Genomic DNA, 144179 nt, shown 5'->3' on the forward strand with positions numbered 1-144179 from the left:
AACAATAAAATGTGGCTCATATCGAGGTAAAAATAAGTCAAATAAAGAGATTCAGAAATTATAGAAAAGATGAAATTATGAGACAAGGACATTAAAATGACTATTATTAACAGGATATTTGGAAGGAACTCAGGAAAGTGGGAAAACTACGGAATTTAAAGGTAATTTTGAAAATTTTGAAGCTACAAACATGAGAATGAGTGTACAGGTGCAGTTATGGAATAGGCAAATAATTGGATGTGCACAGGATTGAGGCCTTACCAATTTATTCAGGCTAATTTAAGAAAATCAGAAAAATTGCTAATTCAACCTTACAATTCTTTAAGAAACAGAAATGTCTGTCTTAAAGTGGAAGACAGCATAATTTTCACAAGCCATATGCATGAGCTTTTAAGGTTGCAGTTTGTGCAGCATAAGTGACCCTGGTGCACTGTTAGGATCAAAAGATGGACGAGAAGCGCTTCAGAAACCACCATTAACAAATATGGTGACAGCATCAGTAATGACCAAGTAGAACCTCAGGCGAAGGATTCTCTTTATGAGGGAGGTACTACCAATATCAAAGTTATAGTACAATAAACATTTATGTGCTGAAAAGTTTGGCATCAAAATATATGTAATAAAATATACTAGAAATGTGCATAAGCCAAGGATTTACAGAAAAAGCCACATGAAGGCTGCTCTAAACAGATTGCTCAGGGCCAAACATAGGCGGCATCTGACACCGGACTGCACGAGAGTCCCTACCAAGAAGCCCAGAACCAACACACCTAGAGGCCAGCTTCCGACAACAGCAGCCAATGGGTCTCACAAGTGGCATATCCAAAGGGAGGCCTCAGTAGGCACCAATCTGCTAAGACAAATTTTGCTTCCTGTGGTCAGCACCTTCACAACAACTTATACAACTGTGCTCACTATTGAGCCTCATAGTCAGCTAGCCTAAGGGTCAACCTCATGCAGGAATGGGCCAATAGCAATCAAACCTCAATTACAAGAGCAGGGCCCAACAATATACACAAAGCACATTCCTGGGGCACCCAGCTCAGGTGAGTAAGAACACTGCACCACTACACCCCATAGGACACCTACTACATGAGGTCACTCCACCAAGACTGGGAGTCACAGCAAATCTGTCTAATGCATAGAAACAAACACAAAGAGGCAGCCAAATGGGGAGGAAAAACAAACATGCCTCAAATGAAAGAACAGGAGAAATCTCCAGAAAAAGGGCAAAATAAAATGGAGCCAAGCAATTTATCAGATATACAAAGTAACGGTTACAACAATGTTCAACAGCATGAAAAGGGACACAGGAACCATAAAAAAGGACCAGTCAGAAATGAAGAATACATCTGAAAAGAAGAACTGATTGGAAGGAATAAATAGTAGGTTGGATGAAGCAGAAGATCCAATCTGCAATTTGCAAGACAAGGTAGAAAAAACACCCTATAGAGCAGCAATAACAATAAGATCAAAGAAGAAATAAAAAGATACCTTAAAATAAATGTACATGAGAACACAATAACCCAAAATCTATGGAACACTGGGAAAGCAATCCTCGGAGGGAAATTCACAGCATTATAGGCGATCTCAAGAAACAAGTTAACTGTTTCATTTTGTTTCAGGAGACAGAAGGTCCTGAGGTCATATAAGTTTAAGAAACACTGGCTTAATAGGTTTATTGCGGGATTTAACAAAAGCTTAGAAAAGAAACGTCTGTTGTGAATCTCTAAAAGGCAGAATATAAAACCTATTGGAAAAAATCTCTTTACATTGCCCCCCTTTTGTCTGGATTCACCTTCTTTTAACATGGCTAAATAATCCCTCTTCCTGTAACAACGCCTAACAGAATGTATTTTCCAAAAAAATCAAGTCAAATTTATTCTTTGCAGTTGTTCATATTCAAGAGTTGATGGGAATGATTCTCGGTTAAGATATAAAATGAACCATGACTTCTAAAGCAAAGCCACATATCTTTTAACGAATACATAAACTGATCATGTAAAATTATTTTACATAATTTAGTTTGTGTTTGTATCAATTTCTTTCTAATAGCTTTGAGGCATTTGATAAAGAAATTTAACCTGAGAAAGTTATTTGTCTGTGTATGAACATTTTGCTGTGGGAACATCACTGGGAAAATATGAACGGCACAAGCAAATTAATTGATTCATTCATTCAGTAATTGTTCACTGAGCCCCTCCTCAGTTCCGGCACTGAGATAGATGATAGCAGTAAAACTGGTTAAGAGGATCAGATGTGCTTCTGATAGAACTAGCATGAGATAAGGCCCTAGATAGGAAAGAGCTCAATTCCTCTAAAGAATGAAAATGATTAACAGAGGGAAAGTGTCAGGATTCTGAGTGGCAGGGAGCAGGCGAGGTCAAAGAGAAATTGTGAGTAATGGTACTGGCCCTCTAAATCATCATTAAATAAGAAAAAACCCCCAACCGATATTTTTTTGTTTAAATCTCCCCCCCGCCCCCCCCCCTCTTTCTTCCAAACCCCCTTCCCCTTTTCTTCCTTTTTTTTCTAAATATTTAAATATTCAGAATTTAGGTAGGCTTAGTAATATACATTAGATCTCTTTACCATTCGATCCTAGATGCTTAAAAACTGTAAACTCCTTGAAGGTAGGGACAATCTCTTAATCATTTTTAACTCTTCTAAGTATCTGGTACATTTTAAAAATAGTTTTTGAATATTCACAACATCATCTCAACCATGTCCTCAGTAGTCTAAGCACCCACTCTTCTTGGCATATTAATATATATCTGTGAGTAGAGGTTCCAAACAATTATGAATTTCAATGATAATAAGTATAATGAATTCTGATGTAAATATAGTCACTGAGCACTACTGAATCACATGACAGCAGATAAACTTAGGGTCCAATTCTTAAAATCATAACTTAGGTTTTATTAATAGGCAGTAGTTATCAGTGGCTTCCTGAAGTTCTGCCACTTACTGGCTGAGTGGCCTTTGGCAAGTACTTGATTTCTCCAGGCTTCGATTCTTCATCTATACAACAGGAATATTAATAACAAGTTAATACATGTAAATACTTATTATAATGGCTTCAACAGGTTTTGGGTTAATATGTTATTATTATCATTATTATTGATGAGGAGGAGGAGGGGGAGGAGTCATGCAGAGGAAAAGCAACTAGGTGATTACTTTTTCTGTCGTGGAATAAATGTCTGTGCATCCAAATTAAATATAAAACCAAGAGACTAACTTTAGAAAATGGATAAAGAGTCAACTAAAACACTCTTGTTGGCTTTTATATTTCAAATAAAATATCATTCAGGAGTGTTAACTCTCTTAATTTGATACTCACACATTAAATATATATTACAAAAATATCAGTCATAAACAGACAAAAATTACCTCTAATAATTCAAGCATTACTTGAGTTAAGAAGAAAACAAATCTAGTGTAATTTAAAACCATGTTTCATGTCAAATTGTAAGATTTTCAAAGTGCACGTATATCCTGGGGCATTCCATTACCCTGTCTTAGGTAGAACTAACCCTTACAAGAGATGTAAAGAGATGATATACATGGTCGTTTTAAAATTGCTGGCATTTTCTACTCCACTTATTTTTCCCTTTCCCCAGGACATAATCAATAACCTTATAAATTAAGTCAGGATTCTCAATCTTAAACATTCTGACCCAAGTTACAAGTGTTTTAATGTGTAGAGTCAAGGTAAAATGTGGGCATCTATACAGAATAAAGGTCTTATTTGAAATTGAAATACTAACTCAAATATTAATGTATATAGAACCAACAACTGATTTTTAGGGTAGCTGTTCTACTTTCTCAGACAAAACATTTATTTTATTTACATAAGAGCTATCAAGTTTATTGGTTGGCATATATAATGCCTGCACAACTCTCTCGGCCATTATAATGCCTGCTTTTTAAGAAGCCTACATTCTGGTTTAAATACAGAGGGGAGATCAAGCTGTGAAAGTCAAAAGAATTTACGACATTGTTCCACTACCATTGCTTACCGAGGAGGGTGTTATTGAAGAAGAATGGAAAAGCTCTTAAAAAATCAAAAACCAATCCATCTGCAGGTAACATTGGCTGCGGGCATTTTGGGGAGAAGTAAATGCACTGGAAAAATCTTATTTTTCTTGTAGGTAAATACCAAATTAAAAATCCCCTCAGAGTTTTAAGAACAACAAATTGAATTGGATTATTGTCATAATTCAATCACTATAGCTATATTTTATCTGACATTTACTATAATACTGTGGGTATTTTGTTATTCACTTATATAATATTCACAATCAAGCTTTACACTTTCAGTTGTTTATTTTTCTGCTTCTCTCCTCAATGAATGAAAGCACCTCATGGGTTTTGTTGTCAAAACAACCACACTTTCTGCAAGACTCGCTCCCTTCTCCACATATCTTTAATCCCAATTTTCTAAATCAAGACTTCTGGAATAGAGAGGATAATCTGAATGATGCTGGGGGTGTCCAACCTTTTGGTGTCTCTGGGCCACAGTGGAAGAAGCGTTGTCTTGGGCCACACATTAAACACATTGCGACACGCAGTCACAGAAATATCTCATTGTGTTTTATGGAGACTTATGATTTTGCGTTGGGCCTGATCCATAGCCATTCGGGGCTGCATGCAACCCTTGGGCTGTGGGTTGGACACCTCTGCAATCTTTAAATTGGCTTGATACCCTATAAACTAAGAAGAAAAGTTTTTTTTTAATTCTTCAAGGTTGCAAGGTATTCCTTAGTTAAATTTGTGGCATTGCAAATTTCTACCTTTCTAAAAGTGACAATTAGTGGCAACTCATATTTCTGGCTTTTTAAATTAAATTCTAAAATAAACCATAAATTTTTTGCCAAGAAAGCCACTTGTTCTATCCATGCAAATATAGAAGAGATAAATTGTTTTAAGGTCCTGTTCAGGAGACAAGTGAAGTTTGTTGAGATGTTTCATCATAATATGCCACACTTATCTCCCTTTTTTTTACCACTGAGGAAGAACAACATAGAAAATGAAATTTTGCTTTGTGAACTAGAGTTCAAGTTAATAATGTTTTGCACTAAAGTCCTTCTATTTTACTGGCATTTGGGGAATGGGGTAGGAGGCAGGAAGGGAAACCTAACTGATTTTCTCAGTAGATAACGTCATAGAATGCTTTCCTCTACATTTGTCAATATTATAAGGTTTAGCAACAGCTATTCATTTAGGACTGTTAACATACTCGGTTTCTTAAATGGAATCTAATCAACGAAACAAACAAGCAAGCAAAATATAACCAGAGACACTGAAATTAAGAACAGACTGACAGTAACAAGAGGGGGAGTGGGAGAGGATAACGGGAGAAAGAGGGGGAAGGCTTTTCAGGAACACGTATTAAGGACACGTGGACAAAACCACAGTGGGCAGGATCAAGGCAGGGAAGTGGGGAAGCCTGGGGTGGGGAGGAGTGTGTCTGTGGGGAAATGGAGACAACTGTACTTAAGAATAAAAAAATGTGAAAAGGAGAAAACATAAATCAATATGGGAAAAGTAAACATGATTTCCAGATTTTGACATTTTAGATCAGGGGTGTCAAACTCATTTTCACTGGGGGGGGGGGGTGAGGGGGAGTGGGGGGCCACATCAGCCTCACGGTTGCCTTCAAAGGGCCAAATGTAATTTCAAGTCCTTAACAGTTAAGGAGTAGTTACATTTATACAGTCCTAAAATTATTTTGTTCCTTATTTAAATTCTCTAAATTTATGTATGTTCTGCCTAAAATAAATATTATATTTTTGTATAATATATTATGTTTATATTATATAATATATTATATTTGTATTATATTTTTGTTATCTACTTCACTGGTATAAACACATCTGGTTGTCATGGGCATTACTGACTCAGATTTGGGGGGAAAAAGAAAATCTGTGTGGAAAGACACTGTTCACTTGCTATTTTAATTATTAAGGTAATAATTTAGGAGAGTATTTGTGCCTTTGACATTATATGTTGTTTATTTATTTTTTTAAATACCAAAATCTGTCCTCACTGACAAAAGCATGTTTTTAATCAGAATAAGCTCTTCCAATTCTAAGTTTATACTGACCCCTATAGGTTATTAACTTCTAATTTATTTCTGGCTCATTCTAACCATACAGTGAATAATATTTAAACATGTTTACATTTAGGACTTAATTATTTTAGGAGTAAAGCCATAAAATACTTTCCATAAGCCCTTTCTCTTTTCACACTGTACAACATAAACTATGCACAAATTTCTGTAATCCTTTGAGAAAGTTTCTTTTGAGGCCCAATATGTTTTAGCCCTCATTAGATTCAGTGTTGATCCACTGAGGACAGAGGACCTAAGCAGCATAATTACTATTCAAGAGCCAAATATGACCTGATTGTTTTCTTCAAAATCTGTTCTGTTCTTACAATTTTCATAGTTATAGTCCATTATGAAACTAACTGTAAAGTTTATGTGTGTAAAGGCATAAAGGACTTGGGACCAGAGTAAGTCTGATTTCGGCTAACCTTGGTGTAAGGACAGTAATTCTAGGTTAAACTGGGAACTTTTAACCATTTCCTTAAGGATATGAATATGGAATTACAGGATAGGGTGAAAAGCTACAGATTAGACTTCCCAGTTGTGGGCACAGTCATCTCCAGGAACAAGTCGCAGGGAAGGAATTATCTGGACTATGCAGAAAGGGGCATGACAGTAGCAACCAGCCGAGGCATCAGGAAATTGTGCTACAAGTAATCACTGACAGTCTGTAACAGGAACTCTACACATACTATATGCTTCCCCAAATTGCCAAACTTGCTTGAGATATGGAACTTACTTCTTCCCAGTCTAGCAGAGATTGTACAAAGTGAAAAAAATTACCTTAAGAGAAGAGTTTCAACAGTGTTTGTTTTTGAGGAGCAGAAACTGGAGTAGCCCAGGAGTAAATGTGGGGTAGCTCCAAGAGTTACAATGCCATGAAGTCCAGAAGGTTGGTTCCATGTTACTCTATAATAATAAACCCATAACTGAGAGTAGAGCATTATGAGGAAGTGTTTGTAACCAACTTTAAAAAGACATTTCATTTTCACATTTGTTCTGGAGAAAAATATCAGTCATGGATTATGCTATGTGAATTCAATATGAAGGCCAGGCTACACTGTTTTTTTTAAACTTGTACTTGAATATAATCTGAGAATTGGGGATAATAGGCATGAATTCTTTACTGTTCAGACAGTTATTTCCAGAGTATTATTAAGCAAAGATATATATTTTGACCCTTCTTCTGACTCAAAGCCAGACATAGATTGTCATAGAAAATATAAAACTAAATATTTTCTTGTACACTAAAAATATGGTTTTATTGTCTATGAGTAAGTTCTGAAACCAAAATTATTGTTTGAGGTAGATATTATCATAATACTTAATAAATGATAGGTCTACATTTCAAAGTGATTTATTTAGTTTCATAAGGATAATTTTTGTGCCTAAATTATCCTGGGGGTTATAATGGTTTAAATTGACTTTTATGAATGCACTGTTGAATTTTTTACTATTGCCAGAATAAGCCTGAAAACCTTCCTGTGACTTTTTCTCAGGCTGAAATGACCACAATCACGCTATACTTGCTCCAGTTGTGAGCTTCACTTCTTTGTTCACCCACGTGTGAAAATAAACCCAGGCTGTTTTCTGAGGAAAATCTTAAGCCTGCTTGTAGTGCTCCAGAGTTCTCTCAGTCCACTTCTGTGTATATCTATTCTGACTTGTATCTTGGTCTTACTCATGAATTTCCTTAAGATACTCTTAATTTTATGTTCCATTGTATTTGTTTGGGGCCTCCACTCTCTGCACTTCAGGGAGAAGCCTGCACTGAACTACCTGCCTCTGCACTGAACTGCTTGCACTTTGTTTCTGCCATTTGAGCCAGTCCATATAAAGGAATTCCTGAAATTCTATTTCAGCCAATGGGACTGAGGTTTTCACCATCCAATAGGAGCTGCATATCTGTATTTCCCATCAATATCTTCACCAACCAATCAGAGCAGCTGATTTCTGATCAATCAGGACAGTGACTTTTGGACAAATCAAACTGTGAGGATTTGGTGGGCTCATCTGCATGGAGACTGACCTATCAAGGATCAGGGGCAGGGACTTCAATCTATTTAAGCCAGAACCTCTTCAGCAAGAGAGCACTTTCCTAGTCCACAGAAGACTGAGCTGAAACACCGAAGTGTCTTGCTGGTGCAGAGCAGAGCAGGCCAGTGCAGGCCAGAGAAAACCGGCACAGAATGGGGCTACCCAGAGCAAAGAAGACCAGACCAGTACAGCACAATACAGACTGGCACAGAGCAAAGCTGACCAGGAGGGAGCAGAGCAGAACTGTCTAGTCAGAGAGGGGCCTGGCCCGAGGCCACCTGGCCACAGGGCTGCCTCATAGCTGTGCTATTTTCCTGGCAGTGCTGTTATCACACTTGAGCTCTTCCATAGCCATGCATTTTTCATAGCCGAGCTCTATCACAATTGAGCTGTTTTTGTATTGAATGTTTCCTTCTTCATTGTACCCCAAACTGGGGGTTTCTGTTGGTGTTGAAATGGCACCAACAACCATTGGTTGACAGAGTCAAGACTTGTATATTGTCAAACCACTGGGAGATAGAAATAAGCCATGGGTATAATGCCAAATAAATACTATAGAAATCAGTAAATGTTGCATATGAAAGCCATTTTCCCCCACTGGAGAGCAAATCACTGACTGGATTCTTACCATACACAGAAGTGAGATTAAAAACGTAAGTGTGAAGGACAAAACTTTAAAACTTAGAAGAAAAATACACAGAGAAAAAGTCTTTAAAATCTTGTTACTACGAAGGCATTATCAACAACAAAGTCAAGTAATTTAGGGCCAAGTTTTCTAAATTTGACTACATTATAATAAATTTTAAAACTATACTGATGTTTTAAAGGTCACACAAAAAAGAGAAAGTCCAGACTAAGTGATGGTAACTGCTACACCCATAAGAATTTGTATCCCAAAATACATAAAAGCCACCTACAAAACCATAAAGAATAGATGAATAACCAAATTGGTAAATGGGCAAAAGTCTAGAAAACACACTTTATACATAAGAGGATGTCTTGGTGTTCATAAACAAAAGTTCTTAACCTTACTACAATAGTTACAAGGGGAATGCAAATTAGTAGTATAGTGAGACATTTCACTTCTTTCAAGTTTGCTAAATTAAAGTGTGACAAACCCAAATGCTAGCAAAGAGGTGGAATACCTCTCCTACTGCCAGAGAAAAGAGTACAGTGGTAAAACCACTTTGAAGAGCAATTTGCAACAGTGAGGAGATCGAAGACATTGTAGAATCAATATGTTTGTGTTTTCATAATTAATATGTCTCCTTATTTTAGTAATTTAAAATTACAGAATGCGCAAACTTCTTTTAACATCTTAATAAGAAGTTAAAACGCGTGTCAACAGCCAACACAAGTGATACACTTCAAATGAACAGGAATATTACAATAAAATTTGTCCCGGGCAGTGGGCTGCAGGAATAAACTGAGGTTAATAGGGGGAAAGAGGCAAAAGTGGGAAAACGAGAAATGAGTGGAGATAGCAGGGATGGACGTTAAGAGAAAGCAATCCTCCCAAAGCCTTAAGATAGGTTTTTCTCCAACATAGGAGGGCAAAACAGCAACCCCAAACTCAGCTCTATCCTCCACTAATACTCAAATTCAAATAAAAAGTAACCAAAGGTAAGTTTTTTTTCACATTGTGTTCTTAATTTCGCAAACTATGGTCAGCCCTGCATTAACCAGCCAGACGTTTTGGATTCCAAGTATTAGAAGATTCCCGTCGAAGAATATTGCCCTGGGTTTCAAGGGTGCGCATGCGCGATCTCAGAGCTGGCCTTTCCCGGTTGCACCCAATCCAGGCCGCAGAGGACGTGACGCAAAGCTGAGGGGCGGGGTAAACTCTGCGCCGGAAGCGGCTCGTAGATCGTAAATAACCTGGAAAAGGCAGCAGAGGCACTGTCTCCATTTTGTTGGCGTTTGCTGTTTCTCCCACGACTTGGAGATGGGGAGCGTCTTGGGACTGTGCTCTATGGCGAGCTGGGTAAGGTGGATTTTGGCAGCCTTCGGGTTGCTAACGTGAGAGGCGGAAGAGAAAGGGGTTTGATTGAGCTGGGTGAGAACGGATGGGAACGTGGCACCCCACCCAAAAGGGAGTGCCTTTTTGTCCCCATTTTCTCTCTGATCGTCGCTCCGACTTGGCCGGGGGCTCTGATTCTTGCTAAGTGCTGACTCCGTAGTTGCGGGGAGCAGCAGAGATGGGAAGGTGACTCCAGTGGGAGAAATCAAAAAGAGCCGGTAGTTACCCGCCCCACCCGTCTTTCTTGAAAGCTGCTCCCCATTCTTCCAGGCCCCCTTTTGTTGGTCTTTCGTGTCTGCGTAGGCCATCTCTATGGAAGTCTTAGGCCTTTCCTTCTGTGGGGTACTCCATCACTTCTCGTCATCTCTTTCCACGACCTCACCCTGCAGCACTGTCATCCCTGGAGGCCTGACGGCCTCTTTGTTCTGTCTCTCAGACTCCAATTAAGTACCCGTTATTTGGGACATCCTGACAGTAAAATTGCTGTAGTTATATGTAGTAATATCGTTTTGAAATAAGTACTCCTATTTTGCGACCACATATCTGGAAACGCTGGTCGGTTCTGCAGTAAATACTTTGTGCCCTTATATATATATATGTATGTATGTATATATGTATATATATGTATGTATGTATGTATTTATTTTAGAGAGGAGGGAAGGGAAGGAGAAAGAGAGGACGAGAGACATACATCTGAGAGAGAAACAAACTATTGGTTGCCTTCTGGATGGGCCCCAGGTTACCGAACCTGCAAACCCAGATTGTGCCCTCCTGGGAATCAAACCCGTGACCTTTAGGCTCTGGGAGGATGCCCAACCGAGCCACACGCGCTGGGGCAAAAATTTGTATCTTTTGACATAAAGTATTCTTGTGTAATCTGAAATTTCATTCTTAATTATGTGTACTTTTTATTTTGATTAGAGAGTGTTAGAGTGAAATCATTTTTCATTTTAGTATCAAGATTTCTTGATTGAGGTGGTACAAATAAACTTTATTTAAAATAATCACATTCTCCCAAATAAAAGGAGACAAAGTATTGGCATTACAGTTAATAAAGGTAGTTGTAATTTTGGTCGAGATATTGGAGTTCAAATCATGTTTCTTTAATTCATGAATTCTAAAATAGTTTATTTATTTTTAGAGAGAGGGGAAGGGAAGAAGAAAGAGTGGGAGAGAAACATCGATGTGTGGTTGCCTCTCATGTGAGCCCCCCTGGGGACCTGGCCTGCAACCCAGGCATGTGCCCTGACTGGTAATCGAACCAGGATCTGTGGTTCACAGGCCCGCACTCAATCCACTGAGCTACACCAGCCAGGGCACTAATTCATGAATTCTAAATCCCACTTCTCACAGTTGCTTGTCTGACTTCCCAAATGATGTCATTACTTTAGCCAGCATTTTAATTATTTTATATACTTAGCCTTTTTTCCCCCCAAAAGTTCTTGACATTGGTTGAATTACAAATGTTAAATTTTAATGAAATTAAGTGGTGGTTGTTACTCCAATCAGGTCATTCTCATTTTTGGGCAGGGAAACTTGGTGTCTTTTTATCTAAAGAAACTGGAGAATTGGCTTGTGCCTATTGACTGTTTTATGCAAAAGAGGCATATTAATATAATAAAATGTATTACAAAGTAATACATGATTATTATAAGATTGTTTTTACTGGGGAGGGATGTCATGTCAAATGATTCATAAAGTCAGGTTTTGTCCAGTTATCAAGTTGGCGTGTTCTTTGTATATAGGAAAGATTTAAAAGGGAGGGTACATGTTTCCCATTTTGTTTTCATCTCCAGATCAGTGATGAGCGAACTTTTTACTTCAAGGACAATTACAGTTAAAAAATTTTTAATGTTGTTTTCAAAATGTGTATGTGTTTTAAATCAAAGTAATAGCTTTAATGAACAGTGTGGGAAAATGATATTCCCATATATGTTTTTAAAATTTAGTTCTCCACCTTTATTGACTACAAAACTAATAGAATTGACACTGCCTTTCCAAGGTACATTGGAAGGGTAGTACCAATGAGGAAGTTTTCCTATCTTCTAATAATTAGATCTCTGGGCAGATAGCCTAGTTGGCCAAGGTTATTCATGGTTCTAGATTTTTGTGGCCAGTCTAGGAATTAATTCTATAATATGCAATCTAGATAATCATTCTCTCCTTCCTTCCTGATGCCTTTGTCTGTTTATTCCCGAATTGTTCCATTGCAATGCAGTTCCACAGCAACTGAAGGGGAATTTGCCTTGTAATATGCAAATCCATTTCTTCTGCAGTCTTAACTGGCAATATGCTCATTTACTCAGGTTTTGCCAAATTTAAAATTTATTCAAATTTTCAAAAGTATTTACGTCATTAAATTGGATCAGTTAAGTTAGAATTAAATCTTCCTTTGCTCAAGTTCCTTTGGACTTATCTTTGTAAAAATATTTCTAATTAATCAGGCAACTGTAGAAAATATCTAAACTATGGAAAAAGTATAATAGAGACTATACTTTTATATAATAATAGAGTATAATTACATGTAATACTGTGTAGAGATTGGAGTGTTATGTTGCATTGTATGTATGTATGTATGTATGTATTTATTTATTTATTTATCAATCTATCTATTTATTGCTGTGAAGGGGCCTAAGAATTAGATAATTCACAATTCACAATCCTTTGTTCATGCCTGACTCTGGTGACCTTAAACCCTATCAAACATCTTTGGACCTCCTACCTAATCCTGTAACTACATTACCAGCAAGTTTCCCCACCCCAGTCTCAACAAAGTGTTAGTGACAAGAATTGATTTTTTTGGATGACTACACCTTGTATACATACAGTAACTCATTTTTTGTCCAAGACATTTAATGTAGTTAAGTAGTTCATTAAAAAGAGCTAGTGGTTATTGACTGTCTATTTTGTGCCAGCCTCTCCTAGATTTTTATTTTTTAGTACAATGTCTTGTTTTAAATGATTCATAGTTGCTACAGATAGTCATGCGATGCAGAGTATATGGTTAAAGTGTCACACACAAAAAATCCCACCACCAATAATATTTCTTCTGTTTCATTGCATATTACAAATGGATGAATCAATAGACAAGAAATACATTTGGGGGACTTGTAGCATGCTAAATACATATTTTTAAAGATTTTATTTATTTTCAGAGAGGGGAAGGAGAAAGAGAAGAGAAAGATCAATGTGTGAGAGAGAATGATTGGTTACCTCTCACATGCGCCCCCACCCTGGGGAGCAGGCCAGCAACCCAGGCATGTGCCCTGACCCAGAATCAAACTGGTGACCTTTCACTTTTTGGGACCATGCCTAACCACTTGAGCCACAATTGGTCAGGGCAACATATATTTTTAATCAAAGGGTTATATCTAATTTTTCCTGAATTTAAAAAACAAAGGAATTTCTGAATGGTAAGTAAGCATTTCTTCATTAGGAGAGTTTCCTACAAAGATTTTTTTTAAGGCATTGTTTTTATAGTAGTGGTTCTCATCTGGGCATGGTTTTATCCCCGTCAAGGACGTTTGGAAATGTCTGCATACATTTTTCATGGTCATAGCCTGAGGTAAGCAGTGCTAATACCTAGTGGGTGGTAGAGGCAGGGATACTGCCAGACTTTCTACGATGCACCGGGTGGCCCCCAACAACAAATAATTGTCCCAAAATGTCAGTATTGCCAGTTCTAATTTATTCTCTTCATTTGGCCAGGGGAAAAATGGGATGAAATCTGGAGTTTTAAACTGCTAAAAAGACATTCAGCCAGTCCTTTTATCAGCCTCACATATGGAGGTGTTGATATCTGGTGCACACCAGTTCCTGATGTACTTGGAGGTTCTGCTGTAAATTTTACTGCTGCTTAACATTTTCTTTGGTGGCTTATGATTCAACTTTCTTGTCCTGTTAAGTCAGTTATTATACTCTATCTTTCATATTTAATATCCTGTGCTTTTCACCTTTTAATTTTATTTCTTCTTTTTCATTTTACTGGTGTTTCCAAAGGGAACAAGACTAAATTCATCTAGTCTGTCTGCCATCTTTAACTAGAATCCCTTCGTATTATTTTTTATATGTGACCATTATGTTTTATAACCATAATTGCCTCAGTTGCACAGTCTTCGAACTAGACTAGTCATTGTTTCTGTGTGTTCCTAGACCCTGTAGCATCCGCACACTGGGAAACTTACTGGAAACGTTGGCTGGGGCTCAGCATTCTCTTTTAGTAAGCCCTCCACTTAAGTGGATTCAAAGCCCAAAGCATATCTTTTTACCATGGCGTCCACCAAATTTTTAAAAATCTCAGTGTCATCTCCTAATTAACCAAATTTTGTTGTCTAATAGATTTTTCAAAAAGGATTCATGGATGCTGAAATCCTTGAATTCTTTTGTATTTAAAAATGTCTGTTACATTCTTGAGAGTTATATTGGACTGATGTAATGGTACACTTGACCCCTGAATAAGGGTGGACTGTTAAGGCCATTGACCCCCATGTAGCTGAAAATGTCAGTATGATTTTTGATTACCCCCAAACTTAATTACCCTTGGTATTTGAAGGGGTTTGATTTCAGGGTCTCTGTGGATACCAAAATCCATGGATGCTCATGTTCCCTGTGTAAGATGATACACATTCATGCAGTCAGCCCTTTGCATCCTACAGATTGAAAACAGTGGGAGGTATTTATTGAGAGCGGTGGTGGGGGTGGGGGGTGGGATTGTGTAAGTGGGCCTGCATAGATTTGACCCATGTAGGTCAAGGGTCAACTCTGCACTCACTTCCTTCAATTTTGTAGTTATTTGTGTGGATTGTGTTCTGTCTTAATACTGCCCTGGATTCAATCCCTGCCAAACATCTCACATGTGCATTTGACTGGTTTCTTCTGCCTGGGTCGCTGAAGAGTTTTTTTATCTTTGAAATAATTAACCAAATATATCTGACTTTAAGTTATTTATTACTTTTTCCCCCCTTCTGGAAAACAGTTTTATTTTAAAATACAGTTTAATTTCTTTATCGAAGGAAGTTTTTCTTGTATTACATCTTCACCCTTTTCCTTTGTTTTATTGAGTTTACCTGTTTCAAGGGTACCAGTTACCTTCATGTTACATCGTCTTTGTTTTCCTTCCACAGTTTTATTTCTATATGAACTTTTGTCATTTCTTAGTTGGTAAAATTGACATAAAGTTCATGCTTTGTATTACACAGTTCTGTGAGTTTGGGAAAATCATGTACTTGTGTAGTAATGACAGAATAATTATCTCCTTAAAAAACTCTAATCTCCTATCTCTGGCAACTCTTGTTTTTCTTTCTTCAGAGTTCTGCCTTTCCAGAATGTTATATAAATAGAATCGTACAATATATAACCCTTTTGAGTGTAGCTTCTTTTACCTAGTGTGTTTACTAGTGATTCATTCATATTATACTTTATTTCTTTTTATTATTGGCTATTTCTTTTTATTGTTGCATGGTATTCCACATGCAACATGGAACACCCAAATGTTAGATGTACTAGTTTATCCTCTCACTAGTTAAGGTGCATTACTAGATTTTGGTGACAAAATAGCTATAAAAATTCCCATGGAAGTTTTTTGTGTGACTACAAGTTATTTTGCTTGGGTAAATATGTAGCAGTGGAATTGCTGTCATATATTAAGCGTATGTTTGACTTACAAGAAACTCCCATACTGGTTTCCAGTATGGCCACACTATTTTTTGTTCCCACCAGCAAAGAACATTCTAGTTCTTGCTCTGCATTCTTGTTAGTACTTAGTATTATTAGTTTATTTGATGTTAGCTATTCTAATATGTGTATAGTGATAGCTTCCTTATAACTAATGATATTGAATACTTTTTCATGTGATTGTTTGCTCTTTGTACATTTTCTTTTTTAAAATGTCTGTTCAAATGTTTGGGCCATTTTTTTTGGTTGTTTTCTTATTAAATTTTGATAATTCCATATATATTATGGATACTAGTAAATTTTCACGTAACTGAATTGCAAATTTTATTTCTAAGTCTGTGGCTTATCTTTTTATTTTCTTAATGCTATCTTTTAAAGAAAAGTTCTTAATATTGATGGAGCCCAATATAACAGTTTTCTTTTGTGAGTCACACTTTTCATATTGTGTATATCTTAAGTTAATTGTGACACATGGTTTGCTTGGGGCTGAAGATAATTTTCTATTTAAAAAAATGGATATCTAGCTATTCCAGCACTCTATGCCAAAAACATTATCCTTTATACAGTGATTGACTTTGACACTTGTCAAAAATCCCTTTACTATATTTGTGTAAGTCTGTTTCTGAACTCTGTTCTATTTATGAATGTGTCCATTCTTTTCCCAGCCAAACCCTGTTTTGATAAAAAGTACCTTTAAAATTAGCCTTGAAATCAGAGAGTAGAGTTATTACAACTTTGTTCTTTTTCAGGGTTCTTTGGGTTATTTTAGTTTCTTTGACTTCCTATATAAATTTTAGAAGGAACTGGTTTATTTCTAACAAATTTGTGCTGGGATTGTGATAGAAATTGAATTGAATCTGTAGATCATTTTGGAAAGAATTGACACCTTAACAGTATTAACTTTTCCAATCACTGAGCCCAGTGTATTGTGCCGTTTATTTAGGGTTTTGATTTCTTCCATCAGTGTTTTGTAATTTTTATCATTAGGGATCTAGTATATTTCCCATGTATTCCTTGTCCCCATACATGCATAGCCTCCCTGATTGTCACCGTTATCCACCAGGGTGGTACATTTGTTACAATTAATGAACTTAGATTGACACATCATAATCATCCAAAATTTGTAGTTTACAGAAGTTGAACTTTTGGTATTGGACATTCTGTGGCTTTGGGAAAATATATAATGACATGTATCCACCATTATAGGAGCATACACAATAGATTCACTGCTAAAAATCTTCCTTGCCATGCTCATTCATCCCTCTACCCACTTTCAATCCCTGATCTTTTTACTGCCTTTTCCAGAATGTCATATAGTCATAATCATACAGTGTGTAGCCTTTTCAGATAGTGTGCCTTTTTTAAAGCACTGATTATTATTCCACTGTGTGGATATACATTTCATTTATCTATTCTCCTACCAAAGGACATCTCAGTTACTTTCAAGTTTAGGCAATTATGAATAAAGCTGCTATAAATATAGGTATGGGAGGCTGGTCTAACAATTGAAAGTCAATTAATGTAATCCTTCACTTCAGCAAGCTTTTAAAAATCGTGTGATCATGTTGGTACATGTAGAAAACACTTTTGACAAAATTCAATGCTTGTTCATGAGAAAAACTCCCCATAAACTAGGAACAGAGGGAACTTCTTCAACTTGATAAAGAGTATTAAAAAAAAATCTGTGACTAACATACTTAATGATGAGAAACTCAAAACTTTCTCACTAAAGTCAGGCACAAGGCAAAAATGTTTCACTACTTCTTTTTAAAATTGACCTGGAAGTTTTAGCCAGTGCAATATGACAAGAAAAGGAATAAAAGGTATATAGATTCATAGTTGATGATAGTTATCATCTATGTAGAAAATCCAAAAGAATAAATATAAAAAATCCTGGAACTACTAAGCAGTTAGAGCAAGGTTGCAGAATTCAAGATTAATGTATAAAAGTAAATCTCTTATCTGTATACCAGCAGTTAAAAAATGGAACTTGAACTTTAAAACAATACAATTTATAATAGTATCCGAAAGCTGAAATAGATAGTACAAATCTAATAAACTATGTGCAAGATGAATACGAGGAAAACTATAAAAGTGATGAGCAAAGTCTAAAGGGACAGATATTCCATGTTCGTAGATTAGTAAGACTATTGTTAAGGTGTCAGCTTCTCAGATGTAATCTATAGATTCAGTGCAATCCCAATCAGAATCCCAGGAAGTTACTGTATGGGTATTGAAAACCTTGTTCTAAAGTTTATATGGACATACAAAATACTGAGAACAGCCAACTCAATATTAAAGAATAAAGTTGGAGGATTGACACTGCCTGACTACATGAATTAGTATAACGCCTAGTGACCAAGACAGTGTTGTACTGGTAAAAGAATAGGCAGACAGATCAGTGGGACAGAATAGAGAGCCTGGGAATAGACCCATGTAAGTATAGTCAACTAATATTCGACAGAGTTGCAAATTTTACCTTGATGGTTGTGGATATACTTTTATTTTCAAAAAATATCCTTGGGCTTTGTTCTTAGACATAAGTGAGTTACTTGAACAGTATTTGGTCTTTGGTGTTTGCTTTAGTGAGACTGGAGTGACCATTAGTCTTATAGCTGATTATTTTTTCCTAGTACTGAGTAAGACCCTTATAACTCTACTCAGTACCTCATGGATTATAAGGATTTTTCATTCTGGCTGGTGGGAATACCAACTCCTCCTACCTACTCATTTTCCTCCAGTAATTTATTCAAATGTATGCTCCGGTCAGTGCTCTCCTGAAGACAGTTGAAGCCTCTGTAGATCTCCAGAGGTTATTTTATATAGTTTTCTCCTCTTTAGGATTCTGTCCAGTGAAGCTACCTTCACTTCCTTGAACTCTCAGTTCATACAGACTGCTGGTCTCATCCTGGATCGTACACCCTGTTCTAGAAACTCTCCCCAGGCAGGAATGTGGGCCAGTCATAGAGCTCATACTGTTTCCTCTTAGAAATTACTCTCCTGCATAGCCTCCTGTTGTTAAATGTCTGAAAAACATTGTTTCATTTTATTTTTATTCCCCCATTGATTAAGGCAATAGGGTAAGTCTAGTGACTGTTATTCTGTCTAGGCCTGAGTTTATGTGCAGTTCTGTTAGTGAAAGTTTGCTAGCTTGTAATCATGAATATTTCATCCCCCCCCCCAAAAAAAAATTGATTGCTGCTGGTGATTTTTTTCCCTTTTTTGTTTTAATGGATTTTTATTTACTTTTCTTGCAAGAATTTTTACGTTTTGCTTTGTTTCATCTTTACCCAAAAGTTACTAAGTTTTATAATGTACAGGTAATGCATGTGAGCCAAGTACCTTTCACCCCTTGATAATTACTTTAACTTCAGTTCTTTTTCTTTTGTGAATAGATAGAATGTACATTTCCACTCTGTCATTTTAAAGTGTACTGATCTGCAGTGCTCCTTCCTCAGATACCATGTTTGTGTGGCAGTGCCCCATGTTTGCTGTGCCGATGCTGTCCCAGCGGAAACAACTCCACTGTGACCAGGCTGATCTACGCTCTTTTCCTGCTTGTCGGAGTGTGTGTAGCTTGTGTAATGTTAATACCAGGAATGGAAGAACAGCTGAATAAGGTTAGTCTTTCTTTTTTGATTGGTTAACTGAACCTATAGTGTGCATATGTGTGAAAATGATTTTTGTGTACTGGGAACAATAATACACAAATATGATAATATATAATGCCAATTTTAGTTATTTCACCTTTTAGGAAAGAGGGGTCTAAATTCTGTTAAATTCTGTGATTGTGGTACAAAAAATGTGCTGTGGTAATGAGAGGAAGTAATTCTAATCAAGTAAATGTCAGTTTCACTGGGTCTCATGGAAAAAGGGACATTCTGGGAATGAGTAGAACTTTTATATTCAAACATTGAAAAATCAGAAGCCAAATGAGGATTAAGAGCTTTTTTGAGCAGAGAGTATATGCTTCAGGAAGATTGATCTGTTAATTAGGATAGAAGTCAAGCAGTTATGGGTGGAAGCTGTTGCAGTGATGTAATAAACGTATAGAGGGCCTGAAATAGACTGATTATAGAAATGACTGAATCTGGACTTTAATATGGGCAGCAGTAGGATTATAAATAATAACCAGGTTCTGGTCTTAGACAACTGGGAGAAAACTGTTGTTGGAAATCCATGGTGGGGGAAAAAAGTAAGAGAGGGTGTTTTATTTTAAAAACTTTTTTTCAGGCAGTCAGGATGAAAAAGAGATGAGAAATACAACTTACTGTAGTTTATAATATGTTGGCTTAAGGGTACTGAACTACATGTGTGTGGTACAGACTCTGTCTATGTGTGTGCAAGAGAGAGAATATCTAGCAGGAACTAGAAAACATGGGTGTGTATCTTAAAAAAGAAAGGGGGTTGGTAGAGAAAAAGGAAACTTCTAAAGCACAAGTGGCACAGACAAGGCCTGCAGGCCAAATCCCGCCCTGCACCTCGTTTTATCCTGCTGGCACCTGGTTTGTACCCGGGGGCAGTGCCAAGCTCTCGAGTAACTGTTAAGGAGTAGTTACATTTATACAGTCCTAAAATTACATTTGGCCCTTTGAAGGCAACTGTGAGGCTGATGTGGCCCCAGAGACAATGAGTTTGATACCCCTGTTCTAAAGAAACTGAAGAGAGAATCAAGAGAATGCACTGTTGTGCAGACCTTAGGAAGAGGGTGTTAGGTAATGAGTACATGACTAGTGTCTTGGAAAAGCAGTTTCTTTAGAGTGCTGGGGCTGGGAGTGGGAGGAGGGCAATCAGCCAGCCAGGAGGAAATGCATTCAGCAGATATAAATAGCCGAAAGGAGTTTTAATAAGCTGGTGGTCTTAGCAGGAAACAGTTAAGGAAAGTATTTTTTTAGAATGGGGAGATTTAATTTGTATTTTGAGAATAGGCAAAGATAAGTGATCTCATCTGTGTGTGTGAGAGAGAGGGACGAAGAGGTGATTAAGAGAAGGGATGTAGAAGTTGGCTGTCTTCCAAGGCAGGGTGAATGACAATAGAAAATTTGCTGTTGAGAGTATTTGTCAGAGAACCTCCATTTTTAAGCAGAAAGTTGTCTGCTTGGGGTTGGCTTTGGAGTGAAGAGAAATGGTGAAAGTTTGGAAAATGTATTAGTGTGATGCTCAGTTAATCTTATTCAAGTCCTGGATATAAGGAAAAAATATACCAAGAGATGTTGATAGGGTTTTGTCATGGGTCCAGTTGACCATGGTTTCAAGAGTTTAGTTGGTAGATGTTAGTTCTTACCTCCAAATATTTCCACTTCTCTGCTTTCTGAAGGTCATCAAAGATTTGTATTTCCTACAATGCCTGTGATATGTTAGGTCGTGTCCCTAGTACTGGCCAGTGAGTTGTGAGTGGATGTGATACGCTTCAGCCTCTACTTGCTAATGCAAGATCTCCTTTCTTCTCTATCACAACCTGTACATCATTTGAGGTGGTGGTTTCTCCAGCAGCCTGGATTCCTGAATTGACTACTCGGGACCAATTATGTAAATGTACATGAGCAAGACGTATACCTTGTGTTTTAAGCTCTTATTTTGTGGTTATATAGTAGTCAGCTTCACCTGACTACTGTAGATGGCCGAATAACTGAATTAACTTAGCGATGGAAATTTGCCAGGTGTTGTGCTGCCCTAAGGGAGTGGTGGGATAATCAAAGGTGCTAGTGAGTAATGTTGCCAAGTGATTGTGGGCAAGTACATATTTCTGTAAGGTTTAATCTGGGTCAGAAAGGTAGGATTTCCATGAGATTGGGAAAGGGCTTATTGACTCTGTAGAAACTAGCACAAGGAACTAGCACCTTCTTAGCTTAATGTAATTTTAGTTCTCATACATACAAATAGTATATGTAGCTCTAAGACCTACTCCCGTGTATTTCACTTAAAAATATTTTTGTATTCTGATTCCAATGTGACTTTCCGAAATGATAATCAGTCTTTTTCAAGACTGTAAGTAAAAAAATAAAATCACTCCCAGTGATTATGTTAATCCAGATTTCATTATCAGAAGTAACATTTGGAGAATAAGTTCCCAAAACTCTGAATTTAAGTAGCATTGGTTTTGGAAGGCTGTCACTGTCCTCATCAGGGTTCAGAAACTGACTTGTTACTCTATAATTCTTGAAACTTTTATTGATTGTATTTTCTTCTTTGCTTATCTAGGTAAGTCAGTATATCAGTAAAATGCAAAATTTTTTTTAAGAATTAGAATTAGTCTACAAGTCAATATAAGTTTTTTGTTTAAGATTTGCATTTGTGATTTTATCATGTAAAGTGAAAAAAAGAATTAAAGTTCTTTTTATAAAAATGTTCCAGACTTATTTTGATTGCATATTTAGCATAAACTAAAAAGCAAACTTTAATTTTCTAAATCTTAAACTACTTGATTATACAGAATTTTTTTACTTTAAAAAATTCTAGTGTACAAACTCTTGTTTTGTTGCATTAGATTCCTGGATTTTGTGAGAATGAGAAAGGTGTCGTCCCTTGTAATATCCTGGTTGGCTACAAAGCTGTGTACCGCTTGTGCTTTGGTTTGGCTATGTTCTATCTTCTCCTCTCTCTGTTAATGATCAAAGTGAAGAGCAGCAGTGATCCTAGAGCTGCAGTGCACAATGGGTAAGTGTTTAAATACAATCTTGCTGCTTAATGATGGGGATAGTCTGAGAAATGCATTGTTAGACACGTTTGTCATTGTGCAAATATAGAGTGTACTTACACAGACCTGGATGGCATAGCCGGCTACAGTTAGGCGATATGATGTAGCCTATTTCTCCTAGGCCACAAACCTAGGAGAACAACAGCATATGCTGTAGTGAGTACTATAAGCAGTTGTAGCACAGTGTTAAGTATTTGTGTATGTAAACATTTCTAAACATTGAAACAGTACAGTAGAAATACGCTATAAAAGATAAAAAGCGGTATACCTGGAGAGGGCACTCAACGTTAATGGAGCTTAGCTTGCAAAACTGGAAGTTGCTCCAGATGAGTCAGGGAGTGAGTGCTGAGTGAATGTGAAGGCTTCAGACAATACTGTAGACAGACTTTATAAACACTGTACACTTAGGCTATACTGGATATATAAAACAGTGTGAGATCAAATGAAAAAACGAGATGATACAGTCAAAAGATGCAGTAAACACGAGATAGGTGAGGCTGCTACCAGCATTAAACAACATACTGTTTTACAGGAAACTTTAAATAAGTAGGGAGGAGTACAGTCTAAAATACGAATAACAAGTATGGTGCACCCTGGAACTGATGTAATATTGTATGTCAACTGTAGTTGAAAAGAAGATTTTAGAAAGTATGGTAAATACATAAACCACTAGCATTTCTATACCAGAATTATCTGGTTTATATACTGTTTGTTTATACCAGCATTACCAAAACACTACAACACTATGTCAGCTACAATATTACTAGCTGATGGTTTTTTCCGGCTCCATTATGATCTTATGGGACCACTGTCCTATAGGTGTTCTGTCTGTGGTTGACCAAAATGTTATATGGTGCATTACTGGAAACTTCAGTGTAAAATTCTGGCTAGTCTCTCTTCTCAGTAATTTTGATCTGTCTAAATAAACATTAAAGGTTACACAATTTGTAGAATTATTTGGTTATTCATGGATGATAAGGTAAGAAAGTCCTCTTATGTGTACTTGAGAATGTCAGACTTTGGAAATACAAATGTTAAATATAAGCTGTGGGTCATTTATTGGTATAATCTCTGATACTTAATGTTTTATATTTTCATCCTAAAACAGGGATCCACCACATCTGGGACCAATAATGAGGAGCTTATTCCTCTTTCTCTTAGCTTTTTGTAGACCATTCTAAGTTACATAAAATAGAACTTGGTTTCTTAGACATACAGTTCAGCCAAAATGAAAGTAAACAGGATGATTAATTACTTTTCTAAATGTTTGGTTGGCTAGGCAACCCAGAAGGAAACTTCAGGGTCCCTTTTATTAATCTCTGTTATTGTAGAGCACCATTTCTGTTGCTCTGTTTGAAAATGTTAAATTGTATCTCTTTTCCCCCCATAAATTAAAAGAAAATCTAGTGTCTGCTGTACAATATTTATTAACATACGCTACCAAAGTCAGGAAGAATAAATCAGTGAAATATAAATGGTTATAAAAAATGTGCTGACAGGTTTTTATTTTATTTTGTCCTTGGTCATTGGTTTTACTTTATTTTTTTTAGGACTTTTTAAACCATCTTTATTGAGTGGGGTTTTTTTGTTGTTTTTTTTTAAATTCTCACTTGAGGATATATTCGCTGATTTTAGAGAGAGAGAGAATGTGGATGTTGGAGAAACATTGAATGGTTACTTCCTGTACACGCCCTGCCTGGGGGTCAAACCCACAGCGAGGTGTGTGGGCCGGCCAGGGCTGAAATGTGTTTTTAAACATCTCTTAAAATGTGTTACAGAATGACAGTCTCAACCATTCCCGTTCTTCTCAAAGTCTCGTGCCCACAGGCATTCCTACAACCGTCTTTGTTAACATGTGCTTTTTGAAAAAGTGAGAGATAATTGATATATGGCATTGCATAGGTTGAAGTGGTACAAAGTGTTGATTTATGTGTGTATTCATTGCGCTATATTAAACATCATAGTGTTAGCTAACACCTCTATTACCTTGTGTCTTAATTTTTGTATGTGTGTGTGAGATGAAGACAGTTAAGATCCAGTCTTTCAACAGCTTTGAAGTCTAACACAGTGTTGTTGCTTATAATCACTATTCTGTGCATTACATCTCCAGAACTTACCTACTGGTTACAAGTTTGTACCCTTAAAAAACATCTCCCAGTTCTCCCACTCCCCAGACCCTGTGCAAACTACCATTCTATTCTTTTGTTCACAAGTTCCTCTTTTTTAGATTCTATATTAGTGATATGCAGTATATGTCTTTCTCTGTCTGACTTATCTTACTTAACATAACGCACTCAAGGGTCCATCCATGTTGGCAGGACTTCTTTCTCGTGGCTGTATAATATTCTATTGTGTATATATTACATTCATCCATTGACAGTCACTTAGATCATTTTTATATCTTCCCTACTATAAATAATACTGCAGTAAACATGGGAGCACAGATATCTTTCTGACATCCTGTTTTTATTTCCTTTGGATATACACCTAGAAATAGGTCATATGATAGTTCTGTTTTTAATTTTTTGAGGAAGCTTCATTCTCTGTGCCATAGTGGCTGGTCCAGTGTACAGTACCACCAACAGTGCACTCGGGTCCCCTTTTTATCACACTCTAGCCAACACCTACTATTTCTTGTCTTGATGATGGCCATTCTAACGGGTGTGAGGTGATATCTTAAAATGGTTTTGACTCATATTTCCCTGATGATTGGTGATATTGCATATCTTTTCATATATCTGTTGGCTATTTGTATCTCTTCTTTGGAAAAAAGTTTCCATTCTTTAGTTGAATTGTTTACTTACTGAGTTGTATGAATCCTTTATATATATTCGCACCTTATCCAGTACATGGTGTGCAGTTAATTTCTTCCTGTTCTGTAGTTTGCCTTTTCCTTTTATTGTTTCTTTTGCAGTGCCGAAGCTTTTGTTTAACATACTCCCACTTGCCTGGTTTTACTTTTGTTGCTGTGCTTTTATTGTCTTCTCCAAAGACTCATTGCCAAAATTAATGTCCAGGAGCTGCTTCCCTGTTTTTCTTCTTTTTAGTATTGGTACCTTCCTAGTAATCTTTTATGGTGTTTGGTCTTATGTTTAAGTCTTTGCTCATTTCTAGCCAGTTTTTGTGAGTAATGTAAGATAGGAATCCAATTTCATTTTCTGCATGTGACTATTCAATTTTCCCAAGATTGTCTGTTAAAAATCATATGTAAGGGTATAGTTCTATACCCTCTGTTATGTTCCCTTGGTCTATGTGTCCGTTTTTACACAAGTACCATGTTTTAATTGCTGTAGCTTCGTAGTGTAGTTTGGAGTCGGTCAGTTTGATACCTCCAGGTATGTTCTTCTTTCCTCTGATTGCTTTAGCTGTTTGGAGTCTTTTGTGGTTTTATAATTATTTTAGAACTTTTTCTGTTTTTGTGGAAAATGCCATTGGAATTTTTACAAGGATTATATCACATCTAGAGATAACGTTAGATAGTATGGGAATTTTAACAATATTAAGTCTTCAGATCCATGAACACCAGATACCTTTCCAATTTTTTTGTCTTCAGTTTCTTTCGTCACAGTCTTGTAGTTTTTTTCATTGTACAGATCTTTTATTTCCTTGGCTGAATTTATTCTGAAGTATTTTATTTGTTCTGATGCTATTGTGAATTGAGATTATTTTTAAAATTTTTTTTTCAGATATTTGTTGTTAGTGTATAGAAATTAAACTGATTTCTCTAAGGAGATTTTATATCCTGAATTTTTACTGAATTTGTTGACTAATTCCTACAGTTTTTTGGTTGAGTCTTTAGGATTTTCTGTATACAAAATCATATCATTTGCAGATAACAACAATTTACTTTTTTCCTTTCCAGTTTGGCTGCCTTTCATTTCTTTGTTTTACCTAATCGCTGTCACCAGAGCTTCTAGTAGTGTATTGAATAAGTGGTGAGAGTGGGAACCCTTGTTTTGTTCTCAGTTGTGGAGGAAAAGCTTTTGTACTTTCACAGTTGAGTTTGATAATAGCTGTGGGTTTTGTGTACGTGGCCTTTATTGTGTTGAGATATGTTCCTTTTATACCCAGTTTGTTGAATGTTTTCATCATGAAAGGATGTTGTATTTTGTGAATTTGCTAATGTTCTGTTGAGAATCTTTGCATCTGGAAATTAGTCTGTACTTTATTTTTCTTGAGGCCAGAGCAGGGTGCCGGGGCTGACCTGGCTGGGCCTCGAGGCTCTGGTGAGTTGGTGGTGGCCTCAGTGGCCAGGCTTCCCCTATGTCAGTGGGCGCTTTGGAGCAGAGCGAAGTCTGGGCCCCACCCACAGCGGGGCCTGTGCACCCACTCGCATAATGCAGGTGGGTGCAGCCACAGTGGCCATGGATGTCCCAGAGGAAGAGAGCTGCACTCTTTCCCTTTCACATTTGATGCATCTTCCACCTCTGATGCAGAATCTGGTGCTGCAGTTGGATATTTACAGGACATTGTCATGGATGACAAGTTCCAGTTATTACATAAAAAATTTTTATGGAGTAGTGCTACCAGGAAGCACTGCAGTAGTGCTACAGAAGAAAATCAGCTTATGTTACATGTCTGTTTTTAACCAATATATTTCATTGCTACAAAAGTATATTGAAGAAGAGCTGCTGGAGTGGATTCTTGGATTTCACACAGCAGCTTTCACAACTTTACAGCAGCATGAAGATGAAGTGGCTGGTGACATTCAACATGCTACTTACATTTACTGATTTTCTGGCTTTTAAAGAAACATTTCTGGACTACAGAGCAGTAAAAGAAGGCTGGGAACTAGACTTAAACAGTAGTTTAGTGGTGACTTATTGTGCAAATCATCCTTTTTACTGCCTTTCCAGCCCAATCTGTGGCCTTAGGTCTCACCTCTAAGCAGTGAGATTGTTCTGGGTAACAGCAGCCCAGTATGTGTATGCTGGGTGAAGCTTTAGCTAATGACGAAAGAATACATCTTGGAAAGACTGGCACTGTTGTGCAGCTCTTCATTAGTGTTAAGATTTGGTGGGTCAAAAAAAATGCCTGACCCTTCCGGGACTTGGTTCCCCAGGAACCCTAATACCCATCCCCAGACACATACCTCCTAGAGGCTTTTCAGTCGCTCTCCTGGAGCAATCCCACATCCAGTGTATTGCACCTGGAGGGCCTTCCCCACCTACATGTTGGTGCATCAGCACCAGTTACCAGCCCTGTGTCCCCGCAGGCTTTGCGTCAGATTTTTTGTGTTCTCCCCACCCCCCACCCGCTGCAGATAAGAGTAAGTCTACCAAGACATGATCTGCTTGGGGAGTAAAGGTGGCTGATCTCTGAAAGAAGGGCCAAGAGCCTTTTCCTCAGTGGGCTTTTACTGGGTTTGTTTTGTACAAGAATACAGGTAAAGCTCATTAATCATTGTCAGGCAGTAAGAATCAAACAATAGATAATATACAAAGAACTCTGAGGGCCTATTCTGAGTCAGGGTCAGATAGCTAATTGGCCATAAAACTTTAAGGAACAAACTCACTTCCTGCTTGGATCCTTATCATTTAATTGAGAGCATCCTAAACAAAGCAGGTTTCGCAGTATTTTACATATTCTTTCTTAGGCCTGATCACCTGGGGAACCTGCCTTTTCCAGCACAGGGCTGCACTGCCCTCTGTCGTTGTTTCGGACTTAAGGCAGGCAGAGAAGTAAGGCAGCCAAGAGATTAGGAGACTTCTCACAGACAGAATGAGGACTCAGACTATGTCAAAGCCGAGGGGTGAGGGCTTATCACCCCCTTTTGGTGTGGCCCCTCCAAGTCCTTCCCTGGGGGCTCCCCATGATCATGCCTGTCTTAGGTCGTTTCCCCCTTGGGGAATTTTACCCATTATTGGCTAACTGATTAAGCATTGGGGGCCTGTTATGGATGAAGTAAAAGGAGCAGAAGTGGCTCTCCTGCCAGGGAGATAAGCTTTGTCTCCTTAGTGGCTTATGGTCCGAAGGTTGCTCACTCAGCCTTAGCCATGGGGGGTTACGACTTCTGAAATCGGGCAGGGCGGTTCCCAACACTTAGAGCTTTTTACATGCATTAAATGTTCAATCCTCAAAAGTGGGATTTTTAACTGTTTATCAGGGTGTTACTCAAACAGATGCCTGTCTTGAGATTTCTGGATCTCCTACAAACATCACAGCTAGTCTTTGCTGGGCATCAGCTGCAAAGAGTGTTCTTTACCTAAAAGTTACAATATGAAAATCAGTTCCTAGTCTTATATTTGCAGTCTTTGTATCACTGTCTTCCATTGCTACTGTGTAGTCCAACTGTTGTAGAAATCTCTTTTAAGCATTTTTGAAAAAATATTTTTATAGATGAATACTCCGGCTACCCTAGTGGATATAACCTTGGAACTCCTGTAATTACCCTTTTAAAGATCAAAGTATTACGGTATGTGTTATGTGCATTTTAGTTGACAATGCTATGAAAGCAAAAATACTGTTTTTATTGTGACACTCCTATTTTACTGGGCACCAATGAATATGTGCTTATGTGGGAAGTAGAATAACCGATATCCTTTTCTTACAGCATGGTAAGTGTTTATGCAGGTTTGCTTGCAACCTTTTCTTTATAAATCAGTTCATGAAGTTTTCTGTTGGGGTAGAGGCTCTGCAAACCATCCTTGTCAAAATCTCCTACTAAGACAGTGTTCCACTGGTCAGCATGAGTAGAGAAAAAATAACACAGTTCCACTGGTTATCCGTCTGCTTTGATTTAGTACACTGGCTTAAGTAAAAGATAACAATCTGTAGTGACTTCTCACTTGGCTGTTCTAGCTTTCACAGATGAGCTGTGGACTGTGTGTTTACTGTACTGATAATGGTTCTTACCACTTTTGTACCCTGAGTTTAAACAAACAAAAACTATTTAGTGTTATAGTGTACCTTGCATTTCTACATATTATTGCACTCATTACATAAAGTAAGCTCTTGAAATGGAACTGATACTCTCAATTTATTATAATGAATTAATGACAAAAATATCTTATTTAAAATTGTCCTAAAACAGTTTGCATAGTAGTCTTCACTTCTCATTTTCAGGAAATCATCAGAAAAAAATGAAACAGTCACAAAGTGTAGCTGTTCTTTGAGATGCTTTTAAAAGATTTTATGTATGATACTATTTGTTAAATGAATGTATTAATAAAAAATTGTATTTCTTATTGCTTTAGATTCTGGTTCTTTAAATTTGCTGCAGCAATAGCAATTATTATTGGTGCTTTCTTCATTCCAGAAGGAACTTTTACAACTGGTGAGAAATCTCTCTTTTTTTTCCTTAATCATATGGTGTTGATTTTTTTATTTTAAAGAAACTGAAAAAATTGCCTTGAACTGTAACTCTACTTGTTTATTGGTTTTGTTTTGTTTTTTGTTTTCTCCAAGTTGGCAAAATCAGAGAATTTATGTAAAGTTTTATTTTTTCCTTGTGTGTATTGTAATTGTGAAAATAAAATAATAAAAATTGCATGAACCACTCATTTGTATGTTTTTTTTCCTTTCAGTGTGGTTTTATGTAGGTATGGCAGGTGCCTTTTGCTTCATCCTCATACAGCTGGTCTTACTTATTGATTTTGCCCATTCATGGAATGAATCATGGGTTGAAAAAATGGAAGAAGGAAACTCAAGATGCTGGTATGCAGGTAAGTTTTTGTCTTACAGATTATTTTCAAGGTAGTTGAATTCTGAAGATGAGAGCAGATACATAGACTATGGGGAAATCATGAATTTTATGGGATTAATTTTTTATGAAGAGGTTTGTGTATATCAGTAACAACGAATTCTTATAGCATTGTAACTGGTGTTTATTAATAATGATGAACTTGATTCCTGTAAAACAGGTGAAAATTCAGGAGCTTACAGCAGGTAACGAAAATGAGGGAAGTGAGCCAGACTTCAAGTTTATATTCAGTCTCATGAACGTAGTAGAGATTCTGGTGCATTGGAGAGCATGGGGCCCTGTCTAAAGAGCATAGCCACTGCTCATGTTCATCCGATGGTTGCACTTTGGAAACGTGAACTCATTGTTGCCTTATTTCTCTTCTTTTTTAAAGAAGCCATAAATCTGGATTTTTATGTGAAATAAACTGAGTTTTATCTAAAAAAAATATTTTATATCAGAGTGAAAGCTGAATCCAGCATATCTAACCTAATACTCCTCTCACACAACTAGTGTATTTGATCTCAGGGGTTAGAAATAAGGAGTTTGGTATTCAAAGAAGTCAGCTTTAGTCATTGGGAAATTCACTTCTATAGATAAGCTCAGTCTTTAATGCAAAGTCCAGTGTAAGAATTCTTGCTTTGCCCTCTGTGTGTCCCCAGGGCCTGGGATGTTGTAGGCCTTTAAGTACTTGTTGGATGGCCCCCTGCTCCTGAGGCGTCTGTACCTAAATACATGTGTACTGAGCACACATTAGCCCAGAGACTGAAACACATTGCGTATGTTGAAATGTATAGAGAAGACACTTCGGTTACCTTATTAAATACAATAATAATGACTTATTCTTTCATAACAAATAATTTTTAAAAAATTTTAGTTGAGGAAAAGCATTGATTTCTGAGCTTAGCAATGAAAATAATTTTGTTTCAAGTGCCTTTATTTATAACTAAACAATTATGAATCTTTAAAATCCTTAAGTAATATTCCTCTTCTCGTTATTTTCTTTTGTTGACTTAATCTTTATTGTATTTTTTCCCTGTTACCATTTTTGAAAATAATGGTTAGTATATGTAAATGTGTTTTTGCAAACCCCATACTATAGTTATTACCATTAATAACAATCCTATTAGTATGTTACTAACTTGAAAACATATAATAATAGTGACTAGGTTTAAAGACTATAAGATTCTTCTGTAATAAAGTTCAGAATTAATATTTTTCCCTGCTATTATAGTCTGCATAATGCTGATAATGTCAGTTGCTTAAGTATATTTTTAGTACAACCAGATTATTTTTAAACAAGGCCTATGCCTAATTTCTAATATTTGTGATAGAATCTAATTGTCCAATTATATTTCTTTCACAGCTTTGTTATCAGCTACAGCTCTGAATTATCTGCTGTCTTTAGTTGCTATCGTCCTGTTCTTTGTTTACTATACTCAGCCAGCCAGTTGCTCAGAAAACAAAGCGTTCGTCAGTGTCAACATGCTCCTCTGCCTCGGTGCTTCTGTAATGTCTATACTGCCCAAAATCCAAGTATGCTCTTTATATCATTAGTTAGTATGAAGCTTCTATTTTTCTAAGTTTTCCTAAATCTTCTAGGTTGTTAGAATATTTATCTCCATTGTTTATGTTTGTAGGAATCACAGCCAAGATCTGGTTTGTTACAGTCTTCAGTAATCACAGTTTACACCATGTATTTGACATGGTCTGCTATGACCAATGAACCAGGTAATGTTTTGTTTGCTTGGGTTTATTTATTTTTAATCAGTCCTGCAGTTTTCTTTTTTTTCCCCATAGATAGTCAGTTTGTGAAATGAAAGCTATTTAAAAATTAAAACCAAATACCACATTATTTCACTTATCTGTGGAATATGAAAAACAAAAGAACAAATTCATAAAGACAGCAGATTCGTGGTTACCAGAGGGCAAGTGTGCTTAGGGGAGTGAAGAAAGGACAGAGGGGTCAGCTGGTGGCAGAAGGCAGTCGGGTTCCCAAAAGAATGGAGTATGGATATACCATTTCCCTGTCTGCTGAATGGTTATATATATTTTTAGTTTGTTTCACTAATAAAATTCTAAGAAATTATATGCAAATTATAAGAAGTATGCCTAATTTACACAGTGCATATGATAAATTCAGAGAAATAATAGTGGTTCGAATGCTTACTGATTCAATTGTAGACCATAGGGTTTTTTTTTTACTGGTTATCCTTTTTGTCTGACTACCTTGCAAGTAAATATAATTGAGGCTGTGTAGTGAATTTCTTTATAGGTCAGTTATACTGTATTTCATGAGAACAGAAACTAATAATATATATCATTTGAAGTGAAACAACAAATTGGTTGAAGAGGTACTGCTTTTGAGAGGAAGAAAATGGTCTTTTCCTTTAAGATAATTATAACACTGAGTCTCATTTTATTGAATTCAGAGACTCTGCAGGCGCTTTATCACTAGTTGGAGAGTTGGGTTTTTTTTTTCTATATTAAAGATTCATTATTAATTTCATCTAGGTAAATGTTTAGAAAAAATTAATTTTATTTTGAGATTATCCTTTTCTGAATGGCTTTAAGATAAGAACCATTTTTCACTAATAGGATGGTGATTGACATATCTGGCTTTTTGAGGGGGAAACATAGTTTGGAAACTTTACTGAATAGTTTACCAAGCCTGCTTCAGTTCTTTCTTGGAAGAGTTAAGAAACTGAATAAGCATCAGGTCATTACTATTTATTTGGTCATTTCCACAAAGCGTTTGCTAAAATTCTAATGGGTACGTGTAAGCTGTCTTGCCTTCATAGCTGTGCACTTTGACAGGTTGCTAAACTTCCTAAAGTTAGTAGTCACTGTTTGTGTGTCAAAATACATGGTAAAAAGCCAATGCATTTTGGTTTAGAACACTTGAATTTTATTCCTTAAGTTTGCTAGAGTTTTATTATACTTTAGAGAGCTTAATAATATTCAAGCACTTCTATAAAATTAGCAATATAAAATTGAAAAGGTTTCATTATTAATACAAATACAAATAGTCTTAAAGTTTTTTTTTGTTGTTATGCTTGTGCCTTTTGCTGAAAACTTTTTTGAATTTGCTATAAGGGTATAAAGAGTTTAAAAAAAAGAACTACAATTAAACCTTGAAAAATAAACTATTCATTTTATTCTAACAGTTTAATTTGACCTGAATTTACATTCCAGAAACAAAGTGCAACCCAAGCCTGCTGAGCATAATTGGGTACAACACAACGAGCACGGCCCCGAAGGAGGGCCAGGCCGTCCAGTGGTGGCACGCCCAGGGCATTATAGGACTGATCCTCTTTCTGTTGTGTGTGTTTTATTCAAGGTAAGAACAGTCACGAATCTTTTTTAACAAGAAGTCTAGATACTCATTTATTAATCAATTTTTAATGCCCTTTCTCTTCTCTCTCCCTAAACTGTTTTCATTCAGCATCCGTACTTCCAACAATAGTCAGGTTAATAAGCTGACTCTAACAAGTGATGAATCAACATTAATAGAGGACGGTGGAGGCAGAAGTGATGGATCCCTTGAGGACGGAGATGATGTTAACCGAGCTGTAGATAATGAAAGGGACGGTGTCACTTACAGTTACTCCTTCTTTCACTTCATGCTTTTCCTGGCTTCCCTTTATATCATGATGACCCTTACCAACTGGTACAGGTACTTATATTTTATGAAAACTTTGCATGTGGAAATTCTGATAGTTCTTTCTCATTTCCAGTGTGAAATATGGTATAAAATACTTCTTAATCCTTTAGTATATTTTAAAATTTTATAGCTAGATGAATGGTGAAATCAGGGAGTGAAATGCAGCTTTTACTTCCATGCTTTTGCAGTAACAAACATTGAAATATTTCCAAATCTTGGAGGAGTTAAAATAGAAGTTTTCATGAGATTAACATTTAGAGAAGTACATTTTGATAGTTGACCCACCAGTTTATTTTTCCATATTTTTTAAATATTGTAACCAATTGCTGACAAAAGACAGTAAAAGATTACTTCTGTTTTGTTTGAAATTCTTCATTAAGGCTTTAAAATTAAAGTGTGAATACATTAGTGTAGATGGATCCTTAGAACACTTGAAAGCTAATTCATGCTTTTTTAAAATTACTTTCAAAACTTACTCATAAATCTTTTTCTCATAAGAGGAAGGTAGCAATTTATATTCTTTTAATTTTCAAAATTCTAATTTTGTTCAAATGATTAATGAAAGAGTTGATTTTTGAGATTCAAGGTGAACTGAATGTTTTGGGCAGTTCTGTTTTTAATCATTTTTAATGCATAATACCTTTAACTTGTAAAAAGACTTTGAATACCAGCAAAAGATTTTTAAAAAATTACTTTGCCTTATTTCTTTCAGAGCAGCCTTTACGTCATTTGTTATTGAAAAATAAACAGTTTTAAAAATTCCTGCAGTGAAACATATTAAGCTGTAAGAATCCACATAGTTCTCAGTAACAAGTGTTAAGACTTCATATCAAAATATATTTGGCATGTTTCCTTAACACAAAAATCAGCTAAATTTGGGGAGTATTTCCTTCTAGTCTTAAATCTGAGACCGGAATGGGGGATAGGAGGGCGTTCCCCTTACAGTACACTTGGAACAGATTATATTCTTTATAAAGGATAGAATTGATAAGTCTTTAGTGTTATAACAACATCTTTCTTATGCAGAGGTCACGCTCCATTTCTCTGCTGTTTCAGAGCTGCTAAGCTAGAAGTACACAAAAAGCCTATTTCAAACAGCTTTTGGATGCTTATGCCTTTTGCTTTGAAAGCAAATTATTGATGTTTACCTTCATATTAGTTATTAACGGGGAAAGCAAGGCAACAGATGAGTCAGCAACTGCGTGTCTGTTGTCACAAACTGTATACAGAGAAGACTTCTGAAGTAATGAGGTAGCATGAGGGCTGATGATTCAATACCTCCCATTTTGGTTTCCTTTTAAATTTCAGGTATGAGCCTTCTCATGAGATGAAAAGTCAGTGGACAGCTGTCTGGGTGAAAATCTCTTCCAGTTGGATTGGCATCGTGCTGTATGTTTGGACACTGGTGGCACCCCTTGTTCTAACAAACCGTGATTTTGACTGATGAGGACCCCCAGGCATGAAAGTCCCAATACTCGAAATTAACAGTGTTTCCAACTTTTGTAAAGTTGCGTGCGTGTGTGCTTCCCATGAAACTTCTCCAGTGTTCTGGCATGAATTAGATTTTACTGCTTGCCATTTTATTCATTATATTCTTGTCAAGCGTGTTGATAGGTGTGTTAGAATGAATCGCAGAGGTTTTATGGTGTGGTGGTGAGTTAGGAAAAGTGGACATTGTGAGGTTTATCCTGTTCTGTATCTGTGAAAATAATAGTAAAAACAAGGCTGCTTGACAATTTGATTTTTAAATTGTGTAGAACTTAAGCTTAGAAAGTGTAAAGGAAGTGAGTGGCTGCCTTTTGAAATATTTGATGCCTTGCTTTATGGGAGACTGCAAAGAATATGGCTATTTAAAAATTGTGTAAGCAAGTCACTTAAATGACAATTGTCTGAAAAATCTTTTTAAGTTTTTCCCTTGATATAAAGATAGGGAACTTATACAGATAGTGTTTGATGGACAGCAGTGTAAGTTAAGATGGAGACTGAGGCAGAGACGTAAAGAAACTCAGATTGTTAATGGAAACTCAAATTGAACACCCAATTAGGTTTTAATCTTCCTGGAGTGGGGATGGCCTTCATAGCAGCGTAGCGAGCTTTGTTTTGGTCATTATAAACACACGTGTGAAGTATGGGTTCAATGGAGACATTGGGAACTCTGAAGGATTTAGATACAGGTTTTGAAAAGGATAATCATGAATTAGAAGGAAGTTGTTGAAAATCACTTTGAAATCAAAGATGGTGGTAAACTTTGGACAGGACAGCAAGAAACGGCAAACTAGTAGGATTCGGTAGACAAATCACTTAGACAAAATCTAGTGTAGTCCTACCATTTTAAAAAAGAAGCAGCGGAGAAGTACAGACTTAAACAGCTCGGGTAGCTAATCAGTGACAAAGCTCAGAAGGCCTAAGTCTGTCAAAAATAGCTGACATTCCTTCTGGCATCCACAACTAATTTCTATTAAAAAATACACCCCTAATAGATTTTACACCTGAGTAGCGGTGGGTACTTTACGCATTATGAGTTGTTGGTGTCCAGCCTGCCTCCTGCCTGTAAACTGGGGCCCTGAGAATGGTAGAATGCTGTAGAATAAACTGCTTATAGTTCACTACACAGTTCAAAGGATGTTTAAAATGCTTTTGTATCTGCTGCCATCTAAGTAAAATATATAGATTGTTATAATCTTAAAAATTAAGCAGTATGTAACAGCTAACTTAGAAACCCTTAGTTACTTGTGTCATTAGTGTCTTAATCTTATCCCCCCAAAACTTGTTTGCTTCTTTTAAGATATTTATTAATTTAAATGCAATGTAACAATACATCTTAATTCCCCAACTTTATTCTGTATTGATACTGTATTCCGTGATTTGAATGACTGTATTCTATCTCTAAATAAATTCAGAGAAAGTGTAAAGTGTATTAATTTTTTATCTACTCAAATTTAGGTGGCTATAATACTCAGACCTACTTCTTGTATATGAAAGAACCTGGCACTAGAGGGTTACATTTTCTGTCTTGAAATATTGAATTGTTTTAAAGGTGATAATTTACCCTTTTCGTCCTTTGAAAGAAACCCCTGAAGTTAGATCTCAAAGGTAATTAAAGTGGTGTTATACTTCTAGAGAACCTTTTAGTGTACCAGTTTAGTTTGGGGATACTACTTAACTAGAAAGAGGAGTGCACTATCGGTATGACCTGAATGGGTCTCCAGGGCAACAGGAGCACTTCATACTCACACCATTGATGTATGAGCAGTTTGGTTTCTTTTTGATACCATTGTTTTTCCCTTGTAGCTGTCCTGATAGAAATGTGATTTCATCATGGTTTTGCTTTTCTCAAATGGCTAATGTTGAGTGCCTTTTCACTGCAAATTTGCCGTCCATGTGACCTCTTCAGCAAAATGTCTCTTCATGTTGTTTGGCCATTTTTTTAATTGGATTTTTTTTATTTCTGTTGAGTTTTGAGAGTTCATATATCCTAGATACTTGTCCTTTTTCAGATACATAATTTGCAAGTATTTTCTCCCAGTCTATAGCTTTTTTAAAAACATCCATCCTCTTAAGGGGGTTTCTTTCCAGAGCAAAATTGTGTAATTTTTTCACACATTTTATTGATTATGCCATCACACTATTCCCCCCTTCATTCCCCTCCACCCTGCACACCCCTCCCCCACCGTTCCCCCCTTTAGTTTATGACCACGTGTCTCAAGTTCTTTAGATTCTATATTTCCCATACTAATCTTGCCCTCCCCATTTTCTATCTACTGTCTGCTACTTATTTTCTGCACCTTCTCCCCGTCTCCTACTCCCACCCCCCTGTTGCTAACCCTCCATGTGTATGGTTCCGCTCCTGATCTGCCTGTCCTCTTAGTTTGCTTTTGTTTTAGGTGTGGTTTTTAATAACTGTGAGTTTGCTTTCTTTCACTGTTCATCTTTTTTCTTCTTTTTCTTAGGTAAGTCCTTTTAACATTTCATATAATAAGGGCTTGGTGATGATGAACTCCTTAAACTTGACCTTGTCTGAGAAGCGCTTTATCTGCCCTTCCATTCTAAATGAAAGCTTTGCTGAATAAAGCAATCTTGGATGTAGATCTTTGGATTTCAGGACTTGGAATACTTCTTTCCAGCCCCTTCTTGCCTGGAAGATCTCTTGAGAAATCAGCTAACAGTCTGATGGGAACTCCATTGTAGGTGACTGTCCCCTTCTCTCTTGCTGCTTCTAGAATTCTCTCCTTCATTTTAATCTTGGCTAATGTAATGATGATGTGCCTTGGTGTGTTCTTCCTTGGGTCCAACTTCTTTGGGACTCTTGAGTTTCCTGGACTTTCTGTAAGTCTGTTTCCTTTGCCAGATTGGGGAAGTTCTCCTTTATTATTTGTTCAAATAAGTTTTCCACTTGTTGCTCTTCCTCTTCCCCTTCCCCTTCTGGTACCCCTATAATTCGGATGTTGGAATATTTAAAGATGTCCTGGAGGTTCCTAAGCCTCTCCTCATTTTTTTTGAATTCTTGCTGCTTCATTCTTTTCCGTTTGGTCATTTTTTTTTCCTTTTAGTCCACTCAATTGATTTTAGTCCCAGTTTCCTTCCCATCACTATTGGTTCCTTGTACATTCTGCTTCATTTCACTTAGTGTAGCCTTCATTTTTCATCTAATTTGCGACCAAAATCAACCAGTTCTGTGTGTATCCTGATCACCAGTGTTTTGAACTGTGTATCTAATAGGTTGGCTATCTCTTGGTCACTTAGAAGTATTGGCTTTAGGGCTTTGAGCTGTTCTTGAGCCATAATGTTTTGGTCTGTTTGCACCTGCTATGTGTGAGGTATGGAGCCACCAGGACAGGGCAACCCAGATCGCTAGGTTGTAACACTGTATGTGGGGGTGGGGTCAGAGGGGCAATATCGTTTTTTTTCGGTCTCTTGGATTTCGGTCCCCTTTGCTGCTTCCCACAAGCAAATTGGGCCCTTCCAGTGCTGGTTCCTGGGTGTGTGGGCTTGTGCACCCACCAGGACCCCGTGGTCTCTCCAACAAACTCTCTTGAGTCTGGGAGCCTCTCCCGGTACCTCGACCCCCTGAAAGTTTTTCCAATTGGTGCTTTTAGGCTTTAATTCCCATTGCTGGGGCCCTGGTTTACACAGTCTGTCTCACTGCTTGCTCCTTTGCCTGGTTTATTGGTCTGGCTGAATGGTTCGTTGTCAGACTGTGGTACAGTTCAATTTTCTGTTTTGGCTGCATTTTTTTTTTTTTACTAAATCCTTGTTGTCTTTAAACTTGGTTGTGAGAGGAGGTACAGTGTTTCCACCTACACCTCCATCTTGGCCGCCAGAAGTGTGTAATTTTGATTAGATTCAATTTATCAAAAAGACCCTGAATCTCTCAGTTATCGTCATCCTTTTTGGATTGTTTTTGAAGCAGCATGGAAGGTATTATAGAATCTTTGGGCTCATAGATATGTTCCCTTTGATATTCCAGTTTCCTGAGTCACGGTTAACTGAAAAAATCAGGTTGATAGCATGTACCTTTGATATACTGAGGGTGGGGGCAAAAATACTGGGATTTGTTTTGAGAAGTTGTGTATTCTAAAATGTTTAAACTTCAGTCACATTCACAGTACTCTGTTTGATGCAATACACCTATTGAGACTTTTTTCCCCTGTTGAAAACAGTTCTTGAACTCATTGATTTTGATGCCCTTTAGTGCTTCTGCTGCTTTTTGTTTCCCTTCTTCCACACTGGCAAAACGTTTTTCTTACAAGACATTTTTAATTGAAGAAACAGTCGACTGGGGTGAGATCAAGTGAATAGAGTGGTTAGGATGGGGGGTCATGCTGTTTTGGGTCAAAAACTGCTCACATTCGTTACAGTGTGGGCAGGTGTGCTCCTAAGTCACCTGTCATGAAATGGACAAACACATTGAAGAGTCTTAAAAACAACCCCTCTGAACCTGAATGCAGCCTCTCACTGGTGTAACTGCTGCAGATGGGTTCCTAGGGCACTCACAGGGGAAGCCTGTGTTACCAAGGGCCTGCCCTCTAGAAGATGGTTCTGGGTTTGGGGAGGGGGTTCCCCTCATATGCTGAAAGTGGCACTTCACCTCTGGTCTTTCCCCAAATCCCTAACCCCAGTCTAATCATGGAAAAAGCATCAGGTAACTCCCCAATTGAGGACACAACACATCAGGCCAGTATTCCTCAAAACTATCAAGGTCTAGCTTACTTGTAAGCCTGTTACCAATTCCTTGAAATGTGTTAATTTCCTTTGTTGCCTAATATGCAACCTGTTCTCAAAAAATATTTCATGTATGCTTGAAACAAAGGGCTAGGTGCTAATTCTTAAATAAATATTCTGTATATGCTCATCATAGTGACTGTCATTGGTCATTTTCCCAGTGTGCAGACTTTCTCACACTTCAGCTTCTCAATTCCTGGATATGCCGTGTGTGTGATCAGAGTAAATCTTCTCTTAACATCACCTGTAGGTTCTCAGAAACTAACTTAATAAAACAAAACTTCACCATTGATGAGTTGATAAAAGCAGGAGTTGAAATCTGACATATTTCTGGTCACAGAAACATCACCAAACTTCCAAATGAAGACCCAAAACACTTCCAGGATCAACACTGAAATAAATGTTTTTTTTATCCTTTCTTAAATTGATGTATAAAACACAAGATGACTTCCAGTTCAGGGTTGCAGGTGGCCAGAGGCTATCCCAGCAGCTCAGGGCACAAGGTGGGAACCACGTGGTTCCCTGGACAGAACACGAATTGCAGGGCACCCTCACACACACACTCAACTGAGACAATTTAGGGTGATTCACCTCGTGTGTACATCGTGGGGATGTGGGAGGAAAGGAGTCCTGGAGGAAACCCACAAAGACATGGAGAAAACATGCAAACTCTGCACAGGGATCTCAGCTGGGAATTGATTTCCTTATCGTTATAGTGAAACCACACTGAACCAAATGGTATTTGAGGACCTGAGTACTGACACCCTAAGTGGAACAGTTAGCTCTGTAATTCACAAGCTACTTCCTACTACATCTGAGGCAGGAGAAAGTTGAAGATGGGATAGAGATGTGTAGCCTCTCAATTTGATACTTGTTTTCCAAATAGTACACACTTTGTCTGGTAAACACAAGCTAAATTATTTTTAAAGGAATCAGTTCCCAGATCTTCAATTTCCCTGTGTACTGTTTCCTAGAGTTGGTCTGCCTGAAAATATGCCTCAGGACAAGGCTTTATCCTTAACAATTATTCTCACATTAGACAAAACTGATAGACCTTTCATCCATTCTGAATCTTACCAAGGCACTTGGATAAAATCTAAATAAGTAGAAACAATTTAAAATATTGGTGTGAAAGAGAGTGTGTAACTATTCATCTTATATGTAGAATCTAAACGAAAATGAACAAAACAAAAACAGACTCATAATAACAGACCAAAGGGATAGTTGGTTACCCAGGGGGAGGAGATGAGAGAAAGGGTGAAAAAGGTGGAAGGAAATATAGTCAATAATATTGTGGTAAGTTAACACAGTGACAGATGATCAGTAGAATTAGTGAGGTGATCACATTGTAAACTTTTCAAAATACCGAATCACCATAAGGTACAACTACAATATATGCCAACTACTTATATTTTTTTAAATGACTTGTAAAAAAAAACTTTTGGTAATTCTGATGTTTTCTATTGAGTTCCTCTCAAAAATTAAAAGATGATGTAATTAAGTCACCAGCTGATTAAAATCACTTTAAAACACTTCGTAATAGTGAATTCGGTATATAATTCCTCAAGTTGTTCAAAGATTAAATGACATCAGTAAAAAATCTTCTATTTTAATCTAATTTTTGTTATAAACTAAGTTTCTTAGAACTTTACATTTATAAGAGCAAAAAATAATAAAGTTAACCTTACTACTATATTGACATTATTCTCTGAATTTTAAAAAATAGGGAAGAAACTCTCAAGATCTGTTCATCCACTAAAAGATGTACTTCTGATAAAAATCAGAAGTACATCTGATTTTTGTTTAGTAACAGTTCATCAAAATTTGGACTGTAACACTAAAACTGTAAGAAGTGAAGCAAAGAAAATTCAGAGGGAGAAAACGTTAAGTTTGTTGCCCCCTTACCAGAACTTACAACTGGGTTTCCATTTTAGACTTCATGGGTCTACAGGATGGGTGGGTGGCTCTCCTCTAAACTGATTCCAGAAGCCAAGTTTCTTCCTTCTTAAGTGTATATTGGAAGCCACACACTCTTCTGCATGAAGTTAGTGGCTGATTGCACGAGGAAGGCTTTCACAGACCAAACCTGGAAGTTCTATGCATCACTTCTCTTTGATTTATCAGAACTCAGTTACATACATAGCTACCCTGATTTACAAAGGTGGAAATGACCTAACTGCATGATGGGAAGAGGAAATGGTTTGTCAATCAGTTAACAGTCTCTGCCACATATATTTGTAATGTTTTGATGAATCATGTATTTATAACTGGAGACTTTTTTAACACTTAGAATTTTAAGTGTACAGAAAACAATTTCAAATTTAGTTGTAGAGAAGTGTGACATCTTTAATTGCATGACTTTAATTCCATAATAAAAATAGGGTAAAATTCTTTGAGGAAGTGAAATGAATGGTGAAATGTAACAAATCACTGTGGTATTTAGATTATTTTAGTTACATTTAGAAGAAATACCTGATAATTTTTTTAAAATAGTCATTAACATCCTAAATTCATTTGAATTCTCTAACTTCAGATGAGAAAACCTTAAAATGTCAACCTAAAATTACTAGGTGTATAAAGTCTTTCAAAAGCATTTTTAGAATACTTCCAAAGCTCCAATATGTCCCCAAGAAGAAACATGATCATATCCCACAACGAGGAAGGGAAGAGAAACAGAGTCATTTCTGAAGTTATCTCTCCTTTCAGTCTTTCAACTCCTTTCACCTGAAAAACTCCATGAAAAGCTTATGCAGAAAACTGTTCTGAGGTCTTTAATTAGTTAACCAAGATTCCACTGTCTGAGTGAAGTATTTTAGGATATGCTAGCTAAGAAAAGGTTTACTATCCCTCTGTGCTAGGCTTTACTGTGAATTTTTACATCATAGAGAAATTCCAAGGTATTAAGAAACAATATGCCCAATAGGGAAGCCATCTCTGTAATTCCTAAAGTAGCCCTGTAATATATTCAGATATTATCCATATGGCTTCCAGCACCCTGCCTGAATCTTTAAGCGATAAAAGAAAAAGGTGGCCTTGTTTTGCATGAAGTCTCAATAATCCTCTGAGCATCTGTTCCAAAGACAGAAAGTGATTTGGAATTCTCATCTTTTTGCAGGACAAAAATTGTAAGCCCTTATCCAGTGATAATGTTCTTTATACATTTGGAACAATGAGAGGCATACTTCTCTTAGTTCTTTATTAGAAACATAGTAAGAAAGCCACTATAATTTTTCAACAAAGAAATATAAAACATTAAGTTCAGAAACTTTATACTTTCCCTTACTGCAATCCACAGGCTATCTTTTGGGATGAGGCACAAAGATCATGGTGTAACTCATGTGAGTGTCACCTCCAAAGAAAACACATAACAGACACTAGTATGCAACATTCATTATATTTATTTTACTAAATATTATGGTTCAAAAAAACAAACCAAAAAACTTGTACTTAAAACTAGCCCAACTAGGTGGACTGGGCTGATGCCGTCCCCACCCCCTCTATGTAGACATAACTGGAACTGTATCAGACAGCAAGCACTCATGTATGCATACTTTGCCTTTCCTGTTGAACATGAATGAACTTCTCTGAACCAGGAGAGACAAATGAAGTTTTACAAGATACAGGCACTTTATGTTCCCAGTTTTAGAAATAAGCCAAGTGAAAAATACTTAGTAAAAGTAATTGGAACAGAGAAAGTTTTAGTAGTTCTACCATTAATTTTAGTGACTAGACTCAATGCAGACAGACAGCATCAAACAAGTAAAACAAACAAAAGTTTAATAACGGGTTAATGGGCATATATATATATAAAAAATAATTCAAATTTTCTACAACTGGAGAAAAATGCCCATCTGAATCCAACTTAAAGATATGCCAATGTGCATTAAATCTTGTGTACCTACATAGCTGAGTAACATCTGAAAGCTTTGCAAGAGTGTGTGGTTAGTGAGAAAAGCAAAAGGTGCTTTTGATTCCACAGTATCCTATTAAACAACAAAAGAAAGCAATTTACAAAAAAGGTACCAAATAATACTTTAAAATAAATAGTTCATCATTTTGATGAATATGTACATGTAGAGTCCACTTCTTGGAAATTTAGCTATCTAAAAGTGGCATATCACTATCAAGAGGTGCAGGAGCAAGTTCACATAAATAGAACAGTGTGGCTTCACTAGCTTCGGCTTCTGTCAACGGCTCCAGACGAACAAGCTTACTTTGGGTTGGTTCTGGGTCCAGGCTGCTATCCAGAAGCTCATCAACTTCTATGGGTTTATCTACAGAGGACATAACTTCTGATGATGCTGTGCTTCCCTGTTCAACAGTAGAAGTAGGGTTCCCATCCAGGAATGCAAGAAGTGGAAAGGCTGTGTACTGGATAAGCTGTTTATCTATAACAAAGATTAGAAAATAGCACTTTTATCACCAACTTTGTTACAGAGTTCAAGATGACAGTAGAATAAATAGAAACAGATGTGCACAATAAAATCACTAACCCAGCAAAACAAGAAATCAGGATTTGTCTGTAAACACTGAACATTAAACATTAAAAAATGTTCAAGCCAGAAAGTTAGTCTTTTATTCAACAATTAAGAAATGAGGGTTGCCCTGGCTGGTGTGGCTCAGTGGACCGAATGCTGGTCTGGGAACCCAAAGGCTGCAGGGTTCAATTCCAGTCAGGGAACATGCCTGGATTGCAGGCTAGCTGGTGCATAAGAGGCAACCAATGGATGTATAAGAGGTGTAGAGCTAGCTGGTGGACAAGAGGCAACCAATGGATGTTTCTTTCATACATCAATGTTTCTCTTCCTCTCTCCCTTCCTTCCCCCTCTCTAAAAAATTAAAAAAAAAAATCTTTAAAAAAATGAAGGTGTTTTCAGTTCTAAAGTTAAAACAGAAAAAACAAAAACACAACTTAAATTTTAAAAACTATTACCTCACCAATTCAATTTTCTCTGTATGCTGGAACCTTGACACATTATGCCTAGAAATGAGACCAGCACATTCTGTGTTCTATTGTTAAGCCTGGCAAAAATTTCATTGGTATGCATTAGTTCCTATGTAGGACTCCTAATTTTATTTTATTCTATGTTAGAGAGAGGGAGAAAGAGATACAGAGGCATCAATTTGTTGTACCACTTCTTTATGCATATAAATTGGTTGTTTCTGTATGTGCCCTGATTGGAGATTGAATCTACGAGCTTGGTGTATGGGGACTGTACTCCAACCGAGTTGCCCAGCCAGAACATTATTCCTAATTTTAAAATTCTATAGAAACTAGTACACTACATTTATACCTACCTGTTTTGGGTTTAGATTTTCTTCCCTCTTCTGAGACTGGCTGAACTACATTGTTCTTGGTAGCTTCTAATCCTTTATTCTCAGACTAAAAGAAAAATAACAGAATACTTTTTCATATTTTATATATTTCTGAAACTAGCAAAACATAAAAACTGGTACATGAATATTGTGAATACTGGTATATTATCTGAAAAATATGGGAAGGAGAAGCATCAGGAAAGATTTGAGTAGAGGCAACAAGAATGGTTAAGAAAACTATTGCTGTCATTAAGTGGATGAAACAAAGACCTTGAACTAGGATGAAAAGATGTATGAAAAGGAGGGAAGATTTCAACAGTAGAATAGACAGAATTTGTCAAGGATAAAAGCTGGGAATAAGTCAAGATTACTTGTAATTAGGTAATTTTTAAACTAATTTTAAACAGTTTTCATTAAAAATGTACTAGACACTTCTCTTCATTCACAGAGTAAATGAACATATTTAGATTAGTTGAGGATAACACAGTGGCATCCTAAGACTATTTATCCCTGTATTTGGAAGCCTCAAAGTTAAAGTGGTTCTTCATTTCCTTTACGTGGTTCCTTTGGTTCTTTCCTGTCATTTAAATTGCTTCTTTCAACCAGTGTCTTCTCTTCTTACACCTGATTTTAAGGGAATTAAATCTCGAATGCTGTTAAATTCTTCAATGCTCTTTTCAACGATGTTCAGAGTGAGTTGCAGAGGTTCACCATTTCTTATAAATAGCCTTAAGTCCCATAGATCTGCATGCTGGTTAGGTACATATGGTATAATAAACATACTAATTCCTGTAATTCCCCTGATATCCATCAAAAAAATAAATCAGTAAAAGTTTCCAGTATTCAGAGAGAATAAAAACACCAAGATATAGTAAAAACTTAATACCTTTCCAAAAATTTACATTAAAACATTTCTCATTTAGCATTCACAATGAACATTAAAGCAATAACAGAATTTTTATTTTTACACTTCCTAAAAATGGATATTTTTCAAGAATGACATTGCTGTTAATATAAAGCATATAAGAACCAAGATAAAAAATAGGTTTCAGCTCCCATGCAAATTCTTATTCATTAGTAGTGGCCACCTATATTTCTGTGCTGAGAAGTATAAAGTATCCCCATTTACTAGGAAAGAGTATTGTAATCCATGTCATGTAATACGTAAATAACCAAGGGGATAAGAGTGGATGTGCCAATTATTCGAAAACAATCTAGATTCTAGAACTATAATGAAAAGTCACTCTCAAATTTAATTTTTCTACAGTATTTTGAAATATGCAATTTGCTGTTTAAAAGCTATTTCTGAAAACTGTATTTAAGCTACTGGTTTTGGAACAGAGAGGAGAGCTAAGGATAAAGAATAACTCAAATGTCTAAGCAATAAATAGTATATTACATTCACTATAAATGCATGATATGGGATCATTCAACTTAAGGTCTAACATTCAATAATATATTTACTAAAACATAGTGCTGAGATGGTCCACAGAATCTTATAACATAAACCTAGACAAACTATGGTACGCATGCCAAACAGAGCATGCTGCCTGCTTTTGTAAATAAAGTTTTATTGGAACACAGCTATACTCCTTCTTTAAAGTACTATCTGTGGAGTTTTATTGGAACACAGCTATACTCCTTCTTTAAAGTACTATCTGTGGCTACTTCTGCACAAAGCTGAGTAGACATGACAGAGAACACATGGACTGCAAAACCAAAAATATTTACTAACTGGTCTTTACAGAAAAAAATATGCCAAACCCTAACATAAATCAGCCAAAACTGAATGTTCAGTAAACTTTCTGGTTCAAAAGTTCACAACTTCTTTCAAGTCCTAAGTTACCCAGGCTGTAACTTTGAAAATGTAAAAAATGTGGCTGGTCTATCCTCACACATGATAGTAGTCAGAAAAATTACAATCCCTTACTGTAATCACTCATTTATTTGATATGTGTTCATTTTTGCACTGTATAATATTTGATTCCACTAATCTAGAATCTACAAATTTCAGACAACTTGATTTACCTTTGTAATCAATAAAAAACGGGGATTACTAAACAATTTGGTATAAATGTAAGATAAACAGAGCATATACCTATTCAAGACAATAAACAGTACAAAGTAAAATAATGATTTCTAAATGTCTGCTCTAACAACCTCAACCTATCCTTTTTACTAATGAAAAACCAGAATTTCTTGTTAACACATGCTAATCCCTACCGGAGTTTCTATACCTTTAAGGAAATAACAAAAACCATTACTTAAAGAAGTCTAAAAGCCATACTTTGTTTCAATTTACCTTATCTAAAGTACCTACAAATCCCTGAGCTTTTACTATATTCTAATAAAATGAGGAAACTTATTTAAGAATATGGGTGAAAGCTAATTCTCAATTTAAAATGCTGAGTTTACTGAAGGAATGAGAATGTAAAATCAAGCACATAAAACATAAAAAAGTTGTATTTTAATAACATTATTTCAGTGACATACTTGAACATGCCAAGTTTAATTACAAGATCTGCCAGCACTTTGAGGGCTGATTTCATACTGGTAGTTAATCATACAAGTACCAGTAAAACTGAGCAATGATACACCCCAAAACCCAAAGCTGATTTTTCATCTAAATTTTACTATTTGTTCACACATATTAGGTCAGAAGATAAAATGCTTCGTAACTGGGAGTGACACTGCTCTCTACTTACTAGGAGTGCTTTCAGATTCTTATAGCTATGGGTCCTGAGCAACATGAATTAAAACTTACTTTTGTATTATTGATGTAATCTGTGGGATTCATCTGCACAGAACTAGTGAAAAGCTGAAAGACCAAACAAGAAAGATAAGTTTAAAAATATTTTAAAAAAACTAACTGTGTTCAAATTTTTATACAGCCATGTTGGGTGAAGAGATGTAGCTCCTGTACTAGGAAGTTTCCATACAATAAAATAAATTTGAAAGAGTAAAGCAGGAAAGCAGAAAGAAAAACAAACCAATCAGAGCAAGTTAGCCCATGCATTAGATATTGTATGAATTTCTCTATAAAACTATAAAGTAACCATTTGAGACAAACTGTGGTTTTCCACAGCTTCCTTCTCCCTTCATTTCCTTTACTCTTCTTCTCCCTAAATACACTGGGACTTAAGTGGCAAACAGGACTGCATTCCTTATCCTGACACTAAGCCTTCACTGACCATTTGCTATTCTGTGATAAATTTATAGAATCTGCACTACGACAGTGGCTCCTAGAATACAAATGGCATACCTTCTTGTTGGTTTCATCTCACCTAGCAAGGGAAATTGTAGACACTAAGACCACTGCTTACTGCTCTCCTCTATCCAGCCAGTTCACAGATATAACTTTTGTTTGTCATAAGTTTCAAAGTCATTCATTTCATAGGGATTTATTACCCATATAAGAAATACTTGACATCATAATCAATATAAAATGAAGACACTATTCCTGCTCTTCAGGAGCTTACAATCTAAAAGACAAAATAGGCACAACATCAAATAACAACATATGATCAGATACAATCCAGCATAATAATAATAATGGATGGCAGAGCTCAAAAGTACTAAGGAGTTAAGAGAACAAAAGAAGGAAAACACACAGACACAAACACATATACATACTCAAGATAAACAAAAAGCCTGTATGAAGCTATGTAACATTATCAGTCAATCCCTGGGGCTGGTTAGGATCTGGAAAAGAGAGGACGGAGGGAAGAATACATTGTTCTAACATTATCAACAACGAAGAATAAGATGACCAGTCCAAATAACGCAGAAGTTCTGAGTTGAATAGTGAGTTGTATACATAAGGCTCAAAAAGTAAAGCATGGCCAATCAGGAGATAAGGCCACATTCTGTTGGCTTTAAAAGCCTTGGGAATGGACTAAGCAATGAAATAGGGCAATTAAAGCATTTTAACAGAATGAGCACACCAAAACAGTTCCTAGGACAGAATGTAATGCAGAAGCCACAGGCAAATTCCCTCTGTTCTGTCTAGACATTAACTCCTCTCAAAGTTCCACATTCACAGACCTAAAAATATCCCCAGCTCTTCTTTTTCATTCATTAACTGTTTCCCCTATCATATCACATACTGATACATGAAGAGATCTAGTTCCTTAAGAGCAGTTATATGTGACTGCTAATCTCTGCCAGTTCAGCTTGCACTGCCTTAGAGACCTGACCACATTTTGTCCCTACTGAGAGTGGCACCTAAAGAGGGCCAACAGTGTTAAGATCCTCTCTCATTCTTTGCCCTACTCCCCCCACACACTGACTCAGGAATACCTTCATATATTCCCAGCAGATCTATAGTATAAACTAGAAAAAAAAAGTAGACCGTAGATGAGGAGGTGACAATGGTTGGTTGAATTGTATGACTCCACAATGGGTCACTCAGTACTAAACTTTGCAGAGAGAACCCATGAACTCTTCAGCACACTTATTCATGTCTTTATCATCTTTGCCATCTCAGGCAACAAGGCAAACCTATGGGTGAATTATTTGTGACAATAGAACATAATTCAAGATAATCTCATCTTTGAATCGTGCTCTATTATGAAGGTCTTGAATGAGAGAGGCAAGAATGGAAAATTTAAAAAGCTGAAGACAGTATCTAGTTTAGAAAATAAATGCTTGGTGTTAAACACAATTAATATAAGGCAAGATCTAACTTTTTTTCTCAAAGGCATGAAATTAGACTTCAAGCAAAGTTTATTTTAAAAAATATTAAGAGCTGGAAGACAGCAATCCTACAAGTACAAATCCCTTCAGAGAGGAGGGGCAGAAAAAGACGTAGAGAAAATGAAAGAGGATAAAAGACCAAGTACTTTGGGGAAGACCAACAAGTACAAGCCAGCAGGAAAAAGACAAGTTTCTAGAGGAAATGGAGAATGTTTAGGAAGATAGGAATATAACAAAGGTCCCAGAGCTTCTAAAATCAACAGAACAAGTTGATTTTAGTAAAATACTGATTTAGGAAAATTAGTATTAATAATAATACTATTAATTACTTTAATTCTTACAATGGCCCCTCAAGGCATTAGCTACATTTTATAGATGGGCAAACTGGGAAGAGAGGTTAACTTTCTCAAGATTAATAATCACATAGTTAGAACAGTAAGTAAGATGAAACAAAAACGGAACCCAAATCCGATTCAATACAAACCTTCTGCTAGCCCAGTGACCTAATTTGGGGGCAAAAATCACAGCCTACTATTTATGAATAAACCAAGGCAGAACAGGCTTAGAGTTAAATAAGTAAAACAATACAAGGTTTCAAAAGAAATAAAGAGTAAAAAAGAAGAAACATATATATTCACTTGTTTAGAAAAGTAGAATGGTAAAAGAGCAGAACAACACATCAAAATGTTTTTTAAGATGGGGAAGATCTGTACCTATTGAAGGTAAATGGGGAAAGATCAAGGATAGAAATAGAAAAACAGAGAGGCAGAAGCAGGTGTACAAATTGGCTTCAAAGAGGAAGTAAGTACTTCCTCTAAGATGAGATTCCACATCTTATGAGAGGACCAGGGCAGGGTGAGTTATCCTGTGTGAAAACAGTTGGCTGGACATGGTCATGAGGACAAACAGGTATGATAAATGCTCCAAAGCTTAACCTAGTTGAAGACTGTGAGGGTTTGTAGAGGATTAGAATTATGGGATTTTATTTTTTTCTTAGTAATCAAAGAGACCGATATTCTGGAAGGTCCCCAGATTCAGAGTGGGGCAAAGACTAATAGAGTCAAGGACAGTTAAGTTACTATTAACCAACTGAAACAGGATATTAATATGGATGTTGAACTCACTTAAAATCGTAACATAGGTCAGCATAGAAGGAAATCTTCAAAGACAGTGAAATCTACCCTGTGAGGCACTGATGCGACTATGAAGTCTTGTCACATGAAGACTGATGAGAAGCAGAGGGATAAGGTGGTAAAATTCGACTAAGGGGTAAGAAAGAACTAATTCCTTTAGCCTCACTGAGAAGCTCTTAAAAGAACAAGATAGTACAATCTTGATGTGAGAGAAGCTGCATTTAAAAAAAAACTGCCAAAAAAGGACCAAACAAAACTTTCCACAGACAGAAACATGTTCACAACAGGAAATGAAAATGAGGAGAGAACCAGTTTCATATGGATGGAAGCAGGCCAGAAAGGAAGCTTTGGTAAAAAAAAAAAGCTTAGGTAAGGAAGGGAGAGGTGCTAGGCACACAAGGGAAGAGAACAAGAAAGGCAGTTAGTGCCAGAAATGGTAGTAGATAAAGACCCACAAACCAGACAAACACTGTAGTCAAGTTCACAGAGGTGGTGGTGGGGACTGGAGCAGGGAAACCTCAGTGCACAGGACATAAAATTTAAAAAAATATAGCTAGTATAATATATTTGAGTGGAAAACATTAATCCCCAAAGTTAAGAAGTATATTCATACTATTTCCTGGCTGCATATTTCTATTTCTAATTTCCATCAATTTCTATTCAGACAATTTAACCTACAGCAAAACATAATACAGCAACAAGTATAGACAAGACCTAGATACTAATGTTGAACAGAGTTGGTATGTTGTTATATGGGGATTAGCTGAACTGCTATTCAGAAATGGATAGTTATGACTGTCTTTCCTGTCCTGAATCCATCTGTTCAATCTTTCTGATACACGAAACCATTCACTGATTTTAAAAAAGAGAAAATGCAAAACCAAGTGTAGAACACAAGAAAATGATGTACAGACTTATACATAATATACATAAGACACACAAACTGCCAGTACAACAAAGATTATTCAAAGTACCTACATCAACCAGGAGATCTGGGTCTATGCTAAACTGTCTTCCTGAAAGCATGGCTTGGAAGTCCTCTAAACTGCAATCAATACTGTCAAGATAATCCAACAGCTCAACCCTAAGGGAAAAAAATTAAAATAAAAAATTAATTAGGTTTTCTTGTTTTTTATGTTTAAAATTACATAGCAATCTAGCTAAGCAAAACATTCCCAGAAATTGCTGAATCCTTACCAATTTTTAATCTTAACAGATCCTATTCAATACTGGAAATTCCTGAAAATTCAGTTAACCAAGAACCTACAACCTACATACAAAACTTTAGTGTTTACAGAGAAAAGGTTCAGCAGCAATACAGCCCGATTTCTCTTTCCCTTACATTATACAATTAAATATTTAACCTCTTATTACCTGTCATTGGAACTAATTTCTGGTTTTCTTATGCTATCAGTAAGTCCCTTAATAGAGGTATGTTATTCTATAGTCCTGATATAAATTAGTATAATACAATCACACATACGTTATAGACATTCAAACAAGTATTTTGTTAAAAATAATCTGAGGAACTACCAAGAAAATCCCAACACTGTTCTTGGAATGATTAAATCCTTCTCAAAACAGCATTTGTGAAGCTCAGCCCTGACCAAAAGGAAGAAAGGCAGACTACATGTGTTCATACTGTGAAAGGAAGATCAGAGAGAGAGAGAATATGTGAAGTAAACAATGCACACAAACTTAGCCACCTAGATGAGAACTCACTTTCCCAAAAGATTGATGTTATCATTTAAAATGGAATCCATCATGGTCACAGGATCTTCTGCAGTCAGACTGGATGAGCCATTGAGCTGGACAGCACTAGACATGAGAGGGCTAGTGCCATCAGGGCCAGAACTTAGGGTTTCTCTGGCTGGTTCATTCTGCTCTCCACTCTGAATGACAGGTGCATACTCATCTTCATTGTCATCTTCAACAATGACAATATCAGGGTACTGGCTACAGCTAGGTCAGCAAACAAGAAAGAACCAATTACATTTTCAGACCAATTCAATAAATCAATTCTCTCCATTCATTCTCCTTGGAAATTCTCTCCCCAAACCACACCTCTGAATGCTTAAACTTCTTGGGAAAGTATCTTAATAACAAATATTGATAGTTCATATGATATAAGACCACAAAGCATCAATTAAAGGTATTTAACTAAAAAATGAAAAAATCAGAATTCTCATTATTTTGTTGTTGGGGAGTCTTTTCTCTGGGAATAGAAAGGAGTATGTGTTTTCTTAACCATATTTTGCTGAGTATAATGCACACTTAATGCCCAAATTTCTTATAATGCCCAAATTTTTGAGAGAAAAATAAGTATGTGTACTTACTTATACATAAGTAGTGCTAAGGATGGGCATTATACATGGGTAGCATTAAGATCATGGCAAAATACGGTAACTAGTAAGAAAAGTAACCAACATTTTCATAAATTTTATTTCATAATCTCCTTACTTGGAGGGATCAGATATAACATCCTCATTAGTTTCTGGAATAACAGGGATATTTTCATCTGCATTATCATCAGTAACATCATAAATAATGATATCATCTGAAATCCGCTCCCTTGATTTTAAACCTTCAGTCCTACTATGTGGAACCTAAAAAACCAAGGAGAAAATATATCAAAAAATAATATTACATTATCTCCCAAACAACATCAAAAACATGCTAAATTGGAGCCCACTATTTATTAAACATTGAGGATACAATAGCAAGCACTGACACAGATGCGTTCTCTGTCCTTCTGGACTTACACACTAATTATATTAGTAGCACTAATTCACAGAGGTTATATTCCCTGCATTCTACTTAACTTTTTTTTTTTTTAATCTGTATGTCATGCCTCAGAATGTTTGTATGGAAAGATCTTCAAATTTTAAAGTACTTTTTTATACCCAAAGGAAAAAAGTCATGATTTCACCAGAAATTTCAAGCATAACAAGATGGCTGCTGTGTTGATGGGGACTATTTCCTCCCAAACTACTCTGTTTGACACATATTTTATTCATACTGATTACATGGTTTCAAAAACAGGAAATAATGAACACTTCACCTATTCCAAAGTTAAATGTCAGCCTGGCATTTTAGTGATGATTATTTTTTTAAACTTAGCATCATTTGGACCATAGGTACATTAACAAAAAAGCATTAGATTTTTTAAAGCAAACTGAAGTCATTAATATAATGCAAAAGTCTATCAATTTTAACTCTAAGCTTAACTCTAATTTTCCTGAGAACAAAAAGCTTGATACTTCAATAATAAACCTCGAACAGTATTTAAAATTTTAAGATTTGAAAGTAACAATGATAATCAGATACTAAAAGAAGTCTTGACTCTGGATTGTATGAATTTGCCTCTGGATATAAGTTTAAAGAATTATTCAGAGAGCGTGTGGAAAAAAATGAAGGTAAACAAAGATATTTTTTGAAATTACTATAGTTAAAGTCTAGTCTGTGTACATTTATAATAAAAGTTGTAAACATAAAATAACCAATGGATGAATGCATAATATCAATTAATATCATACAGTAGTTGAACTAATTCTGGTTTATTAAATCTTAAAAGCAATACCAAGTAAAAAAAAGCCACAAGGCAAAATAATATGTACAAACTGGTATCATTTATAAGTTCAGATATATGTAAAGTAATAACGAATACAGTTCACAGATTCACAACTGTAAAATGACTTTGGAAATGATAAATACTAATTCAAAATAGTGACTATCTCCAGGTGAAACTGAAAAGGGGGAGAAAAACAAACTTGGGAACAGACAACTGAGACAACTTACATTTATAATGGGTTATTTGTCAAAATAATCTAAAGCAAATAATGAAAAAAGTAATGAATTTAAAAAGCTGCAGGATGAGCACTTAGAATATTACTCAATAAACTTCTCGGAATGCATGAAATAGTATGGTAATAAAATTTAGTTTGAGATAATATAAACTAGAATTTAACTAAATAGTACTTTATGATGGTGATTATCAGCTGGTTCTTTGACTATATGCTGAAACAGATTCTTCTTTTGGGCTCCATTAGTGTTCAGAAGTAGAGGCCTGAAAATCAGAAGATATTCATGGAGTTCAGTGAAGCAAATACACAAGTGATTCAAAGGACTTCTAATAATTTACCCATACAGAAACACAATCATTTTCATAATGAATAAAGAATTTTGGTAAGGACACAAGAGAAACTCTTAAAAATTACTAAATCTTAAAAATAGAAACTGGGAGATGAGTATATCTAAAACTTTTATTTCTCCATTGTCTATACTAATTTTGTTATAATGTAATGAACTGGTCTCCCCAAATAAAGTTCAAATAAACTGCTGGTCTCCCCAAATAAACTCCTGACTGAACTATAAAACTCTTTAAGAATGTGTTTTCACGGTAAAAAATAAACAGGTAATATAATAAGAAGTACAGTAATTAGTGGAAGCAGAATTAAGGCCGCAGCATAAGCTATGAGCATTAACCAAGCTTTGCTAAAATCTTAGCATTGCTAGATTATCTTTTCCTCCTCCGAGATACTCCTTTGTCTACTATTCTTATGTGTTAGTTGTGACTGGTAGTTAGTAACATTTATAGGAATACAAACCGTGGTTGTAGGTCAACAAACTATGGTTGAATACAGACTTCTAAAGACCTTCAGGAGTATATTAAACATAAGAGAGATCAAGTATAAAAAAATTTTTTTTAAAGACAAGGCCTTTTTTTAAGAGCTTCCCTCAGGTCTCCTAATGCTACAATGAATTGCTGATGTGAATGAAACATAGGTTCTCTGTTTAAATGTATGTGTCTATAAAGTGACCATTTAGGCTGTCCTTATCTCTCAAAAATATCAGCAGGCTGACAGCACTAGGAAAAAATAACACACTCCTGAAATATTGTGAGTAATTATCAAGGGACAACTGTTCATCCATTGTAGGCCATAGATGGTTACACATTAAAATTTCTGGTTGTCCATGTATAAACCAAAAACGTTTTAACATAAAAACTTACCTTTTACGTTTTAAACTCACAAGTTGGTTATTCTGAACCAATGTAACAATAAACTGGACAATCTAAAAGGAAAGTACAAATAAATTTTTCCATTATAAATTCCCAATTATTTAGTCTACATTACAAACTTTAAAAAATTCAAATATTGTGCATGTCCTCTATTCTAAGTCATATAGTTTCTCAAATATTAACATATTTGAAATTTGGACACATCATAAAATTGGTATTTAAAGAAACATACCAGCTTCCAGGCAGAATAACCTGTGACAAAAGTTGCTACTACCTAGAACAAAGAGATGCCTAAAACTTCCTTCCTTCCTAACTTCCTTCCTTCCTTCCTAACTTCCTAACTTCCTTCCTTCCTTCCCTCCCTCCCTTCCTTCCTTCCTTCCTTCCTTCCTTCCTTCCTTCCTTCCTTCCTTCCATCCATCCATCCATCCATCCATCCATCCATCCACACACCCACCTAATATTCAGTTATTTGTTTTGGTAATAAGCATCAAGCATGTGCCTGAATATAGACCCCAGTTTTACAATTTTTTCAATAGCATGATGATACAAAATAAAATAAAAAACACACACAAAAAACATGGTGTTTCATAGGCAACATTTTTCTTATACCAAGTATTATAACAGTGGTAAAAAAAATGCAAACTGTCTCAAAATATAAGATCATAAAATTTTCAAGCTAGAAAGTTTATTGACTATTGAAAAATTATTGTTGAAGCACTAACTATCTGTCAAAGCTTCCTGCTGACAACCAAAAGAAGCTGGTTTAATCTTCCAAGTCCGATTAAATTTAGAGGAAAACTATTAAACAGCTTAAGACATGCCACATTCCTCCATATTTTATAATAGTATTTCTTAAAGTGTGGCCCATGGAGCAGTAGCACAGGCCTGGAAACTTGTTAGATATGCAGCCCCACTCCAGAACTGCTGAATCTGAAATTCTAAGGATGGGGCCCAGCAATGTTGTGTGTTTATTAGCAAGCCATTCAGATGGTACTAACGTGAATACGAGAGACATACACAGTACACCTTGAGATTATATTGTTAACTTCCTAAAGGAGCTAAAAGCAAGGCTACCACATGATGAATTATGAAAACCAATGTATCACTGAGAGGCTATGAATGAAGAACAAAGGGATTAGAGGACAATGTAGACTGTAGAAAACTTCCTTGCAAACTTTGGAAAATATAATTATATAATTAAAATAAAGAATTGTCAATTAAAAATACAAATTGTATAGCTTTAATACTGTGTGTTTTCCCCCCAAAGAGGCTACTATTTATAGTTTGCCTTACAATCAATATGAACTTTTCCATGGAAAAATATAAACATTTTATTTTTTATTATTTTTTAATTTATGAAAATAATTGGGGTGACATTAATTAAAAAATATATTAGGTTTCAAAGCCCTGGCTGGTGTAGCTCAGTGGATTGAGCACGGGCCTACGAACCAAAAGATCATGGTTCGATTCCCCGTCAGGGCACATGCCTGGGTTGCAGGCCAGTTCCCAACAGGGGCCAGTTCCCAGCAGGGGATGCACCAGAAGCAACCATACATTGATATTTCTCTCCTTCTCCTTCTCTCCTTCCCTTCCCTTCTAAAGATAAATAAATAAATTTATATATATATAAATTATATATATATTATATATTTATTTAATATATAAATTAAATATATACCCCCATGCCCCTTTCCCTCTGGTAATCACCATATGGTTGTCTACCTATGAGGTTTTTTTCCCCTTATTTTCTTTTTTTCTTAATCCCTCCAAATTACAAACATTTTAACGGAAGAGTCAGACAACATTACAGTGTATGAAAAGGTTAGCCGCTACCTTACTTACTAAAAAAAAATGCTAAGAGTTGACAAAAAAAAATTACACTTAAAGGTATCTTTAAAATAATTCGACTTCAATTATTTTTTAATTTATTAAAAGGTGTGATCAGAAAATTCTAAAAGCATTAGTAATTACATTTCTGAGAACATGACTCACTGGCTACATTTCTCCTGACATGTTCTACATCTCACTTCTCTTTTTATACTTCTGCTTCACACCTTATAGAATTTACAACCTGGAGATGAGGAATCTCACATGTACCACATCTAACTTCTGTACCTGATAAGTCTTATAACAGAAACCTCACATAATTATTTCCATTAACTCAAGGCCAAAGAATAAATGGCAAAAGTTAAAAATCAATTCCATGAACAGAGAAAAAATTACTGGCTATCATCATATATTATATAAACTCTCTAAACCCTACCAAAACATACAGATGCAAACTCGAATCTGAGCAGACAGAACGTTAGCTTTCATGAAAAACTGAAATGTTATATAAGTATTTTACAAACTCTTCTTGCCATTGGGGGGAAAAAAAACACAACAAATTATGGAGTGTTGTACATTAGTATTTAACCAAATACCATTTTCTAGAAAAGAAACAAAATGTTTAAATAAAGCATAGGTTAAAATATATTATCACTTTAAATCAAGTAATCTTAATAGAACTGCATACTGAAATTAACTATGGTAGTTTTGAAAATACATATACTTGGACTTAGAATTAAATTCTACAATCAACCTTTACTTGCATACTATTTTTTTTTAAATATAGGCTATCTATTTTGACTACAGGCCAAAGGCTGCAAATACCATTCATCTCTGTTCTAAGCTGTTCCCCTAGATTCAAATCCTGTCCGTCATAACCCTATTTTTAGCATGAACAAGCTGAAGCTCTCCCACCCTCCCATCTGAAAAAAACCCTGTTGCTTAAACTTAAGAGTCCAGTTTTCTAATGAGCAAAAAATAGCTATCTTAATTACTTTTCTGTTTCATATCTTATTAATATATGAAAGCTAATATGAACAGATTGAATCACCAGGATACAAAGCACCAGAGAGATTCTCAGTTCCCCAGTAATTTTCAGCTCAGATACTAAAACCTAAGATTTATTTTACAGCACCCGTATTAATGTTTTTCTGTACAGATTAATAATAGCACACATTGACAGCTCATTTTTTAAACTCATAATCTGGTTGACTGATTTGAAAATATTAGTCATTTATCTTCTGAACCTGTTATGTGTGCCTTTCAGAGTAAAAAACAGTAAAAACAACAAAACAAATGAACCAAAAAACCCATACAGTAAAGCTTTGTTTTTATAGAAAAAATTGTGTAAGAAACTGGGAGTTTATTAATTATGCTCCTATGAATAAGTATCTTACAGGTGTTCTATCAGGCAAAGGTCCTTAAAGATTTATTAACTGGGAGTATGGAATGACTATATTTAGCTAATAAAAAGATTTTTTATTAAAAAGAACTTACAACGCTTGTCCTAATTTGTTTGATTTCATAGTTTTACTTCTAAAACCAATCAGTTTATGCAACGAAGACTTTGGGCCACAAATGGTACTCAAACAAGCACAATTATGGTCATGGGGAAAAAGCTTACCTTTCGAATAACTTGTTGCTGTTGTGCATGTTTTGCTCGTAATTCTGATACCTCCTTCCAAAGGGACTCATTCTCACTATATCGTTTATTAAAAAAACGAAACAAAAGACAATTCTGTCAGAAATCAAGGCCTCGATATCTTTAAGAAAACCAGAGAATACCACAAATATAAAGCACAGCTGATGGTTGCCAAAGGGGAGGGCATGGGAATAAAACACTTTTTAATTAAAAATAAAGATTTTATAAAAATACCAGAAAATTTAACTAGTTTTTATTATATATTTTTACAAGACTAGAAAAATCTTTGGTTTAACTATATAAATAGCAACTATCTTGATGCAAATCCAGAATCATTCCTCCATAACTCTAACAGCTTCTACTCATGGCAATATATACACAAAAACTTAAGACTCATGCTTATATCCATGTAGTGGGAGACAATTTATTCCTCTGACAATCAGGTACATTATTTCTTATTTAAGCTAACCTTAAAACTGTGGCTACCATGTGAATTCAGTACTTGTACTTAGGAAACAATTCTTCAAGAGAAGTGACATTTACCTAGCACTTGCTACTCTCCAAGTACTATGCTAAGCATTTCATATATACTAGTAATTTAAACCTCTCTTAAATCCGTCAAGGAAATTATTCTCTATTTTATACATGAGGACTCTGAGACTCAGAGAACTGAGAAGACTTGCCCAAGATCACAGATAATTAGTTAAATATTAAAGTAGAAACAAAATGTGCTAGACTCCAAACTGCCTATCTTAAGATCTGTCTCAAACACAAGCATATGAAAACATGAGGGAATATGTGTTTTAAAAACATTTCCATATATGAGAAACCAAAAAATAGAGGTTACCAAAAATGAGACTTTAATATATACTGAAAAAAATACTGTACTTTTTCTGGCTCAGAAATTCAAAGACACTGTCATCTGCTCACTAAAGGTAAGAAGGAGAATGTCTTCCAAGGAGGTTGGGTTTATTCATAGGTATCAAACGAAAATGTTTTTGCACAGCAAAAGAAATCATCAACAAAATAAAAAGACAACCCACAGAATGAGAGAGCAAATTTGCCTATAAATATAAGGTGTTAATATCCAAAATTTATGAAGAACTTATAAAACTCAACATCAAAAAACCAAAAAACCTAATTAAAAAGTGGGCAAAGGGCTTGAATAAATACTTCTCCAAAGAGGACATAAAGACAGCCATATGTGAAAAGATGATCAACGTCTCTAATCATCAGAGAAATGAATATTAAAATCGCAATGAGATCCCATCTCACATTCATCAGAATGGCTATCATCAGTAAATCAACAAACAAATGCTGGCGAAGATGCGGAGAAAGGGGAACACTTCTGCATCACTGGTGGGAATGCAGACTGGTAAAGCCACTGTGGGAAGCAGTATGGAGATACCTCAAAAAATTAAAAATGGATCTGCCTTCTGACCCAGTGATCCCACTTCTGGGGCTTTATCTGAAGAAAACCACAAAACTAACTCAAAAGAATTAAGCATACTTATGTTCACTGCAGTGTTTACAAATGTGAAGATATGGAGGCTTCCCAAGTGTCTATCACTAAATGAGTGGATAAAACTATGGGACATTTACCCAATGGAATACTACTCAGCTACAAAAAAAGAAAATTTTACCCTTTGCCAACAGTATGGATGGACCTGGAGAACATTATGCTAAATTAAACAAGCCAGTTAGACAAAGACAAATACCGTATGATTTCACTCCTATGTAGGATCTAACGAACAAACCAGGAAAATGGGGACAGACTTAGATCAAAAACAGGATGACAGCTGGGGGTGGGAGGTGAGGGGATGGAGGAATGGAGCAAAAAAGGAAAAAGGATTTATGGACAACAGTGTGGCGATTACTGGGGGAAAGAGGATATAAAAGGATGAAAAATGAAAAAATACAATAAATATTAAATTTAAAAAGCAAAAACCAAACAACAATGAAAAAGATCTACTGTTTCACGAGTAAGGCTTTTGCATCATATAGTTTTGCATGCCCAGGTTTTTATATTCTTTCAACCACCATCATGAATATACATTATTAGGGTAAAGTCTATGGCTACAAATCAAAAATAAGGGGAACTAATACTTATTGAAAAATGATCTGTGATCTTGGTTTCAACAACATGACCTAAAAGCACCAATCTCCAACACACTACACCCAACGCATAAACACCAACCCATATTAGAATTATATTTGAAAATAATACTTTACCTTTTTAATTCAGAAAGCCTGGACTCAATAGTTTCTTGTTTTATTTGAACCTTCTGAGCACTGCTTATAATTTTTGTTAAATCTTCCTGACGAATTTTATTTTCTTCTGGTTTTGAAGATGAAACCTTTCAAAAAGCAAATTTAGGACATCAAACAAACACTAAATGCCATGGTTGTAATTCAAAGCTTCCCTATTATAAGATGTTTTTGTAGTATGTTCAGGAAGTGAGATCAAGTTCCAAAAAACCTAGGATAGGATTTTAGGAGGAGAATAAACTATGTAGCTCAAAGAGCGAGGATAAGAAATAATTAGTCTATTTTTTTTTATGTGGGAAATTTCCACAAGCAGAAACACCTTAAGAGCTTTTTTAATTTTTCATTTCCTCTGTCAAACTCTCTGTAATTTTCCCAAGCCTCTTTATTATCACATTCCACGATTAATTAAATTTATACAGTTAACAGCTTCATGCTAGGCCATTTTCTTCCATGGTCCACACTACCCTTTTACCCCACCCCTTCTTTTTGTAGATTTAGTAAAAATATCTTATTTCAGGAAAAAAATCATTCAAAAATGTATTGTTAAATGTCTACTATATGCAAGGGACTTATTCTGGGCTTTCAAAATTTGGCAGTAAACTACAAAATAAGCCCTCCAGCAAACTCACTTTTTAGCAGCTTACATTTTTTAATCTGAAAAAAGGGTGAGCTATCCCAATGGGAATGGATCCTCAACCTCAGTCAGAATGTAAACATTTTCCTTCCCTTTAAAAGTGTCTGAGCCCTTAGTATAGCTTAGCACCAAGAAAGAAAAATAGAAGGAAATAATTAAAACTTTATTTGTGTAGATGCAGCCCAGTCTGCAAACCAAAGGGTCGCAATTCAGCTCCCAGTCAAGGCACATCCCTGGGTTGCAGGCCAGGTCCCCAACAAGGGGCACATGAAAGGCAACCACACATTGATGTTTCTCTCCTTCTCTTTCTCCCTCCCTTCCCTTCTCTAAAACAAATAAATAAAATCTTTAAAAAAAATGTATTTGTCTAAATCATCCCAACAAAGAACACTAGTGTATTTTCATACATCCTTAATTTCAACAGCTGAAATATGTCTTGGCCAAGTATACTACATAGCAATGCCCTAATTAAATCATGTTATCGATAGCTCACCTTCCTTTTAATGTTCTCCAACAAGTCATCCTGGCCTTGTTTGAAGTAAGGATGCTGAAATTCAACAGGACCATCTCGTTCCTGTTTTACAATTCCAGAGTCAATATGCACTACTTTACGGAAACCATCTGAAAAAGATTCAAAATTCGGATGACTAAAACAGAGGAAAGTAAAAAATTAATGATGCTTCTATGTGATATATTCTCCTCTTTATCATCCTAATGGAGGAAAAAACTGTTTAATCAGTGGCTGATGATATTAGTTCAAATAAATTGTGGTCCATACTCACACATATTCAGTTGCCTCACAAAGCTTGCCATGTTATTGTGCTTAAAGTATTTAGGAAGAATTTCCTTTGCAAATCTTTGTTCATCCAAAACTAGAAAACTCTGACCATTCTGAAAAAGTAAAAAAGTCAATTAGTTAAAGTCCTCTGATACTACAGGGTAGTTTATATGATACATATAAACCCTGAAACTGGGCCATCCTTTTATGGTAACTTCAGATCAACTGTTTATTTCTGTTAATGTCAACAAGAAACAAGTTCCAAATAAGTGCCAAAGTGCAATTAAGCATTTTGATATTAAGTTCAAAAGCTTAGCAGTGTCTCAACTAAAATCTGTATCATACTATATGGTAAAATAATAGAAAAATCTCCAGACTTCCAGCCAAAATGGAGGCATAGGTAGATAAACTTTACCTCCTTGCACAACCAAAAGAAGGACAACAAAAAATTTAAAAACAAAAAATAACCAGAACTGCCAGAAAATCGAACTGTGTGGCAGGTCGACAACCAAGGAGTCAAAGAAGAAACATTCATTTAGACTGTAAGAGGGACAGACACAGGCAGCCAAGATGGAGAGGATTCATGGAAAGGCGATGGCTAGCCCAGCAGTCCCACTGCATGAGGATAAATGGGGAGAAACAACTGGGAAGCAAGAAGGACTATGCAACTCAGGGTCCCAGCGTGGGGATATAAACCCTCAAAACCTCTAGCTGAAAAAAACTGTGGGGAAACTGCAAAGTGGGAGAAACTCCCAACAGTAAAGAGAAGGAAACCAGAATTCAAATCACCAATTTGGACCAGAAGGAAGAAATAAAACATTCAACCAGAACAGAATAAAGAAACAAGAATTCAAAAAAAAAAAATGAGGAGAGGCTTAGGAACCTCTGGGACTTCTTTAAACATTCTAACATCCAAATCATAGGGATGCCAGAAGGAGAAGAGAAAAAGCAAGAAATTGAAAACATAATGAAGGAGAACTTCCCTAACTTGGCAAAGGAAACAGACATCCAGGAAGTCCAGGAAGCTCAGAGAATCCCAAAGAAGTTGGACCCAAGGAAGCACACACCAAGGCACATCGTAATTACATTACCCAGTTAAAGCAAGGACAGACTCTTAAAAGCATCAAGAGAAAAGGAGACACCTACCTACAAAGGAGTTCCCATAAGTTTATCAACTAATTTCTCAAAAGAAACCTTGCAGGCAAGAAGGGGCTGGAAAGAAGTATTCAAAGTCATGAAAGGCAAGGACCTATGTCCAAGATTGCTCTATCCACCAAAGCTATCATTTAGAATGGAAGGGCAGATAAAGTGCTTCCCAGATAAGGTTAAGTTAAAGGAGTTCATTATCATCAAGATCTTATTATATGAAATGTTAAAGGGATTTATCTAAAAAAAAAGATAATCCAAACTCTGAACAGTAAAATGACACCAAACTCACAACTAAACCTAAAAATAAAACAAACAAACAAAAAAACCAACTAAACAGACAACTAGAACAGAAAAAAAAAACAAAAAACAACTAAACAAACAACTAGAACAGGAACAGAATCACAGAAATGGAGCTCACGTGGAGTGTTATCAGCAGGGAGGTGGTGGGGAAAGAATGGGGGGAAAGGTACAGGGAATAAGAAGCATAAATGGTAGGTAGAAAATAGACAGGGGGAGGTTAAGAATAGTATAGGAAATGGAGAATCCAATGAACTTATATGTATGACTCATGGGGACATGAAATAAGGGGAGGGAGAGTGCTAATGGGAGGGGGTGCATGGCAGAGGGTAATAAAGGGGAGGAAAAATAGGACAACTGTAATAGCATAATCAATAAAATATACTTTAGGAAGAAAATTTTCATTAAATTAGAAACAAGAAAAGCAAATACAATATGTGGCCAACATAATTACTTAACACTGTTTTAAAGTGAACAATCTTAGACAAAAATAAAATTTGAGGCTGAAGTAAAATCCTTTTTGCTATAAAAATAATTGTATCTGTAGAATCATCTGAAAAATTGTAACAGAATTTAGTAAGATTCTTGTTACTAATTAATATTTAAAATCACTAGTATCCTGTCATATAAAAATAAACAACTTGAATCTTACTAGAAAAATACAGTAACCAAAACATCAAGGTACTTGCATAATGACAGACAAAACAACTCATACAATAAAAAGCTCAGAAATATTAAATTCTCACATACACAGTGTCAAGATTTTTTATAAGGGTGCCAAAACCATTTAATGAGGAAAAGACAGTCTTTTCAAGAAATGATGTTGACAAAACCAGATACTACATGCAAAAGAATGAAGTTTGAACCTTTACCTTCAATCATATACAAAAATTAACTCAAAATAGATGAAAGGCCTAAACTTATAAACATTTCAGAAACCATAAGAAGCTTCACGACACTGAATTTGGCAATGATTTCTTGGATAACAACAAAAGCACAGGCAATGAAAATAAAAATAAACAAATGGGGATACCTCGGACTTACAAACTTTTCTGTAAAGAACACTATCAAACAAAGGCGGCCCATGGAATAGAAGATAATATTTGAAACTCATATCTTCCAAGTGGTTAATTCAATATATATATAAAGAAAGTGGCCATCAGATGAAGCCACTTCAGCGAGAGAGATGTGGATCACTGGCTGGCAAGGGGAACCTACCACCCTTGCCACCATCTTGTCCCAACACACCTGGGATGCCATCTCTCAACCTGTAGTGGAAGGTGGGGGCGACCACCTCAGAGCTTCTGGTTGGCACGTTGAGACCCTGGTAGTGGAAGAGGGTTTTGGAAAATCTTAAGCTGAGGACAGAGGCGGAATCTGGGGACTGGCCATATGTCAGAGATTTGAACGATTTACCCCAAGTCTGTCGCATGCAGGCCCAAGCTTTCCTGGGAGACACCAGTTGTTCTTGGGCTCCTGGGAGGACTTACAAAAATTTGTGTGGCCGGCCGGGGACTGTAACACCTAAACGAAGTGAGTAGTCACAGGAAAACACCAATCTTTTTAATCTTTTTTCTTTTACTTGTTCTTTTTTAAAATATTGAATTTATTTGGGTCACACTGGTTAATAAACCCATACAGATTTTAAAGTAAAAGAAAAAAAAAGAACCTCTACAACTCAATATCAACAATGGCAAAAACAAACAACCTGATTAGAAATGGATAAAGGATTTGATTGGACATTTTTCCAAAGAAGATATACAATGAACAATGAACACGTGAAAAGATGCCTAACATCACTAATCATTAAGGAAATGAAAACCCAAACCACAATATTACCACCAGGATGGCTATTATTAAAACATACACATGGAGGAGAAAAAAACAGAAAATAAGTATTAATGAGGAGGTAGGAAAATTAGAACCCCTATGCATTACTGCTGGTGGCAATGTAAAATAGTGCAGCTACTGTAAAAAAGAGTTTGGTGGTTCCTCATAAAATTAAACACAAAACTGCTATATAATTCTATTTCTATGAGTATACCCAAAGGAATTGTGAGCAGGGACTTGAAAGGATATTTGTACACCCATGTTCACTGTAGCATTATTCACAGTAGGCAAAAGGTGGAAGCAACCCAAGTGTCCTCTGACAGATAAATGGATAAAGAAAATGCGGTATATACATATGATGGAATAGTATTTAGCCCTGAAGAGGAAACTGAGAAATGCTACAACATGGATGAACCTTGAAGATAGTATGCGAAGTGAAATAAGCTAGTAACAAAAGGGCAGATACTGTATGATTCTACTTACACGAGGTATTTAGAATAGTCCAATTCATAGAGACAATACAATGGGCTAGGAGGAAGGAGGGAACTGGAAGTTCTATCTGATGATTATGAAGTTTCAGTTTGAGAAGATGAAAAACATTCTGGAAATGGGTGGTAGTGATGATTTCATAACAAATGTGAATATACTTAATGGCACTGAACTGTATAATTAAAAATTGTTAAAAATGGTTAATTTTATGTTATATATATTTTATCACAACAAATTAAAACTAAAATGGAATAAAAGATTCCAGTAAAAGTGTCAAGTATCTAAAAATAAAATTTAAAAATATACAAGACTGTTCAGAAAATATTAAATCACACAGGGACAAATACATTGTTGTAAAACTGTTAATTTTCCTGAGATTAACCAATACATTAAATTCTCTCTCAATTAGAAAAAAAGATTTTTGGTGGCAGGATTAAGAGCTGCTAACGCAAGGATATATTAAGTACTGAAGTTCACTGGTAAAAGTAATTAGGTAGCAATACTCAAGAAAATATAAAAACAAGGTGGGAGAGGTGTTAACCCTATCCCATACAGATGGTAGAAAAACAGTGTTGACAAAAGTTTGGTACTAAAGAAAGGATAGACTACAGAGTACAAAGAATATGAGAATTTAATAAAGAATAAAAGTAGCATTCAAATCAAAAGGGAAAATCAAGAGGGAAAAGGATTAGTTAATAAACTCTCATTTGGAAAGAAAAAACAAAAGCTCGCTGCTGCCTCACTCTTTACTATCAAGTGTTGGAAGCATGACATACATAATAAACCCAGAAGACATACAGCTAGAAAGTAATAAATTTATTCATGGAGACTGCTACCTGCCTACCCTATCTCTACTTTTTTATTTTTTTAAACTAACATTGTATATATTTAAGTTGTACAATGCAATGATTTGATATATATACACACACAGTGAAATAACTGTTAGACAAGCTAATATAACATCTCCATCTGCATAAAAGAATCAACAAAATAAAATAACCTAACAGAATGAAAGAAACTAATTGCCATAATGTATCTGATAAGAGATTAAGATCTGAAATATATGACCATACAACTCAAAAGGAAAGGAAAAAAACAAAACAAAAACAAACAAAAAACCCCACCAAAACTCACAATTAACAAATAGGCAAAGTACTTGAATAGACCTTTTTCCTCAAAAGACATACAAACAACTAACAGGTATAGGAAAACATGCTCAACATTACTAAGCACCAGGAACATGCAAATCCAAACTGAAATAAGGTATCACCTCATACCTGTCAGAATGGCTGCTATAAAAAAATAAAAGACTATGCTGGCAAGAATGTGGAAGAAAGGGAACCCTTGTACACTGTTGGTGAGGGAGTACATGGGTACAGCCACTAAAGAACAAAGCATGAAGGTTCCCTTAAATAAAAAAAAAAATAAAGAAAGAAAGAAAAGAAAAGAAAAAGAACTATCACAGGGATCTCGCAATCCCTCTTCTGCTCTTCTGGGTATATACACAAAGGAACTGGAAACAGAACCTTGAAGAGATATCTGCACTCCTGTGTTCACTGTAGCATTATTCACAGTAGCCAAGATGTCGAAAAAAACTAGATTAAAAAACTGTGAAAAACTGTGATATTTATATATTTATGTGATGTGTATGTGTGTGTATATACGAGGTCTGTCTGGAAAAAGTCCAGCCACTGTTAATGTACTGAGAACAGTCCATGCAGCATTGATGTAACCTGGCACCTAAGGAGAGTGGACTGAAATGCTATACGTGAACAGTGACAATTTCACTGTAGTCAGTGGGGGTGGTAGACACTGCTTAGTGAGCATGTGTAACTGTGTGGCTGTCACATTCAAAATGACTTAGTGTGTAGAGCAACAAATCTGCTCAAATTTTGCATTAAGCTTGAACATTCCTCCACAGAAACTATTCAGATAATTCAGAAGGCTGCAGCTATGGGCAACTGGTGATTGGCAGCTTCATCACAACAATGCACCAGCTCATGCATCACATCTCTTGCAGAGATTTTTGGTAAAACATCAAATCGCCCAAGTGACTCAGCCCTCCCTCCTACAGCCCAGAATTGGTGCCCTGCAACTTGTGGCTTTTCCCAAAACTAAAATCACCTTTGAAAGGGAAGAGATTTCAGACCATCATTGAAATTCAGGAAAATGTCACAGGGCAGTTTAATGGCATGGCAATTGGGAGACCTGTGTGATTTCCCACGGTGCCTACTTTGAAGGGGACTGAGGCCATCATTGTCCTATGTACAGTATTTCTTATATCTTGTATCTTCTTCAATAACTGTCTCTATTTTTCTTATTACATGGCAAGATACCTTCTGGACAGACCTTGTTATATGCCACAATGGAACAGTATTATTCAACTTTAAAAAAAGAAAGAGACCTTGCCATATGCAACTATAAGGATGATCTACCTTCTTACTAGCTGAATCACAATTTTGTTTGATGCTGCAACTACGTTTCTCAGTCTCCCTTACAATTAGAGGTGGCCAAATAAAACATCTAACTAATAAGATAAAGGTAGAATGTATTCAGTGGGGCTTCCAGAAAAGCTTCTAAAATGGGGGAGAGATTCATACTATCAAACCTTTACATCCCATATCCCTGCTTAGTACTTGGAGCTAATGGCTGAAAAGGCCAGAGGGAGATTGGGCAACTTGGGATGTAAGAGGAGAATACAATTCATATCATTTAAGCCACAGAGTTATTTTTAAAAGTTCAATAAAGCTGAAGACTATTAACATAATATTTAAAATATTTATGATAAAAGATTAACTGCACTAATTTAAAATTTCTAACAAATGAAAAACCCAATATGAATTTTAGGGAGACTCAGTTTCATTCATAATTAAATGTACACCAAAACAATTTTTTACTTATTAGACTGGCAAAATTTAAAAAGTTTAATAACTAGTATTGGTTATTAGGCAATAACTTAAAGATGCATATTTTTCTACCTTCAAAGGACTTTCCCTCTTAATCTACCCACCCACCCCCATTTGTGTTTTCATTCAATGCAAAATTTAACAAACACATTTTAAAGTGCCCTTTGCCAATTCAGGAGCATCTACTAACTTTCACTAAGAATTGGTTTCTGTTTCTCTCACTCTACTGAAACCATTTTTTTAAAATGCCAAAACCATGTCCTCTTTTCTGTCCTGATCTTCCTACACCTCTCTGTGGCATTTCATTTAAGCGTTACTGACAATCCCCTCCTTAAATGCTTTACTCTTGGCTTTAAAACTACACACTATTGGCTATCCTATCTCTTGTATTTCCTTTCAACTGCCTTCCACCTATCAAGAGGTAGTGTGTTTTTAGTAGTGTGTTTTCTATCCTTGACCATGGCACCTACTATACTCTTTCCTTAAGCAATATCATCCACAATAGTGTATCTAATTACTGACTTCATTACGTATGATGAGTATTACATATACAACTTGGCCCTTGACCATCTCAAATTTCAGATGTGGATCTCCTGTTGTCAACATTTTTACACAATGTTCTACCCTACTGTCAATATCAAACATATCTTCCTATTCCCCCCAAATCATCTTTTTCCTGTATCCTGCAACCTGTCATTCCTCCCTTCAAGTTACCCAATTAAGTTTGATATCAATAACCAAAAAATAAATTAAAAACTCTCAATTTTAACAGCTAGTATTTAAGGGAAATATTAAAAATGTTCCCTTCACACATAAGGAAAAGGAATCCCATGATTGCTCACTCCTATCTGACACCCTTCCTGAGGTCTTAGCCATTGCAAAATAAAACAAAATGAAGGTACAAGGTTCTAAAAGAAAGAACAAAATTGCTATTTACAGATGTTAAAGATGTACACTTAAAGAGAACCCAAATCAGTAAAATGATCAGCTCGCTGCCTTACTATAAATGTACAAATGGTACTTGTATTTTTCAGCAATAGTTAGAAATATATTTTAGACTAAAGGATACTACACACAACATCTATAACATACCTAGGAAGAAATCTAACAAAAATGTGCAAGACCTAATTGCAAATTATAAAATATTATTAAATAATAAAATCAATTTAGAAATATGTCTTGTTTGTGGGAATATACAATATTGTAACAGTATCTATTTTCCCTAATGTATTTTACAATTTCAATGCAATTCCAATTTTTTAAAAATCCTAATTCTTTTAATGGAGCTTGATTTTAGAACATATATAGAAGACCTAAGACCAACAATAGTTATCATACTCCTGAAGAATAAGTTGCCCTCACAAAAGCAAGACTCTTTATAAAGTATGGTAATAAAGATATGTGGTAAGGGCATGTGGTACCTGATTGTCTGATGGAACAGAATAGAGAACCTAGAAACAAAACCGTAATATATAATTTTGCTATAAGACAAAGGTAGCAAATTACATATCACTGGGGAAAGGAGAAACTACCCAATAAAGGGGCCAGGACAGCTAAATATTTATATTAAAAATAATGAAACTGGATCCCTCATATGACACAAAAATCAATTCCAGGTGATTAAGATATGAAATGTTAACCTTTAAAACTTCCAGAAGGAGATGGAAAAGTATTTTTTCTCCCTTTAAGGGTAGGTAAGGGAAAACATTCTGAAGAAACAAAAAGTATAAACCACAAAAAAGATATTTTGAATTATACTAAAATGAAGAACCTCTGCTCATCAAAACAATGTAAAAAGATAAGCCACAAATAGAGAGAAGATACAGGCAGCAAATATATCCAAAAAATGGATATACAGAACATACAAGGAGTTCCAACAAATACTAAAAAATAAATCACCCAATAGAAAAATGGTCCCACATTTCACAGAACAGGAAACATAAATGGTCAATAAATACAAAAAAGGTGTTTGAACTTATTAGTGATCAGGGAATTATAAAGTAAGACCTTGTTGAGATAACAGCTTATATCCAGCAGATTAGTAAAAATGATAAACTCAAATTTTGAAGATAGGTGTTAATGGAAAATCTTATACATGGCTAAAAAAGTATAAACTAGTTTGATCTCTTTGGTAAACAATTTGAACTATAATGAGGTTGAACATTTCATACTACATTTTCCAACAATTCTACACTTCAATGTAGGTGTCTTTACATTAGAAAAACTTTTGCTTATATATACCAGGAAAGGTGTATAAGAATATTCATAACAACATATGACATCTCTTCCGTTCTTGAGCCATTTTCTTCCATTAACTTCTATGACCTCAGTCTCTGACTTCCCTTTCATTGTTCCTTCTCAATCTCTTTGGTTAGATTTATCTTCTCTTCATACCTTCTAAATGTTGGAATACCCTATCTTTCAGTTCCTTCTATCTTCATTTGTCTCCCTGGGTGATCTCATCTAGTCCCATGGCTTTTACCACTCACAAGATGCAAATTCCACCCTGAACACCATCCAGTCTTATATCCAAACATCCTAATCAACATTTCCACATGGATGTCTTCAAGTGTAGAAGTCATTCAGGCTGTTCTTAGATATTCGTTCTCCTTCCTAACACTGCACTTCCCCACCTCTTTTAAAATTAGTGTGAATGACCATATGACTAAGTATGGTCAATGAAAATATAAGTAAAATAAAATAATTCTCAGATAATACCAGGGGTCCATTTGTAATCTCAAAGTTTATATGCATCCCACCTCCCCGGAATTTCTCCAAATCATCCTGTATCTTAGCAAACAGTATCATCATTCATCCTGCTGCTCAAGCCCAAACTCATTCTTCTGTTTCTCCTCCAACTTCAGCCAATTTATCAGTTAAGTTCTGCAGCTCTGCCTTTAAAGTAGGTATCAAATCAGACTACTTATCATCTTAGCCTACAGTAATCTTAGCCACAGTAACTCAAAACCATAGTAGTAAACTGTCATAGTCTTCTAACTAGTTCCTTATCTCCAATCTTCTCACCATAGCCCTAAGGCCCTATACAAACCATCTGTCCCTGCCTACCTTTCTGACCTCATTCTCACATTCTCTCATCACGTGCATCTTTTCAAAACATATGAACAAGCCATGTTCAAGGCCTTTATATTTGCCATTCTCCTCTGGCCCATCCTAATCATTCAAGTCTCTGCTCAAAGTCACCTGTTCAGAGAGGCTTTCCTCATTACCTAAAATACCCACAAATCTCTGTCATTTTACATGATAGTTATCAATTTATTGCTCCAAATTAATTCATTGTCTACTCTGCAAACATGGAGCTGGGTCCCCTAAATAACTTTTTTTCTAGCTTGCATGTTGTTAAGCTTTGTCGGTAGAAGATACAAGACAGATATTAGAAGAGGAAGAAATTCTCCTTCCTGATTCCAGTGTGTCCTTAACAGGCTCCTTCACTGCATAAAGGTTCTTCAGCACCTAGCTCTGGAAGTACGGGGGAATACCCCAAGGGTAGCAGTTTTCCCAATATTCCCTCTTCCTTGAAGGTTTCAAATTAGAGTATCTCTTACAAGACATCTCCCCATGAACAGCTTTCTAGGGTGCTCTAGAGCAGCAGTCCCCAACCTTTTGGCACCAGGGACCAGTTTTGTGAAAGACAATATTTTCATGGACCAGGGTAGGGGGAATGGTTTCAAGATGATTCAGGCACAATATTCAAGCTCACCTCCTGCTACATGGCCTGGTACTGGTCTGTAACCTGGAAGGTGGGCACTACTGTCTAGAGCAAGGGCTGATAAACATTTTCTTAAAGGGCCAGACAATAAGTATTTTAAGCTTGTAGATCATAGGACCATAACTCTGCCCCTGTAGCAAGAATTAAACTATATGAATAATATGTAATAAAGCAAGCATGGCTCTGATCCAATTAAACTGTATGTGTTTATTTGCAAAACAGATGGCTGGTTCATGGCCATAGTTTACCAACCTCTACCCTAGGGGTTATATTTTCCAGCATGTTCTGAAGGATGAATTCCCAGTAAGTTCCACCATTGTGGCACCAGTAACTTCTTTTCCATTCAGTGAAACATGGTCACACTCTTTCCAAAATAGTCAGGAAGACTTGGGAAGAGGTTTTTTACCTGGGCACTCTAACCTGGACTCTACCTTAGCCCTAGCAGTGATGGCTGCCTCTTGTAACTGCTTTTCCATTATTCCATAAACTTTTCTTTACTCGGGTTCACCTAATATAGTTAAAATTCTATTAAACTTTCTCTATTCAAAAAAGTGCGACTTGTCTCCTAAAATGGACCCTAAATGGCACTCTCTTTTCACCCTTCTTTATGGTACTTACACTACCTATATTATATTATTTGTCTGCTTACTTTTTAATTATCAGTATCCTTCACTGGAATGTAAGGTCCATGAAGGCATTTTGTTCACTACTAAACATAGTACTAACACAATGTCTAGCCATTAACAGATTCACAACAAGTATTTGTGAGTGACTGAATAAATGAACTTGTGTCACAGTACATCAGATTTTATTTTTAGACTTTCAACTCGTGGGTTTTATAAATGAGAAGATGAATGCCTCTTGGTTACTTCTGGTCTCCCACACATATTCAATGCTCATTCACTCACTGTTGTCTCTCCACTTACAATATTCCTGCAGTCTCCACTCTAAAATTAGTAAATAACCTGAATGTAAATATTGCACCTTATTGATGGTTCAGACTTATGAGGTTCAACCTCTGGGTATAGTTCAACCCAGAACTCTCCCTACACACTTTATAAGGGGTGGAAAGCCATTACTAAGGGTAGTGGGAGAAATGGGTAGCTCCTCTTTAGGCTTCACCCATAAATGATGACAAGTTTCTGAAGAGTAGCAACAGTTGTTACTGCTCAAATCGGTCCTCTTGGTTAAAAAACATCTAAACTATACTTACTAATAATCTAATACATCAGCCCCATTACTAAAACATTTTTCAGAACAGAAATTAGCAATGCTTTTTAAAAAATAATCAGTCTGTAACTTCTTAATGTTCACCAATCATTCCTTCTGAGTCTTGGGCTCATTCTCTTACATATACGAACTAAAACTACTTCCAAATCTTTCAATTTTTCTCTAGGTCCACATAAGGTGGATCTCTATCACACTTGTGGCCTTTCTTGTTTTCACTTGGCAATACTGTTATAACATAATGGTTGCTGAGAAGTTCAAAACGATAGCAGAACATTGGGAGGTTTAAGAGCCTACAGACAAACTCAACCAAGATAACTAGGAACACTGGACAAATTCTATTTTTACAACCTTTCCCCTATATGTCCTATTAGTCTCTGTTGATTTGAGAGTGATAGGGATTTTCAGAACGCCAAAGGACACACATAAAAGAAGGTGGATATAAAGTCTTCAGCGGAAATCACTTCTTGGTCTTCTCAAGCTATCTGAAGAGTAGAGACAAAAGTAGTAACACTGGTGAAACAATAACTTTCTGTTTTTTTTCCTTCTTTTATACTGCTTCACTACAACATACATGAGTATTAAATATCAATAGCAGTAAAAGCTGCTTCTTACTATCAATGGCAAGAACTTCAATAACCTCATCTCTGAAAGTCAAGTTTCCCCAGTTGCTTCCAAGCTATACCTGTGTTCTCTGTTTAGTCCTTTTTTACAACTAAAACAGCTTTAGGTCATCCAATTGTACTATGTGTCCTTGATTCAGCAATAAAATACCTACCAGAGTGAAAATAGCTAAATAAAATTTTGAAGACACAGGAAGTGAAGGAGCCAGAAAAAGAAAGTAAAAAGAAACCTCCATGGGACAAATATGGGAAAAATAAAACAAGTACAGTAAGTTTTAAAGACATTCTGGATCTCAAGACATTTTTATTATTTGACTCAATAAAACAGTATAATTCTGATTGCTTGGAATATTACATTGCTATAATTAATGATGAGAATGAAAATATTATTTCACTTCTAATTTTTGTCATAATACAAGTTTCAAAGAAAACTAAAGTTACACAAGTCTTTAGGAATATTAAGCCAAACTTCAGTTGGAAGAGTGTTCTCCCCTTGCCTCACATTCTCCACAAGTGAAAAAAAATGCATAAAATACTGCCATTCCAAAACATCTGCTGCTTCTAAAAGATATTTTTTATTGTTGGTGAATACAGTTGTCTCCATTTTAAAAGGTCTTAGTATGATTTTCACTGAAATAGTACAAATGCTAAACTACCCAACAAAAATTCAGCAAAACAAGTCTGAAAGAAACCAGAAGCAACTTCTTTTAAATAACTTTTTTAATAGCAACTTTTAAAACATGAGAGTAATTTATTTTGGTTTTTCCATCTAACATCATTGTTTAAATTAAAGTTTTACCTTTCATTGTCACTGTTTTTGGAAAAATCTGTAGGAGAGTGACACAGCTTCCCTAAGCCACTAAGCTTTAGCCCTAAACAATATTAAATCCAGAACTGACTTGTGAAATCACGAGTAACACTTTGGTAACTAAATATTGTGCCAACCTATATTAAGTGTTGTGGTGTTGCTGGAATACTTGATCTAGAAGGTCAGAAATCTATGTTAGACTTCCACCTCAAATAATGGCTAGCTTTGTAATCATGAATAACTAATCCTATGCCTCAGATCCTTATCTACAAGATAAGTCTAAACTAGATGATTTCTAAGGTTCTTTTAAAGCATAATTTGATTTTTATCATCATCCTTAGTACTCCCATTATATATTTCAAGAATTTCATTGATTTGTCAAACATTAAGTACCTACTGTGACCCTGGCATACTGTCCCTGCTGTCAATGAATTTATATTTTAGTTGTTCCATTATATATTAGAATATGTGCAGTTGAGACTTTAATAGGAAAAATGGGAATGATTTTAAGTTGTTTACTTGGCTTAGAATTCATAAAATGATGCATCTATGGATTAGTATGAAACTCTCCACATTTGATACTACCCATAAGAATGTTATTAAAATATCTGGCCTAATAAGAATATATTAGACCTGACACTGACATAATGCCCTTTAATTAAAACCTATTACCAACATACAGGGTCTGGCCAAAGTAATGCCTGCTTGTGTGTGGTTGGTAGGGTAATAATATGGTGTAATAATTTACAATTTTTATTTCAACATTTCACCTACAATGTCATATGGTGTGCTTGAGTGTGCTACTGTAATGTTACAGAAATACATGCTTATGATTTTGTAATAAAAAGGGGGTGTTATTTGTGCCCAACCTTGTATTTATGTACCATTTCTAGGCAATAAAAACAAGGCCCATGCAAGCCAAAAAAGCATGATAAAGTCAGTCTGAGTGGGAGGGAGACTTTCAATCCAATAGGCAACATGAATACAAGGCTAAGGTAGCAGCAGTCTGTGCTGATCCATCCTTGTCAACTTTTAATCCTTCTGACTGATGAAAGCATGAGACATCTGTTTATTTTTAAGTGTATGCAGGCAACTGGTCTCCCTATTTTCACCTTTCTTTGTATAACTGTACCGAATTCATCAAATACTTAATATCATCCAGTTGATAATACCTTCAAAAAAATTAAGTCCTAGAAGATTAAAAAAAAGGACAAATGACAGTAATACAGAATATGGTGTTAGTAGTCAAAACTTCAAGTACTCAACATAGTGCTCCCTGTTAAGACAAAAGTGAGTAATATAACTGAGAATTCTTATGACAAGAGAGGAACATTAGAGAGAGAAAGAGAAAAGAGAACACTGTGCAGGTAGTTTTGATTTCTCCTCCAAACCTCTAAACAAGAAAATACCCCTGACAGATGATCATCTATTAATAAGTAGGGGAAATCCATTGCCCTTCACAAAACAATTCCAACAACATAATAGTGAATTCTAACGCACTGTTCACCTAAACTCATTCTGCTTAGAATTTTAGTGTTTGGAAGTTGAAGTGTCTTGGATCACCTAGGCAACCCGCTCATTATACCAACGGACATTGAAGCACAGGCCAGACAAGATAAGGAGCTTGACTAAGGTCATCCCTGTTTAGTGGCACAGTTGGGATCAAAACAACAGTCGAGGCATTCCGCCTATCACTCTGAAGCAACTGTTAATGAAATTTAGTGACTCATTTGAAAGAGCTCCTTATTAAGTTACTGAACACTTATAAGCACTTTTATTAAAATCATCTTAAAAATCCGTGTACATAAATGACTCAGAATCTCCTATTTTCTGCATAATATTTTCAAACCTATTGATAAGCAATAAGCTGCATTTGAACACCTGCCTCCTTCCCCATAAAAATCCCAGATGCAGAGTGGGGCGTATGTTTGGAGAGGAGAATCGGGTCGCTGGGGTAGATTCCCCCAGATAAACCCCGGCGGGGAAGCTCCCGCCCAGGGCTGCCTGCTCGCACCCCGCGAACCCGGCGGGAGGAGCGAGTGTGAGCGTGCAGTGAGGTAGCGCCGCGGGCTCATCGGCCGCCCCCCGCTCTGCCCCGCAGGTTCCGAATGCCCACCGGGCGGGACCGTTACGAGGCCTCCTCGGCCGCGGCGTCGTGCGCGGGCCGCCCCTCCCCCACCGCGGCCTGGGATTAGCGGCGCCAGTCCGGACTGGAGCAGCTCCCCGCAACTCCCCGCGGGAACAATAATACAAGGGGTCCCCCCACGAGACCGAATACCGAGGCCCGCGGCGTCCCGCCACCCCATGGGCCTCGCACAGGGCGTCGAGCCACAGGCCGCGAGGGACAACCCCGCGGGAGAGAGCGAGAAAGGAGGCGGTTAGTCCAAGGGTTCGGAGGCCGCCGTACTCCGACCCCGTACCTGACTCCAGGTGATAAACTCGTTGGTGTGGGTTTCCTCCACAAGCGTCCACAGCTTGCTGAGGAAAGCTGGCACGTTCGAACTCTGCTTCATTGTTAAGGAGGCGCAGGGATTCTAGGTTCTACACCAGAACGCAGCAGTGGCGTTGGCGGCGACGGCAGCTGCTCAACGAGAACGCCCACAACGCAGGCGCAGCAGTTCCCGGGCCCCGCCCCCCAACCTCGCCGTCAGTGCAGCAAGTAGGGGACGCCTCTAAACTGCACGTGATGGACAGGTCCCCGCGCTCCGCCCGTGCGCACTGGCCCCGCGCGGTCTAATTCCCAGCCAATCCGAGGCTCCGACTACAAGACAGAGAAAAGCGATTGGATACTATGGAAGGGGGTGGGAGCAAAAGGGGGCGCTGCCTTCTCATTTGCTTTTTATGCAAGAACCCTCAGTGTAGCGGACCTTTGGCCTAGGACCATGTTTGGCTGTTCCACGTGGGAACAGTTTTGGGTGCCTGGGCTGTGACCGAGGCTACAAAATGTCTTCACAGGCCTGAGTCATAAGTTTGGCAAGCACGACTGGTTTGTGCCAGTTAGCAGGAAAAAATACAATAATAAAGATAGGAGAAGGGAGCAGATGTGTTGCTACAAATTGAAACTATCTTAAAAACAATAAATCTTGTTCTTAAATTTTAATTAGGAGAAAATGGGCCCTTTAAAATACGTTTATCAAAAAAAGGAATTTAAGTAATTCACCCTTTATTAAATATGTACTACTGTGAATCAGGATCTTTAATATGCACTTTAATTCACCGGACATGGAATGCCCACTATGTACTCACCAAAAAAAGAAATAGTCTTACACTATTTTAATAAAAAAAAAAAGAAATAGTCTTACACTATTTTAGTCAACTGAAAAAATTGTTCCTACACTTACTTTTCAGGTATATTATTTGCTGGACATAATTGGTTATAGTGGGGAAAGAAATATTGGACAAGGAGATGGCACGTTTGAGTTTAGCTTCAAGGACACTTTAGTGTGCATTAAATTGCAGTGGTACCCTGTAAATTAGAGTAATTCCTTAATTCATTGGTGCCATTCTTCTTCATTTCCTCACTGAGAATAAGAATATCTCTATTTTCAGCTATGTAAAGTATTATTCATAACATAGGTGTGAAAATGCTTTGATAAAAAAATTATAACAAGTCAGAGCTAATAACATTTTATACACAATTTAGCATAAGATCGGCTTATTTCCTGGATACATGAAAAAATAATACATTAAAAATATATTTAATTACCAATGAGCAGAATTTATTGAATACTGACTTCTGTGTTCAGCACTGGTCTGTCTGAAGAAGCAAATCAGACATATTGTGGGGTACAGCTGATAGAGAAACTAGTATTTGATTGAGCCCTTATGTATACCCAAGTCTTTACATATATGTATTATCTCATATAATCCTCATAAGCATCCAGTTAAGTAAGTCTTGTTACCCCATTTTTCTAATGAAGATTCTGAGGCTCGGTGGGAATTAATTTACCATATATCATAATCAGTAAATAAAATGGTTATTTACATTCAGGCCTTAAAAACCCATACTCTTTCCCTTACATAATGATGACACCATCTCTTTGTGTAAGGTGCTTATGTTCTAACTCAAGAAACAACATGAACACAATGATCAGCAGTCATTAGTATTTTATAAATAGGAGCTAAATTTACAGTATAAAACAAGCACATAAAAAGTTTAGGAAGACAGAAGTTAAGTGAGTCAAGGTGGTAAGGGAAGATTTCAAGGAGGATGAGGACTTTAGGTTTTCTCCTGAAGTACAAATACACTTATACGGCTGAAAGGAAGACAGACATCAATGAGAAAAGATGGAGAGGCTAATGAGCATGGTCTGTCTATGAAGAGATACAGCCCAGAGAGTAAGATTGGAGGTGTCTGAGGGGGAAATGTGGTCTACTTTCATTGCATTGTGTTATTCCCCTCTGAAAAGAAATGTGTTTAGATACAAGTAGAAACTTTTTTAGGCATTTAACCTGTACAAGCTTTGGCTTGAGCTTAGTAGGGCCCATTCCTTATTTAATGATCTGCTGTCACCTACTTGATATTCTTAATTTTTGGACAAGGCATGCTGCATTTTCATTTTGCACTGGGCACCTCAGGTTTTGTAGCTGGTGTGCTTCCAGTGTATTGTGCCTTATAGATTCGCAGTTCTCAAACTTAAGCATGTATCCAAATTACTTGGAGACGGAAGACTGCCAACACAGCAAGTGAATAAGAATAACTTGGGTAGTATTTATAATACTAATAAGGCAAGCAAAAGGGCTAAGTTAATAACCAGGTAATCTTGTAGTGGCACCAGGAAGTAGATGATGCTTCTGAAATTTCATGGCTGGAGTTAGAATTGAAATCATGTTCTTTGTAGTCTGAAACTAATGTTTGTTTGTTTGTTTTTTTCCCTTTACAACATTGTGCCTCAAACTTTAGCATACATCAGAATCACCTGAAGGGCTTCTGCAAAAACAGATTGCTACTTCTCCCCCTCAGTCTATTCAGTGGGTCTGGGGTTCAGGCTAAGAATTTGTGTTTCTAACAAGTTACCAGGTGACACAGATGCTGCTGGCCCTGGGACCACACTTCAAGGGCCACGGTTCTTTAAAAAAAGGCAAACTGACCTTTCTTTGCAAAACATACACAGATTTGTTGTTATCCTTCACCTCTTAACAAATTCCAGACATTCTAGAGATAATTTAAACTACTGCATTTTCTTTTTCTATGAACTTAGTCCTAATATTGATTGTAATGAATAGACTGTTAAAAAACTTTATTGACTAGAAACATTTTTGGAGGGAAGAGAAAAATCATTATTGGCCCTTCAGCACGTATTTATAAAACTGGGAAGCAAAACCCAACCAAGTTTATTAATTCAAAATTATTTGCCATCCATAATATTCCAAAAATGTCAGAAGAAATCAATTTGAGCCAGTCACAACCATTTTGAAATGTTTACAATATTAGAGGATACAAATGTCAGTTTTTTACAGCGAATTGCCTCCTGCTGACTCAAAAAAAAAAAGGTTGGAATATTTCAACGGTTCATTTGTAGCCTAGAGTGCAAGTTTTAGAAAATTTAGAACATTAGAAAATGTGAGTGACCCAGATCTTTGCCTAGGAAATAGAAAAGAACATTATGGATCACTCTGATGCTTCAAAGCATCTGATTCAGATTGTACAAGTTCTGTCTAATCAGTTGTGTAAAAATAGTTGGAATTAGCAGTGCAAACAGAACCTTTAAAGATTATTTTCAAGGATAACATGACTGAAGCCAAAGTCAAATGGCATAGAGGTTTCTACCTACATTCCTGGGTGGGCAGTGTTGATTTTGTTCAATTTTGGAATGACCTAGGGGAACTTTGCAAATTCCTTGACATCTGGAATCCTTCTGTGTAAAATATGCGTGAGAATACCTGCTCTATTCACTTCATAGAGTGTTTCTGGGGATCAGATAATTTACTTCTTCCTCTAGTCCACCCTCACAATCTTTACAGATATCTTTCCAAAGCACGACTCTGAAAAGGTCACTAAATGGTTTTAAGTCGCTGCCTAACTCAAAACCATTCAATAGTTTCCCACAATTTTCAGAATAAATCCAAACCACTTAAGAAGGCATAAAAGACCTTCTGTGATCTTATTCCACCTACCTACCATTCCAGTCAATGTCTACCACGCCTCATAAACGCATTACCCTTAGCCACGCTTGGCGGATTGTGCTCACATCATTCATTCTTGTATCTTTAGCAGCAAACACAGTGCTAATTATATATGAACTGCTTGATAAATGTTTTTTAATGAATAATTTTAGTTTTTGAAACCCTTTGTTTTTTACCCAGTAAGGAAACTCCTTACAGTTTGTTAAGTCTCAGTATATATAAACTTTTTAGTTAATAAAAGAAGAAAATAAAGACAAGGGGGAGTGTAAGGATAGCTTAACAAAGAAGTACATTTACTGAGGAGCTATTGGTGGAGCAAATATGAGAATCCTGATATTAATGCCAGACATTAATGGAATGTTATAGAGTTCCAGGCTTGAGGTCATTTGTCTTTGAACAAACAACCTTTGGTGACAGCAGCAAAATGCTTAAAGACCCTATAGTAGGCTTTTGAATAAGTAGAGAGCTAGAAGACTGTGGAAGTTAATTTCTTAAAACTTTCAGGAATGTGAAAGTCCTTTGTTTTTCCATAAAGCTACAACCTGGACACAGAAGGCACTGGCTGGGGGATCTTTTTAGGTTAGGAAATGCGTTAGAACCACTTGCACTAGACTTGCAGTGGAACCGCTATACATGAAAGTTCTATTGTGTGCCAAATTCATTAGTTCAGATCCAACCAGTCACCCATTAAGGGTGACAAAGAAGTCCAGGTGTGCGCAGGGCATTTCTGTTTTAGTACTGAAAGTCCTCTATCCCAGATACCACCTCAGCCGGAGCAAACCACAGTGATTGACCACCCAAACTTCAGCCTCTTCCTGATGTTGATATTGGACGAGAAGCAGGGACTTTAAGCCAAACCAGCTAACTTCTCTAGCAGCTGGTGCACATGAGGGATCTAAGACTTCAGCCCAGCTCTTAGCCTATCTGGAAGCAAGGTCGAAGTACTCTTTCACAGGCACCCTGAACGGCCAGCTAATAAATGGGAAGAATCTATGTACCCCACAAATCAAGATCTTGGTGGAGGCCCAGACCCATGAAGAGAAATGTTGATAAGAAAGAAAACTCAAAGTTAGAAAACTTAAAAGGACTGGCAGCATCAGAAAAATGTAGGCTAGTGACAGAGCCTGTTATAAGCCTTCGTTATTTTCACTAAAATAGCATCATGCTAGGGCTCTAGTTGCCATTCCCCTGGACTGGTCTCACTCTAGGTGGAGGTGGTTGCCAAAATAGATGGCGTTTGGACTTAATCTTTCTGTGTAGTGGAGTTAAATGATGATTTTATTCAAATAATTTAATAGTGAAGATGAAAGCCCCCTCAAAGATGAAATGAGCCCTGGCTGGTGTAGCTCAGTGGATTGAGTGTGGGCCGATGAACCAAAAGATCTCGGTTCAATTCCCAGGCCAGTTCCCAGCAGGGGACACACGAGAGGCAACCATACATTGATATTTCTTTCCCTCTCTCCTTCCCTTTCCCTCTAAAAGATAAATAAATAAAATCTTTTTTTTTAAAGATGAAATGAACTGGGTCATACGGCTTAAATATGTCTTAAATATAAAATTAAACTGGAGAAATTGGCTTCCTTGAGGAGGTAGCCACTGTCACAGATGTGTGCCATGATTTGAGAGGTATGTAGGGAGAGGTGACCATGATTGGAACGCTTCTGACCTCTTTAAACTTTAGCCAACTACTCCGAGCAACATTTAGGGACCAAGTGATAAGGGACACATGCTTTCTAGTCTGCGTGCTCCAAGTGCAGTCCAGCACAGCAGCGATCAAATAGAGTTGTATTGGACAGAATGGATGATTTGACCTCTCAAAGGAAAGGCTGTCATCATTTGAAGCAAGGACCTATAAGAACACCTGAAAAAACTGCAAAGTCTTTATTTATAAAGCCTTTATGCATGGTGATTGCTTCATTTGCTATCATTTACTTTTAAATACAGCTATTTAAAGTGCTACACAGCGTGACAGGTCATTTTAATCCACAACCTAGTTAACATTTGAAATACCCTAATTAGGAATGCTTTCTTCAGGAGCAGTTAGTTAGCAATTGAAAACTAATCAAAAGCCTACTCTATGAAGGCTCTAATCTTAGAAGTTTTCTAAGAGGATGACGGGAATGGAAAGAATGTTTCTTTGGTGGAAGGAATAAAGTTCCTGATAATGTGTATTGACTAGAAACTGGATGGGTGCTCTCACTCCGCTGCATTGGCCGTTGAGACACCCTGAGCCCAGGTGCCTGACCCTCTTTCGTAGGTACCCTAACCTTAGATTCTCACAGGTCCTTTATTTGAAGCGCTTTTCAGGTCAGTCCAGAGGACTTGTGTGGCCTGGGTTAAAAGTAAAAATGGAGGCCCACGTGCATGTTTTAGAACATTTAAAGATCACAAAACAGGTTAACAAGCTCTTGAATAAAATGTTCTGTTTTTCTACCTTGGCAAGCATATATTCATAATAACAAATTTGAAAGATGTGTGTAACATTATAGTTTAAAAAATTTTTAAAGATTTTATTTATGTTTCGAGGGGATGGGAAGGAGAGAGGGAGAGACACATCAATGTGTGGTTGCCTCTCATATGTCCCCTGCTGGGAACTGGCCTGCAACCCAGGCATGTGCCCTGATTTGGAATTGAACCATGATTCTCTGGTTCACAGGCCCGCGCTCAATCCACTGAGCTACACCAGTCAGGGCAGCATTATAGTTTTTATATGACATTAAGTTGGCAAAATATCCAAAAAGATCAAATTTAATTATTGGGTGTCCTGTTGATTGGGAAGTGGTTTTTTAAATGACTACTAAAATAAAGACACATAATTCATAAATCATGTTTATTCTACAAAATTGTTTCTTCTTGCCTTTATTTCAGCAAAATTGTCAAGTTGTCATCAAGATTTTCACGTAATCTATATCTTATGGTAATGATCAAAGTAGTAAATGGGTAATTGTATTTAAGGCATAATTGTATTCACAATCAAAATGGAACATATTTTATTAAAAATTTAAAATAATTGTAAATATTTGAGAGAGTAAAGTCATATGCATATGTTTTAAGTTATAAATTATTTAGAATTATGTAATAAAATGTAAACTTAAGTGTAAATTATAATAAATTTCAAAATGTAAATGTGTCCACCATTTGGCTATTATACATAATGCCACTATAATGTTGCTGAATACACACAATTTTATGCATTTTGCTTTTCTCTTTTGACAACGCATGGTGGGAATTCTTTCAAGTCAACTGGCATAGTTATAATTTACTCCTTTTAATGACTCCATGGTATTCCATGGTGTGCGTGCAGCACAAAATATTCAGCCACTCTGCTACTGGTGGTGGGCATCTGCTTTGTTTCAAGGCTTTTATTTTTTTTCATTATGAAAGATGCTGCAGAAAAATCCTTAAACATAGGCCCTTAAATATGGGTGCTTTTGTTTCTCTGGATGAGTGAATTAAGATTTTCATGTATAATTTGCCTGGTAAATTGATACTTTCCATTACCGTGTGTTCAGCTGATTAAAAAGCCCCACACTTGAACCAACAGAATGTTATTGTATATGAATCCAATGCTGTGACGCTCCTAGCAACCAGAAATGTCAACATCATGCGTCTCTGGCAGGAGCAAATCGTTAAGCCTGGTAGGATAGAATCTAATATCTAGTGCTCAGAGGAGTTTTGACTCTGATAAAAATTAAAGGAGATGCCTTATTTTTTGATATTTTCATAACACATTAGTGCAAAACTGTAGATTTTATTGCATGTGACTTTGAGGGCACTGGCAGCTGAAAATATATTCTATGTTGCTTCTGGTTTTATTGAGTACTGGTGTATTTTCACTGAATTAAATTTATAATTGTCAGTAATTAGCTCCTCCAATCCTCCTCAGCTGAGCAACAAAAATAAAGAGAAGGAAATGGTGTTACAGAGATATTAATTTAAATAGAGACATTTTCATTCTCAGGAAATTTGATTATATTCTCATTGATGCACAACCAATCTGATGTATATTTAGTTTGTTGATTTGGAACTTTTTCCACTTTAAAACCCATGTCTTCCCAATACTTTACCTAGGACTTACCCTCTGAGGACCATAATGGAATCTGAATCACACCTGATATCCCAAGTCCCATATCTGACATGGGACTGGGGTGAGTCCGTAGCATTTCCAGTCTACAGTGGTAGCCTTTTCTTTTGACTCTCTTTACTTCCATAGACCCTATAGCTGGGATTCAGTCATAGTTTTCCAATTAACACTTCAATTTCCATGCTAGGTCCAGAGGTCTGACTCAGATACCCACCCACCCACTTGGCTGGGCTGCTTACTTAGCACTTAGAGTTGGTCACAGGCCAGCTAAGACTCTTAGAGGCCAGTTAACAAGACTGTTATAATAAGCATAAGAAAGTGTCATAAAGTTCTGCTTTTTTTCATAATGATGTCTTTGATGCTTTCTGAAAATAAAAAAATATGCAATAAACAATAACACTAACAAAACCTAACAGAAATAAATACAAAAACATGTTTAAGTTCTTCTTCTGTGCATAATGCTTAGGCAATTAGGGGCTCCGGCCCTAAGCTTTTCTTCAACCTGATAAATCATTCAGCCATTGATGCTTGTTGTTATGGGTTTTAATTCCAACCCCCTCTCCCATTCATATATTTCAATTCTAACTCTTGGGACCTCAGAATGGGACTGTTTGGAGATAGGGACCTTAAAGAGATAATGAGGTCAAATAGATGGGCCCTAATCCAGGATGTCCGGTGTCCTTATAAAGAAAGATTAGGACATAGACAACATACAGACTGAAATGTAAGCATGTGAGGACATAGCAAGAGGGCAGCCACCTGCAACCCAAGGAGAGAGGCCTAAGAAGAAACCAAACTTATTGACATATTAATCTTAAACTTCTAGACTCTGGAAGTGTGAGAAAACAAATTTCTCTTATTTAAAATGCATAGTCTGATATTTCATTATAGCAGCCTTGAAAAACAACTATAATTTCCTAGGTGAGCATTGTAGCAACCCAACTATTCCTTGGCTTCTCTTTTTTGGGGTATCAGTACTGGCCCAGGTAGGGAAGAAGTTCCCCAGGCTCATGCCCTCTTGCAGACTGGTGTTGCTGGAAGCCCTGCAGCTGAGACTACGGGATACTCTGTGCAGGAGGTCTGTGACCTTCAACTACAGCAAAACGTCAGGTCGTCCAAAAAGTGAAGCCATTCTGCATATTACAGCAAATTTAATGAACATGTTGGCAAACCTAATTGATTTGTGACTGGATAAACTGACACTTTTAATGGCTATTAATATTTTTAATAATCAAAATTTGATAAGATAGGAACTATTCTCAGCTTAAGCTAAGAGTTATGATTTCTCTGTGTTAAAATTAAATTTAAATTACTTTTTCTCTGTGATATTTGTCATTAAATGGAAAAGATTTAATGAAGAAGGTAAAACATTTGACCGTCAATATTTTGGATGTAATCAAATCATTTTTTTCTCCCTTTGCTAGCCTGGTGCTTTCAAACTATCCTTTAACAAGTCAGTACATGGCTCTGTGCTACTCATTTTTAACTGCAAATATATACATCAAAACCCTGCAAAAGTTCCCCATTTCCCTCCAAGTAAAAGCCAATCAGTGCTTACCTCTGAGCTTATCTATTACTACTCTCATTTCTTTCCAGACGTACCAGATTCCTTGTAACTTAAACTAAACTCCAAGGAACACTTTAATTAAGGGCCTTTGCACTGATGGCTGCCTTTCACCCAAACGCTTTTTCCTACATTTCCTCGGGGATAACTCCTTCCTCTCTTCTAAAAGTCTTTGCTCAAATGCCATCTTCTCTATGAGGCCCGTTCTGACCAGCCTATTCAAAACTGCAACTACCATCATCTCTCCATGCATCCTTAATGCTTCTTAGTTTTTCTGCAGGGGCAGACATCTTTATTTTTTCACTGATATATCCCTAGGTTCTAGAAGAGTGCCTTTCATATTATAAGTGCTTCATAAGTATCTGTTTAAAGTGATAAAATGAATGAATGAGAGGAGCAGATTTTTAGGTACTACTCTATCAACTAAGTTTATAGCCAGAGCTGGCTAAAGGACTTGACATAAAGGCAGATTCTATGTAGTAATGTACCAATCCAACTCTAAGCTAACAAAGAAATGGCCCACTCATGGGATCAAGAGAGAATTTAGGCTGAACTTTAAAAACATAAAATACTAATATTTTAGTGACATTACAATTAATTCGCAGAATTCTAGCCATTTACATCAGTTTTCAATATTTGATATCTCTTGCTAGATTTCCTTGGATATCTGATAGTTCACATTTTAAATTTTTTAACTTTACTTTTATTGTCCACACTATTACAAATATCTCCCCCCCGACCTTTGCCCACCTCCACCCAGCTCTTACCGGCTCTTCTGTCTGTTGTCCCTGTCTCTGGGTTATGCCTATGTGCACTTTAGCTGATCTCTTCACCTTCTTTGATCCAGTACCTGCGCTACACCCACCCCCCACAACAACTGTTAGTCTTTTATGTATTCATGCCTCCGTTATAATTTTTTTGTCCATTTATTTTGTTCATTACATTCCACAAATGTGAATTGTGTGACATTCTCAGTTATTCTTCCATGTGCACCCATGCTTTAACATACTTAAACTATTCCCTTCTTCACCTTATGTTACTATTCATTTTCTTCTCTCCACTGATATCTGAGAGTTTTCACATTTAATCCCATCCCCTCAGAGAAAAATATTATATTTTCTCAATGTACTGATAGTATATTGTCTTGATAGTTCTTTGCGTCTATTTCTTATTATATTATGAGGAACGGAGGAAGAAGATCATGTCATTTTCATTTTTATCTCCCTTATTTACTCCTCATTGCTACCCCCAACGCTGGTGCCTGGTACATGTCATATACTGTAGGCATGTGGTAAACATTTATAAAACAAGAAAATTAGTGAATATGGCCACAGATGTTCTTTCCCTTTTATGAAATTTGAAAAGAGATAGCTTTTTCAATACATATGAAAAGAGAAAGGAAATTTTTGAGACAATGGCTAAGATTATAGAAGGAAGAAAACTTATGGATGGAAGAAAAAAGATGAATAGAAAAAATGGAATATTATTAAAAAGAAATTAAAGATTATTAAAAAATCAGGGCTGAAATACAATGTGATTGGAACATAAAATAAAAATAGGAAAGAACAAATAGGAAGCATTTGGAGAAAAAATTGTGGAAATGAAAGAAAACAGGAAAAATAAAACACAAAGGAAAGGAAATATATGAAATAAAAAGAAGCGAGGAAATATGTGACCACAGACAGGAGTTAATAGGGATTTAAAAATGCCCCCTTTGCGTCTGTGTGTAACTGGGCCACCCTAATAAGTCCCTCTTAGTCTAAGCCATGAATGAGATGATTTGTTTTGGCCTAATTCCTCTTCCCCAAGGTAGAAAGTCTTCCTGTAAGAAGCCTGGACTTTGCACTGATTGATGCAAAAGTACTCTTTTTAAAAATTGTTGTTCAAGTACAGTTGTCTTCATCTCTCCACCCACCCAAAAGTACTCTTAAGAGAAATCATGGAGGTGCTGAACTATTTGAAAATGAGGTTTCTAAAATATTTGAAAAATAAATTGGCAAGATCTTTTCCTAATTATATTTATCCAAGAATTAATATTTGGTAAGAGTGGAATTGACATTTTTTGAAACTACTTTCGAGAATAAGGAGATCTCCCAATTATTTCAATCAATAGGATTTGCACACCCTCACGGAGCAGAGTTTTGCATAGGCCTGCCTGGGACAAATTCAGGCGTTGTTTAGAGGTGGTGAAATTATGAGCCTCACTGACTTTCACCATTCGGCCTGTGCCTCTTGCTCCCTCTGCTGTTCATGCTGCATCACTGCTGCGACCTGTAAATGCATTATTTTCGGCCACTGAGTTAAAAAAAATACAACAGAAAAAAATATTAGAAAAATGTACATTAATGAAGCCCCAGCGTCATTTTAAGAAAAGCAAAAATGGCATTTAATATGATTAATTTTCTCAGTTCAACTTTCCAAGCACTAGAATTGCTCATTTTTAGCAAAACTACATCACTGAGTATACAGGCAGAGAGGTATGTTCCCTAGGATGAGATTTTTCTCCCCTTGGTTAGCAGCAGTTTTTTATTATTATTAATGGTAAGCAATGAATGCACAGTAAGTGACTCTATTGATAGGTATGATTATTTAAATAAATGTCTACTTAGCGTTAAAGACATTGTTTCTCTGAGTAATTTCAATGATTCATTAAGTCACTAGAACTTTGGAATACTACTAAATCATAATTTATATTTATTTAAAAAATTTAAAAGCTATTTTCTCAAATTAAAAAAGTGTGGTAATTTTTGAGATCTTAGGAAACCATTTCAGCATTATGTTTACCAAGCTTTTCACTCTTTTCCCTGATTATTTACTACTTATTTGTTTGTTTGTTTGTTTATTTATTTATAGAGAGATGGGGAAGGGAAGAAGAAAGAGTAGGAGAGAAACATGGCCCACAACCCAGACACGTGTCCTGACTGGGAATCAAACCAATGACCCCTTGGTTCTCAGGCCGGCACTCAATCCAGTGAGGCACCCAGCCCAGACCCTAATATATTTCTATCAGAATTTCATCTTCTATGCTATAGCTTTAGTTTAGGAGTGATTCTCCAAGTATAGAGAGTAAGTTTTGACACAGCTGTGTAAAACGTGGGTGGCAGCCCTGATGTCCCTTCAGTTCTCCCCTACTTTTCCTTCCACCCGTCATCTTTTGTCACTGTACTTTTACTTTTATTGAGGGCCACACCATTTACATTCTATTCTATGCAATATTTTCATGCTTTGTCTGTAAGGTGTTTCTAAAATACAAAATTTAAAAGACACCGTTAATGGTTATTATGTTCGTGTAAATATTATTTCCTGAAGCGTCAAATAGTACATGAGATCATATGAATTGGTTTCTTTTTTCCTTGCATCATTTGCCTTTATTACATTTAACATTTTGTTCACACTCCTTAACATGCTGTCTAGGGTACTGTGGACCTTTTTCCTACCCTGTTCTCCTGCTTGGCACCTTCCTCCCTCCTGGGCACCCAGGGCGGCTGGCTGGGTGCCCTGCTGTCTTCCTGTGACTTGCCTTCACTGCTCTTCTGAGTAGAATCCACTCGTGCCTGGTATTTTCTTTCATGGTTTATTTCTTCTTGTTGGAGTATATTCTAAAGGAATTTCAACCAAAAGCACCATGGTAGCTAAACTTTTGAATTTCTTGCATGTCTGACAATGTTTTTTTCTCCTACCTTCACATTTGATGGATGGATTTGCTGTGTATGGGCTTCCAGGTGGAAAATCATTTTCCTCAGAATTTTGAAAATCTCTTCCATTATTTTCTATCATTGAGTACTGCTGATAATTCTAAGAGTGTATTTTCTTTCTTTTTAAGGAGTTTGTTTTTATTTTCACACTGAAAATTTTAAATATATTATCTTTATTGTTTTAAGGTTTTTCAGTGAAAGGGCTCAGTGTGTCCTTCTTTTACCCATTGAGCCAGACACACCACAGGATTTTGCAATCTATAGATTTTCACAGAAGGACTTTAGCTGCAGTAAGTGTCCTCTATTAGCATTATTATCACCTCCTTTCGATTGTCTCAATTCTCTCTTTATAATGTTGGACATCTTGGAATAATCATCTATGATTCTTTTTTTAAAATATATTTTATTTCTTGTCATTTAGTTCTATTATTCTGGAAGATTTTTATTCTTTATATTTTAACTTGACACATTAACACCCATGCTTTTCGATTTTTAAATTGTAATAACATCTTGTTCTTGCTTTTTGCTTTATACATGCAATAGATATAGTATTGTGCTATAAGAAGTATATCTTTAAATCCCTCTGTTGGTGAATTGTTTCTCTTTTCCCTGGAATTATTTTTGCTTATTTTGATCTTTCTCATTAATATTGCAGGATTCCTTGCCCCCCCCCCCCCCCAGTGTTTTGGTGGCTCTGGCTTGTCCGTTTATATATAAGAAAGAGATAATAGAGTGGCCGAGTGAGTTTCTGTCAGAGGCGTTTACTGCACTGGCAAGCTTTCTTTCAAGGTGTGTAGGAGGGGAGCTGAACCTTATAATTTGCAACTCCTAAATGTCAGCGTTCCAACTCCCACACAAGCTGCACTACTTCTTCCCAAGCAGTGTATTCCATTTTTATCAAAAATAATGGCTGCGTTTCTTCCCTCCCTCACTCCTTCCTTTCTCCCTCCCTCCTTTCCTCTCTCCTAGCCTTCTTCACTCACCCCACTTACTATCTTGGTTTTTCTTTTTCTTTCACCCAGTGTTGGGATGAGAATAAATGCTAGGCAGTTAGACCTACTGAAAAAGAAGTTAGGCGAGAGAGATGGGGGAGGGGGGAGATAATGTGCTTTCTCAATGAATCTCTCTGTTTTTGGCCCAAACCTCACTTCTGCTCTCCACTCTACAGTAGTTGTTGGCACTGGGCCAGTTAGCTTCCTACTATAGCCCTGTCTGTGTATACTTTAAAGCATTTTCCTTTCGCCTCCCTTGACAGTCACTAATTCATCATCTGCTCTTAGTCTTTCCAACGTTTTGTTGAAATTATTTGTAGATTGTCTGCTTTCTCCTTTTCTCACTTCGGTTTATATGATCTCTGCGTTTACCTTTACTATTATTTCAATGAGTCTTGGGAAAGAGAGGAGATAAACATAGCTTGTTTTTCTTTCCCTCTGATTTTTTTCCCCTTGGAAAGAAGATAAAATGGTCATGTTATTCATGAAAATATTTGTTTATTCATGAAATATTTATCAAGTGCTTCCTAAGTCTGTGCCATGCACTGAAAATTTAAAGAGTAGCAAAAACAGAGAATATTTGTATGCTCATGGGGTCACCGATGGAAACAGGTGAGAGAGGGTAGGCTGACCTAATCTCATGGGGCTGGTTACCTGGGAATGTGAGTTTGAATGGAGACCTAAGAGAGAATTGAAAATGAAGTAATTAGATTAAAATGGGGTGGGAAGGAGAACATTCCAAGAAAAAAGCAACAGGATTTACAAAATCCCAGACTTGGAAAAAAGAATCGAGGGTGTCCAACCTGAGTCCCTGCAGGCTGCATGGAGCCCAGCAGGACTGTGAATGTGGTCCAACACAAAAATGTTTTAATCTCTTAAAACATCATCAGATTTTTGTGTGTGTGATTACGTGTCACAATGTATTTAGTGTGTGGCTCAGGACAACTCTTCTTCCAGTGTAATACAGAGATGCACACTGGAAGGAACTACACAAGTTCTGGTGGCTAATACATGCAGGACAAAGGGAAGAGCAATGTGACATGGGTAGGTGAAGTAAGTGCTGACCAGATAAGATGGCTGCAACAAGCCTTCCTAAGTAGACTCAGGACTGGAGTCTTGATCTGTAAAAACATGGGGAAGCCAAAGAGCATCGAAGGGCTTATATATCTAATCAGTGGTCTGGATGATTAGATTTGGAGAGAGAGGGAGAAGCAATCTTCAAAGGTGAGTTTCAAGTTTCTCAGTACCATAGACTAAATAAAGGAGATCTGAAAAGAAAGCACATTTTGGGAGAAAAACATACTGGCTCTGAATGTGTTGAATTGAAATGTCCTTTGAAATAAATAGAGATCCTGAGTTGGCTTTTGAATATGTGGATGTAAGATGTATATTTGGTTGTTAATTGGAAGTCAATGGCACATAACTATTAAATGAGACTTTATTTTTTAATTGAATTTGTTGGGGTGACATTGGTTCACAAAATCATACAGGCTTCAAGTGTACAACTCAATGAGACTTCTGGCCAAGATGGAGGCATAGGTAGATACACTTTGCCTCCTCACACAACCAAAAGAAGGACAACAAAAAAATTTAAACAAAAAATAACCAGAACTGCCAGAAAATTGAACTGTATGGAAGTCCAACAACCAAGGAGTTAAAGAAGAAACATTCGCCCAGACTGGTAGGAGGGGTGGACACAGGCAACTGGTCAGGAGAGGATGCGTGACAAGGGTGGCTGGAGGACTGGGCAGGTGAGACGGCAGCTGGTGAGCCAGGTAGTCCATATATGGGTGTGGATAAACTGGAAGGAACAACTGGGGAGAAGACAGACTGAGTAACCTGGGGTTTTGACACAGGGAAACAAAAACCTCAAAATCTCTGACTGGAAAAACTTGTAGGGGTTGATGGGGGGAAAATTCTCAGCCTCACAAGAGAGTCTGCTGGAGAGACCCACAGGGTCCTAGAATGTACACAAACCCACCCACCTGAGAATCAGCACCAGAAGGGCTCAACTTGCTTATGGGTAGCAGGGGGAAGTGACTGAAAGCTGCCCAGGAGCCCAGCAAGTGGCACTGTTTCCTCTCTGATCCCTCCCCCATGTGCAGCACTACAATGCGAGGTTACCCCACCCTGGAGAATACCTAAGACTCTTCCCCTTACAATGTAATAGTCGCAGTGAGACCAAAAAAAATATGGTTCAAATGAAAGAACAGATAAAAACTTAAAAAATAGAACTAAGTGAAGAAATAGTCAACCTATCAGATGCAGAGTTCAAAACACTGCTAATCAGGATGTTCACAGAAGTGGTTGAGTATGGTTGCAAAATAGAGGAAGAAGTGAAGGCTATACAAAGTGAATTAAAGAAAAATATACAGAAAACCAACAGTAACGGGAAGGAAACTGGGACTCAAATCAACAATTTGGACCAGAAGGAAGAAATAAACATTCAACCAGAACAGAATAAAGAAGCAAGAATTCAAAAAGTGAGAAGAGGCTTAGGAACTTCCGGGACTACTTTAAACATTCCAACATCCAAATCACAGGGATGCCAGAAGGAGAAGAAGAAAAGCAAGAAGTTGAAAACTTATTTGAAAACATAATGAAGGAGAACGTCCCTAACTTGGCAAGGGAAATAGACTTCCAGGAAGTCCAGAAAGCTCAGAGAATTGCAAAGAAGTTGGGCCCAAGAAAGCACACACCAAGGCACATCATAATTACATTACCCAATTAAAGACAAGGACAGACTCTTAAAAGCATCAAGAGAAAAGGAGACACTTACCTACAGAGGAATTCCCATAAGACTATCAACTGACTTCTCAAAAGAAACCTTGCAGGCAAGAAGGGGCTGGAAATAAGTATTCAAAGTCATGAAAGGTAAGGGACTACATAAGGTAGGACCTTGCCTAGATAAGGTCAAGTTAAAAGAGTTCATCATCCCCAAGCCCTTATTAGATGAAACGTTAAAGGGACTTATCTAAGAAAAAGAAGATAACCCAAACTCTGAACAGTAAAATGACAACAAATTCACAACTATCAACAAGTGAACCTAAAAAAAATCAAAACCAAAAGCCAAAACAAGCTGAGTGAACAACTAAAACAGGAACAGAATCACAGAAATGGAGATCACATGGAGGGTTATCAATGGGGAGGTGGTGGTAGGGAGAATGGGGGAAAGGGACAGGGAATAAGAGGCATAAATGATAGGTAGAAAATAGACAGGGGGAGGTTTAGAACAGTATAGGAAATGGAGAAGCCAAAGAACTTATATGTACAAACCCATGGACATGAACTAAGGGGGCGGGGAGAATGCTGGTGGGAAGGAGATTGCAAGGAGGAGGGAAATGGAGGGGAAAAAAGCATGGGACAACTGTAATAGCACAATCAATTAAATATGTTTAAGAAAGTGTACAACTTGACAAAATTTATGCACACTGCATTGTGCACCCATCACCCCATGGAAAGTCTCTTTCCATTCTCATTTTCTCCCTAACCCTTTGCTCACCTTACACATCTCCCACAACCTCTGGCTCTCCCTCTGGCTATCACCATAAATAAATATATGTTCCATGTACACATGCCTCTGTTTGTATTTTGTCTGTCAGTTTATTTTGTTCTTTAGATTCCACATATAAGTAAGATCAGATGGTATTTGTTTTTCTGTGACTGCCTTATTTCACTTAATGTGATTCTCTCCAGTTCCACCCATACTTTTGTAAAAAATAAGATTTTCTTTTTTCTTTTCTCTCTCTCTCTTTTTTTATACTGCTGAGTAGTATTCCATTATGTAAATATACCACAGCTTTGATATCCACTCATGTCCTGATGGGCAGTTGGGATGTTTCCAGATATTGGCAATTGTAAATAACACTGCAAAAAACACAGGGGTGCATAGATTCTTTTGAATTAGTGTTTCAGGTTACTTTACATACATTCCTGGGAGTGGGGTCACTGGGTAAAAATTCAGTTTCATTTTTAAAATTTTGAGGTATCTCCATACTGCTTTCCTCAGTGGCTGCACCAGTCTGCATTCCCACCAGCAGTGCACAAGGGTGCCCTTTTGTCTACCCTGTCACCTGCACTTGTTTGTTGATTTGTTGATGATAGCCAGTCTGACAAGTGTGGGGTAGTATCTCATTGTGGCTTTAATTTACATGTCTCTGATTAGTGAGTGAGTGACATTGAACATTTTTATGTCTATTGGCCATCTGTATGTTCTCAAAATGGATTAAAGACTTAAATGTAAATCATGAGACCATAAAAATCTTAGCAGATAACATAAGAAGTAAAATTTTAGACATTTCTTGCAGCCAAATTTTTGCATATGTATCTCCTTGGGCAAGGGAAACAAAGGAACAAAATAAACAAACTGGATGACATCAAACTAAAAAGCTTTTACACAGTAAAGGAAACCATCAACAAAAAGAAAAGACGACCCACTAAATAGGATATCATACTTGCCAAAGATACATATGATTAGGAGTTAATTTCCAAAATATATAAAGAACAAATACTACTCAACACCAAGGAGACAAGCCAATTTAAAAACTGGGCAAAGGACCTGATTACACACTTTCCAAATAGACTTTATTTTTTAATGAGACTAATTAAGGAGAAGGAGCATATAGTGTGAAGAAATGAAGGCACAGAGATTTAGTCCCGATTAAGTGCTTTTAATATAGTATAGTAAAAGGAAGAAGCCTCTTCTCGATTTTTAAAAAATATGCTTATAAGTAATAATAATAATAATTGTTTTTTTACAAAATAAGTTGACTATCTGCCATAAAGATAAAATTGCACATTAAAAATGTCTACTCCCAGAAGGTAGTGTTACTGTTAATTTTACTCACTTTGCTACAAAATACTGTGAGTTCCAGAAAGATACTTGGTAAAAATGTTTGGTGATGAAATTTGATTTCTTTATTTTTTGGTAATAAAACACTTAAGTTTGGAAATTTTTATAATCTACATTTTGGTTTTCTTGTCTGCTTGTCAGTAATATGGTTTTTTTGTGGGGGGGTGTAGAGAACAAAGAAGAAAAAAGTTTTTTCTTATCATTTAAGTGACATATTGATAACACAAGTGCTACAAATAACTAAATTTTAGCCCAGTGTTAGAATTAAATCTAGCCGTAGGCTCTTCAATTTATAAGGGAAATCGGAGTTTAAACTATGTTCAAGAAAAATTTTAATTTGCAACCATAAAAATTTTTGCTAGATTCCATTTGGCATATGACTTGAGTTAGATAATATTGGAAGTCATATTTTAGCAGACTGCATGAAAATTATCTCAATAAGATGAAAAAATTCTATAACTCGATGAGACCGTTCAGTCTGTCTTCATAACCAATATAAGTATTTATGTTCAATATAAACTTTTCCCCTAGGTGGTGCCCAAGACACATTCATGTGGGAAAATCCATAGAAAATTCCTAAAGCCTTTCTGTATTTTATTCTGCATTTGAATAAAACCAAATCTCTTTTACCTACTTACTATAATGTAATAGTTAACATTACACCATAATTTGAGGTACTGGCATGTATACATTAATTGCTTGGAGTATAGTAAAATGCAGGTATAATATTTTGGTATTATAAAATTAATTTTTAGTCCTCAATAAGGGAAATTTTGATATATCACATTCATTTCTTTCAGTTACTCCAAGTGAATGAGAAATATCAAAATATCAAGACCATCATCTACTATACACCTATCAATGCAGAATGGAAAACAGATCTACATTGAAGATTAGCCCTTAAAAGTGCTGATTGCTGACATGCCTTAATATACATTAAACAATTTCTAGCTCTTCCTTAACATGTGAAAGGTATGGGAAGACTGAATGCAGTGGTATCTATAGTTTGGATGATCTTTCCTCCATGTTGGTTGCATAGGTTGAGAGCCACCACAAGAGAGCAGGGTAGGCTTTTTTGCAGAATATGGTACAGCAGTGGACGGATGAGTACTGGAATGACTAGGCAGAATCACTTTTTAGGTTTTAGTATGAGTTGTAATAATAATAATAGAAACTTAGGTTGCATCTCTAAAAGCAGTAAAGGGGTGGAGGAATTGAGGGAAAAGGAAAAAGGACTCATGGACATGGACATCATGTGGTGGTTGCTGGGGGAAGGGAGTATAAGGGGACTACGTGGTAATGGAAAATACAATAAAGATTGAGTTAAAAAATTTAGGTTGCTTCTCTAAAAGAAGTAGCTATGTTTTAAATAACCCTAAAGTCTTCCTTTAGGATGAAGTTTGAATAATTCTTTATGATTGCTTTTTTTTCCTTCTGAGTGACTAATTGACCCAGAAGTTTAAGACTATGGTAATTGATTAAGTCTCACATTTCTCCAATAATCATCTTCTTTAGTTCTCCCTTTATAGTTAGGTAATTTAGTGCAGATATTTTGTGAATTTTTAACAAATATGAGGTATTAGTATTGCTATGATAAACATTTCGGCAGAAGCTTGTCATTCCAGGGCATATTATTTCAAGGAAGATTTTTTAGGTCACAAGTGCATAGTGTAGACAATAAGTAAAATACCTCTGGAGTTCAGAGTTCTGTTGAGACCTCAAATAGAAAAGAAAGTCTCAAAATGGGCCTCGAAGAAATGGGATGAGCAAAAGCTCAGAGGAAGAAATTCCTTCTTTCACATTCATTTCCCCTTCCATTTTTCTTTCCTCATTATCCTTCTGATGAAGTTTAAATATAAAAGAAATCATGTCAATACAAAAGAGAGTGAAGCAACATGGAAATTTATAATGTGAAAAGTAGAATTCACCCTCCTTGTCCCCTGCTCTAACACATTCCCTAGAGATAGCTATTATTAAGAATTAGGTGTGAACATTCCCTGATATTTGAATACAAAAATATTTATATATATTATACCAATGTGCTATAACCCTCTATCCTGCAACTTTTACTTTTGGCTATTTACAAAAATACTTATTAAAAGATTATAAGATGATGTCAGCATGTTTTAACAATTCTAACCTTCTTTATACAACATCTATACCCCCTGTTAATATACAAATGGTATTCAGTATTCTAATCTTGTAAGAATTGCACAATCTTTACATTCACTATTATATAGTATTTTCTGTGAATGCAGAGAGAATACTTACATATTTTAGAAACTCTCTTAATTTTTTCATTATTGTTCAAGTACAGTTGTCTCCAGTTTCCCTTCACCACTCTGTCCTGCCCCACCCACCCTTACCTCCCACCCTCCATCCAACCCTCTTTGGCTTTGTCCACGGGTCCTTTATACATGTTCCTTGATGATGCTTCCCCTCGTTTCCTGTTATCCCCCCTCCCCTCTGGTTACTATCAGTTTGTTCTTCATTTCAGTGTCTCTGGTTATATTTGCTTGCTTGTTTGTTTTGTCAATTAGGTTCCACTTATAGATGCGATCATATGGTATTTGTCTTTCACTGCCTGGCTTATTTCACTTAGCATAATGCTCTCCATTTTGAAATAATTATATATTCACGGGAAGTGGAAAGATACGTGTGGGGAGATCCCATGCACTCTTCACCTACTCTTTCCCAATGTCAACATCTGTAGTACACTGTTAAAACTAGGAAATGGACATCAGCACAGCTTATCACACGCAGCAGTCCTCCTTAACTATGGTTGTACTTTCTGTGGTGTCACTTACCTGCGGTCAACCGAAGTACAAAAATATTAAATGGAAAATTCCTGAAATAAATAATTCATAAGTTGGACATGTTCTAATGTTCCAAGTAGCTTGATGAACCTCACGCCAACCTGGTCCATCCTACCCTTCTATCCCTTTCCTCAGCATATCCATGCTGTACACACCACTGGGTGGTTTTGTAGTTGATTGCTGTAGTGGCACATAGTTGTCTTTAACTTCATTTGGAATAATTTTGTTAGATATTGTGACAGCTGTCATATTGACATGCATTAAATAATCTCATCAAAATTAGTGAATTTTTGTGTAGCTATTTTAATATTGAAGATGAAAGAAAATAAGTGACATTTTCAGTATATTATGCTTCATTATTTCAAGAAAAGTAAAAATGCAACTGAATGAAAAAAATTTTGCACAGTGTATGGAGAAGTGCTGTGACTCAATGAACGTGTCAAAAGTTGTTTGCAAAGTTCTATGCTAGAAATTTCTCCCTCGATGATGGTCCACAGTCAGCTAGACCAGTTGAAATTGATAACAATCAAATCAAGACATTAATGAAGAACAATCAATGTTATACCATGTGGGAATAGCTGACATATTCAAAGTATCCAAATCCATGTAATTATTGAAAATGAAAAACGTGTCTTTTATTTTACAGAGAAAATTTAACAGACTTTTTGGCCAACCCAGTAATTGCTTTTTTCTTTAGTTCATTCTTTGTATTTCTACCCTATTCCTCCAGGTTGTGTATGGATGCTATAGTGGAATAGTAGAACTGCAAAAACCTTTGCTTGCTGAATATATCTTGTCCAACTTATATGTTTGGGGTGTGATAATTCCACTCAGGAGATATTGTCCCATGGACTCTCATCTAATTCAGACGCCATCTGCTTTTGTTCCGTCTGGCCTCCACTCTAAAGTGCCACCCCCAAGAGTCCTAATTTCACCCATATTTCTGGTACATATTTTTAGGAGAGTGTATCACTCTGAAACTTGCTTAATAATTCTTGCTGCGATGTTCCTGATTATGTCACCTCAAATCTATGCAGATTTTAATTTTCCTAACAATTTAGTATTGCTGTCCTACATTTAAGGGATTTTTCCCCACCTCCTTTTATAATAGACTCTATATTTACAGCTGTGGAAGCCACTCCTTACCAGTTTTCAGCATCCTGGTCTTCTGAAAAATCATTTTCGTTTTCTGAGATTTTACTGAAAACTATTGGATACCTCTCTTTCTTTTCTAAAATACCATTTTTAATAGGAAGCAATTCTGGGTGTATGCCTTTTTCCTTTTTATGTTTCTATTCCAGCCTTCAGAATCTCATTTTTCTATTGTACATGTTTCTCTTTTCTTCTATATTTTAATTTTCTCTTGTGAACATGTCTCTCTTCCTCCAGCAAAGCCACCTCTTTCATTTGTGTCCAATTTTCCACCTGGAAAATGAGTTTGAAAAGGCAAAATGGAGCCAGACTTTAGATGATCTTGCATGCAAACTCTATCCTATATGTTTCTCTAATGTGGCTGCATATTAGAATTACCTGGGAAGCTTTAAAAAAGCCAGTGCCCAGGGCTCACTCCCAGAGATTTTTAGTTAATATGATGGTGACCAGACATTTGTTTTTAAATGTCTCCCCAAAACAGTGAAGGGTCTATAATGGTTACTTTATTTGTTAGCTAAAAAGTTAGTCTTCCATAACTTCAAGGATGCTGGTATAAAACACAAGACCATCTAGTCAGAGATGGAAATATCAGCAGCCAGAGTGTCATATTTTTGTGTGCTGGCTCCTGAAGCCCTAAGTCCCACAGGGTTATGATGCAAAGAGGGCCAGATGGCACCTGTACACATAGTAGGTTTCGTTACAGGAGAGGACCCATGAGTTTTGGGCATCTGAATATTTTATACTGGAGAGTATCATGCCTATTCTCTGGTCCAGAGGGGGAGATATGATCTCTGTTTTCTATATAGACATCCTTGAACAGATAATCGGACACAAAGGGCGGTCAGTGCTTACTTGCACATGATGAGAAAATGTGATAGCTGTGGAAAACCGACTTCGAACAGGGTCGAGAGCAGTTCAGTAAAAGAAGGACAATCCTAAAATTGTTTTAAGCAGGTGAATAAAAGAAGCTATTTGAATAACATAGAGATTTTACCAGCAAAGATAATAGGCAAGGGTAACAGCTTAGAAGCTATTACTGTGTTAACTCAGGCAAAAGTTAGAAAAGGCTTTCACCAGGTAGTGGCAGAAGAAGGACTGATACAGGAAGAAATCTTAAAGAAAATTGTTTAGATATGTGGGGGTGAAGACAGTGACAATGGAATCCAGTTTTCTTTGTGAGAAAGTTAATGTTGATTTACTTTTTGAAAACTAGTGAGCTTTGGTAGCTTATATTTTTAAGGAATTTACTCATTTAATCTAACTTTTAAAATTTACAAGTGTAAAGTTGTTTATTAGTCAGAAATGGATGGGGTATACAAATTCCCACCAGTTTTAAACAGTTGAAAATACAGATTTTGTTCCCACTAAGAAAATGATAGTTTGTTTCCTTCCTCCCTTTCTTCCATACTTCTTCCCTCCCTCCTTTTCTCCCTCCCTCCCTCTCTTCCTCCTTCCCTCTCTTCCTTCATTTTTTCTTTTTCTTTTTCACATTTCTTCCCATTTCTCTGAAGAAGCAGTGAGGTACAGGGAAAGTGCCTTTAAATCTGAAATTGTTTAGACCATCTACCAACAATTATTTATTGAACATCTACTGTGCACCTGGAACTGTTTTAAAAGCTGAGAGTATTTTAGCGAATTATACTAAGTCTTCCCTAATGAAGATAATATTCAAATGAATGAGGACATTATTTGATCTTTGAACTCCCATTTCCACATCTCTAAAATGGAATTTTCCTAAAATAGGGTTATTGTGACTTAGTAAGATACTGAATACTAAATTCCTGTCATATAATATGTAGTTATGAAAAGGTACCTATTGTTATTATCACTATATTCTTTTTGGTCCATACCAGCTTTTTACGTTTTTTTTTTGAAATTACTAAACTCTAGGTAGAGTGGGCAGAAGTCTGAGGTTCCCTGGCAGCATGCATAGCTGGATGCTGCTTACCCAAAAAGGTAACTCAAAATTACCTGTTAAAAAATTGGTGATTAGCCTTCTCTGAAAGTTCCCTGAGGCTGCCATTCTTCTTTTGAATGTATGAAAAACACTTTTTCCTTTCTTAACTTGCTTGCGCACGTGGCCTTTTTGTCTCATTGTCACATGGGTGACTTTGACAATGTTCCTGGTGTCCATAGATGATTTACTTGGTAGAGTAGTCAGAAGCCAGGTACCACTTAGAGCCTTTGTTTTAAGCTAGAGAACTTTATACATGGTTTCTATTCTACGGAACACTTCAAACCAGAGTCTATTGTGAAAGTGTAGAGAGAGCATAGGAGGAATTTAGCGTGTAGCAGGTCTTTCTTTATTGATCTATATTAATTTCATTTCATAATAGCAACATTAAAGCTGAACAAAACAATTTTTAGTTGATCAATGTAGTTCTTGTGAATCACTTTGCTTCTGGCCTGGAGCCTTATAATGGTCACTGTGAGAACCACTCAGAAATGTGCTGCCCAGCGGGCTACCAGGCTTAAATAATCTACTGTTGTTATTTCACTCAGCAGTCATGTGGCTTTGAGGCAAATGAATCTAATGCCAAACACTCCTCTCTAAAGTAAAGCAAAGTTCAGAGTCTTAAAGGAGTGGATGTCTCATTTTAAAAGTCTTCTTGGCCATTGAATATTATATGGATTATTGCCATTTTAATATGATAAAGCAGTAACCAACACTTCCATTCTTTAAACCCAAAAGTGATTCTGGATTGAACGTAGACTTGAAGGCTTTTTATGACATTTCATGTGTGACTGAGGTTTTTGGTAACTGATTATATGTGGCTATATTTGGAACTTATACGTATAACTAACTCTTGGGGTTTTGGAGAAGACATCAAGAGTTCATAGATTATTCAAGCCAAATATTTCACTTGATGACAGATTGATTTCAGTGAGGTCAACATGACTTAGCTGTCTCTATGTGCTAGTTAGTGTCACACAGAAACACTGTTCCTGGCCACATACTATATTCAAGTTTCTGACTAGCTGTTTCTTATTTACTCTTTCGAAATTGAAGGTTGGAGAAAACACATCTATTAATAGAAATCAACTTGAAGTTGCATCTTGTGACAGTTTTTTGCGGATTTCATCTGTGAAGTCTTCTCATCATTAACTATCCTTTCTATTAGGAAAATGTAGGGGAAAATAAGAGAACAATTAAATACACATCCAGAAATGTGAGGCACTGAATAGCTTGGGGATTCTTCTAAATTTCTCATGAAGAGTTTATCAGTTATAAGTGTTATCAGTGATATTGCAATAAAAAATAATCACGGTGTTTTCACAGGATAACCTAACTTAAAATTATTATGTAAGTATTTTCTCTTTAGCTATCAGTAAATTCAATGAAATGATCTTATATGGTATTTTTAGTAAATGCAATAAATCATTGTCTAATTCACGCATTTGGTCGATCACCCACAGTTTCGGTGGCAGCACAGTGCCGTATACAGAGAGATTGGGTTTGGAGTTAAAAAGAATTTTAGGTTTGAACGCTTGTTCACCCATTTGCCCACTATCTAAACCATAATATTCTCTTTACTAACAGCAGGTCAATAATATTTTTACCTTCTAAGGTTGCAGCAAATATTGTATTTAATGCCCTCAGCATCAAAATGAGAACCAAGTAGTTGTTCAATAAATTGATTTACTTTTCCTTCTGAGATTTTCAGAAGTGTAGCAAGGGCATTGTCCCATGACCTAGCTTTTTTCCATTGCTGTGAATATTTGAGAGATTAAAACTATAAGAATAAAGATTATCTATGGCACTAAAACTCCTCGATGGAAAAAACATCCAACGGTGACATGGTAAAAAAGCGCATTTACAAGAAAAATACATATTAAGCAAATAACAAGACAGATGATGCACAGATAACTCAAAAATTGTGCCAATGGTATTACAGTGGGAATTTTTAATGTTGGACATAAATGTGAAATATTATCTTCTACCTTTCATTGACTCAGGAAGTCTTTACTTTCTTCAAAGCCAAAAAGAAAAAAGCTAATGTCTTTTAATTGAAATTCATTTTTAATTTCCTAAAGGCTTTTACTAAGAAACATTGTTATTTTTCATTGTTTACTTTATTTAGACAGGCACACACAAAACAGTGTTAAGCAAGAAGGAGCACCTACACACTGTACCTGAGAGACCAAGAAAATCTCAACCTTTATCTTTCCTTTCTGCTGTTACATTCTATTGAAGGCTTAGGTAGTTAGATATTCAGATTTTTATTCTTCCTGTCTCATTATTTAAGACTAGTTTTCTCATCTGGGACTTGCTCTGTAAAATAGAAAATTGAGGGGAAAATATATTGACCTAGATTTTTAATTAGCAATAATCATGCCTTAGATAAACCACTTTGGCTACTATACTGTCACTGTGCAAAAATTTGATCCGGATTTTGAATCCTCATTTTTTTTTTGTGCAAAACATTTTTTCACCATCTCTTGATTTATTTCCATGTCAAGCATCCAGTAAGTACTTTGCACATAGACCATGCTAGCTTTGAAGCACTGAAATTAGTGTTTTGGTTTTCAGTGGGGAAGGATGAAATTCATGTGGGTTGTTGCTGGAACAAGATGTACATTTGAGAATCTGTAATTCTCCTATGACTTTTATCTTTTTTTTTTTTTTTGTAGCAACTATCAGGTTCGGGTTATTGCATCTGTGTTACTTGTTTTCTTTAAAAGGAATTGAAGTCTGTAAGGAAAGTGGTTTTTTTTCAACTTATCAGAGCATCGGTGTTGACAATTTAGGATGTGGACTTATTCTTTTGAAATAGAACTGAATCAGTACTTTCCACTCTAATTAATTCTGTGCTCCTGGGAAATCTTAAAGTTCTAACTTTGTATAAAAATTCCTTGTAACTTCTCCTTGATGATAGTAGTTCTCCAAGAACATTACTGAGGTGATAATGTACTTGAGCTGTAGCAACTTTTTCATTTTGATAGTTACTCAGTATCATTTAGATTCCTTATGTCCTTTCTAATTGGTAATATGTTATTTCTCTGTTGCTCGAATTTAATTTGTTTTTAGTGAATTGCTTTAGTTGCTTTGATATTTCACCCTGGAAACATCTCAATTTTACAGGTAAAAATGAAGTAACTTTAGCTTATAAATGAAGCTTAGTGAGAGGATATGATATGAAAGTTAGGGTGATGTTCATGCTAAAGATCAAAATACAATTATTATTAAATTTATTCTCAGTGCTGGGACCACAGCTAAGAAATAAAGAAGCTTTTGTGTTAAACAGTCTTGAACTAGAAGACATAACACTTGGCTTCTGATCTTAAATATACTACAAATTTTCTATATGGTTCTCACAAATTTATCTGGGATCAGTTTTCTTATCTATAAAATTGTGCTGAGTTTCATGAGTTTTTTCCTACTTTAACTTTATGCTTTGAGTTGAATACCAATATCATCAAACTACTGAGTGGTAAGAAGCCCAGAGACATCTCACTACAAAAGACTTAGTTTGAAATGCTGTTAGAAACTAGGATAAAAAACAAGAATCAGGGAATACTTGAATATGGAAATCAAATACCATGATAGGACTCAGGAGAGACCATATGATCAAGGACAAGGTAGGGCAGAAGATTCAAAATCTGAGCAGTCTCTGGACTTCTGGAACTATCAAGAGCCATAGTGTAGGGACAAATAAGTAGAAAAAGAGATTTAAGGCACCTGCTTCAAGAAAACTTTACTAGGTGAGGTAATACTCTGCCTTCCCCAGTCCCTGATACACTTCCTATTCAGGTGAAACAAATCACGATTTTGTCTGGCTTAGGAATTGAAAGAAGAGGAAATGAAGCAGGAATAGATTGCTTCTGTAAACTGAATTTATGTATTCCTTGTCTATGTACATCAAACCAGTTTTCTCTCTCCTATATGATTTTTAATGTAAGCTGCTTTCTTACACGTCATTGAATTTGGGCATGCTTGATATCTAAGGTCACATAATCTTTTAAGGGACATAACTTAAATAGATAAATTCCCAGTGATAGTCAATTAATTTCTAAAAAAGCACTGTCAACTTAATCACATAAACATTTTGAACATCTATGTCTCTGAAACTGGTACTATAAACTAGACATTTGACATCTGCACAAAAATGGAAGTATTCACTCTAATTTTCTTTTTCCTAGATTTAAAGTATGTAAAATATAAAAGATAATATAAATAGGACTTTTATAAGTGAAAATAAGAGGGAAGAGCCCTGGCTGGTGTAGCTCAGTGGATTGAGTGTGGGCCTGAGAACCAGAGTATCGTGGTTCGATTCCCAGTCAGGGCACATGCCTAGGTTGCAGGCCAGTTCCTGGCAGGGGACACACAAGAGGCAACCATACATTGATGTTTCTCTCCCTCTCTCCTTCCCTTCCCCTCTAAAGATAAATAAATAAAATCTTAAAAAAACTTTTAAAAATAAATAAAAAATAAAAAAAGAGGGAAGAATCCAGTTCTTAGGTAAAAAGATAAGTTGAATTACCTATTGGATAAGTCCACTTGAAGGTCACGTCCTCGGCTCATTGGCTGTACTCCCCACTCTCTTACTCTGCAGTTCTTCTTGTGTCTCTTAATTCTTTCTGGCATCCAGACTGAAAACTTGAAAATCACCCTTTACCTGCCTCATCCATAAGTGGATGGAATTATTTAATACAAGTCTGATAATAAGACAATTAATGGCTTACAGGCATTTATAATTTAGGTTAAAGTCATTGACTAGTGTGCAAAGAGAAACACCAAAATGATAAGGAGCCTAAATGCTTAATTAAAAACTTAGTATTTTTCCCTCCTTAAATAACATCTACTTAATTCTCATGAGGTAGCTATTCAGTTTTCAATAACTATGTTAATTGGACTGATTAGATAGTTCAGGTGAAATGGTTATAGAAATAGAGAGAGTGTCATCTTAGAAAACTCATGTGTATATCAAAATCTATTTTGATATCTGGAAGCTTACAAAAAGGCTGAATTCTTCAAACTAATTATGCCTTCTGTAACTCAAGCACTCTTCTCTTGGCAAAACCAAGCTGAAACTTATCCAAAAAGGTAAACTTTTCTCCTGGATTAGATTTAGACTGCTCAGGAAGCCAGCATGGTCATTCTACATTTTTACTATCTTCAGCTTGGAACTCTATAAACTCTTTTATCAACTACCTCCCATTTCTGTATTATTCTTGGCACTCAATTAAGACTGCTGAAATCTAGTTTTACTTTGTCCTTTCACATTCTCAAAAAAAGGGACAAGATTAGAAAATGTGCATAAACATTTTGTAAAATAATTTTGTCATTTAACATGTTTGAAGAGATGAGACTTTCATAGCATAATTAACATGAGGTAAAATATTTTGAATCAGCCTTCGTTTTGAAGTCATATGCCAGAATTTTCAAACTCTGCATTGTTTTGAAGTCTAATGAGATAATTTCTTGGGTCACCACTATTAACAAGCAGAAAAATTCAAATATTGGAGATGAGACTATGGAGGAAAACAAGACAATATCAGATGTCTCCTATCTTACAAAGAGTTATCAGCCCATCAAAACCATTTCTTATGCACCAGAAAATTTTCTGGCCTAAACCAGTCCTGTCAGTACAGGAGGTCACAGTGACATTTTTTGGGCACAAGATCATATACTTATGATTATTAAAACTGATATAATGTCCCACATTGAGTTAGTTATTTTGAAATGTGATACAAGTTATCATAAAAATAGTTTAATTAACTGGATTATCACGGGATATATCTATCATATTTTTCAGGACAGATAGTTTTTCTTAAAATTTTAAAATCCTTATTGTGTTTTTTTCCCCATTATTTAGCCCTATTATATCTACCTACCCCCAGCAATCATTTACTATGGGGTGAATAGGTAAAAATTATATTGGATGACAATTGCATTTAGGTTCTAAATCTCTGGAAAAATCTATGCAATATATAATTTGTTCAGATTTGTTTTCATTCAAGTAAATAAGTTCCAAAAAATACCCAAAGTAGTTTAGTCATTAACTGAAAGTACTCCAAAAACAGAACTATTGAGAAAACATGGAATATGGGGGTGGAAAAGAAAAGTTTCCTCAGTGAATTAATGTCACCTCAATAAATTCAATAAAAAAGAAACCAGCCCTGCTTGAGTTTAAATTAAAAAAAAAAACACCTTAAATGGCTGAGTTTACCTGGTGCAGTTCAGAATTAAACCTTTTGGTTTTAACATTGCTGTTACATCTAAAATAAACTCATGTGATATTCTGGTAAAAAAAATAAAAATTATCCCTGTTCTTTTTCCTTCCCTGGTGCTTTGTAGCCAGGTAGGTTCTAAGTCCTGTTGATTCTCCATCTAAAATGTATTTAACACCTAACTTATTTTTTCATGCCTGTGCCATCCTAGTCAGCTTCCCACCTTCACTTCAGCTGATATTACCTTCTTAATGCATTTTCAATATATTCTAATTCAGTGGTCACTTCCACACTTTCCTCTATTAATTTCCTCACTTTTAAAGTTTTAAAAAGTCCTGATAATAAAGTAAATTAAATTTATAAACTGTCTTGGTACTCAGTTAGTTTATCTATATTTTATAAGTCCAAGATGTATAATGTGTAACTAAAGTAAAAATTTGGTCTATGAGTATTAATCAGCATAACCACACCAAGCAAATACACCCTTTTAGCATCCTGCACAGTTATCCATTTGTGAGGAAGATTTCTTTGGGCTACTGGCTGCATTTCACTCTTCTAATCCTCTTGAAATAACATACTAATGCCATTATGTCTAGTGAGATTATATAAATTTATTGTTCAAACTGGATCACTTCAAACAGTGAATGATAAGATATTAATAATTATAATAATCATGTCTGAACAGTGGTATAAACTAGGACTGTCCCAGGCAAAGAAGAAGGATCATCCTAGTCATGTATAACTCAGTGCTTTCCACCACCTATGAATAGAATTAAGATTTTTTAGCTTGGTATTCAGGAATCTCATATTACTCTTTGTGTCTCTCTGATGTGTGTACTCACTGACCCCCTCACATCTTTTGCTTAAACTTTTCTGCCCTTGCTTCTTTGCTTATGTTATTCTCTCTCCCTGGAATGTTATTCCACACCACTTCTGTTTTCTATACAACTTTAAAAGTAGAGTTTATCCCTTCTATTTCCTATAAAACATCCTTCTTCTAATTATTTACTCTTCTCCCTGAACTATCAAGCACTGGTTGATCACTTGGCTCGTACAAGAAACTGTACACTGACAACGGAATTTTAATTTTAATTATTTAATATCTCTGAAATGGATTTCAGATTCCCCCAAACTACCTTTACTAGCCTATACTTCCTTTTGGCATTAGGGTTGTCTTTTGCCCTTTCTTTCTGTTCTTATCATGTAGACCCTACCCTACAAGAAACTCTGGAGGTGATGTTAAAATGTTGGGATGGATTTCAGAAGACAGAAACTAGTGACTAAAAGAGACAATCTTCACCTGAGATGAGAAACTCAGAGGCAGGAGAGATGGGCAAAGCCACAGACTTCATGATTACACCAGTAGCTAATAGAAGGGCAGTTGTGCTGGGATGTCATGAAAGAAAGGTAGATCATGGAAAAAAAAGTAAGTAGGTTGAAAATAAATCCCAAAAGAAGTTGGTAGAAATGGCAGTAATAGAATTCTAACCATTGTCTAGCCCTGGAAATTTGTTATTTAGAATGGTCCACAGTTCAGCAGCATTGGCATCGCCTGGGAGCTTATTAGAAATCTACATCCTCAGGCCCCCGTCCATACCTGATGAGTCAGAGTCTTCATATTAGTAAGATCCCTAGTTGATTTCTTTGTGAGGCACTGGCCTAGAGCATCCACTTGACTTGCATACAGATTTCATGACTGAGCTGGGCTCTGGTGCATGAGTGGATCTCTCTGAGTTGAATATTCAGGGGTGACACTCAGAATATCCAGCAATTAAGATTCATTAACTAAATATTGGCTTGAGATCTATTTTTATTTCCCCATTGGTTTCTTACTGCTTCAAATGATAATTTAGGTCTTGTACAGACTTTTGCAAAGGTGTGGATGGAGGAGATCCGAGCTCTATGTGTGCTAGAATAATATTTTCAGATCATAAACTGATATTTAGTAAGAGTTGGGTGGAGAATAACTGAAATAATCCAATTATGAATGAAGTGGAGTTTTCAAGTGTCTGTTCATGTCATTAGAATCTGTAAGGTTTTTGACCTCAGATATATTATTGCCAATTTTAAGTGCTTCGGGACAGGAAAACAGTTGGCCATCTGGTTTTACTAAACACTTTCTCATGTATAAGGACAAGATGTATTACTTGGAGCAGCTGGGAAGTGCTCTGTTGGAAAAACCTAGGACACTTCACTATACAAACTATTTCTCAAGGATGTAGAGGTTGGCCTGTATGAAAAATTAGAGCAATTTTTGTTGGAAGTACTTCTGATTTTTTATATGTGTCAGTTTTCTGTAGATTGTTTATAAATAAGCATTTACTTAACTAGAGAAGGTACTTCACAGTTTGAGCTACACATAGCCACTCTTCCACCATTCCTTTAGTGGAATAGAAAACTTTGCTATCCAAATCTTTGTTAAGTAAATTATGTTATATTTTTCTTGTTATTTTATTATTAGATTAGAGAGGATACTTGGCTAGTTAAATTCTGTTACTTAACAAGAAAATATAAAATCACATGTTGAAAAAGACTAATGATACATTTCTGATGAAACATTAACTGTATTGTTCTGTAGGAAAGAAGGGCAACATAAAATAATAGAATGCAACAAAAGTCAGTATATTCTGCTAAACATATTGTTTTTACTATTGACATAACAAACTTATGAACAGAAAAACATTTCAACATTGCTAATTTTGCCCTTAAATAAACCTTCCCCTGTATGATTTGATTTAACTAGTTTCCAACAGAAATTATTTTTTCCAGTGATCCCTGTACATAATTCGTCATAGGACACTTTGATCACAGTTAATAGCACAAAAATATAAGGTCAGACTACAAATTTATATCTAGGAGGGTAGACTCAACCAAATGCTAGCTGGCTTATGTATTTGTGTAGCCAAAGGCAAGATTACTCAGCAAATACTTAGTAGATAGTGTTTCTTGATATTTGTATTTGATGGAATTGTTCATTTAAGTAATAATTTGTTCTTAAGGTAGCATTATGCAGGCATTTTTCAAAATACTGACCATTTTTGCCCTGGCCAGGTGGCTCAGTTGGTTGGAGCATTTTCCCATACACCAAAAGGTTGTGGGTTCCTTCCCTGGTCAGTGCACATATCTGGGTTGTGGGTCTGATCCTCGGCTGGGGTGTATGTGGGAGGCAACCAATCAGTGTTTTCCCCTTGCATCTCTCTCTCTCTCTCCCCCTTCTTCTTTCTCATAATAAAAAATATCTTCAGATGAGGATTAAGAAATATTGATCATTGTAAGATATTTGCCAGTTGCTAACATTTAAATGTAATTTAATAAGAGGAGCAGAATATTTAAACTGGGGAATCAAGAGAACTGGTGAAAAGCAGTGACATCTTTTCCTCCAATTCACCAAGATTGATGTAGATATAGTTATGGAGAGTTATGGTTTCAAGGACTTCTTACACATCAAATTCTCTTTGGAAAATTTATTTTTAAGCCAGTGATAATAAAATAGAGACAGAACAAAAAGTAAGATATTTACAAAACCAAACATCCTTTTGTTGCATGTAGTACAACTCAAAACTTCTGCAGGATGGGATTGCAAGCCTTTACATTGTGAACCTCCTCATCCCCACAGCTGGCATCCAGGGTGACTACCCCAACTCCTCCGTAGCTCCTTGGCCTCTGTCAGGCAGTTCTTAAGGAGCCATGCAGGATAACAGATGCATATTCCCTGTGCAAATGGGACCATTCTTGCTTCAAGAATGGATCCCTTGCCTCCTTGACGGGGCAGTATGTGGAAAGCAGAAGTGTGGTCAACATTGGTGTAAGAGGTGTTGTTCTATGTTTATGCTGTAAATGTGTGAAGAGTATATTTAACATGACTAGGAAATTAATTGTTCATATTTCCTGCATACTTTGGGTAAGACTTCATTTGTGGTTGTCATCAATATTCTTTAAGAACAAGATAGCAACCTTCGAGAGAATCATTGGAAGCCAGTGTTCACAGGCAGTATGAATGATGATTTAACTAGCATTAAATAAATGATATTATGGAAATGCACAGACAAGAAGATATGGGTTGCTTAATAAATAGGCTCTAAAGAACTACGGCATTATGATAATAAGAGTCTCCTGGTGGGATATATAAAAGCAGCACATATATAAAAATAAAGAACACAAAGAGATGGTTCCTAGACCTGAACAGGACATGATGAAGAATTTTCACAAGAACCAATCGGACAATAAACAGACACATAGCTTATTTCTACTCTTTGTTTTAACTCTTCATCAACAAGCTACTAATCTTCACAAGGAGCCATGAATTTTGTAAAATTAAAATGATTACATAGGTTGAGGTTCTGCAAATATATTTTGCCCAGGCCCTAGCATAGGTTTAGAGGTTTGCAATCCCAGAATGCTTTAATGTCATTGACAAATGGGCATTTTTTCTAATCTTCGGTTTAAGGGTTAATATAAAATAATACAGAATATACACGGGAAACAAAAACTGAAATTGTTATTCTTGAAGAGAATGTTGTAATTAAAGTCACAGTGAACTTCATCAGTGTTGGAGGTAAATTTATTTAAAATTTTCAGTAGACAGAGGTGATGATTTGCTTGTAAAAATGCAATGAAAAGAGCTGGGGTGTTAACTGATCATACGCTCCCCATGAGCTGGTAGTGTAACGCAGTGGGAGGAGGGCAGGGACTAAGCCTTACTGGACTTTGAATCCCCAAGGCCTACCTAATGTAGTAATAACACTTACTAGATACTTGGCAAGTATTTGCTGAATGAATAATTGTTGAGCTATATAGAAGCTAGTTTTATGTCTGGTTATAGTAATAGAAGTCTGGAGTTCATAGTATAAAATGATTCATACCCAAAATGTTACATCTACTTCTGGGTACCATGCTTTTAGAGCTGCATTTACAAAATGCTGTGTAGAAGAAAAAGCTGGAAACTTTGTTGAAGAAAAACTAAAAGTGCATCTTATCAGGAATGTTACAGTGAAACAAAGAAGGAAAAGGGAACAATTTGAATGCCCATTATTTTAAAATACTTGTGGAAACATGAGGACAGGCTTATTATTATAGTAGACTGCTAAGAGCAAAAGTAGGGGAGCTAGAAAGTGGTAAATTGTAGCTTTACATAAGAATTTTCTAAGCAATATGGCTGCCCCCTGAAGGAGTAGACCTCCCTTCATGGTGATGCATTTCCTGTCGGTGGAGGCTACATGACCACTGGTCAAGACCTGGGTAAAGAAGTCTTTATTGCTGGGAGGGTTCCTTGAAAAGATTTCTGATTCTTAAGCACATTAGGGCATGGACTGAAGACTTTTGTTTTTAATGTACTATATTATTTAGGAAATATTCACTGAACTTGGTATTAAACTTTTCAGGAGTTAATGTCTCTTTAGTTTGGTTCTGTAAATATGAATGAGACAAAGTGAGGGAAGATGAGGGGACCAGAGTGTAAAAAGAGGAAGGAACAGGATTCTTCAAGTCATTTAAGAGATTCAAAATTTTCTGGTTAACTTCTAGTTGCTAAATTACTATGCAATCCTTTTATTGATTGCCCTCCTACAGTGCATACATAAAAAATTTAGAGATACTGATGGAGTAGAATTTTCTATGGTTTCCTTTAATTTCTAGTAATTGCAATAGACTTGTATTTCTGGAAACCATTTTGTTCATTCAAATAATCACTCATAACCTTTACTTTTTGGAATAGAAAAACTTAAAGATATGTTCCCACAAATGTGGGGACACAAAAATTGACCCTTGTAATAGGATATTTTAAATTCATGAATATAAGGATCACTGCCATTGGAGGTGTGTTGTTATTCAAGGATGCATTTTACTTTTGAAGTGATATGATCATGGTGACTTTACCCCTGGAATAGAATGATTCCCTGAGGGAGACATGGATCCAGAATGCAAGAGTGGCAGGCGTGACTGTAGTATGCTGGGATTCCCAAGGAGAGGGGAAGTGGTGACAACATCTCTTAGAAAAAGATGAGAAATATCAGGTTCAAGAATTTCTAGGTGCACTGCAGTCTCTGAGGGCCTTCATAGTAAATCAAAGAATGAAGGTTTCATACCATAATCAGACAACATCAAGTTCGGGAAAAGTTCTCTGGGGCAAAATTGCTGTATAACTTTTCTTCTACTGGTCCCTGGTAAATATGAGGACAAAGCCAGTTTTAAAGAAAGACAATGTGGAATGAAAGGTTTTCTGTCTAATTTTTTCCATCTGGTGGACAGACTATTACTGTTTAGAGTACTTTGATGGGGTAAAAATGTTAATGAAATAAAAAGTAGTAATGAATGCAGTAAACTTATTATAATCCTGCATCTCCCACTGTTTTATGTCGCCATTAATTGTTACTGCATTGCCATTTCTCTAGGACAGGACCTACAAATTATATTCATGGAAAAGCTATGCCCAGTTTTTTTCTAAAAGCAACTTTTTATTAAGCTACTGTTTCCTGAACATTTTCCCTTTATCATCAGTTTAAAAAAAATGTGTTACCTGCTACATGAGAATATATGTAACATATATGTAAGCTCTAAAGTATATATAAAGCACATCAAGAAAGCCATCATTGAATTTAAGTTTATCAGTGTTTTACGTTTAAAAAACGTTGCTCACCTTCTCTCTTATCTTTTTGACTTGTCACTCTACCTTGAGAATCAGCAGATATTTATCATTCCCCTGCCTTAAATTAAAAAAAATCACATGTGTAAGCATGTCTAAACAATATAGTATTATTTTTGCTTGTTTTGAGCTATGAAGTATGTGTCGTACTATATATGGCTTTATAAAATTCATTATAATTCTGATTCTGCCTATTTTACTTAATTATGTAAGGGTGTCTATTTAGTTGCAAATTATAGTTCAGTCCTTTATAGTGTTTTATTATTCCACGTGTGAACATACCGCAGTTTATCTGGGTTTTTGTTTTTTTAGATCACCACTGCGTTTTTCTAATTCTATTTTATTATTACAAACATTGTTAATTGTGAGACTACTGGGGCACGTGTTCAAGGGTTTCATATGTATACATACATGTATGTATATATATGTATATATATGCGCTTTATTAGGAGTGGAAAGTCTGTGTTATGGGATGTGCACATGTTCTGCTTTACAAAGTGACATCGAACAGTTTTTCAAGGTGGCTGTTCCATTTTGCCCTTCCCCTCATCTTGCATGTGTTATGGTTCATCTCCTCTCCAACACTTGATACTGTGAGACTGCCCTTTCTTCGCAATTCATGTTGTCATAAATAAAATATTTTATTATACATGTGAATATTCCTAGACTTTGTAAAGAAAAAAGATAGGAATTAAATGGCCATCAAGGAGAAATGGATGTTCATTCATCCAGTATTTAGTGAATAACTACTGATTGCCTATCACCATAAAAAACATGTGAGAAAAAAAATCTCATTCAAGGTGGTTAAAATATACATAAAACTGAAGTGTAAAAATAATAGGACAAGATAATATTATATTTTCAGTTTTCCTTCCTATCTTCATATTGTTTGTCTTTGTAATTCAGACCCTCCTCAGAAAGAAACTTCAGTGGTTCCTACCTTCAAAATGACCTTTGAGTGTCCGTTCTGTTTCATTCCTGCCATTTATTCCATCAGCAGATACTCGCTTGGATTGCTGCCACGATTAACAGGGAAGGGTTATCCAGATCTGAACATGACCATGGAGAGTTTAGTGAGTGAGGCTTTTTCTTCCCAAAATCTGAGTGAAAAAGGGAGTAGAAAATTAGAAGAAAGCAAAGAGCAGAGCTTTAAATAGCAGACTAAAAGAATTTGGAATTTACCTTGTAGACAACAGGAAGCAGCCAAACAATTAAAATATTTTTCCTTCGTTTCTGATTTACTCAGGAGGGATTACGTTTAGAAGAGATTTGCTAAAGCTAAATGTACAAAGGAGAAACAACATGTATGTAAGTCCCAGGAATGTACGGTTTTCATGGATGCAATAAGAGTAAAGTAGGATGTGGTACCACAAAGCAATATCTAAGAATTCTTTAAACTAGTATTTTTGATAAATACAACATTAATCAGGCCACATTCTCCTGGGGGCATAAAAGAATAAAATCAACATTCTTTACTTCTTACCTGGCATAGGTGATTCTGGATAAATCTAATGCCTAGAATAAAATAGCATTCTCATTCATAATAGTTTACTGCTTTATTTTTAAACTTTTGCTTTGTACTGTTTTGATGTCAAACATGATTAGCTACTTTCCTGATTTGTATATAACATAAATTCCTACCAAACCCTGTCATTCAATATTCACTGATTTGGACTCTTAGTTTACATAGTAAAATATGTTTTTAGAAAGACTGAAGTTAGCATGAACAGCCAAAGTCAAAAATCAACTGTGGAATTAATAAGAACCAGGCAATGGTCAAAATGATATTTAAAATGTCCTATTTACCTTACCTTCTCTTTGTCTATGATTTATGATGTTTTCTCTATTATATCTGAAATTTTTGGGGTGGTTTATTATGTTTTTCGCTCTCTCTTTTCTTACTATACTGATTTAGTACTTTTTTTGTGCTTTCTGTCAACCATATTGCATATATCTGATGATACTTGCTCTGAAACCTTGGAATTTGAAAAACTTTGCCCAGTAGTTTGCCCTCAATTTTGAGATTGTTTGACCCAAGAACTTAAGATAAGCTGGGATACTCTAACTAAACCTTTATGGAGTATAAACTTTCTGAGAGTCATTGAGTGTAGGGGACCGGTTTGTCTTGGCCTGGCAAATGTGACTCAGCTCTGTATGGAAAACCTACAGATGCGAAGTGGTGGGCAGGAGCCAGACCTTCAAACCGAGTTTTCCCGTGGGAATCAGGCCTAGAAAATGCATACAGACTGTTATGGCTTGCTCTTGCTAAAACTCCCTCACCCTGGTCTAAAGCAACAAATGTATACTGTTTATCCTCAAGGTAACTTCCAAAGCCTGTGTGATCTCTCCCAAGGACAGAGCTAATCAGCTCATTGCCATCCCCCTCTGCATGTTATTTTTATTTCCTTGATTGCACCTAAAATGTAGACAATAATGTTCTGTGTGATAGATAATAACTCTTTCTTTGATGTAAGACCCAAGGAAAACAATAAAAGCCTGTCTAGGCAAGGGTCTCCCCTTGAGAGAGTAGTCGTGCCTGTTCCCTTTTTACACACAGGATTGTTGTCGCCTGTGTATTGATTCTCGTCATCAACCATAAGAGGAGGACTCTACTGGACAGAGTCTGCAACAATTGAGGAAGTCATATAGTTATTTTAGTCAATTAGAGTGAGGTGAAGAGTTAAGACAACCTAAATTCCATGAAGAAATAGTTTTGGGTAGCAATTTTGGAGGAGAGTTTTGTACGTGATCATCGTGCTACACTTTTTCCATGTTATGTTTGTGACAAGGAGGTAAGGAGAAGGATGGCTCACTGTATTGCCTTCCTTACCTGCACAAGCGAGGAGGGGTGGAAGTTTAACCGGCTCAGAAAAACCCTAAAGGCAGAAACTCCTTTGAAGGGGTAATACTGGTTAATGCTGATTATTGTTGGCTGTCTAATGTAGGGACTTTAACTTGAGGCTCAAGACTGATATCCCCAAAGAAGGGACTAAGGGAACCCCCTGCTGTCATTGAGTAATTACTGAAAAAACCCAGGCTGCTGCTTACCAGGAGGCTATTATCCTAAATACAAAGCCTCTTTTATTTATCATCTCCTGTCTTGGTCCTAAAGCAGGAAAGAGGCAGTAGAAAGATTATACACAACCCCACCTGTGCCAAACCCCCAATTTCTCACTTCTCACAAAATTTAGCTAGCAAGATATAAATAAAGCTGGAATTTTGAGAATTCTTTAGGTTTGATTTTTTCAGCATTCTTAATTACCTAGAAAAGATTTTACCACTCTCCTAACAACCTACTTAGTGCTTGCTATTTTCCATAAGGCAGAACGTTAAAGAGGAGCAGGGCACAGCCCCCTGGTACCACAGAATCATCACGCTCATTAGCTTCTTGCGACAAAAAGATGTATTTTCAAATTTTAGCTTTTATAGCCACCAATCAGTTCTCCCACTACTTGAAGCAAACACTCTTGTGGTTTTCCTTTTGCACGTAATTAATTATGTCACTAGCAGATGGTTGCTTCAGGTAACGGCCACAGTAAACCTTCTCAACAATCATGTTATTAGACTACCAAAAGTAAACAACCATTTCATTAACTAGAACAGGACATTTGGGGCAATAAATACTTTGAATTCTGAGGCTTACATCGTTTTAGTCTCAAGATATTTAATCTGTCTTCCAAAAGCTCTCCCAGGAACAGAGGCCATTGTACAAAGCTTTGCTATGGTGTGTGCCAAATAAGGGTTGCTCTCACTAAGTTGACACAATGCTAGGATTAGGAGTACCTAGTTTTAATGTAAAAATACTAATCTCTCCTGGCATTTTTATATGACCTTCTCCTAAAGAGCTAAAGGTGCTGTATCAATAGCAACACACTTTCTTCTGGTAGGCTTAGTGGATTTCAGTTCGTCAAGTACTTATTATCCATTGACCAGATACTGCACTTGGTGATGGAGACAGAATAATGCATAAGATGTGGGCCTTTCAGTTCAGTGATTCTCAAATTTTATTGTGCCTAAGAATCATATTGGGCATGGATATTTTGCCCATGGATAAATGGATGAGCATGGATATTTTGTTAAGCATGGATATTTTTGCTACTTTTCCTCAGGGATATGAATTCAAGAGGTCTGAGCTGTGCCAAGGAGTCTATTTTTTTCAGGTATTTTGGGTAATTATGGTGCATATAGTTCTCAGCCATCACTTAACGACTGTTTAAAGTAGCCTTTGGAATCGGACTGACCAGGTTCTGGCTCCCAGATCTGTGTGATCACATGTAATGTCCTGGTTTCTGAATTCATTGAGTCTCACTTTCCTTATCAGTAAAAACACTACTTTATAGAGTTTGGGGGAACATTGGGTGATAAGATGTATGGAAAGTACTTAGAAAAGGAACTCAGTTGAGGTACCAGCTCACAAAGTGAGAGTCTTCATTAGTTTGAACAAGCAAATCTGGACCAACTTTACTGTGTTTGTGCAATTCAATTGGGAAATGTTCAAAGTAGGAGTCTGGGGATAATTGGGGAGTCTAGGAGGAACTGACTTACGATGAAAGGCAGGAATAATTCAGCATTTACAACTGTATAAAGTTAAAAGGTTTAGAGTGGTTGTGGAGAGAGACATAGCTGAAGGGCATAGGGAAGGCATTGCTGACCAAAATACAGAATGAGATGATTATAGTATTTGATGCAACTAGAGAAATGAGGAGGAAATTGCAACAGTTTTCCTAATAAATGGCGGGAAGGATCACTGGTCATCATGACATGTTGCAGGAAACATTAATTTTTTTAAAAATGGCTAAAATACCATTTCAACAAGAGCGCACACGTACGCGGCTGCTGTTCACTTGTCCTTTGATGATTAAATAAGAAAAATAAAGAAAACCACCCAAGAAATCTGTTTCTAACGGGGAGAGAAAAAACAATGAGGAGCTTTCTAAACAATAGAGACCATCATGGTTATTTTATTACACTGGTTTTAGTGACACTTTATATACAAAATTTCTAGGAAGTGCTTGAATAAGGAGTTTCTGAACAATGGAAAAATCACTATTTTTATAAGAGTCTTATAAAATGGGGTATATGAGGCATAGATGTAAGTGAACATTCGTTAAAAGTAAACTTACTGGAATAATAAATTATTTTTGTGAATTTATTTTTCAAAATTTGAACTGGAAAGTAAAAGGCCAGGTAGTCTTCTAGTTAAACAGGGAAACAGATAAGACCATAACCAGCCTGGAAGCTCTGAGTTACGTCACAGTGGATGGCGCACTGATCTAAGGCCACAAAAGCCAGCCTCAGTCTCGCCGGCCTATTTGTGCCATATCCCACTCTAACAAAAAATTAAGAGTGTTTAACAGAACACTGACCAAGTGAAGGCTTTTTAAAGACTTTTTTTCTTTTACTCTGTAAAACCCACTGTCCTTTCAAACACCATCCAATCTACCAGAACTGACTGTAGCTGACTTTCTGAATGAACAGTATTTGATTAATTCTGTATGTAGTTTTCATCTCCCTCTGCCAATTGGAATTAAGGTTAATTTTTAGTCTTACTTATTCACGGCCATACTGTGACAGTTTATCACTTAAGATCACAGATACTGTGTGTACAGGGTCATCTCCATACATGTGCAGGTGCCACAAAACATGCACACAAATTCTTTCAGTGAGCAGCTTCACCAAGGAGAAGCAGAATGGAAAATCCTGCAATGTTTTAGCAAAAGAACATAAAGAGGAAGCATCTTTAACTTCACTGAATCCCAGTTTGTTTCCCAGGTCATTGCTATTAGTCTACCTCTTGCTAGTCTTTTCCCCAAGGAGACTGACCCCCTCCCATGCCTTTGTGGTCTGTCTGCTTTGGGGGGGGGGGAAGACTAGAAAAAGGGACAAAAGCAACTTTTGGCTGTGAAAATAGAAGATATACTTGTATAATACAGAATAAAACAAAAAACAAAGAATGATAAGTGTGTTGACTTGCTTGATACATTGTAATGTTTTGTGAACATTTTAAAATAAATAAATTGGTCATTAATAAAAATAATATATGTTATTTATGCTCAGCTGAGCTAATTTCCCCAAGTGAGATAGGGGTGGGATGGAGGGTACTTGCAGAGTCAATCTTACCTCTGAGTGAGGCAGAGAGTCAACGCAGTTTGGTAGACGTCCTGAAATTTGGCTCTCAGGATTTCTCCCACATGCAATGGGCATTGTGACTAAAACTTTGAACCATGAAGGAAATGACATTTAGAGAATCCTGGTAAATGGACTGTATCTACTTTAGGGAGCCATTTGAAAATGTCAATATGTTATGTGACAAGTATGACACATTATATGTTAGCACCCATTGCTCTTGACTATCGATTTGTTCCAGGATTAAGAGTTTCAGAGGACACGATTCTGAGGGAACGAGAGTAAGTACTCAAAGAGGGAGAGGAGCCCTAAAACAGCTGTAGGTTTGGGTGGAATGCAAAATGTGCTCACCAATATTGGATAGGCCAAAATTTTGGGAAGGTTTACAAAACCACTTCGCTATGCTGAAGGGGGGGACTCAAAAAAACCCAGAATTTATTTATATAAAAAAATTGTATGTTTATTCTTACATGGTTAACCTTCAGTCACCTTCAAGGTACTCTCCGTTTGATACAATATATCTATCAAGACATTTTTTTTGTACTGCTGAAAACAATTTTTGAACTTGTCAATTTTGATGCCTCTTAGTGCCTTTGCCTTTTTTGTTTCACCTCTTCCACATTGGCAAGATATTTCCCTTTGAGGACTTTTTTTTTTTTTTAACTGGGAACAAACCAAAAAAGTTGCTAGGGGTGAGATCAGGTGAATAGGGAGGGTGGGACACAGGGGTCATGGTGTTTTTGGTCAAAAACTGCTGAACACTCAGCATGGTAAGGGCAGGTGTGCTCATAAGCACCCACTTGAAATAGGGAGACGTATTGAAAGCGACTTCACAAAAAAATTCACTGAAGCTGAACGCAGCCTCTCACAACAAATGCCAGCGGGTACACTGATACAGATGAGTTCCTACAACACTCACCTAGGGGAGAAGCCTGTACTACAAGGGGCCCACCCTCCAGCAGATAATTCCAGGTTTTTGGGGGGCGGTAGGGATTCCCTCTTGTATGCAGTTTTTCCTACTTCAAATAATATTTGGAATCTCTTATTTTAATTTGTCCTCTTTCTCCCCTCCCCTCCCTCCCCTCCCCTCCCCCCCCTCCTCCCCTCCCCTCCCCTCCCCCCCCTCCCCTCCCCTCCCCTCCCCTCCCCTCCCCTCCCCCTCCCCTCCCCTCCCCTCTCTCTTTTCCTTTCCTTTTACCTTTATTCAGGTTAGAACCTTACAATTTAAAATTCTGTGGTGAAGTAAAATGGAAAGCCTATTATCATGAGTAAGCATCTGTTCTTCTCACAGATCAAAAATTAGTTTAAGAACTTTGGCAGACCTCACTGTGGAGAATGTAAGATGGGACATGGCCAGCTCACCTCTGGAGAAAGAGTTCAGTGTAAATCTGACCTGAGAGCAGGAACAGGTCTCACCCAGATTGCAGCAGGCCTGGCAGTAGTCTGATTACACAGCAAGCCGGCTTGTCTTGGGCTGACGGAGCACCCATCGTGAAGAGAAGAAAGCTCACTAAGGAAAGCACTGCAAGTGTTGAGTACACGCAGTAGGTGCTGGGAATCCTTGTAAGGGGAGCCCTAGAAATGGATTTATTAACAACAGCTAATATATACTTATTAAGCCCTTGCTCTGCTTCAGGTACCATTCCAAGGATTTCCATGTTCTAAATCATTTATTCCTTACAACAACCCTATGAGGTCAGTGTTAATTTTATCCCCTTCTTATAGATGAGAAACCCCTCAATATTAACAATGCAATGAAATCCCTTGTCCGTGTCGCCTGGTGGTCTGTGTGAGAGTTTCTCTAGGGTTTAAGCTTACAAGTGAAACTGCTCAGTCACAGGGAATGCACATCTTTCACTCACTAGATAACACCAGCTCTTCTCTAGGGTGATTACATCATTTTATGCCCCTAGCTGTACATGAAATCTCCCATTATTATATGGCTTTTAAACTTTTGCCAGTTCAAGGGGTGTGAAATTGTGTCTTATTTAACGTTGCATTTCTCTGATTACTAATGCCTTATCATTTTTCATGTTTGTTGGCCACGATGTTTTCTTTTTTTAGGTATTTACCCTTTGCTCATTTTTATTTGAGTTGTACATTTTACTGATTAGCTGTGATTATATGTTTTGGCTACTAATTTTCTGCTAGTTATATGCAGTGCAAATATTCTTTCTGAGACCATCTTCCTTCCATCCTCCTCCCCTCTTCTCTGCCTCCCTTCTTACTCTTTTTCTTTAATAATGTCTTCAATGTACATTATTTTTAAATTTTAATATACTCAGTTTATAAGTCTTTGCCTTAATGGTTTATTCTTCCTACTATGAAGACCTGAAGGTATTTTCCTGTTTACAATAATTTCACTTTTGTTGTGTCCATGTTCTCATATGTACATGTCTCTGGTTTTTTATTCTTTTTTCCTGATTTCTGATTTTTATCCCTTAAATCCCTGTGCCCATTCTACACTGTCTCAATTGCCCTTTGTGGATAGATGAGACATGCATAGGTAGGGTGACTCTCCATACCTTATTATTTTCTTCAGTATTGTATTTATTTATCTTGAATCTTACTATTTTCTTCAATATTATATTTAATATTCTTTGCTCATTCGTATACTTTTGACACACAGTTTTGTTAACATCAATGAACTGACCTGAGTTTGAATGTAACTGAATAATTTAATAGATTAATATTCTAGGGTGTAGATTTCCATTTATTTAGGTAGTCTTCAATATTTTACAATAATATTTTGTCATTTCCTCATGGCATCCTTTATTAGATTTATCTCGGTATCTTCTGATTGTTATTATAAAGGAAGCTTAAAAATTTATTTTCAGTTTGTTGTTGGTGTGTGGGAATGCAGTTGATTTTCTGCATTCATTGTTACATTGACAATGCATCTGGCAACATTGCTAAAGTCTGATTAACTGTGTCATTTGGCTGTCACTTCTCCGGGGAAAATGGAATATTCTTAAAAAAGAGTAGATATGCACATATCTATGTCTTTTATACACAATGTTTTTAAAAGTAATATACATATTCCTCATATATGTAGATGACCATACATACGAGTAACCCTCTATGTATGTGTAGTTATATGTATATTTCTAGTTATCTATAATTTTATTCTTGTCTTACAGAGTTAGCTGGGAACTCCAATACAATATTATATAGTATTGTTGATAGTGGGTTGCACAGAGCATACTTCTAATGTTTTATTATTTAGCATCGTTTTTGCTTTAGACAAACAGGGCATTTTCCTCCACTTTCAGATAGGCTATATAATAAGTGACCTTAACATTTCAGTGGCTTGCAAAGAAAGGTTTATGTCTGGTTCACACTTTTTCTTCCTATAGGTCAGCCATGGCTATTCTCCCTTCACCTTATTCCAGGAAAAAGGATGATGAAGCTGTCTCTGTCTGTCATGTTTCCATCTATTTATTTTTATTCATATATTTTTAACCCTCACCAGATACGTTTATTGAGTTTAGAGAGAGAGAAAGGAAGAGGAAGAGAGAATAAACTTTGATATGAGAGAGGAACATTGATCAGTTGCCTCCCATAGTCACCCTGATCAGGGATAGAACCCATAACCTTTTGATGTACAGGACAAGGCTCCAACCAAAGGATCTGTCCAGCCAGAAGTGTAATATTGCCATTTATACGGCTGAGGGAAACAGTTCACGGTGAACAGTCTGGCCTTCAGAGGTCCTTCCCTGGGGTGGAAGGTAGGGTAAGGTGATGGTACACATCTCTTGGGCTTACTTTACTTCGCCAAAAGTAGCTCTACTGGCCATGCCTAATTTAAAGAGGCTGGGATACCCAATCCTTCCTTAGGGACAGGACCTCATAAAGAGAGGCTGGAAATACTTTGAACACTAATATAATTGCCCACGGTGAGTACAATCAGCTATGTCTTTTTAAGTTTTATAAAGCATTTGTCCACACTTTCAAATGTATTAGCATTATTTTATTCTCTCTATTTTTTCTAAACCCAAGAAAGATTACCCGAATAAGAAAGTCAACTTTCCTAAGTCTAAAAATCTTGTTTAAATAATCAGTATTTTCCTTCACTTAGTTAAAAAAGCCTTTGGGGTGAGAATTTTTATCCTATAAGTATAACTTGGTATTTTCCTCTCTGTCTTGGGTTTGGTTATAACAATTATGATAGATATAGGAAAGCTAAAAAATGCATACTTTATTTTTCTTGATAAAAGATCTATGCCCCTGAGATTTTTGATATGACAGCAATAAGCATCAAAATATTATCTTCCAAGACTGACAAAACTATAGGGGAGGGTACTAGATAATCTAGAATGGTTCTAGACTATGACCATCTGTAATTATATATTTAAATTATATATTTAAAATAGAAAAACCAATTGGGAGACATTAGAAGACTCATTTGTTTAGTTGAAAGGACAATCTTTCTTTACCAATACTGATTCTGGAGTTTTTGTAAATGTCCCAAATGACGGAAAATGGTCTAGACCCGTGTTTCTCCAAATCTGGTGTTTATCCAGTTCATGCAGGACCTTTTTAAGATGTAGGTTCTGATTCAATGTCCAGAGGTGGGGCCTGTGGTGGTGTATTTCTAACAAATTTCCACAAGCTGCTGGTCTGTGGAGTGGCCACGATCCGGAGATGTAGTTCTGAACATTGGCTCAACATTAGACACACCTGAAAAAAAATAAGAATATCTTGATGCCCTGAATACTTAGCATCACTGATGTTGAGGCCCAGGGTTCAGCTTAAACTTTTTTCCCCACAGAATGTACCAATGTGCAGTAAAACTTGAGAGGCCACTGGTCAGAGATTACTGTCCCACAGCACTGGCAGGAGCCGGTGGATTCACTCCACGGGCACTTAAGAATCACTCATACACTGAACGTCAAATTGCTCCATTAAACAGACCACAGCTGAGAAAACACAATGTGCACCACATTATTTAAGCAAAAACCCAGCACACATAGGATATGTTTGGCTTCACAGGTCCTCAGAAATATTATTGTTTCTGCCCTCGCATAATTTTGCTATCGAGTTCCTGTGCATAAGTACATATTGGGAATTGTGGTTAGAATATGAAAAATAGGCCATTAAGTTTCTCCCTGAGTGATCTTGGATTAAAAGGCTGATCTCTTCACATGAACTTTTCCAATTTTCTCAGGGATGGCAGGATTTCAGGGAAGAAGCCTTGAGTGTTGGTTATAACTGATTTGAATTCCCTACCATGTGAGCGTCTTCTCTAGCCCTTTGGATAGATGTGATTACCTCTACTTCCCACATAAACAAACAAGTATCCATTTTGCTTTTTAAAAAAATTTTAATTGTTGTGCAAGTAAAGTTTTCTGTCTTTTACTCCTGTCCCAGCCCACCGCCCTGGCCCTCTCCACCTCCCTCCCATTTCCACCTCCCTTAGATTTTGTCCATGTGTCCTTTATACTATTTCCCGTAAACCTTTTCCCTTTTCCCCTGAAATCAATTTTACTTTCTAATGTGTTAGTGACCCTTAGAATTGTTTTCCTCTGCTCAAACAAAGTGCATCACTTAATGTTCTTAACTGCAAGCAACAGAAAATAATTCTGGGTGAATTAAGCAGAAAAGGAGTTTGACTTGAAAAGATAATAGGGAGCTTGCTGGGCCCTTGGGGACTGAAAGAACCAGACTCAAGACTAAATGTCCAGGAGAAATGCCCAAACCACACTGTAGAATTATCAGAAGACAAACTGCTACTACCAGATATTAAAAAAATTCCCTGCTGTCATTTTGCACCAGGAACGTTGGAGTCCCTTTGTGGCTGAAACCTGGTCACATTCCCACCTCCACCTCTCATATTGGTCACCACAGTCTCCTACTGGGATGTCTGGCTGAGTGTCAGGATTGCTTCTAACTGTAGGAGTATTTTTCTGTGTTGGCCAAGCAGGCCTTAAATTGTGGGAAATTCCTCAAACACGGGTAGGGTATCTGAAACATGCTGGGACAATGGAGAGATATGTGAACCGTCTACTACATTTCTTAGAGTCCTTACCTGGTGGTTTAAATTAGTATAGATAGTGTCAATTTTATTCTTTACTGAACACTTATTCAGGGTCTAGTGCATACTCAAGGGATAACAAAGTTTAAGATAAATTGGTATAGAAGTGCTTTCATTTTGTTGGGAAAAGATAAATACAGATTTTTTCAATATAGTGTTGCAAAATGTAATGGATTGACATATATACAGAAGAGGAGGTATTAGCTGCACAAACTGTGGACAGTGCAAAGTAGGAGAAAATAATATATCATTTAAGCTTATTTGCCTTGACCTAAATCAGGTATAAAGTGTGCATTGTATTATATTTGTGTTTTTCTGTAACTGTCTCATCAAATGTTATATATGCTCCTCAAGTGAAAATATCTGTACATTTTGTTATTATTCATAGTATCTAGCACAGAACTAAGCATGTAGTAATGTCCCAGTATTTATTGTTGAGTTTAATTATTTTGGGAAATGTGTAGTCAGAGTACTCCAAAACGTACTCATACTACTACGTAAATAATATTATAAAAAGTGCAATTGTAAGTAGCTTGCTCCTTGACCATCATGATGACAGTTAACAGTCTTTTGACTAGAATTCTTCAGGGAAAATCCAGTCAAAATGTTGATCTCTTTTATTTCACTTTTCTCCCTTAAAGGGCCATCATTTCTCCAATTTCTGCTTGCTTTTGTAGGATTGATACTTTAAGAACAGATTTGAGCAAATAGATAAGTCTTTATATAATTGTGAGACACAATTTCTTCCCAAATATGTAAAATGAGCAAATTGTTTTGTACAATCATAAGGCACTATCATAAGTACTTAAACCTATTATTTCCTTTAAAATTCATAAGTGCTTCATGAATCAGGTACTATTATTTGCATTTTCCACATTAGGAACTGAGGTCTAATGCGATCTAATACATTGTCCAGGGTAAAAAAATAATGTGTTAGAATTAGGATGCAAAGCCAGGTTCTTATGACTCCAAAACCCATACTTAAAATCAGTCAGTACTTTTGATTAATTGAAATATTTGCTCATAAATTTATTCCACAATTTCTTATAGGATGAAGACATTTTTCCTACTTCAGAAGATTATACTTGCCTGGGAATTTACAATATTACAGAGTGCTTGGCTGGAAGCAATTCAAATTATGTGTCTTCATCTCTTAATAGCTGCTGTTACCTTGCTAAATGAGAGTAAGGAGCCACGTTTTACTTGTTTTACTAAATAACATGTAGCAACAAAATTATTTACAATAAGCAGCAACACTTTTAGTGGAGGAAAGCACTTCGAGGTTTCAACATAGCTTCCAGAAGTGGCATTGACCGAGAAGTCCAAAGGACCCTTGCCGGAGACAGTGCTCACGAAACCGTCATGTTCCTCGTTGATTTCTCAATGTTTTTGTCATGCACTTAAATTACTACTACAACCAGGTACATATTTTAATTTTTTTTACTGTCCTTGAAAATAAAGTAGGTCTCCTTACTGATAAAATTTACTGAATGCCAAGCACCCATTTTCATTCAACACTAATTTTGTTTATGCCCCCAATATGCATGATGGTGTTTGCTCAGTATAATGCCTGTCGCTTTATTTCACCAGTAGGTAATAGTAAGTTGATAGTCAAAATGCTTAGAGAGAATCAAAATATAAAGCATCTCTTGAGTATAAAATAAAATTTATATGCAGTTAACAAAATACTAAACAATTTTTCCTTGATCAGCCATGAATCAATTATGACATAAGGCAGGCAGATATTAAAGATAAGGGCAAATCAACATAAATTTAAATATCAGTAAGTCAACAGTTAAAATTTAATAATGGTTTAAAATCAAGGGGCCTGGCTATTCTGTTTCACTGAAAATTTTGCTGAAGAGACTAGACACTGTCAGGTCCATATGAAAATCTTCTATTTATTATCAAATATTTAGTCTAGTTATAACTTAGTTTTAGCTATTAAGTACTGGCCAATACTTTTTCATATATTTTAGTAAATTTTTCTAATTTATTTGATTGAGATCTTTATAACCATAGTCATCTCTAATTTGAGTAAGTGTTCCATGTTAGTATATTAAAACAGCATTAAAAACATCTTAACAAAAATACACTCGTAATTCCTAGAAGTTGGTATGTTTTGTATTTTTTCCATTCTTGCTATAATTTGCATGTACACAAATAGTTTTTAAAAATTGTAGACAAATGTAGTAGACATGGATCTGTTTACAAACACAAATTGTAAGTAAATTTTCCCTGAAACAACTCAGTTTGCATTCTGGGTTTTCATTCATGTCTGCTGTTGCAGTGGGCTGGGGCTGCAAGTCAGGCTGGAAGTTTCCTCCACCTCCTCCCAGTGGGTGCCGGAGATCTAGGGTCTTAGATCTCAGTACTACGTGTGGGGCAGCAGTGAGCTTATCATTGTTCTAGCAATGGCAACCTGGGATCCCAGAAGTTTGGCTCTTTTAGTTCTGGCAGCTTTCTGACTCTTTGTTGTCACACTTGGGACCTGGGGATCATTTGACAGACTATGTCTCTTCCTTAATGTATCATAATGCCATTTATTTCTTGAGTCTTTTTTTCTCACTGGTGCTTTTATAAAGCAGAAAATATTCTCTCCCTCTCTCGAGACCCCCAAATGTCTATTTCTTGCTTTTCCTTCCCTTTGTTAGTTGGTGGCTGTAAAGAAGGGAAAGAGGAAAGTACCTTATTCTCCAAATCAGCATTGGGTTTAAAGACTTGGCACAGCAGTGGGTAACTGAGTGTTGGCTAATGATTCCCACCTCTCTCTTCGAATCACCTGCAGTGTAACTAGTTCTGCGGTAGATTCCACGTTGGACCCGCTCTGTGGTTACATGAGAATGGACAAGTTGGAAGGGGGGTGCTGCTCCTAGCAACAACTGAAGAAAGGGAAAGAAAAAGACATGAAAGAGGAGAGAAAGTTTTCAATTAATGGAATGATGAGGGAAAATGAGAACCTGTAGAAGGAGGGTACTACTGTTCAGTCTGGCAGTGAATGGTTCGGTGCTTTTCTGTGTATTCAAACAAGAAAACTTACACACTGGATAGAAACTTATTAGAGCATGGATTCCAATGTACTACAGATACTTTTTGAAATGCATTTACAAATATTAAAACCCCCAAATTGGTAGCTAAGAGAGTAAGACATCACCAGATATCTGTGTTCTCTTTGCAGCGAGATGGAGACAATGTGTCTAATTCTGTCTGGTGGATGATGGACAGAAATGATGCATGAAAAGAAGAGGCCTGACCACAAATTGTCTTTTATGACTTTCTAGCTACATTTTCTCCTGCCACAGCACTTCTGGAGCCATGAGTTAAGAAGGAAGGCATCTGAATTCCTAAGTCACCACATGAAGAGAGATTCTCTTAAGTGTTCCCTAACTAATATCGGGAAGTGATGGACAAATTTTGGCATCGGGAAGTGATGCCAAATCGGGAAGTGATGGGCAAATTTAAGCCACTCATATTTGGGGACTTATTTGCTATTGTAACGTAGGTTATCCAGTTCTAACTAATACAGTTTGGCAAGGGAAGATATGTGTTCTTTTGAACTGCCATTCTGTTACATGAGTTGTGTGTCATAAAAATGTTCACCGCAAAGCCCTTTAAAAAAGAGGGGCTAGAAGTTATTTCTCTTTAAAACTATAAATCATTTACTTTAGGACAGGTTTTTGACCAAGAAACTAGAAGCCAAATTGTAAGGCATTTCTGCGGATTGAAGAATGACTTGGAATAAAGATAAAGCATGTTAGAAATAACAAGTTAGAGGAGAAATATGGATCCTTTAGGAAAAACAGATTTATGAACAATGTTTGGTAGCATGTCTATTTCATAAGTTGAGGCTTTTTCAATCTACGAAGGTCATTTTGATAGAGACAATTTCTTGCCATTAAAAACTGATTTAAATGTTCTCTATAATCTTAGTAAAGTTTAACATTTACTATACAGAAGTCTTAGATGAAACCTTCATATTTTTTCATTATTTAGTGTGGATATTGCCCTAAACCTAAAAGATTTAGGAAAGCTCAATGATTTGGTATATGGAAGGTTTCAGTAGCTTCTTCAATCAGTTTATAACTAACAAGAGTTCAACTTAGAAAGTTAGCATTTTTCTCTGAGTAAGAATTTAGACTCTGGGTTTTTCCTTCCCTTCCTCTCCTTTCTTTCTTTCCTTCTTATAATTTTTTGATTGTAGAAAGTTTATTGTCTATTTTATTATCACTTGAAAGTAAGGTCCTATAAAATACTTTTAAAGTATTTGGAATACTCTTTGTAAGTAGATTTAATTTTTTTCTATCTTCTCTGAAATCCTCTTACAACATTAAAACTTAGACGTATATCCTGGTTTCCTCCATTTTTTCACACTGTTATTTCTGTGGTTTTTGCTTTATTCACAAGGCAATTTATTTACTTCTTTAGAACTTTCTCAGACAATTGAATTGCATTCTTTTAAATTAGTAAAACCCTATTATTTCCCACATTTTATATGTAATAAAACTAATTATAATTTATAGAAATATTTAGAACTTGTAGGCATAACTTTGTTATTAGGTGTATTTTTACAAATATAATAATAATTTTGGGAATCCATGGTAACTAGTGTGTGGGGATTTAAGCAAGAAGAAGTTCATTCCATGACAGCTGTGGAAAAGAGGTAATCCAAGTGCTGGTGAAAAAGTGCAATTTAATATCAGAATTTAATAACTCTAAATTTCCCTTGTAACCTGATCTGATGTTTTGCTTTCTCCCAGTACATATCTAATGATGGACCTACTGACGGTAGGGGTGGTGGTGGGAGATTATTGGTTTTAAGATTAACCTTCACAGTGAAATCACATATAGTTACAACTATGGATTTAGGATTTTTGAAAATCCTATATAGCCAATAAGTCATTGAGACAATTTTTTATTGTTGTTTTTCTTTGCATTTGGTATGACTTCGCTTTCCCTGGGACAGTAGAGGACAAGACTTTGTTTAGGGTGGGTGAACAAATTCAATACTACCTTCTCCCTATTTTTCTCTCCAGCTTGCATACACTCTTTGGCCAAATATACATAGTCAATTTTGCCTAATACATTGAACAAAAAGACCTTCATTCCAGATATCTGTGTATAGGCAGCATGAAAAGAAATTGGCCATAAACATCACTTAGCCGTTACAATGTTCATTTGTTTGTTCCTCTCCATACACTAAGCTGCAAATGTGAGCAAGTGAGGGACATGGGATGGACAGCTTGCTTTTCCTGGTCCGCATTGGTCAGTCTCTCTGTCTCAGTCACTCTTAACTCCTGGCCAGTGTATCTTGTGACCTCTGCTCATGATGGTGCCCATGGATTGACACCACCTTATGGTCAGTGTATGGATGTCTGCAGCCAGCTCAACACACTGCAGTTGATTCTCAGTTTTGGTTCGGTGGCCAGGTTTCATGCTAACTGGGTCTTGGACACTATGACTGCATTGTAGACACTATGACTATTGATCAGCAGCTAAATCAGCCATATGAGAATTGGTTATATTTCATGTTTTACAATCACTTATTAGATCGACTCATTATATAACTTTTTATGAGTTATATAATTCTGAGTTAATGCATTTCAGAACATACTGGTGTGTTCTAAAACATGTCTACAAACTTTGCGGTAAGCGATTTTGAAAGAAAAAACATGTTTATCAGTAAGAAATATCTCTGGCAAGAAACTAGTTTTAGACATAACCAACACATTTATACTTGTACATTAAAATATAGGATGAGAATCTTTCATAAGTTTCATGTCACATATAACATAACTAGCAAAAAGTGTGTATGACATGCTGGTTATCATGGTATCCTGCTATTAACCCAATGGGATTTCTTCAAAAGGTCATGCCTTGAAATCAGTTCTAATGTACTTTTTCTCTTCAAAATTAAATTTGCCACAAGTCTCAATGGATGTTTTCATAGTTTAAGACATGCACTAAATACTAATTTGCTATAAATGTTTAGGTTACATTTATTCTCTTTGGTTTTTCTGATTACCTTGGTATCTCAGTACCTCTCTGCAGATTTTCTTGTTATACTGAATCATCATAAAAATGAAAAAGATATACCTGTATTTCCTTGGCAAAACTGTACTTGTTGGCAGCTAGTTAGTATTTTGCCACTGGGGACTTGAGTTCCTATTCCTCCTATGACTGAGAAAAAATATAAATAGGCTTTCTGCCCCTTTACTTCCCAGAATGTTATGGGCAGTTTTCTTGGCCTTTTTTGCTCTTTCTCCTTCAATTTTGACAATATTATGAGGAAAAACAATGGCAAAGATTTTGCTTTTCTTCGTGATTTGAGGTTTCATTTCCGTGTGATTCCTCTCTCTTTACATTCCCAATGACATAATCTTTTAAATACTTAATTTTAAACAAAACTATAGTAGCAAGTCACAATTTTTGGACTTTATATACCCTGCAGATAACTTAACCATTTTTCAGGGCTCTCAGTCTCAGAGAATTATGCTACCATTTGTCCAGTTATGCAAGCCAGAAACACAAGAGCTTCTTCAGCGCTGACCTTTCTTTCACTACTCATTTCCATTCCTCCTAAATATCTTTTGAATCTATCATTTTTGCTTCATTCCTACCTTCACCACTGCCTATCCCATGATCTCTTGCCTGAATTTTTTAGTCAACTTGTTCCTGTGACAGAGGCATTTCTCAAATCCCCCTCCAAGGGAGAATCCACCATGCAGAGTAGAGCCTCAGCCAGTGACTTTTCACAGAGGGGTGACTGGGCTTGGTTTCCTGTGACCAGGTTGGAGCTCAGCTATGAGCAGTCTTTGTCTTTCACTGCCTCTCTGGTAACTTCTTTTAATCTTCTAGGACACAGTTTGAACATTTGTTCCTCAGAGAAGTTTTATCTGATATCATGCATTCTAGTATGTTCTCCTTTTTTGTACTAATGATCTGTGCCTTTTCATAATAAAACCTGTCATAACTATGATTTACCATTTATTCTTGGTGCTTTGCTGGGAAACTAACTCTTTCCATAGACTGGGAGCTCTATGATAACAGGGTCTGTGCTTCTGCTTCCTGATTCGTAGACTGCCTCCTTCTTGCTGTGTCCTCATGTGGCAGAAGGAGCAAGGTGTCTTTAGGGTGTCTTTTATAAGGGGACTACTTCCATTCATGAAGGTTCTGTCCTCATGACCTAATCACCTCCAAAATCTCCCACCTCCTAATACCATTTCACTGAGAATTAGGTGTTTGGAGAATGCAGATAGTCTGTGGCAATAACAAAGCACTGACCTTTCGAATCTGGAATTACATGTGTTCAAATGCCTCTTTCACTGGGCCTAGCCTTGAGTCCAATCAAATCTAGTAGTGGGCACTAAATTTGCAGCTCATTTAGAATATGCTACATGGTATTGATGGTATAGTTTTTAAATTTTTTTTATTTAATAGTTTTATTTAATTGGATTTATTGAGGTGACACAGGTTAATAAAATTGTATAGGTTTCAGGTGTACAATCTATAATATATCATCTGTATATTGTATTGTGTGTTCACCACCCCAATTCAAGTCTCCTTCTGTCATGATTTATCCCCCCTTTACTCTCTTCCACATCTGTACGCATGTGTGTACATCTGGATCTATCTATCTGTTCTCTGTACCTATGAGTTTCTTTCTATTTTGTTAGTTCATTTCGTTATTAGATTCTACATATAAGTGAAGTCATATGGTATTTGTCTTTCACTGGCTGGCTTATTTCACTTAGTATACAGTAGTATTTCATTTTATAAATGTACTATAGTTTTTTTTTTTTACCCACTCATTTACTGATGGACACTTCAATGATAAAGGTTTTTTTGAAGACTTTTTATATTCTTAAATGTGGCCCCAAAAATCAATGGCAGAGTTACAATCCAATTTAGCTGTCTTTTCCTGAGCAGACAACTGGTCAAGAAATCAGATATCTAATTAGTGGTCTATATTCATGCCCCACTATATATATTATACTTGAAGAAAATAATAAGCTTTAGAAAAAGACTGAAATTTCTGGGCAGTCTTGAAAAAAACTGCAATCTACTCTTTTGAGAAGTCTCAAAGATCAAAAAGCATGTAATTAGGAGATAGGCTTCAATTTCCAGGCATAGTCTTTAGTAACTGTTTGAAGAATGTATAATACTTTGAAATTATAATTTGCTTAATATTGGCTCCTGTGAACAAGTGGCAGATTACCAGTTTCTGTTTCAAATCCTATGCAGCTGCCCCTCATATTCTGCTCATGATTTGAGCCAGCCAACCCACTGTTAGCTTCGTGAAAATGCTGTTGTGTTTATGTATGTGTGTGTACATATGACGTGAAACTCAAATTTATATTTTCGATAAAAAATGCCCAGATACACATAAGGTGTAGGTAAAAGAAGAGGTCATTATGTAAACTATACTTTCCAGTAAAATTTAAAAAATAATCATGGCTTCTTGCATATAAAAATATATGTGATAGTGCAATACCTTAGCTACCCCCCAAGACTACTAAATTGTTGTTTGCTATTCCTGCAGGAGAGGCAAGATGCATAGTGAGTAAGATCTGGGGTTGTGGAATTAGTTAAAATCTTGACTCTATTGCTTTCTGTTTGTGTGGCCTTTGCAAATTTAGTTAATATATTAAACTCCACATTTCTTTTCTGAAAATGGGTATAAATTAAGACCATTCTTATAGAAATATAGTAGAGCTTAAACAAGAATATGTGTGTGAAAACTTAGCCTAGTGCTTGGAACATAATATGCTTGCAATGAAAATCCTTGTTAATATTTTCATTAATCTTCAGAAAAGAGATTTTTAATCTTTTCCTAGTGTAATGATTAAATTTAGCAATGTGAAACCTCATGGTCTCTCTATTTATGCTCTATGTTCTTTTCTTTTTCTTCTATTTTATTAAATTACTTATAGGAGGGATCAGGTGGCTTAGGTAAAATAGAAGTTGATTCTCATGTAATACTCAGGTTTAAGTGGGGGGTCTGAGGCAGTCATAAACCCTGTTCATGAGATTATCTGGTAATCTGGTTTCTGCTCATTATGCTGTGCACTATCTCTCAGGATGAAGTCTTCTCTTACGTGGCTGGAGCTGCTTCACTAGCACCTTGCCCATGGTCTAGCTTTTAGGATGGGGGAAGAAAGTAGAGATCAAGCATATTCCTTTTAGAAGATATTCTTTTAAAAATATGTCTAAGAAGTGGCATATTTTAATTCTATCTACATTCCACTGATCAGAATATAGTCACATGGGACAGCTATCTATAAGAAAGGATGTGAAAGGTAGTCTGTTGTGTGACTTTTTGCCAGAAGAAAATTCAGAGTTTCTATCACTAAAGTGAGGGAGACAGTAGTCTTGGCTCAAATACTGTGATATAGTGCACAAACTCAATTGGACCAGAAGTCAACACCAGTGGGGATATGACTTGGATAATTTTTAAGCAGTCTTGTGACCCTGAGATCACTGAGTTTCTACAGGTTTTGACTTTCTTTGGATCTCACTGCCTACTTCTTCACTGGCTAGGATACCCCTTGATCCTTCATCATGTGACATAATAATAATGAACATTCATTAAATCCTTACCCTATGCTGAACTATTTTACATGTGCTGCCTCATTTAATATTCTTAATAAGACTGAGAGGTAGGCACTATTATTATCCTCACTTTATAGACTAGAAAAACAAAGCATGGACATGGTAAGTAATTGGTGTTGTGGTATTTGATTTCAGATTTCTTGTGTGTGTGTGAGAACATGATTTAAAAAATGATTGTTTAGTTACAGTTGTCTTGTTCTTTTCCCCATCGCTCACCCCAACTCCATCCCCCAACTCTCACAGTCAGTTCCCCCCCATTGTCTGTGCCCATGAGTTCTCTATTCACGTTCCTTTTCTTGACCCTTCCCCTTCTTCACCCATCCCCCCCCACCCAATCACTATCAGTTTATTCTTTATTTCCAAGTTTCTGGTTCTATTTTGCTCATTCGTTTGTTTTGCTGATTAGATTCCACTTGTAGGTGAGACCAGAGCTCAAGTGTTTGTGTGAAGAGTAGAAACTAGTTTAACCCTTTAACTGAAGTGTATTAATTTCTTATTTCTGCTATAGCAAATTACTGTAAACTTACTGGATGGAAACAGCACACACATTATTTCATAGTCCTGCAGTTCAGATGTGTTGAAATAAATTATATGAAGTTAAAATCAAGATGTTGGATGCCTGGTTCTTTCTGGAATCTCTAGAGGAGAATAGATTTCCTTGTGTTTCCAGTTTGTAGGGGCCACTTGCTTTCTTTACTCATCACCAGGCTGCAGTTTCATCCAAACTTTGTTTCCATCACTCACTCTCCTGCATTCCTCTTTCACTTGTAAGGACCTTGAGATTATGTTTAGGACCCGCTCAGCTAATGTAGCATAATCTCTCCATCTCAAAATCCTTAACATAGTTACATCTTCACAGTCCTTTTGCCAGGTAAGGTAACATTCACAGATGTGGACATATTTGGGGAGCCATTGTTCTGCCTACAATAAATGCTTTTCAAAAATGTTAGAAATTTATTAACACATTGAATCAACTTTCCCAGGTTTTACTATCTTTGGCATATTTGTAACATTTTATATTATCTACTACATACACTCTCAAAATTCTTCCCACCCATAATTTCTTAATTACAATTTGCCTGAATTTCCACTCTTTCATGACTGCATTTCTCTTTTTATTTTTCGTCTTTCTCAATGTAGTTGTTTCCCAAAGATCTGCTTCAATTTTTTTACTCTTTTCACACTGTATTATTTGATATCCTTTTACATCCAGTTTCGAAACAGAATCTGTCACCAGTATAACAATTATTTTTGTGTCCCCCACTGGTTAAGCTCTTGATCTGCAATCAGCATTTTCAACATGTCTGCTAGATATCTTCCCCTGACTGTTCTGACCTTTTAAATTCAAAATTTCAAACTGAAATTAAAGTCTACCTCCCCATATCTCCTGTTCTCTTGAGTTTGCTATTTTAGCTGACAGCTCCTCATCTTTATAGTCATCCTGTATCCTGAACTCAGTATCCTCTTAGACTCCTATAATGCACTTGTTCCTGAAAATATATAAATTCCATTTGTATAATATGTTATTCTCATCCCTCCTATTTGCTCCATTTTCACCGCTATGCTTAGAGCCATCCTGTCAGGTATAACTCATTAATAACCATGTATTTTATTTTAATTTATTTTTTCTCTTTTATTGAATGAATTAGGGTGACACAACTCCACAACACATCATCTGTACACTATATTGTGTATTCACCACCCCAAGGCAAGTTATCACCCTATGCTCTCCTCTACCTTCCTCCATCCTGTCACTTCCCCAGCAATAATCACTCCATTGTCTGTGTCCATCAGTTTTTTCTCTCTCTATCCCTTTTGCTAAGTCCCTCCATGCCAAACAAGCTAATGATAAGTTAGCTTAACCCAATGATAAGTTATAGTTTAAGGATAAAATCCACATTGGTGGTGTTGCTAGTAGGTAAGAGTAAAAATGATTTTTTTCAGTTCATTGGCAAGGTCTGCTGACAATAAGGACAGTGGTTTTTAATAAACAGATGTTTTCAACCTAGATATAATTGAAAGAGACTGCACAGGACATGGTAAAATTAGCTACACTGCTGATGAATATCATGATTTTCAACTTGTGTGCATAGTTGAAAAAATTATATATTTTTATTATGTGATAAAATGCAGTGCACAATTGAACATATAGCACTGGTTCTCAACTTTGGCTACATATTAGAATCACTTGAGGAGTTTTAAAAAATGGCTTATTAACCTCATAATCTCTGAGCGTGAAATTGGGGCAGCCACAATTTTTAATAGTGCTGAAGGAAATTCTAGTACTCAACCAGGTTTGAGAACCACTGTTATAACCACTTTGGCTTTATCTATTCTGTTTAATATGTTTTTAAAAAAATATATTTTATTGATTATGCTATTACAGTTGTCTCATTTCCCCCACCTTCATTCCCCTCTACCCTGCACACCCTCTCCCACCCACATTCCCCCCCTTGAGTTCATATCCATGTGTCATAAGTTCTTTAGCTTCTACATTTCCCCTACTATTCTTGCCCTCCCCCTGTCTATTTTCTACCTACCATCTATGCTACTTATTTTCTGTACCTTTTCTCTCTCTCTCTCCCTTCCACTCTCCTGTTGCTAAGCCTCCATGTGATCTCCATTTCTGTGGTTCTGTTCCTGTTCTAGTTTTTTGCTTTTGTTTTTGTTTTAGATATGATTGTTAATAATTGTGAGTTTGCTGTCATTTTACTATACATGTTTTATATCTTCTTTTTCTTAGATAAGTCTCTTTAACGTTTCATAAAATAAAGGCTTGGTGATGATGAACTTCTTGAACTTGACCTTATCTGAGAAGCATTTTATCTTCTTTTTCATTCTAAATGATAGCTTTGCTGGATAGAGTAATTTTGGATGTAGATCCTCACCTTTCATGACTTTGAATACTTCTTTCCAGCGTGTTCTTGCCTGTAAAGTTTCTTTTGACAAATCAGCTGACAGTCTGATTGGAACTCCTTTTTAGGTGACTGTCCCCTTATCTCTTGATGCTTCTAGGATTCTCTCCTTCATTTTAATCTTGGCTAATGTAATGATGATGTGCCTTGGTGTGTTCCTTCTTGGGTCCAACTTCTTTGGGACTCTCTGAGCTTCCCGGATTTCCTGGAAGTCTATTGCCTTTGCCAGATTGGGGAAGTACTCCTTTATTATTTGTTCAAATAAGTTTTCCACTTGTTGCTGTTCCTCTTACCCTTCTGGTACCCCTATAATTTGGATGTTGGAACATTTAAAGTTGTCCTGGATGTTCCTAAGCCTCTCCTATTTTTTTTTTTAAATTCTTGTTTCTTCATTCTTTTCTGTTTGGTTGTTTCTTTCTTCCTTCTAGTCCACTCCATTGATTTGAGTCCCAGTTTTCTTTCTGTCACTATTGGTTCCCTTTGTATTTCTCTTCATTTCACTTAGTGTAGCTTTCATTTTTTTAAATCTAATTTGCAACCAAATGCAACCAATTCTGTGAGCATCCTGATTACCAGTGCTTTGAACTGTGCATCTGACAGGGTGGCTATCTCTCATTGCCTAGTTGTATTTGCTCTGGAGCTTTGATCTGTTCTTGTTTGGGCCTTTTTTTTTTTGTCTTGTCATGCCCATTATGTATGAGGGGCAAAGCCTTAGGTGTTCACCAGGGTGGGGCAACCCAGTCACTGGTTTGTGATGCTGTATATGGGGGCGGGGTTCGAGAGGGAACCATGGCACTTGCTCTGCTCCCTGTTGGACCTCAGTCCCTTTCCTCAGCCACTTCCTCCAAGCCAACCGGGCCCTTCTGGTGCTGGTTCCCGGTTGGGTGGGCTTGTGTACATTCTAGGACCCTGTGGGTCTCTCCAGTGAACTCTCCTGTGAGGCTGGGAGTCTCTCCCGGCACCTCAACCTCCACAGGTATTTTCAATCAGTGTTTTGAGGCTTTATTTCCCAGTACTTGGGCCCTAGGTTGCTTGGTCTGTCTTGCTCCCCAGTTTCACCTGGTTTATTTTCATACCAATGTGGGACTGCCTGGTCAGCCAGCAACTTTTTGCACAGTGCCTTGCTTCACCATCACCGCCTCACTGAGTCTGCCTGTTGCCACCCCGTGCCTGGAGTCTGCCAGCTGCCACCTGCATGCCCAGGGTCCCCCGGCTGCCATCTTGTGTGCCCAGGGTGCCTTGCATGCCCAGTGCCACTGCTTTTTGTGCCTTGACCCCTCTCCACCCAGCTGCCTGACTCTGCCCTGCCTACCCATCTGGATGAATATGTTTGTTTTATCTCCTTGGTTTACGGACTTCCATACAGTTCAATATTCTGTCAGTTCTACAGGTTATTTTGTTTCTAAATTGTTGTCCTTTTTTGGTTTTGCGAGGAGGCACAGTGTGTCTACCTACACCTCCATCTTGGCTGGAAGTCTCTGTTTAATACATTTAATTTTAAAAATGTACATAATACTTGATATGCCACCTCATAGATTTATATATACACAGAAAGATAAGATAAAAATTTTCTCACTTTTGCATGCATAACTTTTACTATAATTTATTATGATAAGGCTAATGGTTAATGACCTAAGTGCCAGTTACTGTTATTAATGCCCTTAATACAATTTGTGCTTAAACCTCACAGTACCCTTATGCATTATGCATTTTTCCTGCTTTAATGATGAGGAAACTTAGGCACAGAGATGCCAAGTTACTCGTCCAATGTAATACCACTGGTAAGTCGCACAGACAGAATTTAAAGGTGAGCCCTCTAAATTCAATTTTTGAGCAGTTAATCTTTATGACATACTGCATTTAATAGTAATTTCTAAGTTACTAATTAAATGGTTATATGAGAAAATTATTAGGTAATAATTAAGACTGCTATGAAAATATAGGTAAGATCAGGAGAAATATTTATTGCTGTTTGTATGTTACTTGATCAAAAAAGCTAATTTACTAAAATTATTCTAGGCTTTGATTTTTTAATTAAATGTGTCTGGTTTTAAAAATGAAGTCCAACTAATATCTAAGAGATCATTTGGAAGTTTCTAACAAACAGAGATTTCTTATATATTCTTGTTGGGAATATAGGCTGGTAAATCATATCTGTCTACCACACAAGATTTTTGTCTGATTTCAGAAAATGTTTTAAAATATTTAAGATAACGTTCCATGAAGCCTGTAGATGGCAGCAACTTTCTTTTATTGGTTATTTGCTCTTCATAAGCACTTTGGCCACAGAGCCAGCTGAAATTAGATGTAGGAGTGAAATCTGTGATGGCTATGTACTAAGGTACTCAAGTGGAAGTGTATTCTTTATTTGGTTCCAAAAGCAATTTTTCTGTTATTGGTTTTGAAAAGCTATCCTATACCCTTTATTTGAATAAGATTTGAGTCATATTTGCCTGCATCTGAAAGAAAAAGCTGAACCAAAAGCAGGGGATTCTCAGCAAAAGTAATATCAGGGAGTGTGGGGGCAACTTTGCCTGCAAAGTCCCCAGTCTGCCGTGGATGAAAGTGAAACTACCAAGACATGATCTGCTTGGGGAGGAAAGGTGGCCAATCCCTCAAGGGATAAGGGCCAAGAGCCCCTTCCTCAAAGGGCTTTTATTGGGTTCATTTGCATAAGAATATAGGTAAGGGTCAAATAATAGATAGCATTCAAAGAACTATGAGGGCTTATTCTCAGTCAGGGTCAGATAGCTAAACAACCATAAAACTTTGAGGAACAAACTTCTTGCTTGGACCCTTATCATTTAAATGAGAGCATTCTAAACAAAGCAGGTTTCACAGGATTTTTAGGAGTTCTTTCTTATGTCCAATCACCCCGGATCCTGCTCTAGCCTGGCAAAGGGCTGCACCACCTTCCCCATCATAGG

General features: G+C 36.4%; 2 protein-coding genes across 3 annotated transcripts; one reads left to right on the forward strand and one right to left on the reverse strand.

The window, feature by feature from the left end:
- The first annotated feature begins 10003 nt into the window (after positions 1 to 10003).
- SERINC1 (serine incorporator 1) lies at positions 10004 to 36793 on the forward strand. The gene is made up of 10 exons (XM_037139631.2): positions 10004 to 10130; positions 19298 to 19459; positions 22327 to 22496; positions 29733 to 29812; positions 30063 to 30200; positions 31584 to 31753; positions 31858 to 31948; positions 33413 to 33557; positions 33663 to 33893; positions 35190 to 36793. The coding sequence occupies exons 1-10, from the start codon at positions 10092 to 10094 to the stop codon at positions 35323 to 35325; spliced, it is 1362 nt and encodes a 453-aa protein (XP_036995526.1). The 5' UTR covers positions 10004 to 10091; the 3' UTR covers positions 35326 to 36793.
- A 6690-nt stretch (positions 36794 to 43483) lies between these two features.
- HSF2 (heat shock transcription factor 2) lies at positions 43484 to 79093 on the reverse strand. 2 transcript variants are annotated; one of them, XM_037139632.2, is made up of 13 exons: positions 78896 to 79093; positions 63424 to 63532; positions 63135 to 63262; positions 61972 to 62096; positions 59722 to 59797; positions 56259 to 56320; positions 55226 to 55313; positions 53708 to 53853; positions 52970 to 53209; positions 52226 to 52331; positions 48184 to 48237; positions 45402 to 45486; positions 43484 to 44491 (listed from the first exon to the last, which is right to left on the reverse strand). In XM_037139632.2, exons 1-13 carry the CDS (start codon positions 78986 to 78988, stop codon positions 44199 to 44201), a joined length of 1605 nt encoding a protein of 534 aa, XP_036995527.1. In that variant the 5' UTR covers positions 78989 to 79093; the 3' UTR covers positions 43484 to 44198. The 2 variants fall into 2 exon arrangements, with proteins under 2 accessions (XP_036995527.1, XP_036995528.1); XM_037139633.2 differs by lacking the exon at positions 48184 to 48237 and having other exon boundaries at positions 78896 to 79092.
- Positions 79094 to 144179: the final 65086 nt, after the last annotated feature.

This window comes from Artibeus jamaicensis, unplaced genomic scaffold (assembly GCF_021234435.1).
Source record: "Artibeus jamaicensis isolate MK-2021 breed Jamaican fruit bat unplaced genomic scaffold, CSHL_Jam_final contig_387, whole genome shotgun sequence".
In the NCBI taxonomy this organism is placed as follows: Eukaryota; Metazoa; Chordata; class Mammalia; order Chiroptera; family Phyllostomidae; genus Artibeus; species Artibeus jamaicensis.

What these genes read in the sequence shown, in the direction of transcription:
- SERINC1 (XM_037139631.2), top strand. Translation starts at nt 10,092, where the DNA reads ATGGGGAGCGTCTTGGGACTGTGCTCTATGGCGAGCTGG. An exon ending in AGAAGGAACTTTTACAACTG is followed by an intron (nt 29,813 to 30,062) that starts GTGAGAAATCTC and finishes TTTTCCTTTCAG; the next exon opens with TGTGGTTTTATGTAGGTATG. An exon ending in ACCCTTACCAACTGGTACAG is followed by an intron (nt 33,894 to 35,189) that starts GTACTTATATTT and finishes TTTAAATTTCAG; the next exon opens with GTATGAGCCTTCTCATGAGA.
- HSF2 (XM_037139632.2), bottom strand. Translation starts at nt 78,988, where the DNA reads ATGAAGCAGAGTTCGAACGTGCCAGCTTTCCTCAGCAAGCTGTGGACG. An exon ending in TGTGAGGCAACTGAATATGT is followed by an intron (nt 63,263 to 63,423) that starts GTGAGTATGGAC and finishes AATCTTTTTCAG; the next exon opens with ATGGTTTCCGTAAAGTAGTG. An exon ending in GTGAGTTTAAAACGTAAAAG is followed by an intron (nt 55,314 to 56,258) that starts GTAAGTTTTTAT and finishes TCTGATTTTCAG; the next exon opens with GCCTCTACTTCTGAACACTA.